The 141,043-nt window shown below is 32.1% G+C and overlaps 15 protein-coding genes and 1 pseudogene across 38 annotated transcripts in view; 11 read left to right on the plus strand and 5 right to left on the minus strand.

Moving 5' to 3' along the window:
* Positions 1-7,626: 7,626 nt before the first annotated feature.
* LOC137823931 (putative amino acid permease 7) lies at positions 7,627-11,309 on the plus strand. The gene is made up of 8 exons (XM_068629280.1): positions 7,627-7,796; positions 7,955-8,107; positions 8,263-8,499; positions 9,275-9,368; positions 9,580-9,794; positions 9,883-10,016; positions 10,091-10,321; positions 10,520-11,309. Exons 2-8 carry the CDS (start codon positions 7,978-7,980, stop codon positions 10,919-10,921), a joined length of 1,443 nt encoding a protein of 480 aa, XP_068485381.1. The 5' UTR covers positions 7,627-7,796; positions 7,955-7,977; the 3' UTR covers positions 10,922-11,309.
* Positions 11,310-11,740: 431 nt separating this feature from the next.
* On the minus strand, positions 11,741-15,401 carry LOC137823932 (nuclear transcription factor Y subunit A-1). 4 transcript variants are annotated; one of them, XM_068629281.2, is made up of 6 exons: positions 15,054-15,401; positions 14,735-14,814; positions 13,678-13,968; positions 13,405-13,517; positions 12,774-12,938; positions 11,741-12,471 (listed from the first exon to the last, which is right to left on the minus strand). In XM_068629281.2, exons 3-6 carry the CDS (start codon positions 13,949-13,951, stop codon positions 12,109-12,111), a joined length of 915 nt encoding a protein of 304 aa, XP_068485382.1. In that variant the 5' UTR covers positions 13,952-13,968; positions 14,735-14,814; positions 15,054-15,401; the 3' UTR covers positions 11,741-12,108. The 4 variants fall into 4 exon arrangements, with proteins under 4 accessions (XP_068485382.1, XP_068485383.1, XP_068485384.1 ...); XM_068629282.2 differs by having other exon boundaries at positions 14,986-15,396; XM_068629283.2 differs by having other exon boundaries at positions 14,908-15,396.
* A 4,463-nt stretch (positions 15,402-19,864) lies between these two features.
* LOC137824060 (histone deacetylase 9) lies at positions 19,865-25,973 on the plus strand. 12 transcript variants are annotated; one of them, XR_011083210.2, is made up of 16 exons: positions 19,865-20,062; positions 20,619-20,731; positions 20,844-20,961; positions 21,282-21,356; positions 21,443-21,662; positions 21,791-21,854; positions 22,065-22,157; positions 22,285-22,393; positions 22,836-22,885; positions 22,961-23,051; positions 23,459-23,529; positions 23,726-23,824; positions 24,416-24,482; positions 25,187-25,327; positions 25,637-25,755; positions 25,852-25,973. XR_011083210.2 is itself a non-coding variant. In XM_068629493.1 (14 exons), exons 1-14 carry the CDS (start codon positions 20,026-20,028, stop codon positions 25,267-25,269), a joined length of 1,290 nt encoding a protein of 429 aa, XP_068485594.1. In that variant the 5' UTR covers positions 19,865-20,025; the 3' UTR covers positions 25,270-25,621. The 12 variants fall into 12 exon arrangements, 3 of the variants coding, with proteins under 3 accessions (XP_068485594.1, XP_090149653.1, XP_090149654.1); XR_016514617.1 differs by adding an exon at positions 22,574-22,664 and having other exon boundaries at positions 19,886-20,062; positions 25,637-25,973; XR_016514616.1 differs by adding an exon at positions 22,574-22,650 and having other exon boundaries at positions 19,886-20,062; positions 25,637-25,973.
* A 4,797-nt stretch (positions 25,974-30,770) lies between these two features.
* On the plus strand, positions 30,771-33,537 carry LOC137826480 (chaperonin-like RbcX protein 2, chloroplastic). 3 transcript variants are annotated; one of them, XM_090293698.1, is made up of 5 exons: positions 30,771-31,313; positions 31,669-31,782; positions 32,334-32,391; positions 33,028-33,093; positions 33,186-33,537. In XM_090293698.1, exons 1-5 carry the CDS (start codon positions 31,285-31,287, stop codon positions 33,294-33,296), a joined length of 378 nt encoding a protein of 125 aa, XP_090149824.1. In that variant the 5' UTR covers positions 30,771-31,284; the 3' UTR covers positions 33,297-33,537. The 3 variants fall into 3 exon arrangements, with proteins under 3 accessions (XP_090149824.1, XP_068488556.1, XP_090149825.1); XM_068632455.1 differs by having other exon boundaries at positions 30,774-31,313; positions 31,691-31,782; XM_090293699.1 differs by lacking the exon at positions 31,669-31,782 and having other exon boundaries at positions 30,775-31,313.
* Positions 33,538-34,961: 1,424 nt separating this feature from the next.
* LOC137826895 (uncharacterized) lies at positions 34,962-41,529 on the minus strand. Its single transcript, XM_068633051.2, has 9 exons — positions 40,950-41,529; positions 39,265-39,984; positions 38,256-38,351; positions 38,100-38,183; positions 37,660-37,894; positions 37,413-37,573; positions 36,304-36,582; positions 35,751-35,930; positions 34,962-35,278 (listed from the first exon to the last, which is right to left on the minus strand). The coding sequence occupies exons 1-8, from the start codon at positions 41,280-41,282 to the stop codon at positions 35,880-35,882; spliced, it is 1,959 nt and encodes a 652-aa protein (XP_068489152.1). The 5' UTR covers positions 41,283-41,529; the 3' UTR covers positions 34,962-35,278; positions 35,751-35,879.
* A 782-nt stretch (positions 41,530-42,311) lies between these two features.
* LOC137826897 (galacturonosyltransferase 8) lies at positions 42,312-45,534 on the minus strand. The gene is made up of 3 exons (XM_068633055.2): positions 45,208-45,534; positions 43,112-44,362; positions 42,312-42,836 (listed from the first exon to the last, which is right to left on the minus strand). The coding sequence occupies exons 1-3, from the start codon at positions 45,322-45,324 to the stop codon at positions 42,561-42,563; spliced, it is 1,644 nt and encodes a 547-aa protein (XP_068489156.1). The 5' UTR covers positions 45,325-45,534; the 3' UTR covers positions 42,312-42,560.
* Positions 45,535-49,877: 4,343 nt separating this feature from the next.
* Positions 49,878-56,058, plus strand: LOC137826896 (neutral ceramidase 1). 2 transcript variants are annotated; one of them, XM_068633053.1, is made up of 10 exons: positions 49,878-50,138; positions 50,333-50,882; positions 51,147-51,355; positions 51,979-52,323; positions 52,791-53,058; positions 53,157-53,424; positions 53,518-53,643; positions 54,125-54,188; positions 54,670-54,833; positions 55,390-56,058. In XM_068633053.1, exons 2-10 carry the CDS (start codon positions 50,581-50,583, stop codon positions 55,936-55,938), a joined length of 2,295 nt encoding a protein of 764 aa, XP_068489154.1. In that variant the 5' UTR covers positions 49,878-50,138; positions 50,333-50,580; the 3' UTR covers positions 55,939-56,058. The 2 variants fall into 2 exon arrangements, with proteins under 2 accessions (XP_068489154.1, XP_068489155.1); XM_068633054.1 differs by having other exon boundaries at positions 50,569-50,882.
* A 2,110-nt stretch (positions 56,059-58,168) lies between these two features.
* Positions 58,169-66,379, plus strand: LOC137824171 (cytosolic enolase 3). 2 transcript variants are annotated; one of them, XM_068629653.2, is made up of 13 exons: positions 58,169-58,541; positions 58,636-58,790; positions 58,882-59,056; positions 59,738-59,809; positions 59,918-60,034; positions 60,404-60,484; positions 60,724-60,800; positions 61,239-61,342; positions 62,413-62,511; positions 62,611-62,696; positions 63,097-63,183; positions 64,698-64,895; positions 65,919-66,379. In XM_068629653.2, the coding sequence occupies exons 1-13, from the start codon at positions 58,437-58,439 to the stop codon at positions 65,982-65,984; spliced, it is 1,422 nt and encodes a 473-aa protein (XP_068485754.1). In that variant the 5' UTR covers positions 58,169-58,436; the 3' UTR covers positions 65,985-66,379. The 2 variants fall into 2 exon arrangements, 1 of the variants encoding a protein (XP_068485754.1); XR_016514669.1 differs by having other exon boundaries at positions 58,262-58,541; positions 60,719-60,800.
* A 908-nt stretch (positions 66,380-67,287) lies between these two features.
* LOC137826076 (DNA sliding clamp PCNA) lies at positions 67,288-68,663 on the minus strand. Its single transcript, XM_068631920.2, has 4 exons — positions 68,251-68,663; positions 67,995-68,177; positions 67,793-67,890; positions 67,288-67,651 (listed from the first exon to the last, which is right to left on the minus strand). The coding sequence occupies exons 1-4, from the start codon at positions 68,567-68,569 to the stop codon at positions 67,451-67,453; spliced, it is 801 nt and encodes a 266-aa protein (XP_068488021.2). The 5' UTR covers positions 68,570-68,663; the 3' UTR covers positions 67,288-67,450.
* Positions 68,664-77,384: 8,721 nt separating this feature from the next.
* Positions 77,385-80,980, plus strand: ADG1 (ADP glucose pyrophosphorylase 1). The gene is made up of 9 exons (XM_068631786.2): positions 77,385-78,025; positions 78,241-78,537; positions 78,625-78,894; positions 78,998-79,177; positions 79,273-79,376; positions 79,482-79,593; positions 79,725-79,823; positions 79,965-80,084; positions 80,617-80,980. The coding sequence occupies exons 1-9, from the start codon at positions 77,777-77,779 to the stop codon at positions 80,731-80,733; spliced, it is 1,548 nt and encodes a 515-aa protein (XP_068487887.1). The 5' UTR covers positions 77,385-77,776; the 3' UTR covers positions 80,734-80,980.
* Positions 80,981-93,298: 12,318 nt separating this feature from the next.
* Positions 93,299-98,066, plus strand: SAP (Transducin/WD40 repeat-like superfamily protein). The gene is made up of 3 exons (XM_068633330.1): positions 93,299-93,714; positions 96,558-97,118; positions 97,224-98,066. The coding sequence occupies exons 1-3, from the start codon at positions 93,448-93,450 to the stop codon at positions 97,800-97,802; spliced, it is 1,407 nt and encodes a 468-aa protein (XP_068489431.1). The 5' UTR covers positions 93,299-93,447; the 3' UTR covers positions 97,803-98,066.
* Positions 98,067-101,589: 3,523 nt separating this feature from the next.
* HY2 (phytochromobilin:ferredoxin oxidoreductase, chloroplast / phytochromobilin synthase (HY2)) lies at positions 101,590-107,706 on the minus strand. 3 transcript variants are annotated; one of them, XR_016514650.1, is made up of 9 exons: positions 107,361-107,673; positions 106,112-106,228; positions 104,245-104,339; positions 103,232-103,325; positions 102,869-103,011; positions 102,638-102,742; positions 102,297-102,347; positions 102,055-102,223; positions 101,590-101,910 (listed from the first exon to the last, which is right to left on the minus strand). XR_016514650.1 is itself a non-coding variant. In XM_068632218.2 (9 exons), the coding sequence occupies exons 1-9, from the start codon at positions 107,571-107,573 to the stop codon at positions 101,903-101,905; spliced, it is 984 nt and encodes a 327-aa protein (XP_068488319.1). In that variant the 5' UTR covers positions 107,574-107,706; the 3' UTR covers positions 101,590-101,902. The 3 variants fall into 3 exon arrangements, 2 of the variants coding, with proteins under 2 accessions (XP_068488319.1, XP_068488320.1); XM_068632218.2 differs by having other exon boundaries at positions 102,869-103,000; positions 107,361-107,706; XM_068632219.2 differs by lacking the exon at positions 107,361-107,673 and adding an exon at positions 106,755-106,809 and having other exon boundaries at positions 102,869-103,000.
* A 7,516-nt stretch (positions 107,707-115,222) lies between these two features.
* On the plus strand, positions 115,223-116,014 carry SLY2 (F-box family protein). The gene has a single exon (XM_068628454.2). It carries the CDS (start codon positions 115,395-115,397, stop codon positions 115,860-115,862), a length of 468 nt encoding a protein of 155 aa, XP_068484555.1. The 5' UTR covers positions 115,223-115,394; the 3' UTR covers positions 115,863-116,014.
* Positions 116,015-117,878: 1,864 nt separating this feature from the next.
* Positions 117,879-121,364, plus strand: LOC137823355 (uncharacterized). 2 transcript variants are annotated; one of them, XM_068628455.1, is made up of 2 exons: positions 117,879-118,348; positions 118,853-121,364. In XM_068628455.1, exon 2 carries the CDS (start codon positions 118,951-118,953, stop codon positions 121,045-121,047), a length of 2,097 nt encoding a protein of 698 aa, XP_068484556.1. In that variant the 5' UTR covers positions 117,879-118,348; positions 118,853-118,950; the 3' UTR covers positions 121,048-121,364. The 2 variants fall into 2 exon arrangements, with proteins under 2 accessions (XP_068484556.1, XP_068484557.1); XM_068628456.1 differs by having other exon boundaries at positions 118,005-118,348; positions 118,850-121,364.
* A 703-nt stretch (positions 121,365-122,067) lies between these two features.
* Positions 122,068-133,049, plus strand: LOC137825966 (disease resistance protein SUMM2). 2 transcript variants are annotated; one of them, XM_090293607.1, is made up of 10 exons: positions 122,068-122,225; positions 122,320-122,388; positions 122,931-123,033; positions 124,943-127,738; positions 129,030-129,262; positions 129,353-129,971; positions 130,829-130,935; positions 131,569-131,811; positions 132,254-132,614; positions 132,748-133,049. In XM_090293607.1, exons 4-9 carry the CDS (start codon positions 124,975-124,977, stop codon positions 132,470-132,472), a joined length of 4,185 nt encoding a protein of 1,394 aa, XP_090149733.1. In that variant the 5' UTR covers positions 122,068-122,225; positions 122,320-122,388; positions 122,931-123,033; positions 124,943-124,974; the 3' UTR covers positions 132,473-132,614; positions 132,748-133,049. The 2 variants fall into 2 exon arrangements, with proteins under 2 accessions (XP_090149733.1, XP_090149734.1); XM_090293608.1 differs by having other exon boundaries at positions 131,578-131,811; positions 132,748-132,978.
* Positions 133,050-135,210: 2,161 nt separating this feature from the next.
* Positions 135,211-141,043, plus strand: part of LOC137825969 (uncharacterized) — a 10,659-nt pseudogene continuing 4,826 nt past the window's right edge. Inside the window, exons 1-5 of the transcript XR_016514945.1 lie at positions 135,211-135,431; positions 136,270-139,086; positions 140,010-140,551; positions 140,699-140,762; positions 140,811-141,043. The exon at positions 140,811-141,043 is cut by the window's right edge and continues 165 nt beyond it. The product of XR_016514945.1 is annotated as an uncharacterized LOC137825969 (transcript). The remainder of the gene's footprint in view (positions 135,432-136,269; positions 139,087-140,009; positions 140,552-140,698; positions 140,763-140,810) is intronic.

Raw genomic sequence — 141,043 nt, forward strand, 5'->3', positions numbered from 1 at the left:
TTATCTTGGGGCAGTTTATTCCTGCACCACTACATTTTTCTTCCTGCACCCCCACAAGGTTATGCAAAGACAAAATTGTCCCTGTATAAAACTGTACATTTTTTTTTTGTATTCCAAATTATGAAATCCGGTAAATTTTTGGATTGGCGCTTCTGGTAAAATTTCGAATTTGCGTGTCTGGTAATCTCCTGGATTGGTGCTTCCGGTAGTACATGAATGACAGTGTTAATCCAAAATAAAAAATGCAAAACATCCATAATTGAAAAAACCATTCCGGATCCGTCAATCCATAATTCAAAATATGCATTCCGGATTCAGAAATCCATAATTGAAAAAAATCATTTCGGATTCACCAATCCGTAATAGAAATTAAGCTGCCGAATTCAACAATCCAGAAATCAACAATTAATGCAAAATTTGCTTCTATAACACCCCCTCATCCAGAATGCAACATTATTCACTTCCGGAATGATGAATCCGTATCACACTCACAGATCCCGAATTCAAATAACAGATGAAGGTCAGTTTCAGAATTTACCAAATTGTGGGGTGCTGGAAGAAAAATGCAGGGGTGCAAGAAGAAACTGTCTTATCTTGGATCAAGCTAAGTATTTCCACTAGCAAAATTTGTGAAATTTCGCCATACTTTCTGCAATTTTATTTTATGTTGAAAAATTGTGTTGAAAAATTCACACCAGTACTTTCATGTGTTGTTTGCACCCTGCGAAGGAGGCACGACCATAAACAAATCACAAAAAGGAGATATAGGGAAGAAAAGTCAGGACATTTTGTTTTCGGAAAACCGGTTATGTTCACTCTCGGTCTGGGTCTTACTACGCCCTATTCCTTGGGTCTTTTGGTCTGATAATTTTACCAGACATTCGTCATTGTGTGTATTGAGATTTGGCTGAGATTTGAGCACCAGATTCGTCCCACAAGATTCTTAATAAATTTTTTATTCATCACTGTCAGGGTTGAAAGGAATGTTCGTTTGTGTGTGAAACTGTTTGATTTTTTTCCTACGGGGATACTCATCCGTTTGACCTAAAATTTGTCCCGTTTTGTCCCAAATTTAGTCCAGATTCTTACGTGGAATTTCAGGAAAAAATTCTTCCAGTACAATTTTTCTGAAATTTTGTGAAAACCCAACGCTATCCTCTAGCAAAATTTGTGAAATTTAGTCCTACTTTCTGCAATTTTATTCTGTGTTGAAAAATTGCGTTGAAAAATTCACACAAGTACTTTCATGTGCTGATTGCACCCTGCGAAGGAGGCACGTCAATAAACAAATCACAAAAAGGAGATATAGGGAAGAAAAGCCAGGACATTTTCTTTTCAGAAAACCGGTTTTGTTAACTCTTGGTCTGGGTCTTACTACACCCTATTCCTTGGGTCTTTTGGTCTGAAAATTTTACCACACATTCGTCATTATGTGTATTGAGTTTTGGCTGAGATTTGAGCCCCAGATACGCCCCACAAGATTTTCAATAAATTTTTTATTCATCACTACCAAAGTTGAAAGGAAGGTTCGTTTGTGTGTGAAACTGTTTCATTTTTTTCCTAGGTGAATACTCATTCGTTTGACGTAAAATTTTTCGCGTTTTGTCCCAAATTCAGTCCAAATTCTTACGTGGAATTTTAGGAAAAAATTATTCCGGGACAATTTTTCTGAAATTTTATGAAAAAACAAGGCTATCATCTAGCAAAATTTGGGAAATTTCGCCTTACTTTCTGCAATTTTATTTTGTATTGAAAAATTGCGTTGAAAAATTCACACATGTACTTTCATGTGCTGTTTGCACCCTGCGAAGGAGGCACGCCCATAAACAAATCACAAAAAGGAGATATAGGAAAGAAAAGCTAGGAGATTTTGTTTTCGGAAAACCGGTTTTGTTCACTCTCGGTCTGGGTCATGCTACACCCTATTCTTGGGTCTTTTGGTCTGAAAATTTTACCAGACATTAGTCATTGTGTGTATTCAGTTTTGGCTGAGATTTGAGCCTCAGATTCGTCCCACAAGATTTTTAATAAATTTTTTATTCATCACTGCCAGGGTTGAAAGGAAGGTTCGTTTGTTTGTGAAAATGTTTGATTTTTTTCCTAGGTGAATACTCATCCGTTTAACGTGAAATTTGTCGTGTTTTGTCCCAAATTCAGTCCAGATTCTTACGTGGAATTTCAAGAAAAAATTATTCCAGGACAATTTTTCTGAAATTTTGTGATAAAACAAGGCTATATCATATAGCAAAATTTGTGAAATTTCGCCCTACTTTCTGCAATTTTATTCTGTGTTGAAAAATTGCGTTGAAAAATTCACACAAGTACTTTCATGTGCTGTTTGCACCCTACGAAGGAGGCACGTCCATAAACAAATCACAAAAAAGAGATATAGGGAAGAAAAGCTACGAGAATTTGTTTTCGGAAAATCGGTTTTGTTCACTCTCGGTCTGGGTCTTGCTACGCCCTATTCCTTGGGTCTTTTGGTCTGAAAATTTTACCAGACTTTAGTCATTGTGTGTATTGAGTTTTGGCTAAGATTTGAGCCCCAGATTCGTCCCGCAAGATTTTTAATAAAAATTTTATTCATCACTGCCAGGGTTGAAAGGAAGGTTCGTTTGTTTGTGAAACTGTTTGATTTTTTTCCTAGGTGAATACTCATCCGTTTGACGTGAAATTTGTAGCGTTTTGTCCCAAATTCAGTCCACATTCTTACGTAGAATTTCAAGAAAAAATTATTCCAGGACAATTTTTCTGAAATTTTTTGAAAAACCAAGGTTATCCTCTAGCAATATTTGTGAAATTTCGCCCTACTTTCTGCAATTTTATTCTGTGTTGAAAAATTCACACAAGTACTTTCATGTGTTGTTTGCACCCTGCGAAGGACGCACATCCATAAACAAATTACAAAAAGGAGATATAGGGAAGAAAAGCCAGGACATTTTGTTTTCGTAAAACCGGTTTTGTTCACTCTCGGTCTGGGTCTTACTACGCCCTATTCCTTGAGTCTTTTGGTCTGAAAATTTTACCACACATTCGTCATTGTGTGTATTGAGTTTTGGCTGAGATTTGAGCTCCAGATACGCCCCACAAGATTTTCAATAAATTTTTTATTCATCACTGCCAGGGTTGAAATAAAGGTTCGTTTGTGTGTGAAACTATTTGATTTTTTTCCTAGGTGAATTCTCATCCGTTTGTCGTGAAATTAGTCGCGTTTTGTCCCAAATTCAGTCCAGATTCTTATGTGGAATTTCAAGAAAAAATTATTCTAGGACAATTATTCTGAAATTTTGTGAAAAACCAAGGCTATCCTTAAGAAAATTTGTGAAATTTCGCCATACTTTCTGCAATTTTATTATGTGTTGAAAAATTGCGTTAAAAAATTCACACAAGTACTTTCATGTGCTGTTTGCACCCTGCGAAGGAGGCAGGTCCATAAACAAATCACAAAAAGGAGATATAGGGAAGAAAAGCCAGGACATTTTGTTTTCGGAAAACCGGTTTTGTTCATTCTCTGTCTGGGTCTTACTACACCATATTCCTTGGGTCTTTTGATCTGAAAATTTTACCAGACATTCTTCATTTTGTGTATTGAGTTTTGGCTGAGATTTGAGCTCCAGATACGCCCCACAAGATTTTCAATAAATTTGTTATTCATCAGTGTCAGGGTTGAAAGGAAGGTTCGTTTGTGTGTGAAACTGTTTCATTTTTTTCTAGGTGAATACTCATCCGATTGACGTGAAATTTGTGAAAAACCAAGGATATCCTTTAGCAAAATTTTTGAAATTTCGCCATACTTTCTGCAATTTTATTCTTTGTTGAGATATTGCGTTGAAAAATTCACACAAGTACTTTCATTTGCTATTTGCACCCTCCGAAGGAGGGACGTTAATAAAAAAATAACAAAAAGGAGATATAGGTAAGAAAAGTGAAAACATTTTTTTTTCGGAAAACCGGTTTTGTTCACTCTCGGTTTGGGTCTTACTACGCCCTATTCCTTGGGTCTTTTGGTCTGAAAATTTTACCAGACATTTGTCATTGTGTGTATTGAGTTTTGGCTAAGATTTGAGCCCCAAATTCGTCCCACAAGATTTTCAATAAATTTTTTATTCATCACTGCCAATGTTGAAAGGAAGGTTCGTTTGTGTGTGAAACTATTTGATTTTTTTCCTAGGTGAATACTCATCCGTTTGACGTGTAATTTGTCGCATTTTCTTCCAAATTCAGTTCAGATTCTTACGTGGAATCTAAGGAAAAAATTATTTCGGGACAATTTTTCTTTAATTTTGTGAAAATCCAAGGCGATAGCAAAATATGTGAAATTTCACCTTACTTTTTGCAATTTTATTCTGTGTTGAAAAATTGCGTTGAAAAAATCAAACAAGTATTTGCATGTGCTGTTTGCACCGTCCGAATGAGGCACGTCCATAAAAAAATAACAAAAAGAAGATACAGGGAAGAAAAGTCAGAACATTTTGTGTTCGGAAAATAAGTTTTGTTCACTCTAGGTCTGGGTCTTACTACGCCCTATTCCTTGGGTCTTTTGGTCTCAAAATTTTACCAAACATTCGTCATTGTGTGTATTGAGTTTTGGCTGAGAATTGAGCCCCAGATTCGTTCCACAAGATTTTCAAGAAATTTTTTATTCATCAATGCTAGGGTGTAAAGGAAGGTTCGTTTGTGTGTGAGACTGTTTGATTTTTTTCCTAGGTGAATACTCATCCGTTTGGCGTGAAATTTGTCGCGTTTCGTCCCATATTCAGTCTAGATTCTTACGTGGATTTTTAGGAAAAAAAAATTATGGGACAATTTTTCTGAAATTTTGTGAAAAACCAAGACTATCCTCTATCAAAATTTGTGAAATTTCGCCCTACTTTCTCACTTTTCTTCCTTATACCTCCTTTTTGCGATTTTTTTATGGACGTGCATCCTTCGGAGGGTGCAAACAGCACATGAAAGTACTTGTGTGAATATTTCAATGCAATTTTTTGACACAGAATAAAATTGCAAAGAGTAGGACGAAATTTCACAAATTTTGCTTGGTTTTTCACAAAATTTCAGAAAAATTGTCCAAGAATAATTTTTTCCTGAAATTCCACGTAAGAATCTGGACTGAATTTGGGACAAACGCGACAAATTTAACGTCAAACGGATGAGTATTCGCCTAGGAAAAAAATCAAACAGTTTCACACACAAACGAACCTTCCTTTCAACCTTGGTAGTGATGAATAAAAAATTTATTAAAAATATTGTGGGACGAATCTGGGGCTCAGATCTTAGCCAAAACTTAATACGCACAATGACGAATGTCTGGTAAAATTTTCAGACCAAAAGACCCAAGGAATAGGGCGTAGTAAGACCGAGATCGAGAATGAACAAAACCGGTTTTTCGAAAACAAAATGTCCTGGCTTTTCTTTCCTATATCTCCTTTATGTGATTTGTTTATGGACGTGCCTCCTTCTCAGGGTGCAAACAGCACATTAAAGTACTTGTGTGAATTTTTCAACGCAATTTTTCAACACAGAATAAAACTTCAGAAAGTATGGCGAAATTTCACAAATTTTGCTAGAGGATAGCCTTGGTTTTTCACAAAATTTCAGAAAAATTGTCCCGGAATAATTTTTTCTTGAAATTCCACGTAAGAATCTGGACTGCATTTGGGAAAAAACGTGACAAATTTCACGTTAAACGGATGAGTATTCACCTTGGAAAAAAATCAAACAATCTCACACACAAACGAACCTTCTTTTCAACCCTGACAGTGATGAATAAAAAATTTATTGAAAATCTTGTGGGACGAATCTAGGGCTCAAATCTCAGCCAGAACTCAATACACACAATGATGAATGTCTGGTAAAATTTCAGACCAAAAGACCAAAGGAATAAGGCGTAGTAAGACCTAGACCAAGAGTGAACAAAACCGGTTTTCCAAAAACAAAATGTCCTGGCTTTTTTCCCTATATCTCCTTTTTGTGATTTGTTTATGGACGTGCCTCATTCGCAGGGTGCAAACAGCACATGAAAGTACTTGTGTGAATTTTTCAACACAGAATAAAATTGCAGAAAGTAGGGCGAAATTTCATAAATTTTGCTAGAGGATAGCCTTGGTTTTGCACAAAATTTCCGAAAAATTGTCCCACAATAATTTTTTCCTGATATTCCACGTAAGAATCTGGACTGAATTTGGGACAAAACGCGACAAATGTCACCTCAAACGGATGAGTATTCACATAGGAAAAAAATCAAACAGTCTCACACACAAGCGAACCTTCCTTTCAACCGTGGCAGTGATGAATAAAAAATTTATTGAAAATCTTGTTGGATGAATCTGGGGCTCAAATCTTAGCCAAAACTCAATACACACAATGACGAATGTCTGGTAAAATTTTCAGATCAAAAGACCCAAGGAATAGGGCGTAGTGAGACTTAGACCGAGAGTGAACAAAACCGATTTTCCGAAAACAAAATGTCCTGACTTTTCTTCCCTATATCTCCTTTTTGTGATTTGTTTATGGACGTGCGTTCTTCGCAGGGTGCAAACAACACATGAAAGTACTTGTGTGAATTTTTCAACGCAATTTTTCAACACAGAATAAAATTGCAGAAAGTATGGCGAAATTTCACAAATATTGCTAGATGATAGCCTTGGTTTTTCACAAAATTTCAGAAAAATTATCCCGGAATAATTTTTTCCTGAAATTCCACGTAAGAATATGGACTTAATTTGGGACAAAACGGGACAAATTTCACATCAAACGGATGAGTATTCACCTTGGAAAAAAAATCAAACAGTCTCACAGACAAACGAACCTTCCTTTCAATCAACCCTGACAGTGATGAATAAAAAAATTATTGAAAATCTTGTGGGACGAATCTGGGACTCAAATCTCCGCCAAAACTCAATACACACAATGACGAATGTCTGGTAAAATTTTCAGACCAAAAGACCCAAGGAATAGGGCGTAGTAAGACCCAAACCGAGTGTGAACAAAACCGGTTTTTCTAAAACAAAATGTCGTGGTTTTTCTTCCCTATATCTCCTCGTCTTTATAGACCTTACTAGCCCAAATAACACACTTATGTGCTCGGGTGAGGCCCCTGATCTACATAGATTTATTTTATTGTTTTTAAATATTTATTAAGTAACTAATTGAAAACTTTTTTTTAAGTGCAAACCAGGTTTTAGTAAATTTTTTTTATCAAACTTGAATTTATAATATATTTACTCATTATTTTTTAAAATAATTATGTAAGATTAGACACGTCTCTTAAATAGTGTGTTCGTCGAACATACATATCGAACTCTCGCAGAATATCTATCAGTATTAAAATTAAAAAGTATTTGTTGAATTTATGACATTTTAATATAATTTTAAAAATAAAAAATACATTAATTTTCTAAACGTTTGAATTTATTATATAATTTTTTATTATAATAAAAAAAATACATAAATTTTTATTATTAATTTATATAATACATTTCAAAAAATTATAGTTACTTATAATTGTCTCCGCTAGATAAGTTACAAACAAACAAAATTATAGTTACAAACAAACTTAATCTTTTTTATCTAAACCTTTGTGGGGAAATTCTAACCTAAATTCTACAACAATCGAGACTTTTCGGCACAGTCATATAAAGATTTGGAACAGGTTTTGTTGTTTAGGTGAAAGTGACGAGCCAAAAACCTCAAGCCACAAACACAACTCATCTACGACTCTCAAGAATATGGGACCATCTTCTGTGAAACATCGACAAAAACCATAAAAAAAAGCAACTTTTTTTTGTTGTTGACAAGTAAGTATCATCTACCTTGATCTGCCTCGGTCGTTACAATTCTTATTTCTCCGTCCTTCCTTCTCACATGACCTTTTGACCCTTTTCTCATCATATTCTCTCTAACAACACAATAAAAGAAAAATCAATTTTTTTCCCTTTCTCTGTTTGTATTTAAGGTCCCATCTCAGGATTTGACCAGATGGGGGAGGGGGCACATATCATCTCATCTGATATAGGAATAGGTGTGAATGAGAAGATGGGTGAGGCACTTGAGTCAAGTGACAACATCCCACTGTTGCTCACCAAATCTAGCTCTCTCGAAAGGACAGGTACGTGTTGTTTTGTTTGTGTTTGATCTTGAATGTTTAGTGCAAAAGTGAATAGTGATCTATCTATTTCATCATGCTATTACTAACTAATATGTTTGTGTTTGTTGTGAATGGGATGAATTGGATTGGGCTGAATTTGACTTTGTGAATAAAAGGGACGGTGTGGACAGCAGTGGCACATATAGTTACTGGGGTGATAGGATCGGGAGTGCTGTCTTTGCCATGGAGCACTGCACAGCTCGGTTGGCTTGCAGGGCCACTCTCAGTCATTCTCATTGCTTCCATCACTCTATTCTCTTCTTTTCTTCTATGCAATACTTATCGCCATCCTCATCCTGAACTAGGTCCAAACAGGAGTGCCTCCTACCTTGATGTTGTCCATTTGCATTTAGGTACGCACAATTCCCTTTCTACTTTCTTTTATAGCATGCCACCAGGTGACTGATGTGAGTGATGATGAGCTTGGTTCATTTAAGCATGTGGTCAAGGGGTTCAAATACTGACTCGTTTATGGAAATAATGTAGTTGGTAGGGGATAACTCACTTTTGAGTGTTTCCAGATCACCCAAAAAAATTAGTCTTGATGAATTGCCTGGGATGTTCCTTCCAATCTTGCATTACCTTTGTGTATGGAAAAAAAAAATCTGGTTGAGAGGCAGAAACCTATCTTTGAATGGTGATGAACTTGGATGTTTTGTCTTCTTTGCATGAACAATGTGTTGTATAGATTAGAGACAGATTCAATGTTAATTTCATAGTGATGAGATTATAGGGACTTGGGTAGGGAAGGAAGAAAAGAGTATAGAAACTAAATATTCTGAAATTGACATTGATTTGATGTGATATCGTTTATACTGATAAGACTCCTGGTATTAATTTAATAAGGAAACAAGCTAAAGCTGATTCATTTACCTTTTAGTGGTGTTGAGCTCTGTTCGTCTATGCATGTGGTTAGGAGTTTGAATCCTAACTCTTGTGCGTGGAAAAAATCTAGTTGAGAACTCACTTTTGAGTGTTTCCAAATCTTCCAAAAGAACTTAGTCTCGATGAACAACCAAGGATATTCCTTACAGTAATGCATTACAACAACAAAATAACATCTTGGTACCACATTTTTACTGGAAAGAATGCTATTTATATGATAAGATCATCTTTGGGTGTTTACAGGAATAAGCAATGGACGGCTCAGTGGCCTTCTTGTGAATATAAGTTTGTATGGTTTTGCAATTGCCTTCGTCATTACAACAGCTATCAGCTTAAGGTGTGTTGATGACTTATCTTACTGGTTTCTCTCATGTTATGACATTTTCTTTTTTTTTTTTGCTCTTCTTTCCCTCTGTTTATCTATGGATGCTTTGCGAAACAAGATTTTTTCACTGGTACTCCACTAAGGAAACATGAGTCTGTCCCCAGAATAACACCATATGATTGCCAATATTAATTTAGAGCTATTTTTGTATTTGTGGCTGCAGAACAATCCAACATTCATTTTGTTACCATAACAAAGGGAGTGAAGCATCATGTGAATCTGTAGATGCATACTACATGCTGCTTTTTGGCGCTGTCCAAATTATTCTCTCACAGATACCCAACTTCCATAACATTGAATGGTTGTCGGTTGTTGCTGCAATTATGTCCTTTACTTATTCTTTCATAGGAATGGGACTTTCTATTGCAAAAATCATAGGTATGATAGGAGCCTTGGCTAAGGCCCACCAAAAGTATTAGTTTTGATCAGATAAATGTGTATAATTTTATGACAAAACTTTGCTCAGAGAAAGGACATGCTGAGGGTAGCATTGGAGGAATCAGTACCTCCAGTGGAACTGGAAAGTTATGGCTGGTTTCTCAAGCTCTTGGTGACATATCTTTCTCATTTCCATTCTCAACAATTCTTATGGAAATACAGGTATATACCCTGCAAACTCACATACGAGACTCTAACTTTACCTATAAAGGCTGATATAATTTACTGCAATGAAGGATACTTTAAAATCACCTCCACCAGAAAACCAAACCATGAAGAAGGCCTCAGTAATTGCGGTCACTGTCACAACATTTATGTACCTCAGTTGTGGAGGTGCTGGATATGCTGCCTTTGGTGATAATACACCAGGAAACCTTTTAACAGGGTTTGAATCCTCTAAGTCGTCTTACTGGCTTGTGAACTTTGCTAACGTTTGTATAGTGGTTCACCTAGTTGGTTCATATCAGGTACATTAAATATAGAGATACCATATCAAGTTTTTTGGGTGCTCCCTTTTTATTATTTCTTCAATTCCTGTATTCTCACAAAATCATCATATAGTGTAAACATTTTGCCAGTTATGATATTTGTAATATGTTTGCTGTCACTCATCTTCTATGGTAGAATGCGTGTTCATTTAATTCATCTACTTTCTTTTGGTGCAGGTGTATTGCCAGCCACTTTTTGCCACTGTTGAGAGTTGGTTCCGTTTTAATTTCCCAGATAGTGAATTTGTGAATCACACATATATTTTGAAACTCCCGTTGCTACCAGCCTTTGAACTTAATTTTCTCAGCCTGTCTTTCAGAACTGCTTATGTTGCATCAACAGTTGTGATTGCAATGGTCTTTCCCTACTTCAACCAGATTTTGGGGGTTCTGGGTAGCATAATATTTTGGCCATTGACCATATATTTTCCAGTGGAAATATATTTGAATCAATCCTGTACTGTAGCATGGACGACTAAGTGGGTCCTGCTTCGGACTTTCAGCATTTTTGGCTTTGTTTTTGGGTTGTTCACTCTCACTGGATGTGTTAAAGGAATAGTAACTGAAAAAATTGGCTGAGAAGCTTTGAGACCTCTCAGGTATTGAGGCTAAGAAAGTAGTTTATTTTCTACTTTGAAGACCCAAAATGATCCTGATCATCTGCAATGGATTTTCCAATCATTCACAGAGTCAGTGACTTGGAACCATCAGATGAAGATTGGACAACTTTTATTTATTTATTTTCTCCGTAAATTAGACTTGAAACATGTATTTGAGATCTGAACTGTCCTGTCTTTATTCAACAACAATGCAAAGAATAGAGATGACTGCACTGAATCCGGTTGGACATTAAACGTGCAGAATCTCTGATATTTTCAATGGGACTATTGGTTCTGTAATTGATCACCTTTTGATATAGAAAAAAATTGCTAAGAACATTGATGAATGCAACGTTGCAGTTCAAGAATTCCAAGGTTGTACCTAGCTGTATGCTGTGATTCTGTTGCAAAAGCTTAATGTCATATGTGAAGTGTTTCTTGGCATGATCCTCCTGAGAAACTAGTCGATTTCATTTAAGATGTTGAGATACCTCTTAAGATGTAAATTGTTGGCATGAAAGCAGAACTACACACTTCAAAGTTTAAACATGACAGCACATACGGTGTAAGGTATCGTCTTCTGAAAACTCCTACTTATTCCAATTCATCCCATTGTCGCGAAAATTTACTATTAAAGTGCAAAACATTCAAGGCAAACTGAACTTGGACGTTTTCATGAAGCATTTGTGATTTGATTACCCAATAGCTATTACAAGTTTTGTTAACGAGATAAGTTGAACTTTCTTGTGGATCACACAAAAAAACGGTGAAATTACAAAATGCAAATACAACTGTGCACTTAAACTAATATCATGTCTCATACTTTAACATTAACAACCAAGCGTGACAACATGAAATAAAGCCTCCAGAAAGTGACTCAGAAGAAAGTTTTTGTTCCATAAAGTCTGATAATCCGTTGGCTTGACTTTGCTACCTGCTTAACATTGTACAAAATGAAAAAAAAAATAGAGAATATGACGAAGGATTGGTTGACTTCAACAAGAGAAATATCTGGCCCAATCAATCATTCTTCTTCCCCCATATGATGATTAGCATAAACACAGCCAAGAATGATTTGCCGCAAGGCATGCAAATTGCCAATGTTTACAGATAGGTAACTACTTCCCTCAATTACACACCAACCTTACCATCAACCGATGCAGTGGTTTACTGAATAGCAAGACGCCTCTGTGAGGTTTGCTCAGATGAGATGCTTCCCCGTTGTTGACCTGAACAGACCCCTTCCTCAACTCTCTCACCCGAGTGCAAACAAAATGCAGACGATGACTGCAAAACATTTGCATAGTTGTGTTTTCCAAATCTCTCATGCACTTGAGATTCTCTCGTGTCTTGTTGCACACTGGGAGAGTTCCAGGTCTTAGCAGAATCAGAGGGGACTGGCCCTGCACCCATATCCTTTTCCTTGTTCGTGTGGCTTGAAGCCTCGACCTCAGTTTTCTTTGCAAAACGCCCTCCATTACCTCTTGCTCTTCTCATAGCATGCTGATGCCGAGATTCATGAAGATATGGCTGCCAAAAATCAGAGGTTAGCATACCCAAAGGGGGATCCCAGATTTACATGTACAAAATATTAAGCATTAGCACTATACTAGAGCCAACCTGTCTCGATCAAAACAAATTTTGAGTTGTATCAACCTTAATGAAGAAAAGAAAATTTGAGACCCAAAGAACACAATGCTAAACTCTTCTACTGATTTTAATGTGTTGAGTTGAGATATATCACTTTCCAAAATAGACAAGGCAAAAATTAACTACAGAACTATGGAGTAAGAAACATGATTACAGAAACATTAGTCACTGCTCATTTGTACCTTTCTGACTTTTATTAATTTCTTTTCAAGCTCTGCCTTAGCACGAGCCTGTCTTCGTCTCAGAATTCCTTGGTATTGTTTGGCATTCACATAAACAGGCTCTTGAGCCATCTCAAGCGGCAAAGCCATTCTGGCATGAGGCATTCCTATAAAAGGAGCATATCCCTAACAGAAAAAAATATATATAATAAGGTTATTTATCCTCCCAATATCACCATAGTTTGAAACAGAAAATAGACTAAATAGTGATTTTATCATATAGCAAGAATCTATCCTTTGGGGGCTATGCAAAAATTACATCTCACCATACTGATTTATGAGACATGCAAAACAGTGAGTTTGACAAACTACAGGAAGAAAGCTTTTATCATGTAAGAACACTGGTTAGTCTCACATCCAACTGTTCCCATAATAAGGATTTGTGGCACATGCCTCTAGTTAGAATTTGAAGTATACTAGGATCCATCACACAAGCATGCAACGGATCTATAATTTTTCCAATTATAGAATTTTCATCATAGACAAGTAAGAACAGCAAAAGTTAATGCTATTAAACATAGTCATAACATAAAGCTATGATCTTTGCGCCTTCTCTTTGCACTAAAAATAAGATCATGAGGGCAAGGCTTACAAATGAATGGCCAATAAGTTCCAGTTGTGGAGCATGTGTAAGGCAGTCATCACGCCTAGAAGGTGCAGATGTTGAAGAATGCAGCATGGCTTGGTGCTCTTGTCCATAATTTCCTGCCAATAAAATAATATAATATTCCAGTAAGCCTGTAACGCTTGGAAATAAAGAAAAAAATTCACATCAACATAATTTGAGGCATTATATACAAGCAAATGTTTTCTTTCCAGATTTCCATGTCTGTATTTTTTTTCTTTACAATATAATCTAAAGCACCTGCTTGATTAGGAGCAGTGGGTTGCGATTCTTTGGTGGCATCATCGTCTTCCTCATTCACCCCGTTATTGGACAAAGATTGATCTTCACTGGATTCTGAATCGCCATTGGGGCGTTCAAGTGAAGATGAATTTGATGCATTCACCCCTGACATTGCTTGTGGAACAGAATTGTACTGAATACCTCGCCACCAGGGCTCAGAATAAACATTGTTAGGTGCAAAGGAATGTGGATTAGACCTTGGCTGATTAGCAGTTTCAGATTTGGATGGCATATCTTATCTCCAGATCCCTACAAAAATATTGAACTTACAGTAAGAAAACCTCCATTAACATTAAAAGCATGGATAATCAAGGTATTTGTTAAACAGATTCACGTGATTTAATGAAAACTATAGCCATAATTGTCTCAGAAACATTGAAGTGCAGGCACAAACTGATGAGTATGATGTCAAAGCCCAATTCACAGCTTTGTTAATGATTGAAAGGCTTATTGAAGTCACGAAATACAATTGAGTTCACAAGAAACATGATAACAAGTGAAACAAGACAAACAAGTGTGTAGTTTCAACCTTTGATGATAACTCTGGGGATGTTGGAAGTTTGGAACATAACTCTGCTCAAGACCAATAATTTATGGTTTATTTATGGCTTCCCTAATCTGATTTTTATTTTTTAAAAATAGATCATTAATCACAGAAGTGCAGCAAAAGGTGGAAGTAAGAGCATAAACTTGATACTGGTCAAGAAGAAAAAGCGAGAACTCTTTCTAGGGTAATGACAAATGTTCATGTACTCATAACTCAAAAGGTTTGGAAAACAGTATCTTTCGAACAATGTTCATACTAAAAAACCTTACTGTGTTCTTGAGTACAACCCCTTAAAATGCAGATTGATATAGAAAAGCCATATTAAAACATGTCATAGCCTCGTAGATGCATAAAATTATAACACATGTTCAAGTTAAGGAAATTGAGAAACCCCCACTCAAAATAATTAAAATTCTTCATGAAAAGACAAAACAGATGCTTAAAACAAAGCTTTCATTTTGCTCTTACTTGATCTTCAGCAGGAGCTGCAACTGTTTAAAGGTAAAGCTAAAATCTTTCAACTCCTAGTGCCCAGCAACCAAATGCCCCTAGAAAACAAAATCACGACATTCAGAAACATTGGTTTCTGCCATATTTAGTCACAAAACCAAACAGCAACAGGGGAGATTCCAACATGCAACCTTAGATACTGGTCTAACAAGCAACAAAATTTGAAGGTGTATCTGATCCTAGTACATGCAACAAAATCCCAATTCTACCTCATTAACAACCAGAAACAATCTCCCACCCACATCACATGCCATGGAAAAAAAGTTCCAGGTGATACCTTGACAGAATTCACACATGCAGACACAGAATCCTTACACTCAGATCACACAAAGACCCCCCTAATGAAGCAAACACAAGAATCACCCTCCAAAACCCTAATCCTCAAAAGCCCCCCAGAGAGAAGGAATCAGAATTAGACCAAACTCCCCAGATGATCAAGGAAATTGGGGAGGTGGGAGGCAAATGAAAAAAAAAGGAACTTTGCTATCTGTAGAAATTGGGGTGTTGTGTGTTGATGTCTCACTTGAGTTGTTGTTGTTGTTATTATAAGAGGATAAAGAAATTGGTGAGAAACAATAAGATGAGTTAAAAGTGAAAACAAAAACAATCTTAACAAGACTAAGATGTTTAGTCCAGTGTTGGGGCATAAATTTCAAGTGACATACGATGATGACGTGAGCATCACGCAGGAGAAGGGCACACGTGGAGTGAAGTGGGAGGGAAAAGGAGAAAGGTGGTAGGAAGTGAGAAGGGGTGGGTGAGGGTATCAGAGCCACCGAAGAAGGAAAAAGAAACAAAATTTCTGGGGCACGTGACACGCACTCGAGTAGCAGAATCCGGTGAACGCGTGGCCTGGAAGTGGGACCCACAGCGTCGTAGAATTGACAGCAAAGTGATCCACGTGTCCCTTTTTTTAGTTTCCTCGGATTAATTATTGATTCTCCACCATAAAAATAAAAATAAATTTATTTGTTTACTTAAAAAAGTGGGAAAAGGTGAGCCTCACCTGCCAGTGAGGAGTGAAGAGTGAGAAGGACACGTATTATGACTTCACAGCTCATAACCATTACAATTTTCTCACTTCTAAATGCAATAAATATTGCTTCAAAAACGTGGCACCACTTTTTAATACACATCAAAATTTATACTTATCAAGATTAATTTCTTGATGATTCTTACTTTTAATAAGCTTAACAGGGTATTTTATATGATTTTTAGTTCACTCAAATTAAAAGTATGTTTGATTGCTAATCTAAATAAAAATAATAACACAAAAAAAAAGTTATTTTTATTAAACATTTTGAATTAAATTTTGATAATAATTCCACCATCATCAAATTTTGACCACTAGAATAACTTGAGTGTCATTATTTTTTTTATAATAGTATTATTTTCATCATCATTATTATTAATTATTTAATCTTTATGACACTATATATTAAATAAAATTAATAAATATTTAATTCTTATTTTAGTTTTTTTTTATCTCAGCCGATAAATAAGCTTTTAATGTTTTTAAAATATTCTTTGTTGGCGTTGAAATAACATTAACTCGTGTATAAAATACTAATAGTTGTCATTCAACGTTTAACAACAATTAATAAATGATATTATAGATAAAGTCAAATAATCCTAAATCGTCTCTCAACCAAATGAGGTTTTAAGTTGTTGTATTGTAATGTAGATAAATTAAAAACAATAGACGAATAAAACAAGATAGAGAAAATAGGTTGACACATAGTTTTATTCACAATGAATCTTTTATTGGTTATCCCAAGATTATCACACAAATTGCAAACGTGATTAAACAAATGTAATCAAATTTAACAATATTATCAATAAAACACGTGTCTAATAATGTATTCAGCATATCACTAGTTCCAATCTTATAATTTTGATATGTTTATTTTCTAACTCTCGAACTAAGCGAACAAGAAAATTCATTATAATTAAGCAAATTAACCAAGAAATTTAATTAAGGGAAAAAACTAAGTTATCAACAAGTGTTAAAAAAAAGTTTCCTTGACAAAAATTCAATTTAAAAAAGACAAAATTAAAGCATAATTTGTAATAAAAAAATTGAAGAACAAAACTTCATAACATAAACCTCAAAATTCATTGTGAAATCAAAATAGAACTAACCCATAGGAGTTTAGCCTTGCATGCAGAGGAAAAACGAAAAAATTACAAAGAAAAAAATAATAAAATTAAGAAAATCCCAATGCTCTGTTTTTTTAATGTCGTTGTCAAACTCTAAAACGGGATGATTTCTCCTTGAAACTTGTATATTTTTATAAGTTTTTTTTTCCAAGGATATCAAAAAAATATTATGATTTACATTTTGTTCACATATTCTCAATTTTCAACTAAGTTTTAACTAAATTGCAAATATTGTTTCTTTACATCTTTGCAAATAATTTGCTTCCAATTTTGCTTTTGAGACATCGTGAATTTTATTATCTTATTTTTCTCCTTATATTTTGTTTTTAGTTTTGATTCAAAGAAGCAAATTGGACTTTCGCGTGATTCGATCCATTTACAATGGAAGACATTTCATTAATATTGTCTAGTTAAACTCTATATTGTCAGATCGTTTACTCCGGCTAAAAACACAAAATTAACATAGATAATAATTAAGACTAAAATAAACTTAATTAGATGAATATAAGATAAAATAATAAATTTATTCATAATTACAAAATTATGGTCATTTAAGTATATTTTATTTTATTTTTAAAGGGAAAGTTAAAATTTAAATATTAAAGAATTTACATTAATCTTTGTACACTATTGAATTGAATGAATTGACCTAAACTTTTTTTAGTTTATGGGTAATCTTACACACGTGAAGGGCGTTGCTAAGAATGATCCTCTATGAAGCAATTTTTTTTAGCTCTAATAAGATAAAAATATAATATGTAACTTTTTGAGATTCTCACTCTCTTATATATGCTAGCCCACGACATTACATTGTCATGTATATAGTAATACCCTACAAATAAATATGACATTTTATAGAAAATGGTTAATTATATTTTTTTAATATAAATTAATTAAAATAAAGCAAGTGAATATTTAAAAAAAAAAACAATTATAGTGACAGTTGTACTGAAAAGGTTTCAACTGACTTAACCGCCGCAATAGGTCTTCACTGCTCCAACAAATCTCAGAAATGCATTATATATAAATTTGTAGCCATTTAGTTGTATCCTTGTGGAAACCTAGGCTTAAGATCTCATGGGAAACTGTTGTGCTTTAGTTTTTTTTATTCTTTGTTATAATTAACTAACAATTTATAATATAACAACTTTAAAATGAAAGCTTAAGTGTTTTCACTTTCTTTTGTCACGCAACACGTTAACTAAAGCATCCGTAGCTTTTTCTCTATAACATTATCGCATATCAATATTGTATTAAATATCTAAAGTAGGTAAAATTATTATAAATATATAACAAAATTCTTAAAAGTAGCTATTGAATAAAAGTATTATTGATAAACTATGGATTCTTATAAAGATGTAGACTAGACTCGGAGAATTCAAGTTGAATAAATGAATTGATTTATTTATAAAATAATTATCGAACTTTAGCGATAAAGTTAATTGGAGATTTTTCTGTAGAAGACTTTAGTGATATTTTTTAGATTACATTTATAGATTTATGTCATTTGATATGTATAAGTAACTATTTTGATTATTAAGAATATGACTGATATCTACAGACACGTTTAGGTTGTTATTATTCAGACGACAGGTGGTTAAGAGTTACTTCATGAGTAGATATTATCTCCACAGTACACAAGTTCTCTAAGTTCGAGAATTCGACTTTAAGAAGATTGAACTTGAGTATTAAATCATATATGACTAATAGTCTTAGGTTGGTTTATGCAACCTTTTATAACTCGTTGGTTCGAGCTTATCTAACTCAACAGTTCAAGTTGAACATAATTAAATGGAATAAGGGAAATAATCATTACCATTAACAAATAATTAAATTGATAAATATAATAATGAGATGTGCGTTTTCGAGGTAATACATAAGCTCAATGAATGATGTTCCTTTCAAAGGCTCTCGCGAAGGAATGTGTTACCCTAATATGATATTTCACTTTTTGGCGATGACTTATTTTTTGAACGTTAGGGTTTAATGGAATATTTTTTAAACTTATAAAATAAAAAGGAAAACAATTTTATTCTTTACTTATTTTCTTGTTTGCTTTTGTTGGTGTGTGGTTGCTCTCTCACTTTTCATTTCTCATTATTCTTGTTTTGGCTTCTCTTTGTTGTTTTCTTCTTATTCTTTTGCCTCTATTTATTATTCTTCTTCTTCAGAAGATAGCTCTCTCGTCCATAAAGAGGTTTCTCCCATAGGAGAAGAGTCGTACAAACTTGTTTTCTATTGAGAGGGATAATTTAGAAGATTTTTTTTCTAAAGCTACCCCTACTATGTCAACAACAACCATGACCGTGGTTGTCATTGCCAAATGAGGGGGAATGAAGCTAATGTTGCTTCTATTAAATGAAAAGCTTCATCCGGAACTATTGGAGAAACTTATAGGCCAAGTCCGACTAAGAAGACGAGGAAGGACAAATTTCTTCTTATATGTGATCCCAAGTACTTCTGGGTACTCTGTAAGTTTGCTTCCTATGCCTCCTAGTTTGCTTTGAAGGATAAGATAGAGAAGTTCATCTCTTCCTTTAACATATGTTCGGATGTCATGTAATTAATGTTTTGATCTTTAGTCTGTTGAGATGACACAAATAAAGTCAATCACTCACTGCATTCGATGTATTATCCGCCTTCAAGTTTAAAATTTTGTCAATATTTTGTCCTTAAAAAGTGTTTCAGGAGATTAAAAGAGAAAAATATATTTAAGTTACCCCTAACCTCATCTATCAAATAACGTGATAATATTAATATTTCGACATCAATCACCACCTTGGATATTTTATCTGTTTTAAAAATGAGAGATCAGTCATATTTTTCATAAGAGTGAAGAGGGAGTTTGACAATTATTAGTTGTATAAAAAAATAGCATTCGTGAAAAATAACTTATTATAGGTAAAAAAGCAAAAAAATGGTTAAATTAGATATTTAAGAATAAAAAACAAGACAGGAAAAACGGTTATGCAACGACAGAGAGGAAGGAAGAGGCGAAATGGCACAGCAGGGAAAGCTCATGTGAATGACACTAGCCATATTCTCTCTCGCCACTTCCCGCCACTACTCTTCAACGCTCTCTCCAAAACATGCGCTCCAAAGATAAAATCGCTTACTTCTATGACGGTGTGCTTTCCCTTCACTTTCATACTCTTTAAATCGCGTTATTTCGTTTCTTTCTTTATTTTTTTCTCCGATTCTTCTTTCGTGGAATTGAACTCGTGATGCTCGTCAACGCTCTTCGTATTACGGAATTTTCAAATTCCTAGCTCTGTTCGTTCTTCAACATCGAAACCCTAGCTAGACCTATATCTATGGCCTTTGCGCTGATTGCTGCGTTTGGTTGCGAGAAAATTGCACAATAAGGATATGAACTTGTCTTTAGAACTGTTTTAGATTTCTGATTCTGCTCTATGCTTGGCTTAGTATCTGTTATGGAAAATTCAACGTAGAGAATTTTGGATAGTTGCACAGTTTTACATTTTTTATTAATATTCATGATGTTCAGTAAGAAAATCAGCATCTATAATAGCAGTCGAGTTCTGTGAGGAGCTGTTCAATCTTGAAATACAAGTTAGCTTTCGGATTCTAGGCTTTAAATTATGGTGCACATTTGCAACTGTGCTAGGTTTGTTTCTTTGCATTTTTTGTCTACTCATGTATTTCAACGTTCACATTGCAGGCGACGTCGGTAGTGTTTACTTTGGGGCGAAACATCCTATGAAGCCGCACCGGCTTTGCATGACTCACCATCTTGTTCTCTCATATGAACTTCATAAGAAAATGGAGATTTATGTTAGTTACATATTTTGGCTGTTCTGCTTTTTATTTATATGTTTGTTTTTTCGCTACCAAGTTGTTGATTGCATAATATTGTTCTGATGGTTTCTATTTTATTATGATCCAGCGTCCTCACAAGGCTTATCCTGTCGAGCTTGCCCAGTTTCACTCAGCTGATTATGTGGAGTTTTTGCACAGGATTACTCCTGACACTCAACACTTGTTCTTAGATGAACTGACAAAATGTATGCTATTTGGTTATAAATGCATTCGTATGTGATTTTAAGTGTTGCAATGAACCCAAATACTTAACGTGTGGGGAAGGGAGGGCTTTGGAAAAGCACTGTAGAATATAGTAATTGTTTTACCTATAATTCCTGTTACTATTCATCAAATATGAGCTTACCTCCCTAGTCCCTTCCATAAAATATTGATATTTGACTTCTGAAATTAACGTTTTCCAACCCCAATGCTTATATAATTATTTTTCTTATATATTATTAACTTATTGTCTAGCTACCTGCTAATATCAGCTTTCTGTTATTTTGTTAATCGTTTGTGTCAGATAACCTTGGAGAAGACTGCCCTGTATTTGACAACATATTTGAATTTTGTCAGATTTATGCTGGCGGAACTATAGGTATAATATGCTTATAATAGTGCTTCTCTGAATTTTTGTTATGCCTAGTTTGTCATATATATGCTGATTGACTTATGTGCCTGCAGATGCTGCACGTCGGTTAAACAACCAACTTTGTGATATTGCTATAAACTGGGCTGGTGGACTTCATCATGCCAAGAAATGCGAGGCATCTGGGTTTTGTTACATCAATGACTTAGTTTTAGGAATCTTGGAGCTTCTTAAACATCATCCCCGTGTGTTGTATATTGATATAGATGTGCACCATGGTGATGGTGTAGAAGAAGCCTTCTACTTCACTGACAGGTAGGTCAGTTTCTTATATCATGTTAGATTTACGAGGTGAAGCTATCAATATTGAGAATATAGGGAATTTGGCCAGGCTGCTTGTGATTTTTCTCTACCTTGTTAAATGGTAAACTTTATCATTACAGGGTGATGACTGTCAGTTTTCATAAGTATGGAGACCAGTTCTTCCCGGGTACCGGTGATGCTAAGGTGATTTTCTTCATTCCGTTTGTATCTTTAGTTGTGCCAATCAGTCTATTCTATCACAACCTTATTATTACCATAATATTAATATTCTAGATCTGGATTCCACTGTTCCCCATGTTGTAATTTGATAAATGGGACGCTCTATTCTGTCTGAAAAGTTTTGGAAATACTCTATAGATTGGAATGATTTGAACTGATTTTACCATATTAAAGGAAATAGGAGAAAGAGAAGGAAAGTTTTATGCCATAAATGTCCCATTGAAGGATGGAATAGATGACCTTAGCTTCACTCGACTTTTCAAGACTGTAAGTTCAATTTTTTTTGTTTTCCTTTTCTTTTTCTGCCATTCTAAAGCTTCTCATTTTAATATTCATTGCATTATTTCTGTTTGGTGGTAATTTGTCTGAACTTTTCTAAATTCTTATGCCATAGATTATTTCCAAAGTAGTTGAAACATATCAACCTGGTGCAATAGTTCTCCAGTGTGGTGCCGATTCGCTTGCTGGAGATCGCTTGGGTTGCTTCAATCTCTCTATTGATGGTGCTTATCTCCCAGTAAAATTCATATTCTGATAAAAATATCATCACTCAATGTTAGGGATAAAGTTCGGTTGTTCTTGTTTATGCTCTCAGTCTGTCTTCTTCTCAAATGTTGGTCTCTATTGCATAGTGGATGGTTTAGCTTGATTAGAAAATTTATTTTTTGATGTTTCTTTAATAGGTCACTCTGAATGTGTTAGCTTTGTAAAAAGATCCAATTTGCCATTCGCACGGGTTGCTTTAATCTCTCTATTGATGGTGCTTATCTCCCAGTAAATTTCCTATTCTGATAAATTTAAAAATATCATCACTCAATGTTAGGGATATAGCTCGGTTGTTCTTGTTTATGTTCTCATTCTGTGTCTTCTCAAATATTGGTCTCTATTGCTTAGTGGATGGTTTAGCTTGATTACAAATTTTCTTTTTTGATGTTTCTTTAATAGGTCACTCTGAATGTGTTAGCTTTGTAAAAAAATTCAATTTGCCATTGCTGGTGAGTTTATATCAGTTTATGTTTGCCTTCCACTTGTGCTTTGGATGATTTTACACTAATGGACTTCTATCACAGGTCACTGGAGGTGGGGGATACACAAAAGAAAATGTTGCTCGATGTTGGACTGTTGAAACAGGAGTTCTTCTAGATACAGAGCTTCCTAATGGTATAAGTCAGCCTCTTTTCAAGTTTTGAATTATGACGTGTTATACCAAGATTTCATTTTCTTTTGTTAACGGGATTGAATATTTCTTTTGTTCAAGCTTTAAAGTGAAACTAAAACACTATTATGTCATGTGAATTGTGAAAGTGATGGTGATTTGAACACCACAGACCTTTGAGGCTCTATAAACCTAACTGCCTAAAGCCTCACCTCAAATTCACCCAATAGCGAATCTCCTCTCCACTGCTTTTCCCTCCCTTTTTTTGTATTTGTTACTTCAAATGGTTTCCCCTTCCTTTCCATCCTCTGTGCCTCATAGGCAAGGTAGTTACTTGTTATTCCAGATTGAAATTCCGTCGTATTGTTTGCAGAGTGGAAATATTTCTTACTTGCTTTGTTCTGTTTTGCAGAAATTCCGGAAAATGATTATATTAAATATTTTGCACCAGAATTCTCTTTGAAGATTCCGAATGGGCAGATAGTATGTATTTATTTATTGGGGTTTCTCTTTGGTATTGAATTTAATTTGATTGGTGATTTGGATTTCTTTTTGCCATTTAATGTCTCCAATTTCATTGGATTGGATTAAATACTCATTAGAATGTTTAATTTGCAGTGTGTGGTATCTTTACTCTTTACAATATTGCCTGTACTAATTTTTCCTTTAAATTGATCAGGAAAACTTAAATAGTAAATCATATCTTAGCACCATTAAAATGCAAGTCTTGGAAAATCTTCGTTGCATCCAACATGCTCCAAGTGTACAGATGCAGGAGGTGAGTGTGAGTTCATCCTTGAAATAGGAGCACCCTATCTTGTAGACAGGCTCAATTATTTATTTTATCATAAAATTGTTTCTTGTGAACGTTTTGTTTTGACTGTCGAGGTGTTATGTTACAAGCTCTTCAACTTTCTTGTATTAATAATCTTTTACCTATGGTTACTGATCAATTTTTGGGAGGTATATTTTTAAGCATTTGAAGTGAAAAATATTCCTTCTTATAATGTTTATATATTAAGATGAGAATCCTTGGTAGATTGGGGAGAAAGAAGGGTTCAAAAGTTTGGTGGAATTTCAGGAACTATATATCAAGAACCGATTCAGTAAAATTGTTAAACTGAAGGAATATGGCCTTTGAAATTGGGCATTTGGACTATTGAATTCTATTATTTAGGCTATGCTTGTTAGTAAACTTGGAATCTCACTAATAATTAATTCTTCGATGTTTATAGTCGGTCTCCATTCTTTGTTGAATTGTTTTGGACTTGGGCTCAAACCCCTTTGATGATCCCATCATCCAACTTTTAACAAATGCATCAACTGGTAGTGTTTTCCTAAGGTGTGACTAACGTTTTGTGGGTCATAGGTCCCTCCTGACTTCTACATTCCGGATTTCGATGAAGATGAGCAGAACCCTGATGAGCGCATTGATCGTAAGGAAAAAGATAAAAATTATTAATTGCATTTCTGATCTCTATTTTAATCTGTGATCTTGGGATGTCTTATTTTGATTGCTCACATTTGGTCTTCATATTTTTCCAAATGTTCAAACTAAGTCGTAAACCTCAATTTTCAATTCAATAATTAGCATAAATATAATAAGGAAACGTATCATTGGTTTATTTAAATTAACCAAGAAAAATATGTAAAATGTTTGAGTAAAAATAGTATGAATGCACATGCATGCACCTCACACACAGAGGAAGAGAAAGAGAGTAACAGAGGAGATATTGTCCATCTCAAACCTTTATTTTCTGCATTTTCTGCAAGCAACTCATTTTATCAGTTAGATTAAAAGAAAATTAAAGAGGAAGGTTAAGATGGAGAGTAACTCTTAAATTACTCTAGGAGTATTTTGATTTTGTATACATGTATCTATATGCACACATCACATTTTTATTATACATCAAAATTTCCATTATTTTTAGTATTTATTATATTAATCAGTAGATAAACTTTTGGGAGAAATAGTTTAATTGGAAAATCTTAAGGACTAAATATCAGTAATTAAACTAGAAGAACTAATATAGACCTTAAACCTAAAAGTGTGATTAAGTAAAAAAAGTATTGTTTTCCTTCCTCTCTTTTTGTCTTAGTGCCAAATCTTGGTTTATGGATATGACAATTCTCTTTTCAGAGCACACTCAAGACAAGCGCATCCAGCGCAATGATGAATATTATGAAGCTGACAATGACAATGATCAAATGGATGTTTCATGAAGTTAGCTGGACCTTGATTCACTGCAGTCACATTTCAGAGTCAGGGAGTGCAGTCATGGTCTGATGGCTATTTCTTTTTATCTTATTTTAAGTTTATGAAGAATGCCAGAATCTCACTTTTTAACATACTTTTCCTTGTTCGCCCTCAGTTATTACTAGTTAAAATTTATTGGTGTATTGGTTAAAATTTATTGAAAATTATAAAATCTGGAATTATGAGATTTACCAAATTTTGTAATTTTCAATAAATTTTAATCAATTAGATTGTGTTAAAAAATGTATGTAAAGAATGTATTCCTAGCATTTCTCTAATCTTAGATTATAAAATGAGAATAAGGGTTGATTTTCAAAATGCTTTCTCTAACAGCAGGGGATCCTGATCCAAGTTAACTGAGCCCTGTAGCCAGTGTCGGGGGTGTGACCATTTTAAGAGAAAAAAAATCTAATTAGAGATGAACACCTAGTTGTATCAAGAAAGCGTTTGGGGCAAGTCCACCAAACTTGTATATTTGATTGAATTTTTACTTTCAAAATTTTATATTTGCTCAAAGTTCATTGTTTTTTATTTCTTTTTCGTATTAGGAAATGTCATCTTGTGTGGAATGAAAATAGAATGTGAGAGCAACTCTGACACGAGCTGAATATCATTATTTATTTAGCCCCGATACATTGACCCCGTTTGGGAAGTCACTCCATTTGACAAATGTGGCGAAAATGTGGTAGTTTTAATAATTTATTATGATTGTGTGTGGTATTTCTTGGGAGAAAAGTGATTTGGGTTTCCAATTTTTTCATTTTCTCTCTGTTCTGCTTTCTCTCCCGGTTCCCTTTGCTGTAGATCTTCTCTCTTGCCCTTCCTGGTAGTCCCAAGTTTGTCTCTTCCCGTTCCCTATCTTCTCCTTTGTAGGTTTCCCTTTGGTTTGTTCTCGTTTGTGTGTTGTGGTTTGTTTGCAGGTGGATTTTTTGGTTAGACATATTGTTGGTGCCCACTCGGGGTGATTATTGGAAGGATCGTTGGCTGAGAAGTTGGGGGCAACAAAATCGTCCAAGATGTGTTCGTTGAAATAAAGGTTGATATTAAGGTTTTTTGTTTTGGGATGGTGAACTTTGTTGGTAGATTTTGCAAGGAGCGTGTGTTTAGTTGGTAGATTTTGTAAGGAGTGTGTGTTTAGTTGGTGATAGTTGTAGCGTGGATTGTGTTGAACCAGTGGTCTTGGGTTCGTGAGTTTTGGGTTCATCTAGTGGTTCCAGGTTCGTTTAGCTGGTCGTCTAGACTAACCTGAGGGTTACATGCAGGGTTTGTGTAGCAGACTGTGTAGACGAATTGTTTAGCGAGACTGTCAAGCGAATGAGCAAACAGTTTATCGAAACATTCTAGCAAGATCGTCTATCGTATGTGGGCACTTAGATCGTCTAGTGTCTTCCATCTAGATTGTTTAGAGACTATCCAGCAAAATTGTCTAGTGTATGAGTAGACCGTTTATCGAGACAGCCTAGGAAGTCTATCTAGCGTCTAGGATGAGAGTCTAGTGTTAGTGAAGTTGTGTCTAGCGTGAGCGAATGAGCGTATAGCGTGATTTCAAACAATAGAAAATGAGGGAAACTGAAGCCTTGCGTGTGATCCTCAGGTTCGTCTAGATGGTCGGCTAGACCAACCCAGAACCACTGACGAACCCATAATCATTAGATGAACCCTAATCCACTCACAAACCATGAACAATTCACGAACTCAACCAATTCTTCAACACAATCCACGCCACAACTGCCACCACCACCTAAACACACACACCTTGAAACCAACCAATCGAAAACCAAAAACCCTAATATCAACCTTTATTTCAACTAGAAAAAAAGGGAAGAGAGAAAAAAAGACAACAGAGGGAAGTGATGACAATAATGCCCACGATTCCACTTTTTTGCACAAATATTCGTAAGTAGAAACCCCATAAATCAACAACCAGATACAGTGGTGATAATGTCAACGGTTCTGCTTTTCTAGAAGCAAAATGTTTCTAGAAACAATCCCTCCTCTCCCCTTCAATACTTCTGGTATGGACTTGAGTCGCCTGCGGAGTTCAATGACGGATTTGCGATAGTTCTGTAGTCACTCCTCACCCAACATTCTAAGGCAGTTTTGCAAAATTTCTTCTCCAATGAATCTCGTGCCTACTCTCATTTCTTCCCTCCTCTTTCACACTTTTCAAAATATATTTTATTTGTACGGACAAAAATACCCTTAGCAAGTGGGAGTTATTTCCCAAAGTTGTGTCAAACAAACCTTTTCTTTTAGAGATAGATTTTACATGTTGTCACCACCTAAATAAAGTTACCACAAAGAAAGGGTGAATAACTGTTCCTAGCTAACAAAATTCACTCCAAAATCCAAACTTCTCTGCCATATACCTCTCAGTTACGAGAGCCGTGAATAGAAAAAAAGACTACACTAAAAGCAAATCACACAAGTCCATGAATCTTTTGACCGTATACACACACAAAAAAACACACACATATATGTATATTAGAAGAGGAACGAAACGGGAAGATCTTGAAGCGCAACACAGAAGAAAATGTCCAAGTCTGGTGGTGCAAAGAAAGCTAAAGGTGATCTACGCAAAGAGCAATTGGAAAGCATCCTTGGCTTCTTTGGTGCTGGAGGGCATGTTGAAATTTGTGGTATCCGAAACTTTTGCCCTTTGGGAGTGGAACACGTAGCCACATCACTAAAATCCATGTCCCTTTTCTTTGATGATTCCTGTTTTCTGCTCTCTTAATGCTGCTTCTTGCAATGGCTGCTCCTTGCTGGCTTCGCTCTTGTTCTTTTCCTTTTTCTCGAGGTTTTTGTCCTTCCAGAAGGAACCATTTCTTGAGATAATGTTAAAGAGAGAGAAGCTTTGTGTGAGTTGGTTAAAGGAATAGTGGTAAAGGTTTCTATAAAAAAAAGCTGGCAATGGGAAGAAGAAGGTTAAGAATGAAGCAAGTAGAGAAGATATAAGATAGTGTAAGGGTGAACACAACACAACACAAGCTTTTTTATCTTATTGGAGAGTGCTTTGAAATTGGAATGAAATGTTTGACTGAAAAGAAGGTTTTGTAGCAGAAAAGTGAAGTGATGATTTGTGAAGAAAGAGTGTGTAGCATTTAAAAAGGGTTTTGTGTAGCTGACATGAAAACATGAAAACAGTAACTCCTTTTACTAACACACCAGAATGGAGAAACAGAGGAAGTGAAATAAGGAATCCAAGAAAAATATTTCCTTAAAAGGAGACCAAACCGATCCATCTATGCTTTTCAACCGCCCATTTTGGAATTATAAACACCTATTTATCAAACTATAATTACCACCCACACCCTTGTTTAAAGTATTATTAAATCCCATCCAACAATGACAAAACATAACCCAATTATATATATTTAGGGGAACATTTTTTATTTTTATCATTATTATATTCATACTTTTTACAAAAGAGAAAAAAATAAAATAATGAGAAGAGATAACAACTAAATCAAATGATAAGAGATAAAATTATAATTTTTAAGAGGGTTGAAGATATGAAAAATAACAAAATTACTTCATATCCCATGTTTAATAAATTATAAATTGTTTTGGTTCCACGTTTGATAAACTACTTTACATTTAAAATTGATAATTACTTTTTCTATATGTTAATATTAAATATAAAATAAAAAACAAATTTTAATTAATTATAAGAATAATTAGTTATTTAGTAAATATTTAAAAATAGAAAATATTGAAATATCTAAAATAAAATTAATAAAAATAGAATATGAAGAAATTTGTATATACCAAAACGGAAAATCCCTTTATATACTAGTATATATATATAAATATAGATAAATCTCTTAGTTTTTATTTATCACAAGTTAGATAGACTTTCTTTTTCTTATATTGAAATATGTAGTAATTGACTTTAAGAACAAATCTATTTTGAAATACTTGACCTTAAAACACTAGCCACGTCTAAAAAAATAAAAGAGATTAAAAAGATAAATCAGCCATTCTCACCTCAAGTGGAGACTTACTCCAATAAATACAATAATGCCATATCACTTACTCAAAATTATAGCAATTTAAATATATTTTTTTAATAAAAATTATCTTCAAATGCACTTATAATAATTATTTATTGAAAGAAAGATTTACCATCACAACTATTATATTTTTTTACTATTTTTTCTATCATAGCAGACAAATTATACTTTATATATTTCTTTATCTTATATCTCTTTTCTCCATGCACTATAAAACATAGAAACCTCCACAAGTGAAAAATAAATATATGGGAAAAGATATTAACTTCATAATTCAAAAAGATCTTAATAATAAATGAAAAAAAAAACTATTAATAAAAAAATACAATAATTCATGGTATTTTACTTGATGAAATAAACTAAACTATTTTCCATGTGGATTTATTGATAGGTATATATATATATAGTTTGTTCCAACCTAGGGATTGGAAAAAGGGAAGGAATTTAGATAGAGATTTTCACACTCGTACGTCTTGGGCCTATGTTATGTTTAGAATAGCAGACAAAGTTGTAAAGAAAGTAAATTATTCAAATACTCTATAGAGCTATTCTACTTTTGTTTCATCTATCAACACTTCAATTTTTTTGGATCACTAAAAATGGTGGGAACACATTCACATTATTCTTTTATCGCGGATTTTTTATCACATGCACACTTTAGTTTGCACCTAGCTTTAGATTTTGAACTTCACTTTATCAAAATATAATTCAAATTTCTCTGTGCAACTTTTAGGATCATAATCAATTTAAGGAAAACTGTTATCAGGTAAACATGTAAAGTAAGATGATGAAAAAATGTTAAGACATTTACAGAGAGACTCACAACAACATAGAGACACTATAAATAAACAGATAAATAAAATATACACCTATAATTGTCTTTTGTTTTGTAACCATCTACCTTGACTTAAAATATTATAGTTTTATTTCAATTTATTTTAAAATATTAATATATATATATTATTATATTACTAAAGTAGTTCTCAAAGTAAATATTTTTTTTATATGAATGTATAGTTTTTCATCAGTCCAATCCTTATTTTTCAAGGAAAATATGTATTATTATTACATTTTATATATATATATATATATATATATATTACAGAGTGAACTTTAAGTTTAACTCAACCCCATAAAATCGGTTTATGGATTGAGGTTTGCACCCACTTATATACAATGAAATGTCTTTATTTCTAGTCAATAAAATGTCTTTATTTCTAGTCGATGAGAGATCTTCATCAATTATTAAAATATTTTCTGACATCAAAGATAAAGTAAAAAAAATAAAAGAATGGTAATTATATCATCTGACAACTTTAGACTAGATTAGTTAAAAGATTAATCAAAATACCTAACATTAAACTTTTTATAAAAAAATAAATTATTCAAGATAATAATATTTTAGAATTTGAAAAAATGATGAGTATTTATTCTTGACTCGTGGTTTGTGCGCGTGGGTATTGGCAAAAAAAAACCCGAAATTTACTCCTACTGTCGAGGAGAATTGGCCAAACTGGAAAAGGCAACAAAGGTTTGAAAATTTTGGACCTCAAGTTTTTGTTTGGTTAAGATTGACCTCAAAATCCCAGCTTCAAATATCTATCTTTCTTTTACTATAATGATTTTCCATTTCCACTGATCTTTCAAATTATCAACTCTGCACTTTTTTGAAATTGCTTCCATCTGTGTTTGAGGATACGATGGTGGGTGGTGTATCTGTTGTGGTGGAGTCCCACACTTCCCCATGTTTGTGCGTGGAAGCTCTAAGCACCACCAACAGTGCCAGTGTTGTCTGCAATACTCTGAGTCTGACTCTGAAGAGGAAACACTTGCTGAGACATGGTACCATGAAACTCAGTACTTCCTTCCTTGAGACTCACAGTGTTAACACAAGTTTGAAGAAGCAGAGCAGGCACAAGAAGAGGACCAAAACACTCACTGTTGTCAACGAGCTCGGTGGCCAATATGAGGACACTTTTCATGATGTTAAAAAGGTACTTTTTTACATCACAACTCGACGACAATATTTCATTATATATGGGAGTGTAAACTTCACGCACGAGCTGTTTTTTTTTGTCACTTTTGGTGTAAGGAGAGTGTGTTGGACATCCACATTAACTAGTGATTAGAGTATTTTATAGTATATAAGTGTATTTCAGTCTTATCTTATAAACTGGTTTTATAAGGTTGAGTTAGGTTTAAAATACATTTCTTAAAAGGTACTGAAAAAATATGAAGTGGTGTGAAGTGTGGTTCTAATGATCATTGGTATGACATGTAGTAAAATGTGATTAATTTTCTGTAGTTTATAGTATTGATATTTCTATTGGCTCTTTTCAATTTCACTAGCTTCATCTTTGGATACATACAGCAAATACTCAATTATTTCACATACAAGGCTGTGAGGACTGTTCTTCATCAGTTGTATGAGATGAATCCACCTAAATATACGTGGTTCTATAAGTAAGTCAAATACATGTTGTAGCAACAATGTTAATTTGTAATTATTTATTTCAGCTGTTTCCATTATGTGACAATGTAAAGTAAGTTTCTAAGTTTTTAGATAGATGTTCAATCTTATTAAGAAATAAATTTTAAGTTTAACTCAATCTTACAAACTTGACTTATAAGGTGAGGTCTGGTACAAGAGCCATTTATAATCTATCCTAAAAAAAGTTTGTTGGGTTTATCAAACCACTACCGCTGTCAAACCATCCATAAATATATAGTCTTACACACGAGTTAGCTGTCTCAGCGTAAGGAGTGTGGAAGATTCCATATCTATTAGTGATAAGAATATTTCGATGTATATAAGTGGTGCAGAAATTAGGTTAAGTTTAAAACCAATTCTTAATAAACCTGAATTTGTTAAAAAGAGAAGATTGCTGAGATTCTATATAGAAAGTTTCTCAAATATGGTTGTTCAGAATGATTATTTTACTTGAACTGGGTGATTCAATACCTGGGAATGCATGAATGTGTGAATGAAGGAAATTTGTTTTCTATGTTGACAGTTTCGTTGCAACAAACGACCCAACGGATGGGAAACGTTTTATACGATCCCTGGGGAAGGTATGTAATCTGATGAGTTATATAACTTGCTCATAATTTCCAGAAAGTTGGTAGCTAAAGTCTTCTTTTTCTTTTGATTACTCTGTTGAAAGTTTTCTACAATTTTGTAAACCAATACATGTCTAAATTTGTGAAATGAAAAAGTACTACAATGAACATTTTTGGTGTCAAGAGCTGTTATTTGTCTTCCTGTGCTACAATGTTTTTCATTATTGATGCTGGTTAAAAGAAAAACCATCTGCATTGTTGAAAATCTCACATCAACTAAAGATTAGAACATTTCATAGTATATAAGTAAGTACAAACCTCACCTTATATGCCGATTTATGAAGTTGAATTAGGCTTAAAGTTCATTTCTTAATATAAGCAAGCAAATGTCATTTACATAGTTGAAAACACTTTGATAATAGAAAAGGCGATAACATCTATCACATTACTTGGTGTATGCCTTAATAAATTGTCCAGTTTTTGTTTCCTTCTATTCCACAGCTCCAATTTTCATGTCTGCATTACACTACTTTCAGTCTAATGCCTTTAAACAGGATACTGATCACTTAATTTTCTGTAAAACAAATGTTCTGATAGTAACATTTCACAAAGTATTAACTGATGGAAAATATGCCATTTTTTGTTTAGGAGCAACGTGAACTTGCTGAAAGAGTGATGGTAACACGGCTTCACCTATATGGCAAATGGATCAAGGTAATTGAACTCAAAATTATAACCCTCTGTGAAGTGGTGATGCACGCCACAAACTTATAACCTTTCTGTTCTACATCTCTATTTCCATGCAGAAATGTAATCACAGTGAGATATATCAAGAAATTCATGATGAAAACTTGGAGTTGATGAGGGAAAGGCTCATGGAAACTGTAATATGGCCTTCAGATGACTCAAACACATGAAAAATGGGTTCATAAGTTAGGACCTTCGATCTTATTTTTCCTCTAGTCCTTTAATTTTGGTTTAGGATTTAGAGTTTAGGGTTTCAGAGACAATATGTGTCTCTCGAAATTCCTTTTTGTCTCGAAATTCCTTTTTGTGTCCTCTTCTCTAATTGTGTATATCTCCATACCTTTACACATACAATCAATTATTTAGATAGTTTGAAATGAAGAACTTACAAAAGGGATGAAAATTTGTACACATTTCTTGTAAGAGTATAACCAATCACTAGAATTCTATTGTAATGGGAGGTGCAGGCCAAAAGCTCAAACTAAATTATGCACACAAAAAATGCAATCTAAAGGTATATTTTCAAGACCCATTCTCCTGCATCAAAAACACGTTTAATGCAACAAATCACTTCCAAGAATATTCGTTGAGTAGCTGCCCAATAATCCATCGCAAAAACAAACCTTAACCATTCTTATTACTCATCTCTTCATCTGTTTTTAAAAGACTTACTCAATAACTATGGTTCTTAATCCTTTTAAATAAGTTATTAAGTCTTAAAGAGTTAAACTTTTTGGGAAGAACTATAGTTGATTTAGTTACTAGTATTAATGTTTAAAATTTATAGTTCTTTATAAATTATTTCTGATAATAACTAAACGTATTTTTATTCAACTTTACATATTTATACTGATTTTTTTAAATTCCTCATGAATAATACACTTGTTTTTAATTTACTTAATCCGCGACTTTAGTTTCCCATTTTAAAATAAACATTTATCGCCCTTATGTTAGAAAATATACTTTTTTTTTATCTAATTTCAAATTGTGTTTATTTCGTTATGTTGTTTAATTTGTTAAATCATTTTCTATAAAATTAATATATTACATTGCGAGTTCAATTGAACCAAAATAAAACAAATAAAACACGCAAAATTAGACCAAAATTACACATCTATATAGATACCAAATATCTCTACAAAATTGTCTTTATACTTAAAAAATGAAGACATTAACTAACTATACGTTGAACTAAAAAAATAACTCGTAATTAAATATTTTTTTAAAAGGAATTAATACACAATTAGTATATAGATTAATTCTTACAACAAATCAAAATAAAACTTCTGATTTAATTCACATAAAAAAGTCTACATGAGTAGGATTTTACCTGTATGCTAGCGTAGTACAAAACATAACATATGCAAACAGAATGAGTGCAACGCTAATCGTGTGCCCTCCCCCTCCAATTTCATTCTTTTACTACAATTTTGTCATAAAGAAATAAAATTAAGTTTCTAAATGCATGCAGCTGCTGTTATTACTATAAAATTTCTTGGTTAGTTTTATCCAAAGACAAAAAAAAAAAAAAAAACTCACTCTTTTGCTAGAACTCTAAGGTTAATTTTGATTTATTCCAATCATTGTTACCTATCTCATTTTGAATGACATATAATAAGCTTAATCTGCTAAATTAATTAATTAATGCGTTGCTGCCGATGCTAATGAAATATAGGTACTAAGTTTGGTTCACAAATAGTGTTCACAAACTAATTTTCGCATTCTCAAGAATTCAGATTTGAAACTAATTCTTTGGGACAGGTTAGAAAAATTGGTCATTTGCTTTTACCCCCTCCCAAAAGAAACAGGAGTAATCTGATGACCCAGAAAAGAAATTTTACAAGACATGCAAAGATTCATTTCAATCATTACCCCCTTGACATTTTGCTTACACATACAATTCAATCATTCGTCAGTATTCCAGAATCAGAATGAAATCGAAACTAAGTTCTAAAATTGACATTTACTACTCATATAGTACAATACTAAAGCCTGTAAGTCTACTTTAATCTTTCCGACTTACAAAAGGTGATACACAGTGTGAGCAAAAGAGAAAGAGTCTTTGGGGTGACCTGGTCAGGAGTGCTTACAAAATTCAAAAACCTTCACACTGCTCTGACTGGTTCTAAAAAATACAAGTAATTTTATACACCTGCAAAGGAATCACGAAAAAAAACATGTATTAATTTGACACAGTAGAATATAATACCATGCCAAAAAACTTCAAGGGAGACATATTGACAAACTAGTAGCAGCACAAAAATTAAAGGTAAAAAAGGGGCGAGAAAGTATGAAAAACAAGGAAAAAATAAATCTCCATCCACGACCAGAAGACTAGTTCGTGGACCCTAAATAAATAAGAACATATCTCAAATATAAAAGAAATAGAATCACCATCTCACTGTATAAAGTTGCTTTCCTGTCATAGAGCATTGAACCACTGCCAACTTTATACAGTTTTACCATTATGTTAACCAATCAAGGTTAAGCAGATATTAACAACTAAATAACAGTCAACCATTCCAATTTTCAATAGCATAATAAATTTTGCCAGTGGCCTCCGTAAAAAAAAAACAGAAATAGAAAAGATAACAAATCATTGATGTAAATCCACAGGTACATACCATACTTGATGCGGAAGCACAAGACTGGAGACACCTTACATATAAGGTGGGGATGGGAAGAAAACGAACTATCGAGATTTATCTTTGCCTGTTGCCCAAGGGCTTTGAATATGGAGTAACTGATTACAATTAATTATCACCGAAAGTAATAATCTGCGCAAGTGCTTGTCTTGCACGAAGCTGCATCAACAAAAGAAAATTTATAAAATAACTAAAGAAAATCTTAACTCATTCAACCCTATTTAATTAAATCATCCTAAAAATACCTTTTATTTAATTCAAATTTTATTTTCAAAAAACCTTTTTATTCTTGTGAAATCAACCGCGTGGCTTTTAAATGGAGAGTATTCCCATTTGAAACAAGTTCCCATAAAATTGAACTCTTCCATCAACTAATATGAACGATAATTTACGAAATGAAGTTAAATTTATAAAGGTTAACTAACATTCTTGACTAGCATGAATTGCTTCACTAGCATAACCAATTAGTGTGAATATGTTGAGTCTAGAGGGAGTAAAGAACAAGAACAGTTTGAAAGGAAGATTAACAGACCTTCACATCCATGCAAGGATCATTGACCATCTTCTTGATTTGAGAAACAATTCCAGCATTACGCAGTTTTACAATCCTATCAAATGCACCAGGACTTGCAGGAAACGTGAGATTTACTATGACCCAAAGGGCAGATGGGCGTAAACGACTGTCATTGCTCAGCAAAAACCGGCTAAAGAAAGAGTGAGACCCGTTTTCAGCTTTTGAAAAGAGTAGCTGCATGACGGCTTCTTTATGAGACTCATTTCCACATGCAATATTGCTGAGTAAGTACATCCCCTACACGGATAGATAACAATCAGTTTGAAGAATAAGATTTCAACACAACTGCAATTTCTTTTTTCATATGCTTATTGTGCTAATTTCTTATTTTTATCTTGTCAGGGACAAAGATACCTTGTTCAACCTTTACACTTCCATTGAGATCTTCAAAAAAAAAAATCCTATACTTTTTTCCCTAATCACATTGACAGAACCATGCTCTCAAAATCGAAGTAATATAAATAAACAAGATATTAATCTCAAAATGACTTGATTGAGCCATACCAAAAAAAAAGAGATGAAAGTGGATCTATTGTTGCCCCCATAAATATTTGATGCAACAGATTTACAGTGGTAAATTTTAAAAATATAACCTAGTCATAGCGGCCCTGGTACCATGGCATCACCATTCTTCTAAAAAAGGTTTAACTCCAGCACAAAGTAGTTAGGCTTGTGCATTGTCCACACTTCAGACGCATGGGGCTTTTGCGTGAGGGAGTGTGCTAGAAATATAATATAAAAATCATTCTTATGCCTTTACCTAATAACTTTTAGCCACTCAATCTATGTTTTCCAGGGGAATTCCCTCTGTAATCTGTTGTAAGGAGAAACTATCTCTCGTTGCATAAACAAAATTTTGAGAATTTCACTAGCATAAAATATTTTACGAAACGAATCATCTCTCCTTCCTCCCTTACCTAACATAACCCAAAAAGAGGGTGGACAGAAGTACAGAAAGGAGAACCATAACATAATCATAATATATATCTTTAGATTGTAACATCAATAACAATGTCCATTGTAATGACTGTATTCCACCAATGAATATTTCAAAAGTTATTTCCAACCTGTATCCCAATTTCAATTTTTGAAGATTTTTGCAATTGCCTTCCAACAGCATCCAGTATGATACCATCTTCAGCAAAAGCATATTCAACACAATCCATACATCCACCAACCAAATTGCGAACAAGGGCCAGAGCTTGTTCTTGAACAGAAGGCTCTGGATCTGCAGTGTATCCAGAATCAATGACAAGTTTTTTGGCACACACCAATTGATCAGAAAAAGTAGGAACTGGCAATGAAGATCATTACCACAGATAAGGCTAGCTACAGAAGACACTGTCAGCTCCATGAAGATTTCTTCCTTACACATTTTGTCCGCAAGAAATACCATGTTCCTCAAGGCCCATACAGCATTTAACCGTAAGGATGAATCCATAGACTTTGTCAATTGAACAAGCTCCTTAATACCTCCACATTGTATGAATCTAGACTTCTGTGGTGTGAAGTCGATCACTAGGTTGCTAATAGCACCAAGGGCCGCAACCTGGCAATATGGAAAAAGCTCTGCTTACTAATAATTAACATGTAATTGATATTTAACTCTCAGATTCCACAGTTTAGATTTCAATCCTTTAGCACAATTGGCTGGCAATTTCCCTTATTTACTTCTCCAGGAAAGAAAGCCAGCATATACTCAATTTAACTTACATACAAAAAACTAGGAATGTTGTAAATGTGATAAGACATACTCGGACGGAAGTAGAAAGATCAGATAGAAGCCGAACCAAAGTAGCAATAGTCCTTTCATTCATGAAATAGCCTGCACTCAAATTCTGAATAGAATTTTATGAGAACTGTTACACATAGGATGAAAGACAGAGTGCTATTAGTCACAAGTTACGCACCTTGACTGAGCGTGAGACATTTTTTAAGCAAATGCAAGCTGCAGTGCGCACATTGGCATCATCATATGTTAAGGCATCAACTAATTTATTCAAGGCCTGTATTCACAAACAATGAAGCAGAAATTGCAAGTTGACTTAGTATCTAAGTTCATAGTTTACAGGGGCAAATTTTTCCATTACAAGATTCAGAAGAAAAACAAATAGCTTATCATCTAATCTATGTATCAGGAAGAGACACATTGCAGGGAGTATATCTACAGCACATCAATAAATGCTAAATTCACTACCATCCATATATAATTCAATTCAATGCCATGACATCATGTTAACAACCAATGGGGGTATTCCATTCTTTACAGAAGATTCTGGTTCCATTTGTTGACATATTTACTAAGCTGATGCAATATCACACACAAGTTATTTCTGCTGAAAAATTAAGCAAAAATCGCATTTACATGGAAGCTTCAATATGTATAACTGAGAAAGAGCTGCGAGTAAGAAAAAAAGTATGAGCCTAATGATACAACCTAAAAAACTTAATCATTTAATAGAGAATAAATATAAAGCATACCTACAAATGAAAGAAAAAAAAGTCGGTTGAAACCCTACAGCATCAGTTTCCAGACTGAATCTTAGAACCCTTAAGCTATTGTTCTAGAAAATAACTGCAAGTACAAGCAGACATGGAAAAAACGAAGCTATATGTTTGTCGCCAGTGCTACATGATAAAGAAAAACCATTGCCACATTCACATAGCCAAAATTACAATGACACAAAAAGGAGGAACAAGAGACAAAAGAAAAACTCAATAATAACAGTCGAGAGAAGGCTACTTTCAAGTAAATCAGTATCAGGGTTAAATTTGTAGGTTTCTTTTTAATTTTCATTAGTTGTTTATATTTTCCAAAGCAAGGAAGACAGTGGTATATATAGGGTGGGGGGGAATTAAAAAATGGTTCCTAGCAAAAAATGTAAGAGTTTTACTAATAGTTTCCACGAAACAACACACCTGCAATGAAAGAAACTTAGACCGGCAGCACTCCAATTTTGAGCAAAGAGCAGCCAAGGCTATGAATATCCCTTCAAGACGTTTGGGATGTAAAGCACAATTCTGCAAGTGATTGTTGAACTTATCAATAGCATTTGCCTCAAATGCTAACTTCTGCACATCTTCTTTTCCTTCAACTAAACTTGAAAAGGCAAAGCAAGCATGGTCTCCAACTTTACCGGAATCATCAAGGAGCTCAAGTAAAATATTTATCAATTTGGTTTCGATTCCTGTGTCTTGTAGATAGCAAGAAGATGAATTATTTACACAAATCAAGCATAAGGAGGCTAATAACCTTGTCCGAGAATATCTGTCCTTGGTTAATTCAATTATTGAACTCAAAGCTCTTCCATTTTGAAGGTCCACAAATTTAGAGACAACTTCTGGATTGTTTTTAAGAATTGCAGCAATGGACTCTAAACTAAAATCTCGCTGGCTTAGAGTGCCATCAAGAAGACTAATAAGTCTTTCTAAGGCACCCGCACAGCATAATATATTTTGTTCATCACTTGTCTCACAAGACTGAATAACAATGCTAGCACCTAGTCCAGTAAGATTTTCATTGCCACTTTTCAGTAATGAAAGAAGAAATCCCATGTCCTGTTCTTTATAAAAATCATACTTTGGAGCTAGTTTTGATTGATAAATCATTCTTAAAGAGCGGGCAGCAGCATCCGCAACCTGAAATCAAAGGGAGACAGGTCTATTAGATCATTAGAAAAGAGAAAAAATAACAGGCATATCACATATCACAGAAATTATTATTGTATAAAGGTTAGGCAGCTATGTTTTGTTGTACCTACTGCACGACACAATAGGACAAAAGGCATAAAGAAGTCTTGAAAAATATTTAACATTGAAAGGTTAAATAGAAACAATAACAAAAGCATTTCCTGAAACCTCTGTCCATTCAACCTACACTAAAATATGAAGGTACAAAGTGACAATACTTGGTAGATTATGTCCACTCCACACCCCACAGACTGCATTAGATCATAATCTATCTACCCCTCACAACTATTGTAAACAGACTAAATACCCACCAGATGCAGCCAAACAAAAGCAATATTTATTAAAGCATCCATCGCACTAAAAAATGCTTCATGTTATGGTAGGAAAACAAGTTATCGGGAGATTAATAATTGGACTCCCTTCTTGGAAAGGGCAAAAGCCAGGTTTCGGTCCTTCCAATTTCTCTACTAATAGCATTCACTTAGCATTCCATTTTTCTTTCCCTTGGCATTCCTACTCCACCCTATCATACATCTCCTAAATAGCATAACCGTATTCATCCCTAAGCAAAAAACATATGCAGTTCTTGCCATTACCATAGTAACTAGTAGAGCCAACAGAAACCAAGTAAGGTTACAGTACATCAACATGCCACAACCTAACAAAGACATAGAAAGACAGGATTACGGACAAACTAAAATACGCACATTCTAGAAACTGTAGTTGATTACAAGATAAACACATGACTATTTCAAACGAGTTACTCAATTCCTAACTTCCAATGTACCACACAGAAATACGAACAGCGCTGCCTCATTTCTCGCAATAGCAACATCATCTTAAGCACCAATGTCTGAGAAACAAAACACGTAAAACAAACTCGAGAAAAACACGCTGTAACTACTCGAATTTACCTTGTCGTCAGCGGCAGAGAGGAGCCTGATCAAATGAGGGAAAGCTCCGGCGTCGAGAACGGCGCGGACGCCGGCATCGACGCCGCAGGCGAAGCTGCCAAGCGCGGCAGCGGACTGGACGATGAGGCTGGAGCCGGGAGCGGAATCGGCATCAGCGCCGGCGAGAACAGCAGCGAGGACGGGGACGGCGCCGAGCTTGATGTAGGAGAGTTTTTTGGTGCGGTTGCCGATGATCTGATTCTTCACCTCTCGAATGGCTTTGAGCTTGATTTCGCAATCGGAGGAGGCGAGGCGGTGGATAATCAGATCGGAGGAAGGACGCGTGGCCGGCATGGTGGCGGCGGAGGAAGGTCATGCACGGCGGAGGAGAAGGCGTGGTAACCTTCTCATTCCTGAAATTCGATGGCAGAAGAGAAGACAGAGATCTTTTTTGTTTGTTTGTTGAATTAATTAGTTATTAATTTTTATGAGAGGGAAAAAATTAGGGGCATTTATTTATGAACGGATAATATAATAGATAGATTGAAGCCGTGTTATTCCCTTTCACAATTTGGAAATGGCGCCCTTCATTTCAATTTCTGATTCCATACTCCTTTTATCTACACATAATACAATTTTTAAAATTTTATTATGTATTGCATCATGTACTCTACATTTTAAATAAATACATAAGTCATGTGTATTAAAATTTAAATTGTAAAAATAAAATAAAAAATATAATTTGTATTTTCGATTTACAAAATTCTAACCTAATAAATAACTAATTATAAAATAATATTTTTTATTTAATATTAATTCATAATGAAATTTAATTTCATAAATATATCTTTGTTACCTTCTTTTGTTTTAGTTTTTCTTTTCTCGATTTTTACTCCTGTTCCGGTATAGTTAATATAGTTCCACATTGTTCAGGAGTTAAGGTCAATAATGACACTTTATATACTCTTTCACCCTACCTCAAACCTACTGATACACCTTTTAAGAACAAAATCGTAACAATACATTAAACTCCAAAATGGACAATATCTCGTGACTGCTATCGATACTATCTCTCAGATAAAAAATCTGAATGAAAATTGTATTTGAACAAAATAATAATAATTACTCATTAAAATCTTATAAACAAACTTTATTTTCTGTCTTATTTGTAGAAATTGCCTATTTTAATTGTTTGTTAGATAGACCATTTTAGTCTCTTTTAATTCTTTTATATACATTTAATCTCCTATAATAATCTCTACAATCTAAAGTTATAAACATTAAAAATGGTGCGTATAGAAATTAAAAATATATATTTTAAATATCAGAATCAGAAGTTAAAGTTTATTCAAGACAAAAATAAAAACAACCAAAGCCAGAGTGGAACATTTAATTCAGATGAAGCATATTTTAAAAATAACATTATTGCTTAAATGTTGTGAATAAATAATGGGAAAGAAATGGGAGAGTTACTATACAAATGAATTTTACAATTAGAGAAAGAAACAAGATTAATTTTTCCTGCAGCAGCTGGGAATTACGTTAACCATATAAGCATAATATATCAAAAACTAAACAGCAAATAAACTGTGTGACACTTGAATCAGCATCAGTGAGAGGAAACTAAACCCTTTAGAAATCAAAATTGCATGCCCGAACGAAATCTAGTTCATAGTCAACATACTTTGTCCAAAGTGGCTTGAATTGAGACATTGCAATGTCAAGCCATGGTTTCATGTTGCCATTGAAGTGCACCACAGCTGCATTCTTGATCTCATCCATGCCAATGCTTGGGTTATAGCCAAGTCCCAGAACATGCCATGACTTATGCAGTGGCTTTGTTGTTGAGTAATATGTGATTAGACCTGGTGGCAATGTCCCTAATTTCCATAGTGTTCTGTTCTCGTTCTGCAGCAACATGAACACAAGCCGTTAAATATGAAATGATATTGCTTAGATGGGTGTCAGCATAGCTGAGATGTCAAGTTGCATAGTGATATCTAACATGAAAGTTTTATATAAAAAAAATATATATGAAATGATATAGCCTCAAAGTTCAAAATTAGCACAGGGAAATTATTTCTATTCTAGTATCTGATTATGCAGCCTCTAGCACCATTGCTAGTGATGTAATATAATGAAGAACTAAAGTGTTGTGGTAAAAAACTAAATAAGAGTCTCACAAGATTCTGCCAGTAATGATATTCTTCTGTGCATTTTGTCCTTCTCCAAGCATCCAAATCAAAGAAATTCATTCCATAAGCCCATGCACAAGCCTTTGGACTGAATTTTTCTTTAATCAAGGGGTGTGAGAAATTCATGTACTGTGCATATCTATGGAATGACCCGAAACATGTTTCTACAGCTCCATTCACCTTGCCATCCATATCAATCTTCCATAGCCCAGTAAGGTCCTTCTGAACCACAATGTCATCATCCAAAAACAAAATTTTATGCAGTTTTGGATACATTTCTGGCAAGTAGAACCTTAAATGGTTCAATATTGACAAATATTTGGGATTCCTGAACTTCATGTTGGTTGTGTCCTTTGTAGCATTCTCGAGCTTGTTCTCAAAGTAAAATCTTTGCAGGTTAGCAGACTCCAATTGTTTAAGGACTGGCACATAAGAAGAATTCAGGAACTTGTAATCCTCCACTGCCTTAACCTCAATGTGTGCACCACTATAATCCTTCAGCTTAAACATCACCTGCATTGCTCCAAGGTTCATCTTATCAGTCACAACATGAAACACGTGCTTGTGCGGCTCCTTTGCATTCTTCATTGCTGAATTGACCACAACAGATGCTGCAAGGACATTGTCTGAGAATAAAGCATAGTGGTACAAGTTAGGATCTTGAACTTCTGGAGGGGTAGGCTTTCCCTCCTCTGAATACTTTTCAGGATGTGCAATCCTCTCTTCCATCAACCTCATGGAGAGACAGTGCAAGCCCTTTGAAATTGACTTGGCAGCAATGAGGCTTGAGAAAGCTCCTTGCTTCTTTGCCTTGGTTAACTGCTCATTTACTGAAAAAATTGTATCCTTCAACTTCTGAATCTTGAGCTGGTTATCAAAGGACTCCTTTGCATCCCCGATCACCTGGCGTGTGGTTTTAATTCGCTCTTTCACTTCCTTCTCCAATTGACGAAGCACTGATTCATCAATATGGGATACATCATTCCCAAAAAGAGGCCTGTATTGAGGCTTGCTCATTAGATCCATGAAGTTGCGAGATAGCTCTGCGAAAACCCTGACAAGCTTTGAGCTCTCAAGCTTGAGTTTGCGTGCATAGGAAGCATACACAAGAGCCAAAGAGCGATGATCATCGGCTTGCTTGCGAATCTGGTCCAACCGAGGATTGAGAGGATCTTTTTTCAGAGCAAGAATGTGTCTCCTTGTTGATTCAAATCCATGTGCAACACCACCATTAGCATCCTAGTTCACCAGCAGAACAACACATAGTGACCTAGCTTCATCAAAAGAATTCATTTCCCAGGAAAAGAAAAGGACAAAGAAAGAAAGTAATAAAGACTTTCCCTTTCCATTAGTGACATTCCCACTGAAAATCCCTAGATTACAATAACAAATCAAAATAAACCCAGTTTGTTTTACAATAAAATTAGCACAGATCAAGGCTAGTTCAAAAGCATAACAACAGTATTTGTCCTTTCTCAGGAAAAGCAAACAAATTAGAGAAAATAACATACATTTTCCCCTTCCTAGTGGTGACATTTTCATTGCAAATTTCTCAGACTACAAGAACAAATCAAAACAACACACACGTCAAGGCTAGTTCAAAAGTATAACAACAATGGTTATCCTTTCTCAGAAAAAAAAAACAAATTAAAGAGATTAATAAACTTGTTTCCTTTTCCAGTAGTGACATTTCCATTGCAATTTTCCTCGGCTAAAAGAACTAAGCAAATCAAACCAAAACACACCCAATAAAATTATCATGCATCAAGCCTAGTTCAAAATGCAAAAACGAATTAATCTACCTTCATAAAATCTCTGTACTTTCCAATAATAGAAAAATACAAAATTTTATCATTTCTGATATCAGTCATCTCTGTTACAGAAAATTACTAAATTAGCTCGTAACTAGGTCCAAACCCATTTGAACCCATATGACAAGGTCCAAAACTAACCCCACCCCACAAATTTTCTCTTCGAAATAAGCCAACCCAGAAAACAAATAAGCCATAATTCGAGAAATAAAATGAAAAGTTTATCTTCCCCTTGAAAATCACAGAACGAAAACAAAAGGGGTTGAAGATTACCGTGTGATGGGAGGAATCAGAATGCGTGACGAGAAAAGATAGCGCGAGGACAATGCAGAAGGCGATGGAGAGAGTGAGAGTTGAGATGGTGGAACGTGGAAATCGAGGATTCACCATTTTTGTGTGAGCATCAGAGTGAAAGAGTGACGATGGATTGATTCAAAAGAAGCAGCACAACTCAACTATCAAAATCATGCACTCTGATTTTCTCTATCACCACCTTTTTCGCAAAGAAAGACAGAAAATTAAGGCGTAGATTTGACATATTTTTAGTAGAGTTTAATTCAAGAGTTGTTGAGTAATTGTTCGAATAAACGAAAAAAATTTAATACAAACATGAACTTCTAAACTCAAATACCAAAAAAAAAAAATACCATATAAAGAAAAAACATGATTCACTCATTGCAAATATTAATTTAATAACAATTGAGTGTGATTGTAATGTTTGAGAACAATTAATGCATGGAAATACAATGATAATAATAAATTAATTTAAAACTATTTTTTCCATTTCTTCTTATAAGTGTGATTCTATTTTCACTATTTTGTTAAGAGTGATATCAAGTTTGAAAATTACATATATCATGAAACAAAAGTTAGTGCTAAATTAAAATGAATAATGTGTATTTATCCAACTTTAATATAAAATTAAGTATATTGAAACTTAATAAAAACCTAAAATAAAATAAAATAACAATAGATGAAAACAGTAGAAATGTTTGAGAGTAACTAACATAACAATCAACATTATCACCAATTATTTGTTTACATTGGTTATTTGATCAATTGACATAAATAAGGTGATATAAGTGATCCATTTTGCACTAATTTATATGTCTACATTGACTTTTATGCTAATTATTTTAAAAGGGGAAATTTTGAACCATTTTTAATTGGTTTATGAAATTTTTTTATAATAATATTATGTGAAAATTGGTTTATGATATTGGATCAATCTTATTAGTGAGCTACTTCGTTTGCACTGTTATGACCTATGTAGTATCTGACACGGATACGGAGATACGTAAAATTTTTAAAATGTAAGACACGGGACACGAATCTATATATTATATAATTATGAATTATATAAATTGACAATAAAGATTTATGTGTACAAGTATGTTCCATATTTTTTTTTAGCGGAAAGATGTTTTTCATGACTGGTTCACAATGATTTGTTTCTTAGTTTTATAATCATAATAAAAATTTATACAATAAAATTTGAATTTTGATAAAATTAATGTATTTTTCTTTTTTAAAATTGTGTTAGAATCATACTAAATTTTTCATAAATCTAACAAATACTTTTTGAATTTGACACTTCACGGATACGTGTCTTACAAATGTCATACGAGTGTCGGTATCCGACACGCAGAAGTGTTCGAACTTCATAGGTTATGGCAAAAAGAGTAATTTATCAATATTTTTAATTTACATAATTAAGTACGATATTTAAATTTAATTTTTTTAATGAATTCATTAGTTATTCTTTCATCGTTTAAATACAAGAGAGTGAAATAACTATAAAACTAGACTATCAAAAAGACATATTAGTAAGTTGTACAATTTGTAGTATAAATAATTCCTATAAGTTAAAATGCTAAGAAATTTCTTACAAGTACTAAATTTACAACATCAACTTATTAGTGTATTTAATTTAAGATAACATAAAATAAGTTTAAGTGCTCGTACATTTAATTAATCAATCATTATGTTCATATTTTTCTGTTATAAATAAATTATTCAAAAAACATAAATACAAGGATTTTAAATTCATATAATGTATCAATATTAAAATATATTGATGTGTACGAAACTGACTTATTTATAAAAAAAAAAATCTTTGATATTCAAACATATTTATGCATATTAACGAATTTTTTTAATGAAATAATCAGAAAAAATATATATAAAAAATTCTTATTCTAAGAGTTGCTCGACTGATAAAAAGAATTAGAAATCTATAGTCGACATTAATCAAAGCAAGATAATTAAAAAAATATATTACGAAGCATATTTTTTTTATTTTTTTTTAAGTATCATTTACAAGGTCAAATATGCAAATATATTTTTATTTCAATACATGTTTTGAGTTTTGTAATTTATGATAAAAACTTTTTTTATGGAAATACATTTAAAAAATTTGTGGTATTAGTATTTATTATTAAAATAACTTACATACTACAAATTGTAATGATACGAAACATTTGATATAGCAAAATATTTGAATATATTTCACGGTATATAGGAAAATCCAATTTTGACACCCCTCTTTTACTCTCAATTCTACTTTATAACTTTTTAAAGAATAAAATATTATATTCAACTAGTATAAATATATATATATATATAAATATAATTTTAAAATAAAGTAAAAATATGAATGGTTAGCGTGTGGAAAATTAGAGTGTTAAATTATCATTGTCTTTTATTATATCTATATATTATCATTGTGTTTTAATATATCTATATATCATCATTGTGTTTTATTATATCTATATATGTCCCAGTCACCAACATCACTTTCGAAGAACAATGAATGTGAAAAGAGGTTATTTTTAGAAAAAATAAAAAATAAAAAACAAAAAACAAAAGCAGAATACATTGAAAAAGTTAAAGGAATGGCCCATCACACCTTCCATCATCTTTCTTTATTCACTCCTAATGGAAGATTTTTTAACTATTCAAAATTTTTAAATAAATATCATTAATAAATACCTTCAAAATATTAACTGAATATATCTATCAAATTAACTTAAAGCATTAATAATTATATTTAATTATTTTCTTAATATTATTTCTAAAGAAACTTCTAATATTTTAGAGTCATGAACCGATTCAGAAAAATTAGTGTAAAATCATATACATCACTTTCATCATTATTTCTCCATCACACACTTCGGTGATTCGCATTCACATTCAAACCAATACATCTGCACAAACATGTTGATTGATTCGGCAGTGATGAATTTTTCTCTACTCTTTCAATTATTCTGGTTTTATATAAGTTTAAACACCAAACGATGCATACACAAATACACCTCTTTTAATATATCGGTTACTTATGTTACATATGAATGTAATATGTTTAAAATTTATGTTTAGAATTTAGGATTTACAATTTAATACATTCCTTTTTAAAGTATTTTGAATTATTTTATTCAATATATGTAATATATAGTACATATTTTACATGCTGAACTCTAATTTTAAAACATCAAAATTTTCGGAGATCCCACATATTGTCTATAATGTTTATAAGTGAGTACAAACTTTAATCTTGTGAGTCAGTTTTATGGGATTGAGTTAGGTTTAAAGTTCACTTTGTAATATGGTATCAGAGTCATTTCGAGTCTATTATAGCGAGTGTTTGTTGGGCTTATCAGACCACCCCTATCGGACCGTTATCGGACCATCCATAATATATAGTCATACGCACGAGTTGACAGTCTCAACACGAGGATGTGTTGGAGATTCTCATTATATATAAGTGGATACAAACTTTAACCTTATAAGCCGATTTTATGGAATTGAGTTAAACTTAAACTTCACTGTAATAAAAATTATTTGAAACACTCAAAACATAACAAAGGAAACCTCATAGCTAATATCTCACAAAAGAATTTAGTCAAGGAAAATGATGATAGTAGCTCCACTAAGTTTTTATGTGCCTACTTCAAAGCATTAATTTGTGTTTGGCTCATCCCTCAAAGTATGAATGTGGCACTACTCAATTTCAACACTTGTTTACTTTAAGGATAGCTGCACACATGTCATCCACTTAAATCTAGTTGTGTTCACACACTCTGTCAAATTTATTAATATACATTTTATAAAAAATACATATATGTTTATAATATTTATTATATCTGACTACTAAATGCTTATTTGAGCATTATAAAATTTGTTGATAATAATAATATGTACACATTATCTCAAATAATAATAACAATATTAAATTACAAGATGGTAGTAGTTAGCTTCTATTCTTTTTCTTAAAAAACATTTCCATAATTTAAATTTAACGAGTTAATTTGTAAAATTTGTTTTCTAAACTATAATTTTAAGCTGATACATATTCATGTAAAGAAATTACTTTTTTTTTCTAGAAAAGTAATGATGATTCTTCCAAGTATTCTCCAAACATGAATGTATAATAGTTACACTTTTGGTTATAAAGTTTTTACAAAGATAATTAAAATTAACATATATGATTAAATAACAGTTTAATGTCTGTATAAACTTACCATCATAACACATGGAAATGAGTACTTTCACGTGGAAATCAACTGAAGTGAATCTATGCTAAATTTTTCATACTTTACTTTACTTAAATTTTACATTTATTGTACAAATACATTAGAGTAAGTTACACTCATCATTCTTATTTATTTTCCAATTTCCTCATATAATATTATTCTTTTTAAATAAATACCCATAAAAGATCTCTTAACTATTTCAACATTTATATTAACAATCCTTATATACCCAAATTATTTTTCATAAATATGAAAAATAGAGATATTATATTACGTGTAATTTTTTTATTTATGAAATACTATCTTAATTTGCTGACTATATTATAATAATTGTTAATGTATATTTTTTCACATATAATAAGGAAAAGTGAAAAAAAAAGGTAATAATGTTTTGAATGGGTTGATCCATGCAATGGTGAAGGTGAAGTGAAATTCACCTTAAATAGGAGGTAGATAGAGAGGAACCTTCACTTCAAAACCGTGCCAGTTTCCACAGACTCAACCAACCATTCTTATTTCACTTCCTTTTCCTTCATTGGACTCTCTCCCTCTTCTCTCTTTCTCTCTCAATTTTGCTTTTCCCTATTCATTTTCTGGGGCTGTCGTTCTGCAATTCACTGACACCTTAAATTACTTCACCATGGTCTCGTGATCGCGCTTTGCATTTGGGTGGTGAGAAGCTGAATTACCCTTTATTGCTTCCTGCGATTCTGTGATTTTGTCATGTTTATACGTTGAAGCAGAGTTGTTTTATATTCTGGATTTGCGAGATTGGAGTCGCTTGTTTTGGAAGTTTTTAAATATCCATCTGTGTTTTTTTTTTTTTTTTTCAATAACTGGAAGTCTTTTGGGTGTGATTTTTGAAGGAAAAGAAGAACTGGGGGAGCTTCAAAAACCGGTCTTGTTTTTGCCTTGCATTTGGGTGTGATTTTTGAAGGGAAAAGAAGAACTGGGGGAGCTTCAAAAACCGGTCTTGTTTTTGCTTTGCATTTGGGTGTGATTTTGGAAGGGAAAAGAAGAACTGGGGGTGCCTGAAAAACCGGTCTTGTTTATGCTTTGCATTTGGGTGTGATATAGTTCCCTTTTCCGTCTCCTTTGAAAGGCATCTGCAACCATGCGAGTGTGGACCCTTTTACTGCTGCTTCTGGTGCTACTACTCAGGAGTGATGCCGTGCATTCCTTTTCTGAGTACTTGATTGGTGTTGGAAGCCATGACATTACCGGTCCTGCAGCTGATGTCAATATGATGGGTTATGCTAATACGGAGCAAATTGCATCTGGGGTTCACTTCAGGCTTCGGGCTAGAGCTTTTATTGTTGCTCAGCCTGAGGGTAACCGGGTGGTGTTTGTGAACCTCGACGCTTGCATGGCTTCTCAGCTTGTAGTCATCAAAGTGATTGAGAGGCTGAAAGCAAGGTATCAATAATGGCTTCTTTACTATCAATAAATTACTGCGATAATAACTTGTAGAAATTATGGAAGATTGATTTTAGGACAGATTCATGGCTTGACAAATAAAGCATGCTTGTTTGAATCTCACCTGGGTTTCTTGAGTTCACATTGAGCTTGAGGATTCTCCAGGGAGTGTGTTCTCTGGCAGGAATAACAGCTGATGTTTCCATTTGGTTTTGTTTGATCCCTATCTTATTGCCTGATCTTGTTCTTTATTTTGTTTGACAGATATGGTGATCTTTATACTGAAAAGAATGTGGCTATTAGTGGAATTCACACTCATGCTGGTCCTGGGGGTTATCTTCAATATGTTGTGTACATTGTGACATCTCTTGGATTTGTTCGGCAGTCATTTGATGTCCTTGTCGATGGCATTGAGAAATGTGTTGTGGAAGCCCATGAAAATCTCCGGCCAGGATCAATATTTGTCAATAAGGGTAAGGAAAAGAGTCGTCATTCCTTCTCAGTCCTTTATCCCTTTTTCTGCATATAGAAAATGCAATCACATGTGGATAATTGAAGTGTTATTTATAATCATGGTAGCTTTGCATCCTGTTAAAGCATGTCAGAAAAAAAAGATGAAAAAATGGAGAAAGCAAGTTGATTAGTTTTAGTTTTACATCTAGGGTTCAATTTTCTTTGTCATCAACATCAATTTCTTTAAATTTTGTGTTCAAATTATTTCTTTAGAGATGAAAAGATCAGGGGATTACAATAGGAAGTGGATCTTCAAATATTGACCATCAAAGTAGGTAATTAAAATAAATGTTGCAAGGATCTTGCATTGATAATACCTATATTAATAAGTTCATTCCAAGAAATTTACAGGAATCATGAATGAGATTGGCTAATTTGGCTTTACCTTTTTCTTCTAGGCTGCTCTGTTTTACTGACATTTTTATCTGTGTTATGAATTTGTTTATTGTTATTTTGAAGCTATCAATGTATATTCTAGCAAGTGCACTTGTTGTTGGTAGCCAACTGTTTAGCCTATTGTGTCATTTCTCCCCTCTCTTTGGTGATCTCACATGGTTAGAGATAAATTATCTCCAATTTGCAGGAGAGCTCTTAGATGCTGGTGTAAATCGCAGTCCCAGTGCTTATCTCAACAACCCTGAGGCAGAGAGAAGCAAATACAAGTATAATGTTGATAAAGAAATGACTCTGTTGAAGTTTGTTGATGATGAATGGGGTCCTTTGGGAAGTTTCAATTGGTTTGCTACTCATGGTACTTCAATGAGCCGAACAAACTCATTAATTAGCGGGGATAACAAGGGTGCAGCTGCACGATTTATGGAAGACTGGTTTGAGCGAAAAGGGTCTGTAAGAATGGATTCTGTTGGATTTGAAAATGATGGAATCCCTCGAAGAATTTCAAACATAATTCCAAACGTTCATGACAAATGTAAGTTTTTTGCTTTTAGCTACAATGGATGAGCTAAGAACTTCTCTTCCATTTAGTACATGTGTTAAATAACTTCGAAATTTACAAGTGTATGCCATTGGAATTGATAGGCCAGTACAAGGCACTAAGCCTGGGAAAGTTTAAGTACTTTTACAAGATTAAAATATCCTAGAATATTACAGATTGGGCAAACTTGTGGATGAACTATTGATTCTAAGCCATCTCTGGCAATGAATCAACAATTCAAAATGCTTTTCTTGCGTATTCTTGATAAACCAGTGTTTATATATAGATGTAGGAAGATCTGTTTGGGGAGTAAGAAGTTCCCTTGACACATACATGTGATGATACCTTGCTTTATTATGCATGTGCTATAAATAGGTCATAAAAAGGTGGATATCTGATAATAATAATAATAATTAATAACTGAAAATGTTTCTAATCTCACTTAAAATATATTGGTGCAGACCATAAATTACTGGAGCTTGCAGCCTCATTCCAATCTCCTCCTGGTAAACCTGCAACCAAAGTTTCAAGTGTAGCTCGACGTGTGAGAGGTGCTGTCCTTAGGGAGGTTGGCAAGCCTACATTTGTATCTGCATTTTGTCAATCAAACTGTGGAGATGTTAGTCCAAATGTGCTTGGAGCTTTTTGTATAGACACTGAACTACCTTGTGACTTCAATCATAGTACATGTGGAGGAAAGAATGAATTGTGCTATGGCCGAGGACCCGGGTAATTTTTTATTGGATGCTCAATGCTTCTTTATTTCTTACAAATTCTTATGCCATTACGATTTTTGATAAAGTGCCCCCTATAAACTGATCTGGCAGTTATCCAGATGAATTTGAAAGTACACGTATTATCGGAGAGAGACAGTTTAGAAAAGCAGTGGAGCTATTCAATGGAGCATCTGAACAGATTAAAGGGAAGGTTGATTTTCGACATGCTTTCATAGATTTCTCCCAGGTTGCGGTAAATCTTCCTAATGTAAGCACTTCTAAGGTTGTAAAAACATGCCCTGCTGCAATGGGATTTGCATTTGCTGCCGGAACAACAGATGGACCTGGAGCTTTCGACTTTAAGCAAGGTGACGATCAGGTAACCTTCGGTAAGACCTTAGCTGAAGCGTTATCCTAGCTTGTATTCTTAAATAATCTTAGAAGTCTGCATATTTTTTTAATTGTATGTCAGGGAAATCCATTCTGGAAGCTGGTCCGCAACGTACTTAAAACGCCAGGCAAGGAGCAAATAGATTGTCATCAGCCAAAGCCCATTTTGCTTGATACTGGTGAAATGAAGCTACCATATGATTGGGCTGTAAGTTACTCATTTACACTGAATAACGTGTGTTCTAATCTCCTAGCTCAGTTCAATTATGTTCTGTGTTATCTGATTTATAAAATGATGGAGGATTGATGGGAATTGAGACTGTTTCAGCAGCAGATTATTTACTTTCCTCAGAGATTTGTATAACTTTTCCTGGCATGTCCACTTTAATTTCTTTACTAAATTCAAATAATCTGAATGGAAACTGATTTTATAGTATCACTCTTGCATCTTGAAGTCTTGTTTTTTCTTCAGATAGAAGTCCTATTATGCATTCTCTCTAGTTATTATGCCAAATGTTTTTCCAAATCTTGGATTTGTTTTAACTTTCTTTGATGATGGAAGTTTCATTTTTCTCTTCTCCCATTTTCTGCCGCACAGATATACTTCCTTTTTTTCAGCCCCAAATATTTCTTTCTCACATCACAAGGCACTTTTACTCATGTGAACCTTATCTCATGTTCATTTGCAGCCTTCAATACTTCCAATCCAGATCCTCCGAGTTGGGCAGTTAGTTATTCTTAGTGTACCTGGAGGTATGAGCTCTTAGTCATAATTTCTTGTAATGTTATTGTTTGAATTTCTATCCTTTGAATTTTGAAACATTCAAGTTTCAACTAGCCACAACCTTGGTCGTATGAGAATATATTAATCCGCTTAATGAAAATCAAACACAAGTTGTTGAACATCTTTGAGCTGAAAAGAGAGAAATTACACACACATGCACACATACACTCATTGAACTGTTATTGGCAGCAGCATGCTATTCAAAGGATGGCTGCATCTTAGTTATTAATGTCTTTCACTTTTTATGTGTCTAAATGTTTTAAGATCTGATAAAGTGAAAAAAACCAATGCCTTGCTTAATATGTTGTGCTATAATATTATACATATATTCTATTTTTTTTTTCTTTTCCCTTGCAGATTGATATTTGTATTTGTATAGTGTTTGTGAATGGTGAGCCTATGAATTTCTTTGGATTCTCATGCTTTCAGTGATTGTTTTAATTCTGACAGAATTCACCACAATGGCTGGGAGGCGACTTCGTGATGCAGTCAAAACAGTGCTAAGTGGCAACAAAGGCTACGGTAGCAACATTCATGTTGTTATAGCGGGGTTGACCAATTCTTATTCGCAGTATGTGACTACTTACGAAGAGTACGAGATGCAGAGATATGAGGTCAGTTAAACTACACTTGTGAAAAGGGATATAAACATAAAGCATGGAACAAACATTTTTAGATTGCTGTAGCATTAGTAAATCCAACATCAGTGTAAGTTTACGCTTTTAGCTATGCAACTCATTATCAAATAGCATAACTTAATATCAGCAAGACATGTAACCTATGTAGCACATACACTAATGCAGACACTTATATGACACGGACACGAACACGAGATACGTACAATCTCTAAAATGTAGGACACGAGTACACAGATCTATATATTATATAATTATGAATTGTATAAATTAACAATAAAGATTTGTGTGCACAAGTATGTTTCAGTTTTTTTAGCAGAAAGATATTTTTTATGGCTGATTCAAAAAGATTTGTTTCTTATTTTTACAATCATATTAGAAATCAAACAGATATATTTTGAATTGGAGATTTCACCGATACGTGTCATATAATTGTTTGTGTTCGACATCGACACACTGTTTAAGAGGCGTGTCCGAGCCTCATAGGATGTAACCATCATGTTCATCTTCATAACTTAAATTTTCATGTTAACAGGGTGCTTCCACGCTGTACGGTCCACACACACTGAGTGCTTACATTCAGGAGTTTACAAAGCTTGCACGTGCTCTCATCAGTGGTCAGCCTGTAGAACCAGGCCCTCAGCCCCCTGATCTCCTAGACAAGCAAATAAGCCTCTTAGCTCCAGTTGTGATGGATGCAACCCCCATTGGTGTGAAGTTCGGGGATTGTAGTTCTGATGTTCCCAAGAACTCCACCTTCAAGCGAGGTGCCATGGTGTCTGTTACTTTCTGGTCTGCATGCCCTCGTAATGACCTTATGACAGAAGGTACATTTTCCCTGGTGGAGTTTCTCCAAGGAAAGAACACTTGGGTTTCTGCTTATGATGATGATGATTTTTGCTTGCGCTTCAAATGGTCGAGACCTTTTAAATTCAGTTCTCACAGCAAAGCCACCATAGAATGGAGAATCCCTCAGGATGTAACTCCTGGTATATACAGAATTAAACATTTTGGTGCTGCAAAAGGTTTATTCGGGTCAATTCGTCACTTCACAGGTTCATCTAGTGCATTTGTAGTTGAATAGCAAAGGGAGGGATACCACTTGATCATACATACATGATACATCTTTAATTGTCTGTATTCTATTAGAGAACTGAATTGTAGCAGACTATATTAAATCAAGGATGATACCAACTATTCTCTATCTCCTTTCCTACAAATTCTCTGCAACTAACCAATTTCTTTATATTTTTTTGTTTGGAGGGAACATAACTATTCATCATTGTAGTTAATCAAGTCATTTGTGGCTTAAAATTGCTCTTGAAACACTGCTAATCATTCATATTTAATTGTTACATAAAAGTTATTCTTAAACTTCAATTATTTTTACTAATGATTTTTGATTGGCTGGTATTGGTAAGCGAGTCTCTCTTTCAAGAGGCAATTATTTCCTGACTATGTAGCACAGACACTGATACTATATGGACACGGAGATATGTAAAATCTCTAAAATGTAAGACACATAACACAAATTTATATATTATATAATTATGAACTATATAAATTGACAATAAAGATTTATGTGCACAAGTATGTTCCAAATTATATTTTGAAACAGAAAGATGTTTTTTATAACTAGTTCACAAGGATTTGTTTTTTATTTTTATAATCATAATAACAATTTATACAATAAAGTTTAATTTTTTAGAAAATTAATCTATTTTTTCTCTTTAAAATTGTGTTAAAACCGTACTATACTTGTCATAAATCTATCAAATACTTTTTGAATTGGACACTTTACAGATACGTGTTCTACAGATGTTATACGAGTGTCGGTGTCCGATATGAGAATCAGACACCGACACGCTATTTAAGAGGAGTGTCCGAGCTTCATAGCTTCCTGCGCATCCTATTCCATGTGTATATTTTTATATGAAATAACAAAAGTATCCATAAATAAAGAGGGGTGTCGATAAAACTACATTCCAAACTTCCATTATCATTTTCCTCTTTCAGCTTAATTTTTAACATATAGTCAACATAAAAGATGTGGGTATTTCTTCTAGCATCCCTATATTCTTTGCAATATCAGAATTATTCTTGATAATTTTTTTATGATTCCGGAATAAGAGTTCCTTAAACAAAAGATGTTTCAAGAATAAGAAATTCGTGTGTTTTCATAATAGAAAATTTGAACGACAAAAAATCATTATAGAATGTCCTTTTTGAATGTATTTTTTTTTAATTTCCATAAAGATAAATTTAGAATTCATAAAATATATTCTTGGTATTCTGAAAATACTTTGAAAAGAATAATCTATTTTGAAAGAGGTCAAATAGTTTTTTCCAAGAATGATGGGGTGGAGGAAGTCATTTGTTGGGGGTGGAGGGAGAAACACCCAAAAGATCTTGCACATCTAAGAGATCATATACCTTTTTTTTCTGCAAAGATATAATTTTTTAAATGATTAATGCTAAACTTAATAATCTTATCATATATAGTAAATCAAATGATAAAGTTATGATGGGTAAAATCGCATCTGCAGTTCAATTTTATGCGTGGTGCCTCATTTCTAAATATTTGCATCATAAGTCTATACTCAAGGATTATGAAGATTAATTATTATTAAGAAAAAAAAAGGTTATCATTATCACCACAATCTTAGTCAAATTTTACGACATTTAAATTGTGATATTTTTTTTTATCATAAATGAAAAAAATTCAGTTCCTAACTAATATCTTTCATATTATACATAAGTTATTTTATGAAAGTTGATGCTTCTTTATTGTGTTTTTAAAGACTTTTGGCATCCATTTTAACATCATAATAGTGCTACCTCTACTAGAATTATTCTTTGGTTTCTAAATTTAGTGAGTTAAATTATTTTATCCTGTTAAAAAAAATAAAATATAGGTAAATATAACTTACCAAGTATGTGCCAAAAAATATATCTTAAAGTTATTATTGTAAAATGAACTAACTAATAATATATATATATATATATATATATATATATTACAATCTGCTCTGTAAATTATTTGAATTGTATTTTTAGTGGAATAATTTAAAGGAAATGAAGAATTTGCAAGAAAAAGGAAATGAAATGTAAAGTAATTTATTTATTTAGTAGTACGACGACGTTTTAGTGGAATAATTTAAAGGAAATGAAGAATTTGTAAGAAAAAGGAAATGAAATATAAAATAATTTATTTATTTAATAGTACGACGACGTTTTAGTGGAATAATTTAAAGGGAATGAAGAATTTGTAAGAAAAAGGAAATGAAATATAACGTAATTTATTTATTCAATAGTACGACGACGTTTTAGTGGAATAATTTAAAGGAAATGAAGAATTTGTAAGAAAAGGAAATGAAATATAAAGTAATTTATTTATTTAACAGTACGACGACGTTTCGCCTACACCGGGAAGAAGCAGCAGCAGCAGGGTCGAATCGCGTTTCGCCAGCGGAAGAAGAGAGAAAGGGCGCGGGCACACACACACTCACACTCACCCTCACACACCTTCTGAGCTGTGAGTAAGATTTTGAACAGCAGAAGAAGAAGCAGGTGATTGCGGAAATGTCAGTGCAAGAGTACCTCGATAAACACTTGCTTTCCCGAAAACTCGAAGATGCCGTCAATGCCGCCGTTAGGGCCAAGACCTCCGATCCCGTTCTCTTCATCGTATCTCTCTGCCTCTCCTCATTTTTCACGTTTTCTCTTTCTCTCACTTCTCATCATCGGAATTTCTCAGCGTGCTTTTTTGCGGTGACCGCAGTCGAATCACATGAGAAAAGCAGTGCAATCGGTGATTACGAAAATCAAGGCAAGGCAGATCCTCGATAGCCGAGGGATTCCAACCGTCGAAGTCGACTTGCATACTAACAAAGGAGTGTTTCGCGCTTCGGTTCCCAGCGGCAACTCCACCGGCATGTAAACCCTCTCACTCTTCCTCTTAGCTGCAATTCCTCTCACCGGTTTATTCAATTCGTTCTCGAATTTGTTCGTTGATAATTCCTTTCAGGTACGAGGCTGTTGAGCTGCGGGATGGAGACAAAGGAGTGTATCTCGGAAATGGCGTGGCCAAAGCTGTTAAGAATATCAATGACAAAATATCTGAGGCGTTGATCGGTATGGATCCCACGCTTCAGTCGCAGATTGATCAGGCTATGATAGACCTTGACAAAACTGAGAAGAAGGTGATTTAACAGTTGTGAAGTCATTCGATTGGTTGTTAATATGCCGTATTACATTTTTGTTTCGTTCAATGCTTCTTCGATTGTTTTGCATTTCAAAATGAATTTAGCTACTACTTAGGTAAAATGCTATGAAAAGGTTGAATTATATTATCCCATGGTTTTCCTGTCTTTCTCTAGTCAAGGATATAAGACTTTTAGCTTTTCTTAGCTACGTTGATGGACGCAACTCAGATCAGCAAACTGAAGAGTTTCTGATTCTGTTTCACCAAAAGGAATGGAAGTCTCTTTCAGATTATTTATTTCTGAAATGCTGTAAAATAGATGCTTTTGTGTCAATTAGTCAGCTACAATTATAAAACTTCGGCTGTTCGAAATATGATAAATTCATACAGGATGTTATAGAAGCATTATTTACATTTCTCTTGGCCTTTGCTTACTCAGTTTCCTTTTGAGTTTCAAATAGTTCAAATCCAAGATATAATTTTCTTATGATAATTTCTAGTAATATCTTTCTTGTATATTCTTCTGGAGATCTTGTTGAAGGCAGTTCGTGTGACTGACTCTTATATCATGCATTTGTTGTGAACAGGACTTATACATGCATGTTTGAATAATTTATCTTAACGAGATAGGTTTCCCTATATTATATTTTATCTTTTGTGTTTCTAATGTTCTTTGCAGGGGGAACTTGGAGCCAATGCTATATTAGCTGTGTCCATTGCTGCTTGTAAAGCTGGTGCTGCTGAAAAGGAGGTATGACTGTCAATTAATATTTCTGTTAAGTTCATTTAACTTTTAATCTGGAAATACGTATATATGTTAAGTCACGATATCATGAAAATAAAGACAAGAACATACCAGGTACCACTTTACAAGCACATTGCTGACCTGTCTGGGAAAACTAATCCAACACTTCCTGTTCCCGCCTTCACTGTAATAAGTGGTGGAAAACATGCTGGGAGTAATCTGGCCATTCAGGTATAGTTTCTTTTGCAGTTTAACTTCTTACACATTCTCATTAGTGTTCTACCAATCTTACCTTTATTATGCTTGTGTTCCTTTTATCTAATAAACTAATGAATAGTGAAATTAACTGACAAATAAATGTGGAAATATGTCAAATCAATCATAAAATATCCTGGGGATCTTACATTTTCATCGTAACCAGCTTATAATTTTTCCTTGTAACTATCACCGATTGAATTATTTAGGGCATCACTTTGGCGATTTGTTGTTGTGTTTGATTTTGTTTTTTATTTTCAGACCTTCTAACATTAACAGATATAGTTTCCTATGTGATTTGGGCCCTTTTTAGATATGAAATATTTCTTATATAATTCCTATTAGGAAATCATGGTTCTCCCAATTGGAGCAAGCAAATTTGAGGAAGCACTGAGAATGGGTACTGAGACCTATCATCACTTAAAGGTGGTTTTGCTTGATTTCTTCTTTTATTTTTAACCAATCCTATTGGTTTTACTTTCTGTCTTTAGGGATATTTTTCTTTTAATTTCACTCATTAGAATGTTCCTAGAAACATAAACATATCATTTCCCATCCCATATACATGTTTTTCCATCAATAATGCATTAAAGAATATCAATAGTCAGTTGCAGATGTCATGTTTAGGCTGATATATTTATTTATTGTTGATGACAAAAGGGCAGGCTGTCATTACAGAAAAATCTGGTGCACATAACTGTAATGTTGGTGAAGATGGTGGCTATGCTCCTAATATCACCAGGCAAGTTTTTTATTTTATTGAATTATTTGGCATCTACAGCTTTTGGAAATTCTTTAGGTTAACTACAACAAATCCTTTTTCCACTTTGTGGGGTCACTTATGTGGATCACATGGCACCATATATTTCTATGAAGTTCTTAACTGTTAAATGAATAGCATAAAATAGGGGAAAAGTCTCCATTTTAGAGCAAAAGAAAGTAAACAAAAATTATCTCCAAAAACTGCGGTATATAGTATTTTGTATAATATAATCACAGTTGCATGCATCTGGTTGGTAATTTGACTTCTGGTTCTTCTGCTGTAGTTTTATTTTCTCTAAGTGTACATTGTTATTTTTTGGATACATTGATGTGAAATCTCTATTCCTTAGAAATCTCTAAGTGTAGGTCTTTTTATTTTATTTCTAGTTTTTATCTGACTGTATTTAAGTATCATCAGCTTTAGAGAAGCCCTGGATCTTGTCAAGGAGGCCATTAGCAGAACTGGTTATAATGATAAAATAAAGATAGCTCTTGATGTTTCTGCTACAAATTTTTGCATTGGTAAGTATAAGTTTCTATCCTTTTTTACTTTTAGATTCTCGAGAAGATAGAATTTGGTGATACTTGCTTACTTTAATATTGCTTATTGCTATTATAATTTGACTGTTGCAGCAGTGCCATGCTAACTATTTTACTGCATCGTTTACTTTCTAAGAGATGTAAAAATAACAATCTTATCTGTTAATAATACTTCAATAATGGCTATAAGTACCAAAGAACATCAGGCATCAGGTGTGGTAATATGTCATCTTTATTTAAATTCCAGTTGTGCCATTTTCAACTTGGTTTCTGAATCTTGTTGTACAAGTATTATATGATGGTATGTGATTAATGTTATTTATTTGGAGAGGAGGGGGGCGTTACAGGGTAATCACTTTTAATTTATTTTTGAGTTTACATACTTTAAAAGTTTAGAGAGATAAATAAGGGTTTGGAAGGGTAAGAGATAAACAGACTTTAAAAGTGCTATAGGATGACCATGGGCGATTGTTATGAATTTTAATCTCAAGAGCCTGTTATTGTTTTTTTGTCATGCTTGATCATTTTAATGTTTTATTGTTAACTAGTATTTTAACCTGTTCAATGCATGGGATGAATGATTATTTTATACAACTAAATTTATAATAAATAAATATATTTCATAAAAGTTATATTATAGTAATTAAATTTCATAACAAATATATACTTTTAAACATAAAAAATATATCTTAGATTTTTTTTATAAACAATCTATATTGTGATACTGGGTTGTTTTAACTATTGATAATTTATTTTTAAAAACATTGAAATTTAATTTAGAAATAAAGTTGAAAAATATAAATACCGTTAAAAAATATCCTTATTCATAACTATTCTATTTTATATATAGAGAGGATATTAATACTATGGTTGATAGTTAATTTATAAGCAAAGCTACTGCAAAATGTTACAATATTTCACTATGTTAATTTAATACTAACACCTTTCTGTCATGCAACCTTCCTCACCTCATGGTGTTAGGCTCCTTTTGCCTTTTGAATAAATTTGACCAGGTTATGCTGTTATTTATATATGATTTTTCCCTGATATAGGTAAAAGATATGATCTAGATTTTCAATCTCCTCAAAAATCTGGACAGAATTTTAAGTCAGCAGAGGATATGATAGAGTTGTACAAGGAACTATGCTCGGGTACACCATTTTATCTTAAAATTTGACTAACGGGAATGTTATAATTTATTCAGCACAGGGCTTTGTGTTTATTTTGGATTTTTCTTTTTGAATTTGTAGAATACCCTATTGTGTCAATAGAAGATCCATTTGACAAGGAAGATTGGGAACATATCAAGTATATCTCAAGTCTTGGAATTTGTCAGGTATTTTTTTTAAAATTTTAATCAATTAATATTTTGTTTGAGTTAATGTCAATTCAATCTCTGTACTAGTTAATCTGTGCAGCAAAGATTGTGCTGTGCAGTAAGCTTTACCATTTTCGAGTTTGCATAATGTTTTAAATGATAACAGTGTACATATTTAATAAAAAATAAGAACAAATTGATTGTTAGTGTATAAATGCCATATTGACTCGTTAGCAGGCTATGTGGGCAAGGGAGGAATAAACATTTCTTATAAAATTGTTGTCTTTTTCCTCCATATCGGGATTGAGCATTAGATAGGTTAATTGCATATTGCGACTGAGATGTTTATTTTACATAAATTGGCTTCTGATGGAACTTCTGTTTATATAGTTTTTTCTTTATTTGAATGGTTCTGCAGATAGTTGGGGATGATCTCTTGATGTCAAATGCAAAACGCATTGAGAAAGCAATAGCTGAGTCTGCTTGTAATGCCCTTCTACTGAAGGTAAATTTTGTGACTTCAATAACTTTGAAGTATTTTGTTTTGCCTAATGAAAAAATTAATCTTATATATATATTTATTGTTTTGTTTTAAAATATTAAATACTAAACTCTGTTGTTTATGGAATGGAAGCAATCCTGTTTCAGAATTAAGTTGGGGTGTTGAATATCCACAAATATTGGAAAAAGTTGCTTTTCAAGAAAATACAAGATCATAAATTGCAAAGCTAGGTTATGTAAAAAGAAGAGAAATTGAAACACAACATGCCTGTTATTTTGAGTTGCCTGAGATGTGGAACTTATCTAGGGAGAATAAACTCCGGGAATATAGAGAACCCAATGGACAGGGGAATTAAAAGTTTGGAATAGTTCCCAGTGTTTCAAGGAACAGAAATCAAGAGATTGTGACAGAGATAAAATATTTTGGTGGTGATCTGTCTCTTCCAAAAGGCCACAACACATAAGCATGAGATAGATACAAAACGAGGCAGAAAAAGAAAAAGCTGTAACCAACTTCTCCAGTACCCTATTTTAGTGATTGTGCATTGCCACATCAGCAAACCACAGTAAAAGGAAATAAACCCAAATTAAAGAGGTAACCTATAAAACAGAATGAAATAAAAAAAAAATAACGTGCAAGCTACAGCATTTATAGGTGATCCCATGTAAATTCTGTAAGAATAACCTCCGTGCATCTTTGTTCTCAAGCTGAGAAGTTGAGAACTTCTTGAGAAAATCATAGTGAAACCCTCAGGTGGCATGCTCTGGAGGTAAATTCTTCCATTCGATGAAAACCCTAGTAGTAAAACGCATCCCCTCTTTACCATTTTCTTGTACAAAATTGCCTCAGGCTCCCCTATTGAAAACTATTTATGAATTGGGTGGCAAAGGGTGGGTAGTAGCAGAACTGGGATCCTTGCAAAGCTTCAGCTGTGTAAAAGAGCATTCCACCTCTTCAATACTAAGCTGACTCCTTGTTGCAGCTGCCGTCGTAGCCCAGCACCTAAAATCTGATACCGACTGAGATGGAACTTATCCAGGGTGAATACAGAACCCAATGGACAGGGGAACTAAAAGTTTGGAATAATTCCAAGTGTTCAAGGATAAGCATAATAGGAATTGAGAGATCGTGATGGAGATAAAATATTTTGGTGGTAATCTGTCCCTTCCAAAACGCCACCAACACATATAAGCAGTGGACAGTTACAGAACGCACACAGGTAGAAAAAGAAAAAGCTGTAACCAACTTCTCCACTACCCTATTTTAGTGATTGTGCATCACCACATCAGCAAATCACAATAAAAGGAAATAAACCCCAACAAAAGAGTTAACCTATAAAGCTAGAAATAAAATAACGTGCAAGCTACAGAATTTGTAACTGACACCATATAAAGGCTGGAACATTGTCCGTGTACTTTTCTATAAATCATTTGGTAGAGTATATTAATTTTCCTCTGCAGTTTTCCTTCTATTTTCTTGAAGAAAATAAATATTGAAATGTCACTGTTGCAACCTAGGTCAACCAAGTTGGAACTGTTACAGAGGTCATTGAAGTGGTGAGGCTGGCAAAGGAAGCACATTGGGGAGTGGTAACATCTCATAGATGTGGCGAAACCATAGACTCTTTCATTGCTGATTTATCTGTTGGCCTTGCTTCTGGTGTGATTAAATCAGGAGCTCCTTGTAGAGGAGAGCGGCTAGAAAAGTACAACCAGGTCTCTTTCTGATTCTTATGCTGATGGTTTTACTGCATTATTGTCATGCTCCCAGATATTTATCTACTAATTACATTCCGTCAACTCACCAGTTTATCGTAAGGTGCCTGTTTTCTTTGATAGGTGGTATATTTTCGATATCAATAGTGTAAAACTGGTTTTAAAACCTGTAATTTTGTTCATTGCTGGTTGTAAATATGCTAATTTGTTCTGTTTCTTTTCTTTTTTTTTTCAATAGCAGTAATACCTGTAAATATTATTCCTCGAGGCTCCTCACTTTATCCGTCTTGATGGCAAATTTTTTTGAATCCGTAGATGGTTCTTTATTCTTTATGATAAATTGCATGTTAAAAGTAATCTTATGCAGGCTTGCTTTGCCCCTTATAGACTTCTACGGATTCAACCAATGATATATTACTTTCTCCGTAAATATTTATTCAGCTGGAAGTTTTGGTACAACTTCACCTTGAAATCTTTCTGTGAACGCAATTTCTACACTTTTTTAAATAGTAAACAGCTTCTAGTTTATATTAAGATTTTAACTATAAGAAACACTAGGAGTACCTAAGGTCCTTTTGTTTTCGTTAGAATCATCATCTTTACCGTCCATCTTGATGTTTCTTGTTCCGCTCGTAACTAAAGAAGAATTTTCGGTCAGCATTTTTTTGAAAGGCATTCATCTTGATCTTTACAGTCCATCTTACGTCTACGGTAATGTTTAGTTTGTTTTCTTTAGGTTTCTCTTAAAAGGAAAAACTAGGTCATTACCAATATCACAGAATCTCTTAAAACTAGAAATAGCTTTTTTAATTGAACAAATGCACAAAATGTTTGAACTTGTATAAGCTTATTGAAGGTGCTTCAACTTATAAAAGCAGAAGCCAAGAAAAAAACTAGGTCAAACTTAATTTATTTCTGGCTCTCATGTAGAGATGAAGTTCATGTCTTGTAAGTATTGTCGTTTGTTCTGGTAAAGCGTAACAAAAAAAAACATAACATTTACCTTATTGAATCTTGATACAGTTACTTCGGATAGAGGAGGAGCTTGGAGATCATGCAGTTTATGCTGGTGAAGATTGGAGGCAATAAGAATTATCAATTTCTTCAGATTGATCTGAGATATGATTTTCTTCTTTTAAGTTTGATATGTGTGGTTGAAGTTCATCACTGTACCATATTCAACAACTGCTGACGTTCTATTGCCATAACTGCTTCTTCACCAGTTTGTCATTGGGCTTTTAGAGAATGTTTACTAGCATTAACAATGTGTACAAGATAGTGCGGCCTGTTTATTTGTCTATTTGTTATAGGGAGAGAAACTTAACACAAATCCAATGCTGAAGGTAAAATTGTTCTGGGCAACTGATATTGATAATAGTTTTCCAATTCTGCACATTGCTTATGTTCCATTCTCCATCTTTTACAGATCTGACCACTGATTGATATTTCAGTTATAAATTTACCTTTATTTATATTTTTCATTCTATACTTTCTTGTTCCGTTATAACTTATATATTGTTATCATAGTCGATATGGAGAACATATTTTGATTTTCTAGCAACATTTGTTCTCTTTTGGCATAACCTAGTGTAGAGGGCGGTTTGTTTATTAATACTGTGTTTTAACTCTGGCTAGCTAAGTGGAAAAGCACACTTATAAACCAAAGCGTAAGTGCTTTACATATACATTTTTATAGGACTCAGCAAATTGAACTTTTTTAAGAATAGTGAAACAATTGTTAAATGTAGTATTTAAAAGTGGACAACCATCGTAATAAAACTATTAAAACTAAATTAAATATTAACTCGTTTTAAATAATAAAAAAAATGATTGTCTTGATACATATTAAACTCTCTAATTATGAATTCTAGTCATTGTTTAACAATGAAGTCTAAAAACACAAAAATACAGCAATGTTTTTTTTTTTTTTAATTTGAATTAGTTTTCTTTAAACAATTAGTTAGCATTGCATGAATACTTTAATTTGTCTTTAAACCTTTTTCAAAAAGAATTAAAAATAGTTGAATGAAATTTAGAATAGTTTAGTTTAAAAGATCTAATTTGGTTTGTTTGAACTGTAGAAAGAGTTCAGTTAAATTGAAGTGAAGTATACGTTTTTGGTTTAGAACAAGTTTTGATAGTTTCGGTCTAATCTTTCTTTTTTCCGATCCCACATTTTTTCCTACAGCAAATGACAGTAAAACACTGACATCAAAGCTTTTTAGTCACACAATATGAAATTCATCAATCCTGGCAAAATCTGTTCGGATCATGCTTGTATTTATAAAAAAGAGTAATCAATAAAGAATCTATTATCCATTGTGAAAACTATATCTCAGAACCACAAAATGTGCAAAGTAAAGTGGAAAGGAAGAAGATCACAAACACATGCAAAACAAATACTGAATTTCGAATTATTAGCTAAAAAGTATCTTGAAGAATGTCTTAGAAATCCTTCAACAGAATTCAAAATCTCATCAGATAAGAAATCCTACAACCGAATTTGAAATCCCATATCAGGTTTTGTCTTCTCCTGAACCTCGTCCTGTTCAGTATTATTCTTCCCTAGGACGCAAAAAAAATCGAACATAACCAGTCTCAGCAATTTTGTACTCGAACACAGAAGGCATCTCGCTCACAAAGCTGATGGTGACTGTATTGCACAATGGCGCAGTCTTTGTGAAAGAATTTATCAACCTCAATGAAAATGTCACGCTCACACTCTCATTCATCTCTATCACAACTGCTTCCTCAGGCTGTATCCATGGCATAAACCCATCAGTCTGCAGTTCAAATTGCTGAATGCTATCCACACATAATTTCACACCCACATGAAAGAATCTACCATAGATCACTATAAGCATGCATTCAACATAAGAAAGCAACAAAAATGTTACCTTGTCAACATCAAGATTCTGCCTGCAGATTATGGTTGAAATCCCAAGTTCTCCTTTAGTGCTAAACTTGGCAGACTTCTCGGTAATCTTAATGGTAACTACAATTAAAATGAAACACAGACACAACAAAATCAATTGCAAAGTGAAAGAATCAGCAAGAAGCATAACAAAACATGAAAAAGAAAAGCAGAGCAGTACGAACCACTGTCTCCAACATCAGCGAGTTCACTGCAAATTCTTGCAAACACAACAGAAGGCATCTTGAGAATGGCATGGTTCTCCGTCTCAAGAATGGCATGGTACTCCGCCTCGGAGATATGCAGAAGCGGCTCTTGGTCTACTACATCAATATCCTTCGTCATAAACTCAGATACCTTGTCTTGCTCTGCAACACACCAATGTTCAGAAAAGCATAAATTTTGAAGTGGAACAGAGAGAGAGAGGGAGAAGAAACTCACTGGAGCTTTCGAAGACGAAGGTGAGACAGTCCACGCCGTCAAAGGCTTTGATGGTGACGATGTCATCATCGAAGGATACACGAAAGATCCGGAACATGGAGTCGAGGCTGATGCCGATGGAGATGGTGCGGTCGCAGTGATAATAGTCGAAAGCATCGGAGGGGAGAACGGCGGCTACCATTATGGCAACATTGTTGGCTTGCAGGGAGAATCCGGTGGTGGAGAAAACCAAGTTGGCACTCTCCCCTGCCACGTTCCTTGCAACCTCTACCACCTTCTTCAGGACTGAACCTTGCACCATGCGAGCTTGCAGCAGCATCTTTCTACCCTTTCTTTCTTCTTCTTCTTCTTCTTCTCTCTCACTTTCTTTCTTTCTTGTTCCTCTTATCTATGTATCACCAATGATCTACCAACAACACAGAAGACTACAAAGAAATGCGAATGACAATGGGATGACACAAAACAATCAAGTTTGTTTTTTTACAAAATTGTATATTGAGCTCTTTCGCGCGGGTTTTGTTCGTTTATTCCGTTGCCACCACCCGTGGTTAGTTTCTTTAACTTTGTTGACCTAATTGTATTTATTTTACTAATTATCCCTCATTTTAATCTTAGGTTCTAATTGATAAATTTAGTCTATTATATTAACTTGATTAGTCTAATTTAAGTATATAAGTTATTTAATATTTGTGCTGAGTTAACCAATGAGACTCGGACACGTTTCTTAAATGGTGTGTCCTGTGTCCGTGTCAGACACACGTATCGAACACCGACATGAACACGTATCGGTAAAGTGTTTGATTCAAAAAATATTTATTATATTTTTAACAATTCTAGTATAATTCTAACACAATTTTCAAAAAGGAGGAATACATTAATTTTCTAAAAACTCAAATTTATTGTATAGATTTTTATTATGATTATAAAAATAAGAAAAAATCATTTTGAACCCCTCACGAGAAAAATCTTTATGCTAAAAAAAACTTAAACATAGTTGTATAATATATAGATCTGTGTCCTCATATCCTACATTTTAAAAATTATATGTATTTCCATATCTGTATTTGTGTTCGTGTCCGTATATTGGAGTTAACTTAATTGCACTTACAAGAATGCAATATCATAAAATCAAGGATATAATTCCATATGGCATTATAATTAACATATACTAGTATATTTCACATGTTAACAATACATAATCATAATTTTACAAATAAAAATATTTGAATAAGAAGTTCTTTTGAAAAGATAAAAGATAGTTAAGTACAATTACCTCTAGTCCTATTGTAAAATAAATAAATATATATTTCATCGTATCAATAAAAATAATGAGAATAGTTAAGTTAGATTAATAATATCCTAAATTTAAATTTTGTTTTAATAATATTTATAAAATTAAATAATTTAAGTGATAGACAACATTTAACCTATATATTTAAAGAATGTTTATTTTATTAATCTGAAGCCTAGTTTATTGGCAATACATCAATACCAAAAGATAAATACTAGTATACTTCCTATTACATAAAAAATAATAACAAAATAATAAGTCCACTTCAATGAATCAGCGATGAGATGAAACAACTCCAAACTTAGTTCCTACCACATTATAATTTATTTAACAAATTCTTCCTTAAATTCATAAATAAATATCAATTTAAAAAGTTACCTTTCAAACATAGATGAATTTATTTAACGTTCAAAACAAAGATATTTGAAGAAATTTGCAATATGATATTCACCTTTTGCAATATATTAGTGAAAAAAATATGTTTATTCTAAATTGCACTAGTATAAAATATGTAATCTACGACTCCCTATAAAAATAGTTTGTAAAGAACTGTCGTAATAAGAGAGGTAGTGACATTTTTGTAGTTTTTTTTGTAAATTTTCACTATTTTTAACCATTCTGAATCGTTGTTATATGTTTTTAATGTGAAACTCCTTCCTAGTGAATCGTCGCTATATATCTTCTTGGAAAGCTTTTTTTTTTCGCGTGGCCTCCCTATACTTTCTCACTCTCCATTCTCCATCTTCTTCCTCTCACTCCCTTCACCTTCCTCGCTCACACTTACCCTCTTTCTCTCACTCTGCATCGCACCTCCGCAGAGGGTTATGTGTGATGGGGATGTGGGTGGTGCGATGCAGAGTGAGAGAAAGAAGGGAGATGGGAGTGAGATAGTTGAAGGGAGAGAGAGGAAGAAGATGAAGTGAAGAGAGTGAGAGTGTAGGGAGCCCACGTGGAAAAAAATTTCCAGGAGGATATATAAAGACAACTCACTAGAACCATCGCAATTTCACATTAATTTAAAAACATATATAACGACGTTTCAGATGGGAAACATCGTTAAAAATAGCGAAAATTTGCAAAAAAAACTACAAAAATGTAACCACCTCTCTTATTACAAGAGTTCTTTACAAACTATCTGATCTTTATAGAGAATCATAGATTACGTATTTTGTACTAGTGAGGGTAGGGTTCTTGGAAACAAACCAGTGTCATAATTTTTGCATAGTCAATAGAAGTCATCTTCACAATGGTGTTGTAAGAAATACCATACTCAAATATCTTTCAAAGTAAGACTCTATCACCATCAGCTTCATCCCACGCTCAAATATCCTTGTCTTGCATTTTAAGAAACGAGTTCCTTTGATAACCGTGATCCACCCTACAACCACAATAAATATTAATATATACAATAGAAAACAAAAACTTTAATGAAAATACGCACAAAAAGTAAAAAGTTGCAATTTTTTTCAAAATTAACAAAATTATGAATTTCTATAAGTAACTAAAATGTTAATATTTATTGGGTTGTATGGTGGAACACGTTGTCAAATAAACATCTTAAGAAACCTTAAACACATAAATCTTTATCGTTTAATTGAGAAAGAAAAGGATAATGAAGAACAAGTGTTGAAAAGAAGTCGCACTAGGACTTTCAGAGAGGAAGGTGACGATGTTGGGGAGGGGGAGGAAGGCGGCGATGGCCGTGGGAGGAATCCATGGCTTGGAGGGAGAAGCCGTCGGTGGCAGAGCAGTTGATGTTGTCTAGGTCCCTTAGAGCGTCCACAAGAACAAATTTTGCAAAAAAAATAACAAATTTGCAGAGAAACAAGAAGAGAAATGAGAGACAAATAAATATAATGATAAATAATATATAATCATAAAAAGTGTAACAAAGAAGTTGGTAAAGTGAAGAAGAGAATGTGCATATCTAAGAAGAATGAAAGCATGAAACTTTCTTTTTCTTCTTCTTTTATGTATCATTACACACAGTTACACTTTTGGGGAAAATGGTTCATTTCTTAAATCCCACGTGTTAATGACATTGTGGAAAGAGATTTTTGGATGACGTAAGTGGTTTTTCTTAACCATTGAAGAAGAAAGGGAGAAAAATGGGATTTGAAGAAAAATGTTTGGTTGAATAACTCACGACTCCCAAACTGCAATTTTGGATTATGTTGACAAAATATTAGTTTTTAAAAATAAAGAAGAAAAATACTTTGATTTATGTTTACAATTACTTCAGAATTCATAATTCAAAATTTAAAATTCAAAATTTAAAAGTTCAAAATTTAAAACTCAAAATTTAAAGTTCAAAATTTAAAACTCAAAATTTAAAGTTCAAAATTTAAAAGTTCAAAATTTAAAACTCAAAATTTAAAAGTTCAAAATTTAAAACTCAAAATTTAAAATTCAAAAATTTAAAAATTCAAAATTTAAAATCAAAATTTAAAATCAAAATTTAAAATTCAGTTTTTAAAAATAAAGAAATCACAAAATAACAAATAGAGAGTAGTAGATTACATATTTTGTACTAGTGTGGGTAGGGTTCTTGGAAGCAAACCATTGTTATAATTCTTGCATAGTCAGCAGAAGTCATCTTCACAATGGTGAAGTAAGAAATACCATACTCAAATATCTTGTAAAGTAAAACTCTATCACCATCAGCTTCATCCCATGTTCAAATATCTTGTCTTGCGTCGTAAGAAACGAGTTCCTTTGTAACCGTGTTCCACCCTACAACCACAATAAATATTAATATATATACCAGAAAAAAAAACATTTAATGAAAATACACGAAAAACATAAAAAGTTACAATTCTTTTCAAAATTAACAAAATTATGAATTTTTATAAATAATTAAAATGTTAATATTTTATTGGTTGTATATGGAACACAATGTTCAAATAAACATTTAAAAAAAATCTTAAACACATAAATCTTTATGGTAATTGAAAAAAAAAAAAAAAATAATCAAGAACATGTGTTGAAAAGAAGTTACAATCTTTGAGGAAGGTGAAGAAGACCTTGGGGAGGAGGAGGACGGTGATGACCGTGTGGGAGGAGTCCATGGCTGGAGGGAGAGGTCGCCGGTGGCGGAGCACTTGATGTTGACATCCTCCACCTCCTTACGGCGTCGACCACCATCTTTTCTCTCTTTCTTGGTTTTCTTTTCTCTGATTCATCACTTAGGAAAAAAATATGCAACACAAACAAGTTTTGGCATGAGTTTATTTATAGCAAAATTGCAGTGTTTGGATTAGCGAATAAGAAAATTCAAAATCCAAACTAATTGCTAAACCTTTTTTTTTATAAAATAATCTTGTTATTTATAAATTTCTTTTAAAAAGCAGAAACCTGATTTTTTGAAGCAACTTAATTAATGTTATTTATTTTTTAAAAAAAAACATGTTATATTTATTCTATTTCTGCGTTTTTGCAATATTTTTTTATACAAAGCATATTCAATACATGAAGAAATGCGAAAGGATCGGGTCATAAGCATTTAGGATAAAAGAATAAAAATAAATATATAATTTTTTTTAAGTTAAAATTAATCTATATTTAAGTTAAGAAAATGTACATAAAAATTATGTATGAAAGAACATTTATAATACTGATGAAAAGCTCATTTTATTTCTTCTTCCCGAAATAACTATGGAAAAAATTCAATCAAATCCTCTATAATTTAAGAAAAAAAAAATTGGAAATAGTGTAAATGTAGAATTTATAAAGTAAATAATAAATCTTCGAAGTGTTTCGTTTGCCTCAGCATATAAGGAACATTACAATGACTTAATAAATATATAATTATTTGAATGCAAAAAACTTTAATTATAAAACTTTGATTTTGCTAATACCCATGTTACCCTTAACAAACAGATCAGCAAAAAGCAAAAACAAAGTTACAAAAGGCAAAAAGAGCCCAAAAAGGCTTTTTAACCGAAAAACAGTTTTATCAAAAACATCTAAATTGCGAATTTCGAACATTCAACTGAATATCGTAACTTTATAAAATTAATTGAACAATTAGGACGTGATATTTAATCAATTTTTTTCTCTATTCACTTTATAACTCTTAATATTATAATTTTAATTATTATTCACATTATTTAATTACAAATTATCTTTTATTATATATTTATTTTATCAAAATAATCACATGAAGAGTTTGTACATATAAGTCTCTGGCCAGTCAGGTATCAAGTCAAGTGAATCATAATGAGTGATGAATTGGCAACCGTTCATATTTTATTCATCATTTAACAATTAAAAAAATATTGTTTTATTTATATTTATTATTATTAATATTATCACATGGTATAATATTTTATTAATAACCAGGTTTTCAAGCAGTTGTTTTAAAGTATAAAACGAATGAAATAAAATATACAATTCAAATCTTTTACCGATAAATATTCAATTCATCCATAAAACTAATATTTTTACAAAAAATAAAATGATATTTTAAAAAATTCAAAAGTATATTTTACAAAACAAATCTTAAAACATACATTTGAAAATTTTAAGAAGATCAATTAAAACTTATTTAGTTAAAAAAATTAATATGATTAGTTTTGATTTATTAATCATAGATGATTTTTTTTTTAATTTTAAGAAACAATGGATGAATGAATAACTATATGTAGAACTAACAGATTTTTGTTTTTATAAAAACTACTTTTATAGTTTACAATTAATAAATTGGATGATATGAACTGTTTATTCATGGCCATGTATACTATAAGTAAAAGTGATATTTGAAATTTTTGCTATAAAAATATTTAAGAATTGTATATAATTCTTGATTAATGTGTTTAAAAATAAATATATATAATAAAAGATAAGCTTCGAAGTAAATGATATGAAAAAGAATGATGATATGTTAAGAATCATACACCAGATTATAATTGGAAAAATAATTTTTTTTAAAATAAAGTAATTTTAAAATTATATTAATTAAATTACAGTTATAAATTAATACATAATTGTTAAAGTAACATTTTCTATAAAAAAATTAAAATAATAATATTAAAAATTTAATATAATTTTATAAAAAATATAGGTTGTCATATTATTACCTATTATTATAATAAAATGAGAATGTGAGATAAGTACTAGAAGTGTGGGTTGTAGAGAAAACTTGAATGATTCACTTGTTAGCCATGCTTCTTTCACCTTTCTGTCTTTTCAAAACTCAACTTCCTAAGATTGTCAGAACTCCTCCACATGTGAATTCAAACAAACACTTCAATTAATGCACTCATGTCATTCACCACCTATATACCTTCAAATAATTTTTTCACCCTTTTTTAATATCATCCTTCACCTTCAAAGAAACCAAAACCAAATTGAATTCTAAATGAGTTCCAAACCCATTAAATTTAAATCATTTTTTAATTTAAGTTTGTTCAATTCATGATGTTATTAGATTAATTATAAATAATTCTTAAAATCTTATTTTATGTTAAGAAGAAGTTTAATTTAATTTTATAAAATATAGTTTACTCTTATTTATTTTTTACGTCGATCAAGTCAACCTAAAGTGTGAGTCAATGTTGCTTCGTTTCGTGTCAGTTTAGACCGATGAAAAGTGTATCAGTGAGTCGTTTTGTGTCGGTCACAGTCACCGTCGACCTATATGTGTAGAACTATATATTATTGATGATTCGATAACGGACGAGTGAATTGTTATGATGAATTCAAGAAGACTTTGATAGTATGGTAAGAAGTGAACTTTAAGCTAACTCAATTTTATAAGACTGACTTATAAGAAAAGGTTTACACTCACTTATATATTATAAACTATCATAATCTTTACTCAATATGAGATATCCCATATTTTATAAAATTAAACTTAAAATTAATAGTTGAATTCATAATATACGGTAAACACAATTGATTTAAGTTTAAAGTTGATTTTTAAAAGATACATTAAAGTGTAACTATTTTATGATAAATTAAAAAATATTAAATGTAAAATGTAAAGTTAATAAAAGAAAAGTATAAGTAGCCAATGAGAATGCAATGGTGGGCACGTGATATAAGACTTTGATCACGTGAATCCCAAATCATACCTAAACATCCCAATCTACAACCATTGCCTTCATTCCAAACCAAATTACTCTAATTTTGGAATGAGAAAATTACTAAAAAATAGGAATATTACTTATAATTTATAAATCAAAATTAACAATAATTTATAAACATTTTCGTCTCTAAATCTTTTTTTTTACAATAAAATCACACCATAACAATATAATATTACTATTAATACTATCTTTTAATACAATGATCCTAACCGACTTCAGAAACACTAACTAAACTTTCATGAATAAAAGTAACAATTCAAAAATTTGAAAGATAAATTACAAATGTTTTTTGAAACTATAAAATCTAATTTCAAAATTCTTAAAGACGAAATAAATATTTTAAATACTTTAACCATATATTTATTTATTATTATCACGTTATCACTACTTTAATTTTACATGTGTTATTTTATTTATCTTTCATTTACGTTAGTGTTTTCTTTATTTTATCTTTAATTGCCTTTTATTTCATGGTATCTAGATCTAGATTTATACTTACGTGCTTTTCAAAATACTTTCACTCATCTACTTTTGTGTAACAATACTTTACATTTACGTTATTTTAATTAACCCTTTGACATTTGAAAAGAAAAAGGAGAAACTATTTTATAATTTTTTATTAATAATAAAATTTATTTTAGATATTAATAATTTTTTTAATTTTTAATGTCTAATTTAGTCAATTATTTTAATCTTTAAAGTTAATTTTTATTTAATTATTTATCGTTATAGCTTCATTATCTCATGTGTTTAATATTGATAGCAATATTAACTGAATTCATTTAAAAAATAAATACTATTGATGACTCTCTAACAGTTTTATGAAAATAGAAAGGGATAAAAAAAAATGAAAGAAACATTGTTGAGCAACAGTGAAAAAGATTATGATTCTGATGCTTGATGATACTAAAATGAAGATGGAATCATTGTGATACTTAGTTTAAAGAAGAATATTGAGATCAAACTACACTTCAAAAAACATAATAAAAGCGCATTAAACACTCTTTAATGCTAATTAACTTTCCATTACTATTTCTTTTACTACACTTATTTCTCACAACCATTTTTATTTTTTAGTATAAATATTATTACACTACAATAAATAACACTTAATTTTTTTTTTAAAAAATAAACCATCGTTATATTAAATATTATTTTAAAAACTAAAATATTATTAACATTTAAAATATTTTTTATTATTAATAAAAAATTATAAAATAATTTTTAAATTTTTATCTAAATTAAATACTAAGATTTTAACTACAAATATTTTAAATTTTAAACTAATCTCTAAAAAATTAATAAAAAATAATTTAAAATATAAAATAATTAGTAACTAAAACTTTAATACTAATTTAAAAAATATTTTAGAATTTTTATTAACAATAAAATATACTAATATAATTTTTTTAATTTATAGAATTTAATTATTTTAATCTTTAAAATTAATTTTTATTTAATATTTTTTTTACTGATAAAAAAATTATTATATATGTCATTACCATTTTAATCTTTCATTAGTTTATTTTATTATTCACCTCTCATTTACATTAATTTTATAAATTCTTTAGTTTGTGGTATTTGATCAAGATTTACACTTCTCTCCATTTATTTTTTACAATTTACATTTCTACAATATTCTTGTTCACTATATTAGTTTGAATTATTTAGAATTATTACTTTTATGACAAGAAAAATAGAAAGAAACAAAAAAATGGGTAGAAAATTTATTGATAAATGGTAAGAAATTGAGAAGAAAAACTACAAAATAGGAGAGAAATAGAGAGGAAGGAGACAAATGCATGGAGATGAGATTTGAAGTGTCTTTGTGTGAGCCAAGTGACATCCTCAACGGTGCTCGTTCAACCTGCCAGCCTGTCCCTTTCTTCTCCCTCCAACCAAAGGAACGGTTCAAATTCTTCACTTCTTTACCTTATAATTCGTTCCACAACGTTGCATCTTTATCCTATGATCTTCTTCTTTCTCCTTTTTTTTTCCCATTTTTAATGTTAAATTAAACAAAATAATATCTATGATTTTTGTAGTGATATCTTCTCTCCCATAATAAGAGACTCACTCTCTCACCCATTCTCCACCACACACTCTCACTCTCTCTCATTTGCTTCACACACTCACAAAGAGAGTGATGGCTTCCATGGCTTCTATAGGGTCTCTCAATGTGCCATGCTCTTCTTCTTCTTCTTCCTCCAATGGGGGTAGGAAAATACTCCCACGCGCCCTCTCTTTCTCTGCATCACAGCTATATGGGGATAAGATTTCCACAGATTCAGTTTCAGTTGCACCCAAGAGAGTTCGTAATCCAGTTGTTGTTTCTCCCAAGGCAGTTTCTGATTCCCAAAACTCCCAGACTTGTCTTGATCCCGATGCCAGCAAAGTAAGTCTACCTCTTTCTTCACTTTTACAGCTTGAAATCAGTGAAATATGAGAAAATTTACAATCTTGTGTTTGTGGGGTGGTAGGAGAGAGAGTGTTTTGGATCAAGTTAGTTTTTTTGGATCACGGTGGTTGATCTTGATCCTGTGGTGTTTGAATTGGATGTGTTTATGATTGCGAGTGGAAATGTTTGGCTGATGATGATGATGTTTGTAGAGTGTGCTTGGCATTATACTTGGAGGTGGTGCTGGGACTCGTCTTTATCCACTGACCAAGAAGAGGGCGAAGCCTGCTGTTCCTCTTGGAGCAAACTATAGGCTGATTGATATCCCTGTTAGCAACTGCTTGAATAGCAATGTATCGAAGATCTATGTTCTCACTCAGTTCAATTCTGCGTCGTTGAATCGGCACCTTTCTCGTGCTTATGCAAGCAACATGGGGGGCTACAAAAATGAGGGTTTTGTTGAGGTTCTTGCTGCTCAGCAGAGTCCTGAGAATCCTAATTGGTTCCAGGTAATAACACTCACTGTGTTAGTGCCTTTTATGATCTTTACTGTCCCTTGATTTAATGCTTTAACAAACTTGATGAGATCATTGCAGGGCACCGCAGATGCTGTGAGGCAGTATTTATGGCTTTTTGAAGAGCACAATGTTTTGGAGTATTTGGTTCTGGCTGGTGATCATTTGTATCGAATGGATTATGAGAAATTTATCCAAGTGCATAGGGAGAGTGATGCTGATATCACTGTTGCTGCCTTGCCGATGGATGAAAATCGTGCCACTGCATTTGGTCTGATGAAGATCGATGAAGAGGGGCGTATAATTGAATTCGCCGAAAAGCCCAAAGGAGAACAGTTGAAAGCTATGAAGGTAAGCCCATATAACACGTTATGTGTTGTATTTACCTGGAAATGTTCAGGAAATCATTGATGGAACATTGCTTACAAAGGCCACTGACATTTTTCTGTGCTAGGTTGATACTACTATTTTGGGTCTTGATGACGAGAGAGCAAAGGAAATGCCTTACATTGCTAGCATGGGTATATATGTTGTTAGCAAAAATGTGATGTTAAACCTGCTACGTGAGAAGTTTCCTGCTGCAAATGACTTTGGGAGTGAAGTGATTCCTGGTGCAACTTCCATTGGATTGAGAGTATGTGTTCCTTCTTCGATCTGTTTAATGTTAAGAAGACTTGTTATTTTCATGTTTCTGTTGAGAACATTGTACATGATTGTGTATGTTCACAGGTGCAAGCTTACTTGTATGATGGCTACTGGGAAGACATTGGTACAATTGAGGCTTTCTATAATGCAAATCTGGGAATCACCAAAAAGCCTGTGCCTGACTTCAGGTGAACTATATATATAGGCCATTTAATTTTGAGAAATGTATTTAAGTGATAGTGTATTGTGGTTATGATGTTGATGTGTTATGCTTTTTGGTATATTGATTGCAGCTTCTATGATCGTTCGTCTCCAATCTACACCCAACCACGATATTTGCCTCCATCTAAGATGCTTGATGCTGATGTCACTGATAGTGTTATTGGTGAAGGATGTGTGATTAAGGTAAGTCTTTTAGAACCTTCACACTGTACTTATATGTTCCATGTATGAGATTTCTATAATTCTTAACAAAGATGTCAAATATAACTTTTTTTATAGGAAACTAACCTTGTCTTCCATATTTTGTTCCATAGAACTGCAAAATTCACCATTCTGTTGTTGGGTTGCGATCTTGCATATCAGAAGGTGCAATTATTGAAGACACGCTATTAATGGGGGCAGATTATTATGAGGTAATAATATGGTAGTATTTCCAACTTTTAACAGTGAAGGTTTCACGTATGAAAGTGCTTGTTATTCATCCATTGTAAGTTTGTTACTGCATGCTGATTGTTTCTAACTGCAAAGTTGGTTTTCTGATTGTTGTATTCCAGACTGATGCTGATAAGAGGTTTCTGGCTGCTAAAGGCAGTGTTCCAATTGGTATTGGCCGGAACTCTCATGTCAAAAGGGCAATTATCGACAAGAATGCTCGAATTGGAGAAAATGTGAAGGTGAGGCGTAGTAGCTTAGGTGATTTTGGTATTGTTTCTAATGGTGATGAATAACCTTCACAATTAAGATTTTAACTGTCTAACTCTAATCAAAGATTGAAGAAAAATGTCAAAAACACTTACAAAACTACATCTCTTTTACATATTAACATTTACAAATGGTTGATTTTGTTCAATAGTATATAATTTTATTAATGAGGGTTTTCTTTCTAATTAAACATGTCAGATTTTTAATTAGATATGTACTTTGAATCATTAATCTTATCTGATGATTGTGGTTAAATATTCTCATTTCTCACATTAGTGCAATACAGTTAAGAGTTTTCATTTGATATATACATAACATGAAAGAAAAGCACATCAACTTTTAATATATGTTATTATATTTGAATAGTAAGAGTTTTTACTTGATAGGCCTTTAATCTTGATCATGAGAATAATCATTCACACAGTTTTCATGTCATACTATGTTCTTGTGACATGTTACATGAAATGTAGTATTCTAAGACTAACTTTTGGTTCCAATGGTTAGATTCTAAACAGTGACAATGTCCAAGAAGCTGCAAGGGAAACAGATGGATATTTCATAAAAAGTGGGATTGTGACAGTGATCAAGGATGCTTTAATTCCTAGTGGAACTGTAATCTAAATCCACCCAAAATCAGATACTGTTCTGTTCCAAATGCAAAATGGTGTCTGAGGAGCTCATTATCACCGCTGGAGAGTTGATCAAGCTCTGCTTTTTCCACGCCTAGTGAAGGCTTTCTTAATGTTTCATCATATATATCTTTAGGCAGTAGCTTGTAAATAATAGCGGAAGATAATGACCCTTTTGAGCAATCATTCTGTAAAATTCATTTAGTGAATTCAATAAATGTTTTTGTATTTCGGACTAACTACTATATAGTTCAACAAAATTTTGCTTAACACTGTTTGATTAAAAAACAAAGATGGATAGATTATTGATTAAATAAATTATTTTATTTTTAGATTAGATAATTTAGTGTTTAAAAATATATTAAAAATAAAAACTAATTTATATATGATCATAAGAACTATTTCTTAGATAGCAAGTGGATCACAAAAACTTTTTATTGAGTAAATTGTTGGTTGTTAAGTTACAAATTTCAATGTATCTTTGTAGGTGCGAGTGAACTTGTTTAACTTGCGAGTTTATCATGTTTAAAACGAACAATAATGCTGGTGCAAACATGAATGGGTTAGTTCGTTCATATACTGATAAAGCAATCAACACCCTAAAATTTTGATTAAGGACTAAAAATAGGTAGGAATAAAACATGATCTTATTTTGTCTATTATAAGACTATAGTTATGACAAATCATGTAAGACAAACGTTTCATCTAATAATTAATATAAAATTATGTTATATTTTATTTAAATCTAATAAGACACATGAAAGACGCATAAGACATCAAACGATAAGGACATGATAAGGGCATAAATAAATCAATCTTGTACTTTAATAAATATTCATATGCTTATTTTATATTGTAAGGAATGTCTCTCTGCCAAATAGACTCATTCAAAGATTAAATATTAATTAATATCGAGATTTTTTTGAAAAATGAGTTAAAGCTACTTTTGTCAACTTCCTAACACAAAGTGTTTTTTAATTCGGACTCAGCTATCTAATTTGTATGGTGTGCACTTTTTTATGAATTGGTGTAAAAGACTATGATATCTAAGGAGATAAACATTGCCAACTATCAAGGATGTTGCATAGAGAATAAGAACACTAAATGCAATACTTCATGTTGACACAAGGTGGAAAGAAGAATTGAAGTTGCTCAATGAATATAACCTCAATTACTATCTTTTTCAAGCACCTATAAGCCTACCATCAACAAGAAGAAAGAGAGTAAGTAGATGATATACCATGTCAAATTGCTGCTAAAAGAAATATTCCTCAAAACTTCAGAAGAATGTTCCTAGAGTTCAAAGTAGGAATGTTGTTATCTTTATGGTCAAAAGAGATTATAAGAATAAGACTAAAAGTGTTCACTCAATCACCTAGGAGAGAGTGACTTACCTATTGTACATTTGTACACGTAAAAAAATGCAAACCTTTCCTAAAGTGAAAGAACATTTGAATTAGGAGACAAAACTTTCATCGTCAGACACATCCTCCTTAGTGATCAGACCCAATGATCAATTAATCATTGAAACATGCAACCTTTAGACTTTAGGCATGAGTGTTTGTTTGACAAATAATACTAAAAAAGGTGGTCAGAAATGACCAGTTGTCAAAAAAATACTCCTTAAACTAGGAATAACTTGGGAAAGAATAATCAATTGATCCAATTGCGCTTAACATGATGCATGAAACAAATGGGATACAATCTGACTATTGATAAACTAAATCATCGTTTGAATACTATCATTTAGATGATATTTGTGAAAAGTTTTTAAATTTAATTAAATCAAAATTCAACTATCCTTTGTTATGATTTTCCTGTTTTCTACACATACCTAACTATACATACAAGTTCTATTATTATAAATCCTTACTAATTTTATAGCACCACAAGACCTTTACATCAATTTTTTTCTTATTTAGAGAGATCTCAACAAAACTCAATAGGTAAAAGAAAATATTAAAATCTATGGCTTGGATTTTAAAAAGAATACTACAAATTAGTAACATAACTTAACATGGTAAAAGGTACACTTTAAATTAGATTATGAGAAAAATATTTAAACTTACCATGAAAATAAATTAATTATATATTTTATCATTTAACTACATTATTTTGTGAATTTTATAATTTGTACATGTTTTATTATTAAATCTTTTTATTCTCATGTGTTATAGTAATTCAATAAAATTATATCATACAAATAATATACTGTAACAAAAAGTAAAACAAAGACTATTTTTTTTTTAAATATAGCTATATAGAAATTTAATTGATTGGTAAATTATTTGAAGATTAAGATAGTTGAAAACGTGTGAAAAGAAGATTGTTTGATAAAATTTATAAATAATTATAATTCAATAGTGAAATGTGTAAACTAATAGATTTTTATATTTTATTAAATTTTATTTTCATTATTGTTCATTTTATACATTTAAAAATCTTCAAAGTTTCATCCCATAACACTTAATTGCATTTAAGGAAGGGTGAGAATAGATATTTGTCCAAATCCAGAAATAAGCATCCGAATTTAACTGTTTCAAATTACGGCCCATTTCAATTTCAATGGTCCAGTGTTTATGTCCAACAATATTTTCCATCCAAAATCACAAACTAAATTGAAATTATAACCAACTCCATACAATATATTAATTAAATAATTTTAAATTTTAATAAATAAAAATAATTTATTTATTTAATAAAATAAATAATTTTCCTTTGTTTTTAAATAATTCACATGCTCTTAAAAAAGAATAAATTCAGTTTAAACATTGTACAATATAATTATAATGAATTTTAAAAACTCATAGCACTATAATGTGTGGTATTGATATATCTAAATGTGTTACCATTTATACTAAATCTAGAGAAAAATAAACACTAAAGAAGTATTCTATATAAATGATAAGAGAAAATAAAAAAATTAGGAGAAGATAGCAAAAAGTATAAAACATTGCCTTCAACCAAATTTTTAAAATATTAAGTTAGTATATTTTTATTTGTTGTCTTTTTTCTTCAACCAAATTTTTAAAATATTAAGTTAGTATATTTTTATTTGTTGTCTTTTTTCTGTTCTTTTATATGAAAGTTTTTACTATACAACTTGACATTTTAGTTAGACTATTTTAGTTAAACCGACATATTAAGTAATAATATTATCAGATGAATTTTTTTTTATTTTTTTTTTACTTATTAGGTTCATTATATCTCCTTTCTTTCTTGTGTGTCTTCATTCATTTAAATATTCTGCATAAAATAAGTTTAGTGAAGAAGAAAATGAAAGAAAGTATTTTTTAGAAGTGTTGAAGGAAGGTAAGGGGAAAAGATGTGATGAACAGTGAGAGGTGTTACATGCAATGTGATAATGGGCACAAAAATGATGAAAAGGCAATAGATTTAGAGGTTGAGTGAGGCTTTTTGCTTTGACCAATTTTGGTTTGACTTTGCCTTTTCTCTGTGAATGAACTGCAATATGATATCTGTGTTGGTCTGAAGTCTGTTCTGATTTTGAATGTTCATAGTGTATGTAAACATTGTACTTCATGTACCTTTCTCTCTGTAACATCAAATTCAATTTAATACTATCAACAATTCATGTAACTGTTATTTTCTTTTCTCTTATCTTCTCATGCCAATCAATGAAAAGTACTACAAATTTTCATCCCCATTAATACTTTCTTGTTAAGTACACATATTTTAACTTTTTAAAGACCAACAGTACAATCATCTCTATTTGTTTTCTGCTTCCTAATCAAATTAACATAACCCTTTTTTCTTCTTTTATTCTTTGCAAAATAAACACAAGCTTGTTCTTTCCCTATACCATCATCTAGTATATATATATATATATATATATATATATATATATATATATATATATATATTAAAGTGTTGTTTGTTGGCTATGTTAAAGAGTGTTCTTCACGTAACATATGCAAAACCATAGTACAACAATATTCTAGTTTGAGCTAAGTTATTAGCACTAAATGACAAAAACTTATCATTGTGCATAGAACAGATCAAAATGACTATGTGGTTATCAAAACATTTCATACTTTACATTCATACAAAAACGTAACACCAAAAAATAATATTAAATAAAAATTAATTTTAAAAATTTTAAATAATTAGTTGTTATATTGAATAAATCATATGTTATCTTAGATACTAAAAATATTATTGATTTCCAAATTAGTTTGTATTGATAAATAATTTATAAATTGGTATCTAATTAGCTATCAAGGTTTTAACTACCAATTATTTAGAATTTAAATTTGGTAGCAAAAATTTTGATAGTTAATTAGATAAAAAGAAACTATTCATCAATGATAGAAACTAATATTTTTTTAATTTATAAAATAGTCTTTAATTTAGTTATTATAACAATTAATTATTATTTTTATCTAAAATTAGTTTCTATTTAATAATTTTCTTGTAGTGATATCTAATTAGCTACCAAGGAGATTTTTGCTACTACTACATTTCAAATCTAAATAATTAGTAATTAAAACTATTTGATAATTAATTAGATACCAATTTAAAAAATATAAACTAATTTAAAAATTAATAATTTTTTAGTCTATTAATCTAATATAACATCTAATTGTTTTTAGTATCTAAAATTAACTTTTATTTAATGATTTTTTTTTAAGTAGGGAAAAGAATAATAATCCATAAAATAGAAGAATGATAAGGATGGTGGATTGAAGAAGTAGTGTTTAAGATGAATTTGAAAGCATATTAGAGAAAAAGGAGTGTGAAAGTGATTGAAAAAGGGTGATGAAGTAAAAGTGGTATTTTAAGAAAGAAAGATGGTATTTGAAGAAGAAGAAGAAGAAGGGAGAGAAAAAAAGAGACAGAAGCTGACAGCTCTACTACTGCTCTCTAGTGCCTAGTCTCTCCTTCTGCTGTATTTGCAGCTGCTTTTCTTCTGCCTTCTTCTGCCATAGCCATAGCTGCTTCTGCTTTCCTTTCTGCTATCCATTGCCTCTTGGCACTCCCTTCAATGCATCATCTCTTCTCTCTCTCTCATTACATCCAAACAAACAACAAATAACCCTTCTCTTTGCCCACGTGATTAACAATTTAAGACCAGAATCTTGCATGCCTGCACTTTTCTCCACTTAAATGTTCCTCTTCTTCTTCATCTTTACCATTTGCCTCTCACCTCTTCCTCCACCACTCACCACCTCTCACTCCCACCAACCCTTCTTACCATTTTATTTATTATGCTCAGTCTTAACCCTGCATTCAATACTTCTTAAATTTCTTCTTTTTTCTGCATGTTTTATGTTTAAATATAGTCTAAATAATCAACCTGTGTGCTGTGTGTTTGAACAATTATGCACACTTCATCATTCCTATTGTTGCTAGACTTGTTTCTAGTCACTTTTTGTGATCAACTGTGTTTTTATTAATTATGTTAGATATTTTATGTAGTTTAGAAATACAGTAAAATAATAATATTATATAAGTGAAGTGTAAACTTTTTTATTTTTAAATACCATTATTTATTAAAAACAAGAAATCAAAACACCAACAAAATATTTTGTCATCTTAAAAGTTATATACTTAATTAGGAAAATACTTGAAAGTCAAACTCAAAAGCATACCCTTGTAGAGAAATAACTTAGTTCATGTATCCCTTGTAGAGAAATAACAAGAAATAGAAAAAAAGAACAAAAAATTTGACTAGTTAAAGAAAAAAGAATAACAATTGAGAAAGAAAGAAAAAAAAACAAAAGATTGAGAATTTTTTAGATGAGAGAAGATTTAGTGAAAGAATTGTAAAGATAAGAGATACAATGTATATTTGCTTTTAGTGGAAAGAAATGGAGGAATTTATATTTCTAAATGCACTCCATTAAAATACTAAGTTCATCTTTTTTTTAAACTTCTCCAACCCAGAACAAACCCAATTCAATGTTCTATTTACACCACTCTTGTAGATCACATACATTATCTCAAGCATACCATTTCTCAGAGTAAAGATTAAACATAAATTTAATATAAATTATCATTTTTAAATTACTGTATACATTTTATTTTATTGCATAAAAATTATGGTTACACATAATTTATCTTAAAATAATACGAGAGTAACAATCTTACAAAAACTTTAGGTTTGTTTGGTAAAGAGGAAAGGAAGAAATAAAATTATATTAGTTATTTTAGTTTAGAAAAAAAATATCAGAAGATTGATCTTAAAAAAAAGTGATACTTATATATTATTGTTTCTTCTCTCTATTTTCTTTATTAAACCAATCAAATTACAAAACTTTTACATATATTTTCTTTTTTTTTACGTGTTTTACTCTGTCAAACAATTAAATAAATGTGATCCACTTAAGGAGTAGTCCAATTTTTATAGATACACCAAACAAAAATCCCTTAACACACAATAGTGTCAAGAGTTAGCTCTATTCAAAGATTAAAAAAAATTCAACTAATCTAAACCCTTCAAAAATAAATCTATTTTATTTTGATTTTGATAACAATTGAAAAATAGTTGAAAAAAGGAATGAAAATGAAAGTTGTGAAGAAAGAGGATAGTGCATTATTTGAAGGAGAGTTGGTTCCAGCTTGAAGGTCCAATGAGCATGGAAGATGGTATGAGAATCACGAGATGCATTTGATATTTGGTGGTCAAAACTTGAGTGATCATATTTTGATTCTTTTGAAATGAGAGAAGGATTTGATGGGTACGTAAAAGATGAATACTTTTCACACATCACTGCACTTTACCCTATCCAATATCGTACTTTCCTTTTTACACAATAAAGTTTTCAATCACAAAAATAATAATTTTTTTTTTTAATTTCCACACCTGTGAATAGTGATTTCATCACCCCTCTTATGATACCTCCTATCGACATTTCCAAATATTTGAACGGGTTTTCATCACTTGAGAATTGAGAATAGCTGCAAAAAGGAGGATAGATATCTGGTTGATCCCTATCCCACCAATTCTGTTTTTCAAAAAATTCACCTTAAGATCAAATGCTAGCTCAAAGCAGTTCAATATAACCTTAATGTTAAGAACACTTTTGTAACTAGCTTTACGGAAGAACAGAGTATCGTTGACATATGGTAGCATGTTCACCTTAACCTTTAAACTTCCAATCTCCACACTCTCAACCAAATCTTTTTCAACCGCAATCCTAGAAACCCCAACAAGGTCTTCAGTCGCAATAAGAAAAAGGAACCGGGCCAAAGGGTCACCTTGCCTTATAGTCTTCTTCAAGATAAATTCCTTTGTCGAGCTCCCATTTACTAAAACTAACACCAAAGCTGATTCCAAACAATATTTAATTCAAGAGATCCACTTTTCACAAAATCCGAGCTTTCCTAACATGTAATAAATAAAACCACACTTTAAGGAGTCTTAAACCTTCTCATAATCAACCTTTAAAAAAACACAACTTTTATCCATCATCTTCATCTCATCAAGAACTTCATTAGTCAGAAGAACACTATCCAAAATCCCACTTCTAGAAAAAGTATATTGTCTAAAGTCAATGAATTTACCAGTCAGCTTTTTCAATCTGAAGGAAAGATTTTTTGATACAATCTTATGCACACACCCTTCCAACAAAATGGGTCAAAACTCGCTAAGTTGTTGCGAATTCTCTCAAATTTAGGAATCAAACATAAAAAGGAAGCATTTGACTCCCTAAGCCAATTTCCTCTTTCCACAAAATCATTCACTGTCGCCAGAAAATCCTCTTTTAAACATTTCCAACAGAATTTAATGAAGTTAAAGTTAAAACCATCAACACCGGGGCTTTTATCGCATCTCCATACAACACTCTTCACTTTCTCCTCAGTGACATCAGCTACCAAAGCCACATTATATTCGCCAAGAGAGAGTTAAAACAAACTTTTTCTAACTTGACTTGGGGCCCAGAGACTCCTTCAAACCTGGCTTTGAAAAAAATGTCTAACCTTCGATTTAACCAACTCCTTGCCTTCACTCCAAAAACCGTTCTCTAAAACCTCGGTGATCCTGTTCCTCACTCTCCTCCACTTCACGGACGAAAGAAAAAACTTTGTATTTAAATTCCCTTCTTTCAGCCATTTAAAGCGGACTTTTTTTGTTGTAAGACCGCTTCCTACTTTGTAATCTAATAAGAGTTTTCTCTCCTTCCTCCTAGACTCATCTAGAATGTCTTCTTCGTCTCTATCATCTAATTATTGAATCTTTTGTTGTAAGATTTTCTCACACAGTTGACATTTCTGAATACCTTCTTCCTATTCTAGATTTTCAAGTCAGACTTTAACTTTTTCAGTTTTTCTTTTAAAACAAAGAGTTTATTGCCATGCACTTGTTAACGAAATCTAAAAATTTGTCATTGCTTTGCCACACATCCAAGTTTTTAAAAGGTTTTAGCCCACAATCCACACTCGTATCTTTTAACATTAGTGTAGAGTAATTAGAAACCAATTTCAAATAATACTTATAGTATTTCTTTCATTGTCTTTTCCTTTCTCTCCTTTCCCTTTCTTTTTTCAAATAAAATAAAACTGGTAGGGTAAAATAAAAGGTTAATGATGTTTATATATAATGAAATAAAATCTTAGAATAAAAAAAAAATACTAGTTTGAGGATTAGATTTCTAATTGAACCAGTGCAATCACTAAGTTCAATTCGATTATTAAAACAAAGACACCATAGAGAGTAAAATAGAGAGTAAAATAAAAGGTTAATAATATTTATATATTTATCTATTGTGTTTTTTTTTATCAAATATTTTATTATGCATGTTGTTTATACATATCAATTCTATAGTTAGAGTATTTATAATGAAATAACAAAAAAAATGTATTCCATTAGACATTGACTACATAAATCATACAACATCATTCATATTCCTTCAAAACCAAATATATTTCCTTAAAAGTAATTTTTCACAAGTACTCAGGTTTACTCTTCCTTTGAGTAAAAAAAAATATATTAAAAAATTTACTACTTTTTTGTAGTTATTCAGTTGCTTCTTTGTTTTAGAAAGATAACTTTTTTCCAACATTGCATAAGTATTTATACAGTGTTTGTGCAGATGTTGGTATGTATAATGTCTGTATGCGTAAAGTCAAGATTTATGTGGGATCTAAAGCTGCTTGAATGGTAACTTTCTGATGTACTTTCTCTGTTACTTTCTCTATTTTCCAGTGTATACCTTTTGTTTATGAGCTTTTATTCTTTTTCAATTGGATAACTCCCAATAGAAATGAATAGTAATTATGAATTTTATAAAACCTCATCTTAATATGCCACTAAAAAAATTAAGACCTTATTTTTTTTTTTATAAAAAAAATTGAATAACAGGAATCACTTAAAGGATAATATGAATCATAAACTATAATATAGTCTTTCAGTGAAGTTTTTAAGTAGAAACATATTGTGTTTTGCTTGAATAGTAAGTTCCAAGGAGATTTGTTACATGTGAATTTAAGATAAAAAGATATTAGAATATCTCCATTTTTGAATATAAATACAAGTAAAAAAAAGTCTAAAGTATGAAGAATTAATATATAAAATTAATTAATTCAACTATATTTAATATTATTACTTAAAAGAATTCTTAAATTAATCTGATAAATATGGGAGTGTAGTGTAGTTTATTTTGTATGAAATCAATAAAACTGAAAGAAATTAATTAATATGTGACTAAATATTTTTGCTTATATTTAAATATTTTCCAAACTCTAAGTAGTAATTATACTATTTATTAGTTGCTTTCTAATATAAAGTGGCATGAGACATGTCTCGACAAGCGATCATAAAAAAATTAGATTATGAACAATTGAATTATGATAATGTTGAAGAAGATTCTCAATTGTATGTGTATGGGGTCCTATAATTAGATTCTTCCAATTTGACCAATACATTGGGACAAAGGTTAGCAATAGAATATTGAAAGAAGTATCTCACTTTGGAAAAAAATATTTTGGACTATTTGATTTTTTATTTTATAAATTGACTCATTTTTTTTCTTCTCTTAAAGTGGAATTTACCCTTTGTTGATAACAAATTATGTATTAAAGTGGTCAAAGTTCAATTTGAATTATTCTCCATTGTTGTGGTCATCACTAAAAACTAGATCATGATAACATGTGAAATAAATTCCATGAAATAATTATAATGAAAGAATATAAATTTTTGGAGTAATTAAGAAATGGAAAATGGAACCTTAGTGTTGATACTAGAAACAATTTTATCCTTGAATAGAAATTTGAGGGAGACAAAGGGGAGAGCATAAACATGTTATGTATTCAAAAGTTTCAAAGAATAAAAAGTAAAGGTGATAGGATTAGAATCTTGACTTCACCAAGATTTTGTAATGATGTAAAAGTGAAGAGAATGGGTCCAATAACCGACTTGAATAAGTAAAAAGGTCCAACACTTTTTTCATTCTAAAGGTTTTAGTAACATTCAATTCAAAACCCCATCTACATACAAAATTAGGAGCATTATAATAAACTCAAAGGGTCATTTTCCCAATTCAAGCATTCATTTTTGAAGAAAGATAAAGGTTATTGATCTTTTGGGTGTTATGCATGTGCTTGCAAATTAGAACATATAAGAAATTGGAAGTGTTGTTGGAAAATAAAACTTTTTCTTTTGTCTCTATAGATTCTATAGTGTAGAGTGGATTATGAAGGGATATTAATGATTGTAAATGATATGAAATGGTCATAATAGTGGCACAAAAATGAGGGACAGAAAATTCACGCTCACTTTTGTTTTTGCGCTTATTGCTCTGACCATCCAAGATTTTCTCTGCTCGGAAACATTCAAGGAAAAAAGACCATGTTCACTAGAGACTAGTGTGTGTGTGCTTTCTTCCAATGATCACACTCCCAAAGCTTATAACAATTTTAGAAAGAAAATTAGTCAAGTGTGGAAAGCAAGGCTAGCTAGATATTGTACTCTATTACCATAGCTACTCCAAGAAGAGAGGTGTTTCTTCATCTTTGAATTGAATCACTATTATTTTCTTTGATGTGTATTCTTTTAAAACTATACTTTTACTAGATCTCAATTTTATAAGATCAATTTGTAAGATGATGTTTGTATTCATTTATATATTTTGAATTGTTTTTATTTTTATTTAAAGTGAGATATTCAATACATTTTCACACTGAGACCTGTCAACTTGTGTGGAAGATTATATGGTGATTCGATAATAGTTTGATAGTGGGTGATAGAATAGACCTAACAAACTATTATTAGGATAAATTCTAAATGACTTTGATACTATTTTAAAAAGTAAACTTTATGTCTAACTGAATTATCAGATGATGTTTGCAATCACTTATATATTATGAATTATCTTTATCTTTAGTCGATATATGATCTCGAACATAAATCTAAATGGAATCAAGAAGAAAGAAAAGTATGATTTTTTTTTATTTGATTTAATAAGAAGAGAATAGAGATCTATTTGCTTTCCAATAAATAAGAAGAAATAATAAATGAATAGTTCATTTCTGTACGATTTTGTACATGAGTTGTATTATCCTTATTAATAAGTATATTTCATTATTTTTCTAACTAAACAGATATTTAAATTACGTAGTTTTTCAATTTTTAGTTTTCTTTCTATAAACTAAACACACCGTGTGTTTGGAGTATGAATACATTTCTCTTCTGTGTTTTTTAATGAAACATGCAAAAGTTTAATTCAACATCTCTCTAACAAGTACAATTGAATTTCAATTATATCCAACTAAATCTACTTTTAACCTAATCTAACTAGTGATTTCATGTTAACCTTTTTTTTTTCTGCACAAAACAAAAGAAATAGAAAAAACTCACTTTATCAAGTCTATTTATACATACCAGTCAACAAACTTATCCAAACACACGTCTTTAAAATAAAATTGGTTGCAGACAAAAGATGACATGATAATTTTTTTTATGATTTGGAAAAGAAAAGCATGGTTGTGTTGTGAGCAGGCAAAGGAAAAACAAAGAATAGTGGAACAGTTCCATTCCATTATTATTTAAAATGTACATGGATAAAACCAGGTTCATGCAAGTGGGATCATCTCTCACATGATAATTTAATCATAAAGTAATTGAAAATGAAGAAAATTGACCAATGGAAAAGTGTTCTGAAAAGTAATAAAAAAATAGAGCAATCGAAAATCCACTTGAGGACAAAGTAGAAGAAGGGGAAGAAAAGGAAAAATATATAGAGAAGAAGAGGGTTTGAGGAGGACCACCACCACGTTGCATTTTAAGTATGCTTTGAAAACACCTGAAGACCATGGCACCAGTTGAGTTTCCATAGCTGGCTTCAAAACCACCTTAAAACAGTGTCTGCATTGCAGCACGGGAACATCTCCGGAAACCACAAACAAATATCATTAATGTTTCCTATGAGACTGTTCTTGTTTTATCACAAGAAACCACTGCTCCCTAAACTCTTATATTAATGATAAATATATTACATTAATAATAATAATATTTTATTTATGGTAGAAAAAAAAAGAAAAAGAAAAAGGGTGTGAGGGTTTGGTTTAAAAGTGAGATAAAGGGAAGCTATAGGGATACACAGAGACATATGATATAACCAAGAATTCCCAGACATCTCCTTTTGGGTCCCTCACTTTGTGTCCTTATCTTCTACCTTTTTGTCCTTGTTCCTTTCCGGCTGGTCCTCCTTCCCCACTTTTATAGCCACCACCTATTTCAACACTCATGTCTTCAACAACTTCTTCTTCTTCTTCCTCGTCAACATCATCGTCCACTTCAACCCCATATGACGTTGTTGCTGCTGATGTCCCTGGCCCTAGTACGAGGAGAACCACCGCTCAATTTGAAGGCCCTTCTTCCTCTCGTCAACGTGCTATGAATGAGGTTTTGCCTGAACCTTTTCTCGAAGCTTTGGCCAACCAACTTGCCCTTCATGCTGCAAACTACAATGGCCGTCTTGCTGCTGCTCCTGCCCTTGCCAATTTGTTTCAGGTGCTTTTTTTTACCTTTTTTTTATCCTTTCTTCGTCTTCTTCCTCTTCATCTTCATCTTTATCTTTACCCCCCATTTAAAAAAAATATGCAATCCATGTTCATCTTCTTTGCTTTGCTTTGCTGAATCTGACCAAGGATTCTCAGTTTGCTTAAAATGAAGATTTGTGGAATCTTCAGCATGTGTGACTGATAGCTTTTTCAGTTCCGAAACTGGACAAAATATTGGTCAAGTCAATCATGAATCTAGTTTGCAACCTGCAGATTCTGGTTTTTTTTTTTTGTTTTTAATAAACATCATCACTATGTACTATCTTATGAGTCTATGTAAGGTTGTCACATTCATTCAGTATTTCATTTTTTTTTACTGATAATAAAAAAATTATGTAGTATTTTAATTATATTATTATGTGTATATATATTTTTATATCCATATCCTTTTCTTATAATTTTTGTTTGATGTGTTTAAACTTTTGAGGCATACATTGAACTCAATGGATAAGGGGACATGGTACCGATTTAGGTTTAATTTGTAGTGCAGATGCTTCAAGCAGCATCCGAGAAGAAACTGTTCCTTGAGAGAACTTTACGTGTGTCTTTTTCAAACCAAATGTGTGTCCCTTTCAAAAAAGGGTGTTTTTTTCTTCTTTGCAAAGTTTGTTCTCTCTTCCCCTTCAAAAATGTCTAGTTTTGGACCTCCTTTTCACAAACCAATGAAAATGCTCACGCTGCCTTCGATTTGCTGTTTCCCTTTCTTGGCATGAAATCTTTTTGACTGAGCTTTTTCCTTCTATCTAGGCTAGAAGATCCATTGCATGCCTTTTTTATCTCCATATGAAGATACTAGTTTTTTTCTTTGTTTAAAAATAAATGACTTTCTTAAAGAGTAACATAAGGATGGAAGCATAAATAGTTCTTAATGTCACATACCTAACCATTTCCATATATAGTTGGCTGCATATAACCACTCTAATTCTTTTTCCTCTCTTTTTTATCAAGATTATTGAGAGAAGGTACCTCTCTACACAGCATCAAAGTAAATAATCCATTTCTAACAATTTTTTTGTGTTCAAAGAATAAGCTTTTCCGGCTAAAACCAGTGTGCTTGGAAGCAATGAAAATCTGAAACTAGATTTCAAGTTACATTAGTTCCCTCCATTAAAATAATATTCCAAGCACAGAAGAGATTCATGGCTACTTTCATCAGTTAGAGTACCCTTGTTCTCTAATGATAATGGAAAAAACCAGTTGCATGAATTTTGGTTGGAGAATAAAAATCTCAATTAGGGTTTGAAATCTTTTAATAACCGGAGATTAGTTGTTTGTCTAATATTTTTTAGTCTAAAAATGGGGTCAAAAAGCAGGTATTGTATAATGCCAAAAGGCACATGGAGCCCTACTCTTGTCGTGAGGACACTCCATTCCTTTTGTTTCTATATGAGAAGTTCACACCTATTATAATTTTAGTTTTCTTTCCCAATAAATTAAATAGTATTATATGATGTACTATATACGTTATGATAATTGCACACACACCCCAAAGTTGGGACTTGAGAGATGGGGCATGCATATTGTTTAGTTGTACTTAGAAACTATCACCCCTATATAAAGGTGGATCCATTTGGATAAATATATGTACGAACACCTGCTATATAAATAGAGTTTCATAATTAAAACCATGAAAATTTGTTTTTTCTTTTCAAAGTTTTGTTGTTAGTGAGAAACTCCTTTGTTGTTTCTCTTTCAATCTTCAATTTCATCTGATGCTTTGTTTGATATTTTCTTTAACTGCTAAAGAACAATAGGTTATCCAGGAATTTGTTACTCGATTTTGGCTTGGACTGGTCTTTGTGGTGGTGAAATAGAAGTAGAGATTCGCTGTTTGGAACAAGACAGGCACTTGGCCATACCTTTCTTGGAAATGAAAGTGAAATGTTTGTGGGGGAAGCACGCTTTTCATACCATGTTTACATTTTCTACATACCATGTTGTGGAACAAACATCTTCACCACTTTCGTTATCTACCATTGTACCTGCGATGGACCACATAATACCACTACAAACCATCGTCTTCTTCTTTTCACTACTTCCTACATTCCCACTCTCAATTTCATATCATCACATATTTTTCTTCTCTCTATGCCAAGTTGGGTAACTCATAACCTCATCACCACCTTTCTTCAGTTTTCTGAGTCTCTATACCATTCATTCATTTTTTATCTGAACTAATGAATTAAAATTTACACAGTCTCAACTCTTATATAACAATTTTCATACAAAGAGAAGAGGTGGCAATGTATGTATGGATATTTGATACGTAAAGTATGGTATATGGCAGTGTTATGATTATCTAAGATTCTGAAGTATCTAACTGAGAAGAAGTACACTGACATGATAATAAATAAGATTAAATGAGAGGTGTAATGTTGTTGATTTGAAGCTGATAATCTGGTCATTGCTATGTCATTGCTATGGCTTGCTGCTGCTACCTGACGCGGATGATGCTACCTCTCTGCAACCTCCACCCTAGCTTAGCTTAGCATAGCTACCTGCTTCTGCCATCTTCAATGTTTCTCTCTCCACCGTTTCATCCATTGCTACCTACTTATAGTTAACGAAAAGCAGAGAGATATAAATGTACATTTCTTTTTGTTTTATGTGGGATTATGAACAAGAGAATTTCTCCACTTTCTATATGTGGAAAAGAGTTCTAGGGACTTGCTCAATTTATCAAATACCTTTCGTGCAACGGAAAGCTATTTTAACTTAGAGCTAGGTTGGTTCATTCATGGGTTGACAATAGTGATGTTGACGATGATGATTGAAAATTTTTCGTGCATGCAGGTTTGTTCCACGTGGCGGGAGGTGTCGCGCTCGGATCTGCTGTGGGAGCACCTCACGAGGCGCATCTGGCGAAGGACGTTCCGAGTGAGGGACACGTGGCACCGGGAGTACATCAACTGCCATCGGACGGCGAGGAACTTCGAGGATGGGAGGCTGTCGTCTTCGATTCCGCAGTTCGGCCATTCGGAGCATCGCCGGAGCTTGATCTGCCGCTGCCTCGTCCTCTCCGACACCCGCCTTGCGTGCGGCTTCGTTGACGGCACCGTGCGCGTGTTCGACCTCGAAACCAACGCCCACGTCAGCACCTTTCTCTCCGACCACGGCCACCTCTTCGGGCCGTTTTCGCGCTCCATCTCGGGAATTGTTATAACCGACTCCAACATCACTTTCGCCAGGCTGGACGGGGATATCTACGTGGACGCCATCAACGTGCATGGCCAGAGCCAAGCCCGCCGGGCCGTCTCGGGCTTCGTGATGAACAACGGGCCGTTGGTCGGGTTCGCAGGAACAAGGCGGTGGTGGGTGGGCTTGTTCGCCGGTATAGCAGGCCGTTCTTTTCAGGTAATTTTTTTATCAAAATAAAAAATCAAAATTTGATGTCACATTCCATTACACCATCCTATTTTTCATGAACTCTATAAAACTCACAAAAATGTTGTTTTTCAGGTGTGGAACGCGGAGAGTGGGGAGAGCGTGTTCGTTGGAGGGTCGTTGACGGATCCGGAAACGGTTATGGGGTGGCACATGCTTACGGAGTTGGTTGACCCGGTGGCGCGTGTGCGCGTGACGGAGGGTGAGTTCGTGGTGGCGTGCACTGGTTTGAGGCTGGTTTGTTTCAATGCTTGGAACCCGGAGGTTCTGCTGAGGGACGCTGTGTCGGCGTCGGGGTTCGTGGTGAATTCGATGGACGTGAGCGAGGAGGCTTTTGTGGTGGTGGAGCGTGGGGGAGTGGGAACGGTGTGGCGCGTGGGGACGATGGAGTTGATGAGCAGGTTTCGGTTGAGGGGTTCGTGGGTTCGAGGGTTGTGGGGTTGCATGAACCTTGGGTACGTGTTGACCTATTCTCCCAACCCTGCACCATTCTTGAGGGTTTGGAACATTGAACAAGAGGAAGGAAGGTTGTGTGTGAGAGTGTTTCTGCGTGCAGGTGAGGTGAGTAGCATGGTGGCTCATCACTCGCACATGGCTTTCTCTTCCAACAACATTAACCTGTTGGATTTTGGTGTACATGATGAGGAACCTTAGCCCTACTCTTAGGGTTAGGGTTAGGGTTTTAGGAGTAGGATTGTACTCTCATGCTATATTCTCCCATTCATTTTAACTTTGCATTCCTTTTTGTACCTATTTCACACTATTCACCTCCATTTTCTCCATCTCTCTCTTCTTCTTCTTCTTCTTCCTATTTCATTGTTTACTCAGAACTCTTCCACAAGCATGGGATTCCACCATGCATGCATCTGCTCATTTGGATATTCCAATGTTATTCCTATTTCATTGTTTACTCTTTCTTATATTTGTTTGTCTCTTTTCTCTATTCCAATGTTTGTCTCATTAAGATCATATTTTTTAAACGTGTTTAAGATAGTTATTTCAGTGTAATTGATTTTTGAAAGCATGTGCATTACTGACTAATTTAAATAAAAGATTTTCAAAATTTTAAGTTTAATAAAAATTAAAGATAGATTTTATTCCCATTCATCTTGTTTTATCACGAAACTTTGAAATTTTAGTAACAACCAAAATGTTTTCTGAAATGAAAAGAAAACGATGGATGTCACTAAAATGGCAAGAAACCTTCTTTGCCTTTGTTACCTTTTTATTTAACTTCTTCATTTAGGTATACTAGATGAAAAACAAACATACAATTCTTATTTGATCTTCCATGCATAAGCAAAACAACCTTTTACAATTTTTAATACTAATTTAGGGAAATAATCTTTATACCTGTCTCAAGAAGCTAATATAATCTTGTTAATCTATATTATTACATAAAAGAATATTAATTGCTGTTTTTTTTTTTCAATTTTGTTCTTTATTGATTATTATTTTTTGATTAAAACTACTTTTTATTGTTTATTTGAAAATTATATTAAGTACATAACTTGGATACAAAAATGACATAACACTTTGACATTAATAATAAAGCTATCCTTTATAACTTGTCATTAATCATTTAACAGACATTTTTAATGTTGCATGCTTGAAAAATAAAGACAGACTAAGTTGGAATCATAAAAAATAGGGAAATGAAGATGACTACTACCCTGTAAATTTTAAGGGTTTTAAATCATACCATTTTTAAATAAATAGTTATTAAGCTATTATCACATTTTGTTTGCCACTTAGGGATATTATTATTTTTATTTTAATCTAATTCCTAATTTATTAAATATTTTTTCTTTTAAATACAAAGGATTGTTTTAATGCATTCTTTAGATACTATACCAGAACCAGACCTGAATCTTAAATATTGGAGTCATTATTCTCCTCTAAGTTCACTGCTTTAGTAAATGAAGAAAGCAGCAACTTGCACTTTCTTTTTGTGTGCTTGTGCATGGGAGGGAATGGATCTCCTGCACAAAAAACTCTTTTACATTCTCTTGGATTTTATACTGCAACTGTTTATTTTTTATTCTATTTTTTGTTTCTAACATACCTGTGTCACTGTGTTTCTTCTTCCCACCAACTTCGATGTTATATTTTTATAAGAAACTGTCATTTTAAAATTGTTCATAAAGTCAATCTTTACACACTTTAGGCACTTCAGCACCAAATGGTTCAACCCTTCATTTCCTTTCACTTCAACCTAACTAGTTTTTAACACATAGTTTAAGTGTTAACAAACTTATATATCATGCATAATGCAAAACAGTAACATTTCAAAAGTCCTTATTGTTTAAGAATTTGTCTGAGTTGAGGCACCAAACAAAAGTATAAACATATATCTATCCCAAATACAGTAAAAGAGCCAAATCAAATTTAAAGCTTATCACACATGATATTAAAAAAAAACATGGTCTACTGTTGAACACATCATGATCACGTATACAAAGTACATCACATATCATGGTTAAAAACTTGACTCGTGGTCATAAGCATGCTTCTATTGATTCATTACAAATACTGTTCACTACCTATTCCAAGTGCAAGTGTTCAGAGAAAAAATATCTGAGTTATAGTTATGGAAAATAATTAAAATTGTAAACAACACTACTAATTATTTTGGTGCATCTGAAATTGATTTCTCTGAAGTTTTTTATTGGACATTTTTGAATATATGATAAAAATGAACGAAGGACAAAGTGAGATAGACAGATGATGGTAGAGTCTAGTACTGCTCTGTAGTCCCTAGTCTCTCCTGCTTCTATGTTTGACGATGCTTTTCTTCTGTTGTCTGTTTTTCTGTCTGTTTCTGTTTCTGATACCGTAGCTAGCTGCTGCTGCATGCTACTGCTTCAGCTTCTTAGTTAGGTAGCCCTGTTCAATTCTCATATAATAAAAACATATATACATACATATTATATATATATATATATATATATATATATTTTGCTGTTAGGGCTGAACATGGCGGCACCTTCGATGTTCTTCTGTGGACCTCATTAATTTGAAGCTTTAAAGACTCAATGCGCATGGCTTAGAAGGATTTGAGAATGGAATGAAACTGTTCTGACCATGTCTTTCCAACTTGTTCATCATCTCAATATCAAACAAATTGTGTCTTATTGACTCTTTTTCTACCACTTGATCAATGAATCAATGACTCACTTTATGACTCATGCATGCTGCCATTCAAATTTATTTTTTCTTGGAATTTTAAGATAGGTTTTGAATTTCTCAATGCTTTTGTCGGTTTTCAGTTAGGTCCATTCAAATCCAGCTTATAAAGTAAATTCAGATTCACGTGTCTGTGTTACTCCCTTCTAACTATGATTGGATGTTAAAATGGTGCCTAAAAAGCAAAAAAGTCTTCGGTCGTATCTACCAACCTAAAATTATTTCAAACCTAGAATAATTCTGTCATTTTTTTTTATTTTTAAGAAAAATAAAGAAAACAGATAATAAGTTGTAATTTTCTTTTTTTTTTCTTAAATTTTTTAAATTTTAATAGAGAATTATCAACAAGATGGTAGGAAAATTAAGTGAAGATCAGTGTGAATAAATATTTTGAAATATAGAACATGTTAGAAGAGACAACTTTAATTTAACCTAGGAATATTGATAAATGAAATGACGGAGTGTTCGAGAAACTGAAGAGACTTGACCATACTAACTCATTCTACTTTACCGTTTTGTTTTGTGTATAATCCATAAAGTTTTGATTGTTTAGAGAAATATATTCAAATTTTATAATTTATAAAAAAATATAATTCATAATATGAACTGTTTGAAAAAACTTATAATATTAATTTTATATATATATATATATTATTTATAGTAAAAAGGACATGAAGAGGATTAGGGATAATTTTATTCTTTTTACATTTGAATATAGGAATGTTCATTTTTTTTACTTTAATAATGATTTCTTCTGTTTGTTTCGTCTATACTTATCAGAATTTGTGATCAAAACCATATAGCATAAGATTTGGTAGAGACGAACTGAAGGAAAAAGAAATGAAAAAAATAGACCAAAACTTTACAATTATACACTTTTTTACATGTGAATCAATAAAAATCAATTAGGAATTAAACTAATAATACATAAATCATTCTTTAACTCACATGTTTGATATTTAAACATATCTATGTACTCAAAAGAAAACTATACTTTCACATAGAATTATATGTGATGAGTTTAGAAATATATATATATATATATATATATATATATATATATATATATAAATAATAAAAGATAAATTTATAATTAAATAATTTAAAAAAATTATTAAAATAATAACTATTGTTTTTCAAGTGGATGTAAAAAAAAGAGTTGAATGTCAAAATATCTACATCTATATGCAAATTAATTAGTTTAATAGCAATTTAATTTAACTCTTAGTATGAATTCAATTTAACTAGCAATTCATATCAATAATCCAATTGATTTGAAGAATTAAACAATTTTTAGGTTATACAAATTAATATAATCAAGATTGTAATATACAATTTAAATTCATAAGACTTAAATTGATCTAAAGCTAATTGAACACAGCTGACTTGGAATCTCACAATATAAATGTTAAAAAACAACACACAAGTACTATAACACATTATAGTAGCACTTATATTACAACATAATTGTCTACAAGAATTGCCACAGTCTTTTGACATCCAAATTTGAAAGAGTAACATGTCTGAAAAGTTGGCTTCTTAAATCTGCACAAGACAAGCTTCTACACTCATCCACCTAAAACATTCCAGTAGTCAGATAATGGCACAAGGATTCTTAAAGATTACTATAAACCAAGATAATGATCCAATTGATCACAGCAAACATAGATGTAACTATAACAGAAATTATATAAATAAAATTCAATCCAAAATCTGTTACCTATAAATTCTCCTGTAACATCCCATGGACGATTTTCAAAGGACTTTCCAACAATATTGCCTTTTTTATGTAAGGTTCCCTCTTCAGTGCAGTATTGTGGAAAATAATCATAGAATGTTTTGCTTCCTAGTTGATCAACTCCATTAAAAAGAAAGCTTCTCAACAAATCCTAGTATAAAACCAGAAGTGAGCATCTGTGGTACTAAATTGTAAGGAATTAAGCAACCACAAATTTGACCTACCTTGGCAAGTGTGTCCCCGATTAGCTTCTTCAAAACACCTTGTCCTGGATCCTACTTCCACCAAATAAGTCCATGAATCAGGTCCATTGTAAAATTGAAAATGAAATCATTTGCCAATTTTGTTGTCAAGATTTTAATGTAGATAACAGATTTCAACATTGCTCTATAAACAATAAGGTATCTCTTGAGGATATCACAAGCATAATAATTTCAGTACTTAAATTATCTTCAACTGATGCTAAATGAGTGTAGATCCTTGGTGAATTAGAAAAGCCTAAATCAACTATACTCTAGGACAAATGTGTTAATGTTGTCAAAAAATATTAGAAAGTGTGAACTACCTTTTCAACTCTCCATGTCAAATATCTATGTTGTGCTTCAAGATTGAGCACAATCTGAGATTCATCTGTCTCTTTAACTGATTTGCATATCATTTCCAACCATACCTGCCAGGGTCAGTTATGAAGATAAAAAAGATTGCACTTGCATGTGGTGAACTATGTTAAATATATTATATTTTACAAAATATGAATGCTCACAGATAAAGTTTATCATGATGTTGGGGTTGTTACCTTGTAATAATCCTTAAATGCGGAATACAGAATATCATATTTTTGTGGGTCTGAGGTAAACTTTGTCCAGATGACAATTGGTGAAAAAAACTTTATAGACTCACTTGTGAGCTTTCCTCCCCATGGAAAAAGCTGCATGAAGTCTGTGTTAAGTCAGCACACTAGCTCCTAGAAAGAATTCTATAATTTACAGAAGAACATAGATGCGTCCATGAGGACTTTTATGCATCAATTCAGAATGGAAAAAATAAAAAACAGAGAATTTGTAGTAAGAGGAGTTATGCTGCGCGAGTGATTAACTGTTTCGAAACTGAAAATACTTCTACCAATAACTAATAATTTGCCCTAAATATTTGCAATTACCTGAGTATACTTAAGACCAAGAGGAATTAAGCTTTTAAAGTACTTATCCTTGTACTCATGCTGATTGATGACATCATGCAAGGGGTTAAGGTCCCTGGCATAATTAATTCAAGGTTAGTGCTTTGCATTACATACACTAATTTGTTCTTATATAATGTTTGAACCTGATAATAGCACAGTCGGAAACCTTTATCAAAGCACCAGTGAAATATAGCCAGATTTATTGAACTAAGGTTTTCAGGTTCTTTATTTACAAGGCTCATTCTAAAGAGAATAACAATTATAAAACAAGCACTGCAACTCTGCAAGCAAAGATCTGTGACCTTCATTATGGTGCTGATTAGGGCTAAACACATCTTCTACAAAAATCATATAAAAAAAGTAGCAAATCCAAAGGCTAGAGTAAAACAACTACAATTGTCTGGCTTGAAGTAACATTGAGATGTGAATAATCAGGAATATACCATAAAAGAGACATGAACATATAATACAAAAAGAACTAAGCATCCTCTTCAAGTGACTAGTGAAGAAAGTCTACACTTAATGAAATATGGTATTTTCTTTTAACAAGTTCAATCAAATGCCTGCTACTTAGACTAGTTGATACTTGATAAACCTAGTTTAGTGAGTATCAGTAGGCATTAAAACATATGCATTAACCACACCCAAATGAAGACATAAAAGTTCTATGTTATGTACCACCTGAAAGAATATATCACATAGATCAGAGGCTATTTTATGTTTTAAAAAACTGAATGATTCCCAACACAATTTCACAATGCAAAGCAGATAAAGACAGGTTTTCATAATTAGTTCTAAACTCTTCTTGGATGAAAACAATATGCGTTGCAATGCATAAATTTCCATAAGCTGAAATGCAGCTTAGGAATAAGTTCAAAAAATTGAAAACACAGTCCACATTGTAGACTTTTCCTCAACTAAAAGTAAAAAAGAAAATGGAGAACATCCTTTATAATAGTAGATTGCAACAGTGGAAGAAGATGCTAACTTACAACACCACAATGTTTGTTTTAGCAGAGGTGAAAAAGTTTGCACAAAATATGGGGACATCATATTCTGCTTCAGGAAAGACAGCAAAATCAAAAACCTGCATAAGTTCAAGAAAAAACAAGAGGCAGTGAGCATATTGTAAAACAATTTCCAGACAGGACAAAATACAGAAGAACACTTCAGCAATGACATGACCATTTTTTTCATGTATCATTGAAAACAGGTTTGGACAAGGCAGAAGTTCAAGTTTACATGAAGATCGGAAAAAGTTTGGACTAGGCTGAAATCCAACACATAGAATTCACATGAGGAGGATCCAGAGATACAATAACACAACTAAGAAAATAGTTAGTAATGGAATTGTTATTATTAATTTATAGTGATTTAACTAGCAAGAAATGCAAAAACAAGAAACAGTAAAAGGCATTAACTTTGAAGTCTGATTAGTAAAGAGGATAAATTGTGTAGTGAAGTCGGCAAGTTTTGAAATGATTAGTTATGTCACAGACATTTTAAATTCAAATAATGAACAAGGGATTGTCAGTTGTGTGGAAACTGTGGTATTTCAAGAATCATTGAGAGAACAGGGGAAAAAAAGAAAAAAACTTCAAATAACATTTACCTACACATTGTTCTGTATTATAATAAGATAATGCAATGCTAAATCCTAAAGCACTCACTTATATACTAATAATCCTTACTAATGAAGAAAGCATGTCATAAAACATTAGAAAATGGGAAACTAAGAAATAACAAGCTCTAAGGTAATTTCTAAGATACTATAAAATTTGAAGATAGTATAATATTCATGTTACGAGATATTCAGACAAGAGTTATACCTCCTAAGGATCAAAGCTTGCATGTTGAAACAGATACAAAAGGATGCTTACTAATTTTGTTAACATGCATTGTTTTAGATAAAGGATCCTTTATAGGTAAGGCAAAATAAAATTGACACTGACAGAAATAAATTCATAGAAGATCAAATTTTGAAATTGTTATGGCTAAAATAAATTACCAGGCAGGTACTACAAAGGCATATTTTTTTAAGATAGTATTTGAAACCAACCATACATCATTTCTATTTGAATAACATAGTATAGGGAGACAAGACTTTGGTCAGAACATCAACAACTTGACATGAACAATCTACATTTTGCTGGGCAACAACATTTTCTCGAACAAAGAAAACATTTGTGTTATTGTATGCAAACTGAAGAATAGGCTTGTGGGCCAAGGCTATAGTGCTCATGTTATCACAAAGTATGAGAAATTCCAAGTTCAGATGATAAAGTTTGAATCAAAACAATTTCAGCTTTGGTGTATGCCATATTGCGATACTCTACTTCTGTGTTGGAGTGAGCTTTCATGTTGGTGTACAAATGGAAGTATGCATGAACCTTGTTCCAAAGCTAACACAATGACTTGCACCAGAAAACACAAGTGAGTATTTCTCTAGACATGGAAGATTGGAGCCCCAAGAGGAGAAGTTGATTTGTTGACACCAAAGGAGATAATTCTGAGTCAAGCTTTTCAGAGATTGAGTGAGAAAAGGTAGTTGTCGCCATTGTTGGAGGAGGAGAAGAAAACAAAGGTTAGACATGTGGATTGTTTCATGCTCTGTATACCATATTTGAATAACAAAGTAGGGAGAGAAACTGACTTCACTATGAACGAAAGATTACAAATTTGATTTTACTATAGTAAGCTTCAGCTGTTCATAACTATACAAAGATGAGCTAATTATGCTAGTAAACTAACCATAGTAGATAAGCTAACTGTTGTAAGGATAAAAAACTGTAACTAACAGACTTTAGTTAAGCTAACAAACTATAATAAATTGATATTTGACAGGGACTAAAAGATCACCTGCATTGTTTCTGTCTCAATGATCAAACTTCGTAGAAGCCTAATTTTGGCAGCTTCAAATGATAGCATACTAAGCATTCCTTTACCATCCTTAGAGTTCATGAAACTGAACTTTTCCTAGCAAGAAAACATACAAAAATGTACAATGAAGATCTATGCACACAAATAATGGTGGAGAACAAAGCAGTAGAATGCAGGACAACAAGGGACAAAAGCCACATCTGAGATTTTGGAAAATAAGTACGGTTCAGTTAAACTAAATTTAATACCAAAAATAAAATATAAAATGAAATGGAAAATTATATAACTAAAGAACAATAAAACAACAAGAGTTAATGGCTTTTTCATTGTTTGATAATCACAAAGGGAAAGTTTATGATTGGAATAATGGACCACATCCTCAAAAAGGTAACCCTGATTTAAAACATGAGGACACGGTATGACACACAATCATAATAAAACTCTTTTTCATCTAAATTTTCCTTCCAAATTAAATGGAAGATGTTTTCTAAATATCATTGACCAAACCAAAGTGATTGTTTACTTCATTTATGTATAGCGATAACAAGATCAATGAGTGTGTTTGAAACTTGTTGTAGTTGTGTGGCATACATAGTCATGTATTTTTGGGTTTATCAGTTACCAATTAAGAAATCTGCAGCACTTGCAATCTATCACTGTCAAACATGGAATTGTGCACTGAGTTCTGCAATAAAAAAACTTGATAGAGTAACTTATTGAAGTCGTGCAATAAGTTAACATTCCCCTACTCAATTAAGCAGTTTTTAGCATTTTTTTTTTCTTTGTCAACAAGAAAGAATAAATAAATGTTAACCACTTCGTTCAACCCTTATACAAATTGAAAAGGAAAAACACTTAGTCTCCCCTAAAACCTTCTACCTACCGACAACTTAACAAAACACCTGCATAAAAACCAACTAAGAACCCAACCAACAATCTAATACATTATTTAAGGTGTCTTAGACGTAACCCAGATCAAACCTTTAACTAACCTTTAACTGAACAAAACAATTGTGAACAATTCTAAAACATTATAACCATTGGGAAGGCAATGAAGAGTTCACAAGACAACATAACAAAAATATAATCAAACACGAATGATCCCAAAAACCTATTCATTTCCACCTCAACTAAAGTTTTAAACACTACAAAATCCACACTAACCCTAACAAACCATTCTAATTTCAACATCTTTACAAGAAAAAAACATAATTTAAAAACAAAAAACCTGCAAAGGTGAAGGGGTCAAGTGGGTGTGGCATCTGGTTTCATCCAAAGCAAACTCAACAAAGTTGTGATAAGACACAGAAAAAGTTTGTATGCAAGTACTCCTCCTTCTCTTCCAGTCAGGTGTGAAAGTGGTTACTGATTTTAATGGAGGAAGAAGCGAACTTTGCAGAGAAAAGGTTGAAGGGTATGAAGCACCAATTCTAAATTCCATTTTCAGTTACTCAATCACTCATAAGTCTTAAGTTAACTACTTCTAACATCCTCAGTTTACCGTTACAGTGTGGAACTCCGACAGAGCCACACGTGCTGCTGCTCAGCAACTCCCATTCTACTTTTAGCAACCTACATCAAGTGGGCCTACAATTCACACGTATTCACAGCCTGTGGGCCTCCTCCTATGGCCCAAATTATAATGCCTCCAAAGTCCATTACCCTCCTCATGTCTCTCTCACTGTCTCTTCTGAGACACAGTTCAATTTCAATTACCCACTCAGAAACAAAAAACTGTAATTGCTAATCATCACTAAAAATCAATTTTTGTTACCACTGAACAGTTTTCATTTGTGAATGAAGTTCAGATTCTTAGGTTGATGAGATATGTGATGTGGGGTCTCAAGTTCTGCAATGATCTTGTAGAGTTCAAAATTAAAAATTTAATAATCTGCAAAATAAAAATTATTTTTTTGCATTAATTTTTATTATATATTTATTAGATAGTTGAATATCTTCTTTTTTAACCTTAAAAAATGATCTTATATTAAGTATTCTTATGTATGTATGACAGCACAATTCTTATTTGCTTTACATTTTATTTATCAGATTGATACAAAAGAGATTAAAACACAGGGATGATAATATTGTTAGAAGAAAGTAATTAGAGTGGCAGATTTGCAAAGTGTAACCTATTTGAAGGTGCATGTGTCCTAAACACAGCCTTTCAAGAGGTACTGAAACTGAAACAGGCATAAATAAAAAAATGTATACTTTGGCTCACCTACACTGGGGCTAATGCCCCTAGCATCAACCCTTAGCTACACAATTTTTATTCACAAAGTAATGTCATGGCACTGCCCCTTCTGATGCTGCAGATTTTGTTCACACAACAAGTCATTTGTCCACTTTCCACCAGCTTCAACATTTGAGCTTAAAGTTAAAACTGTCACAAACTTGCACAGTGTGCAATGAGCAGCAATGCAAAACAACTTTGACTCTGACAATTTAGCAGCTTAAAAATGTTTATCCATTCAAGTTTAACTGCAGAACCCTCTCATTAAAGCATGATAATACTTTTTTTTCAGATGATTATTGTTCTTACTTGAGTTATTAGCCTAGCCTAACTGAGATGTTGTATAGTGATATCCAAGATAAAAGTTTTTATTAACAAAAAATATTACTAATGGCAAAACTTTATGGTTAACAAAGCTTAATTTTGGATCCACTAATAGTAACTTCTTCCCTTGTGCTTGTTATTACTTGTTGGCATGCTGTGAACCACATTGTCATTTGTTTTTATCACTGTTTTAAAGATGCTTTGTCAGAGCCTCTGAGTCATGTATGCAAGTTAGGAATTTAGTGTAAAGATTGAGGAAGTTTCTTGCTTTGATCTCCTTGATATAAGGAATAATGAGCAATAAATTAGTCTCCAATCCCAAGCAAAAGCAAAGACACAAGAAGAAAAACACAACCCATTTGAGCTAAACTTTGAAAATAAAGATCAGATTCCACAGTTACCCACTTCTAGCTAAGAGAGTAGTTAGGAGATAGCGTTGATTTAGAACTTCCCTTGCTGGCTGTCATTGCATTGTTTGCTTTCCCTCTCCATCTTTCTGTTTACCTTTTACTTCCTTGTTTGTTTCTTATGTGGATGTTGTTTAAAGCTTTTTCACAACATACTTCTGCTAATTTGGAGAACACAAATCATTCTTATGCCAAAACACTTTAATTAATCATATAACCTAGGATAATGTTTTTTTACTAAATTATATATTATTTTATAAACTAAAAAATTATTGATATCTAAATTAGTTTCTATTATTGATAAATAGTTTCTAAATTGATATCTAATTGACTACCTAAGTTTTAGCAACCAATTATTTAGATTCTAAAGTTGGTATCTAAAACTTTGGTATCTAATTAGATATCAATTTAAAAATTATTTATCAATAATAGAAACTAGTTTAGATCACTACAAGAAATATTGATGTTAGTCTCCCAAAAAATCCACACAAAGAGTAAAAGGGAGACACTAAATGATAATAATAATGATAATTAGAGTGAGTTTAGTGTCTCTTTTAGTCTTTGTGTGAGTTTTTTTGGGAGACTAACATCAATATTTATTATAGTGGATACTAATAATCACTACAAGAAAATCATGAAACAGAAACCAATTTGTAGAAACCAAAATAATTAGTTGCAATAGTAACTAAATTAGATAACATTTTAGAAACTAAAAAGAAATTTAGTTTCTAAATTAGTTTCTATTATTTTTTATTATTGTTAAATAGTTTCTAAATTGGTATCTAATTAGCAACCAAAGTTTTTGCTACCAAATTTAGAAACTAAATAATTAGTAGTTAAAACCTTAGTTGTTAATTAGATACCAATTTAAAAACTATTTAACAATAATATAAAATAATAGAAACTAATTTAGAAACCATTTTTTTTTAAGTTTATAAAATGGTCTCTATTTTAGTTCCTATTATAACTAATTATTTTGTATCTAAAAATTAGTTTCTATTTTATGATTTTCTTGTAGTGAATTTTTTAATCTCTAAAATAGTATATAATTTTATCAATATAATAACTAATTATTTTCTTCTCATTACTTTAATTAATGATATAACCTAGGATAATGGCCGTGTTGATGCACCATTAATTAATCAGCACAACACTTTTTTGTTTTAGACAAAGAGAAAAAGAAAAAAGCAGAGTAGTACTTTTGAGGAAATTAGGCATGATATCCAGTGGCGATCTTTGGTTTTTTGTCTTTTACCAGGTTAGTGTACTTTGTTTCTGAAGTTACTAAACTACTGTTTTTGACATTCTGTCATAATAATTTCTGGTAATTCTGGACACTCATAAGTATTCTTGGCATTTAGTCAAAATTTAAATAAACTAAATAAACACAAAGACTTACCTATATTCGTAATTCTACTTTTCTAACACTTGCATCAGTTTAGTAATTTTACTCTTGATTGACCAAAAAAAAATATCTTCTATAAAAAATATGTTTAATTATATTTGTTGCTTTTGAAATTTAGAATTAATCTTATTTCAGTCTTTCAATTTAAAAAAAAACATTTTTATCTATCAAATTTAAAAGGGTTCGTTTTTAGTTATTCGACATTAAACTTGAGGAACTCAAATATTTTTAAAGTTGTTTTCAGTTCCTAATTGGTAATTTTGAAAGATGACTTTTCTAAATTTTAAGAACCGGATTCAATCTAAATTTAGCACACTAAAAACATAAAAAAAAAGTTTGAAAAATATACTACAAACTTAGAATTGTTTTGCAAAATGTTCTTCTTTTTGTATAGATTTTATAACTAGGGTTACCAAAAATAGTTGGAATCCAAGTGTATGAATGCGTTATTTAGGCAAATTGATCTTTTTGTTGGAGGATTGTCTAACTTTGATGATGAAGATCGAATGATGATTTATTTAGAAATTTTTTTGACGTTCAAGTTAATAAGAACTTAAAAAGATATAGAGTATTTGAGATTGAGTGTATAAATATTTATAGGATTTCCGATAAAATATCCAATAATGTGATTACTAAATATTAAGGTGATTAGTATATTATCAAATATTTCACCAATGTCTATTGTAATATGAATTAGTTTGCAATTTACATTTAAATTTCGTCACAATTTTATTTTTTTAAAACGTTGATGAGAGAAGAAAAGTGCATTTAAATTGCTTTTGACATTGATTTTTAAATGATGTAAGACTATTAGACATAGTTTATTTTAATAAAAAAAGATGAAGATTGACTTCAAATAAAAAATTTAAAATATATATATATTTAAATTAACCTTAAGTTTCAGCTGGTAATTTATACCAAATAAGAAAGAAATATAAAATAGTTTGTATATATTTGAATAAAAGAAGAACGAATATAAAGAAAGTGGAATTAAAGTGAGATTCTTTATGGAATTCACATGGAGGAATTTGAGTTTATCAAACATTTTTTAACTCAAATAAACTGTCCAACTATTGCTTGACACATGGAAAGAAAATAGTTGACTTTTATAAGAATTGAATATTTCAAATGATATACATTATAATTTAAAATGAATTAACAATATAAAAAGTGTATAGTATTTAAATAACCATTTACATTATAGGGAATAATAATTAAATTTGATGAGATGAGGTGCAGTTCAGTGTGACAGCACCACCTCTGTTTTTGTTTTTGTAACCAAACAAACAAGATGAGCCGGATTAGAAAAAGATGCGACTATACCATTTTGACCCCTTCTTTATATTTTAATAACCATCACATGATTTTTCTTTACCACCATTACAAGTTTCTATGATTAGATATTGAATAATTGAGCTTCTAAACTTGTATTTGTAAATAGCTAATAGTAAACTTAGTACTTGTAAGGGCTAATACAATACAATATCTATTATTACTGGTTTTTTTCTTTCAGTTGTATTTTTTTTTATGTTTGGATTCCGATTCTTATTTAAGGGTGTATCGGCAAAAGTTATCCAACGTTCAAGTAAGTATTTGTTATTTGGACACGGATAATATTGTGATAAAGACGTAATTTTGTTTTGTTTATTTATACAATTTGTAATGAAGTCTATAATTGATGAATATTTTTATCAGCAATAAACAATGTGAGTCACTTTAGAGGTGACCCAACCCTTATACAAAACACACGACCTTTAATCTTTTCCACAACACACACCTAAATACTTAAAAAAATTCGAAAAGAACCGCCTACAACCCTCTCTCTTATACCCAAACAAACATCAAAACATCATCTTCATACAGACCAAAGGATCAACACACCAATCAGAGAAGGAAAAGATTGCATCCTGCGACTTGGAAGTAACCCAAGCCCATGCCTTTAGTTGCACCAAAGCGAATACTTCCAATACATCTATTACACCCCCTCTAAATATTACTCTGTTTCTATGTTTCCAGATTTCGTTGACGACCGCTATCAAAATCACTCCCCAAACCTCATTTACCGAAACAGACACGTTGTTCAACCTAAACCGAGAGAAATTTAGCAGTGGAACATTATGAAACACACTTTGTTGATGAATCATATTTAATGTAATCATGAGATTACTTGATTTTTCATATTTCTTCTTACCTTGATATATTTACACTGATCGATCAAACGACATCGGATACTAAATGTTATCGGATCATTTGACTCCGATTGATACATAACTATTCTTTAGTTAGCAAGTATGTTACCAAATCTACAACAACAACTCTAAATATTAGAAAGAGATAAATGATAAAGAAAACAAGAAAGCAATACATCAAAGTGAGTGTAAGTTGAAAAATGAAATTGTGTATAATGAGATTAACATGAAGCACAGTTGAGATGGGATAGGGTGTATAATTGGTGTGTGTTGTGAATGGTAGAGTGTGTGATATGCATAGTAACTGAAGTAGGTAGTTGACTAAATGGTAAGTGGGGAGAAGCTTAGAAGAAAAGATAGTGAAAGAGAGATGGTGAAAAAAATGGTGATGTCCTTGTTGTAGTTTTGCAGTTATCGAGTTGCTAAGAGAAAGAATAGGGAACAGTGCCTTCCTCGAGTGTGTCCAACGAACAAGTCCAACCCAATAAAAACAACCCCTTATGACACACTCTCTCTAAAATGCAGTGTGGAGGGACCCACTCTCTCTACACAAACCCTAATTAATAAATCAAATGTCAATTTCAAGCCCCCTAACAACATGATATTATATTTTATGCTTTCTGTCTCAAAGGAATTGGTGCTCTCTGCCTTTGTGGGAGAAAATCCAACCTTTTCTTTCTTTCTCTTCTTTGTTGCTATTCAAATTCACATCATTTTAGTGGAAACAAATTGCTGTAGCATTCCTTTTTTATTTCTAAAATATCATAACTTTCAAATTTCATCACTCATGGTACTAAGTCACATATAAACTTCTTCTATCCACCAAAATCATCAAACTTAGTTAAGGTAAAATTTAAGTAAGATTAATTCCTCTTATTCCCAAATTTTTCACCTTTTCACTCGTGACACTTTTAAAAAAACATTTATTTTTAACGGAGTTGGAACCAAGACACGATTCGAGTTATTTTTCGGTATGTTGGAGATCCCACATCGACTAGAGATTAGAGCTTTTCATTGTATATAAGTGGGTGCAAACCTCAACCTTATGAGTCGGTTTTTTGGGTTGGGTTAGGCTTAAAGTCCACTTCGTAATATGGTATCAGAGTCATTTCGAGTCTATCCTAGCGAGTATTTGTTGACCCTATCCGATCGCTATCGGACCAACCCATAATATATAGTTTCACGCACAATTCTTTCCTTTCTCGTTCTCGTGATCTATTTAGGAAGTACAATCGCGCTTAGGAATACATTATCTAGTATTGATTAATCTTGTTAAAGTAACGGTCTTGATTGTGTCAATAAATGTTGATTATGCAAACCTATTGGGACACCATGACTTTGAAATTTCACCAAAATGGAAAGGGAAAACTTTTCCCACACACTACTTTCGATTTCCATTGATGACCAACAGTTCTTTCTACTTCTGCTTCCCCAAATGCATCCTCACTCCATCATCTTCTTGTCTTCAAGTTAACACAGCATCTTTCTGAGTTTCCTCTAAGCACATTAAATTATTGCTCTACTCTACCTTCATCAAGCAATAAATAATTACTGATTCCGAGGTGACAATGGCAAGAGAAAAGATGAGTGTAATAAAATATAATGATTGAAGGAAAAATGGTCCAGAAAAAACCAGAAAACGTCTGCATAGGGTGTGTGACTATTCAAGCAGTAGCAGTAGAGAGAAGAAAGAAGGGTGGTGAAGGATAGAAAGGAATGCAAACAACAACAAAAACAAGAAACACCAAATCTGCTGAGCCCGAAACCTATATTGAAAAGCAACAAGAGGAAAAAAGCAGCACATCGGTTCCAGTTCTCTGCTTTGGACCTTTCTCTTGGCCCCTTCTCTCCCCTCGATACTCACAACAACACAAACAACTCCAACAACAATCCAACGTAGTAACAAATGAAAACCCTCTCACTCTTCACAACTTCACGTTTCTTCATTCATTCTTTCCCCAAAGTCAAAATACATCACTCTTTTCACAGCTCAAACCCCACACCCCTTTTATTTTATCATTTTCCTTTACATAAAACATAAACACACAAATTTATATATATTGATATCATATATATATTCCAAAACATCATTTAAAAAATATGTTCAAATATACAATTTAAGAAACATATTTGTTGGAAATCTCACATCGACTAAAGATGAGAGTCTTTCATAATATATAAGTAGGTGCAAAACTCTCCTTATTGAGCCGGTTTTATGAGGTTGAATTAGACTTAAAACCCACTTCTTAACATGGTATCAGAGTCATTTTCGAGCCTATCCTAACGAACATTTGTTGGGTTTATCAGGCCACCCGCCATCGAACCGTTATCGAACCACTCATAACACATATCTCCACGCACGAGTTGGTAACCTCGGCGTGAGGGTGTGTTGAAAATCCCACATCGATTAAAGATTAGAGTCTTTCATAATATGAGATTGTCCTTCTTCACAATATTTAAACATAGGAGACATGTCCGAATATACTAGAGGTCATATTTTATAACTAATCTCTTGGTCTACCATTTTTATTTACAAAATTGATAACTTAGTATTATTCGACCAAATCTAACGTTGCTGTCCCACACCAATATTGCTTCACCTTTCACATGCCACACTTTCTTCTTAAACCCACCACTTTCTCTTCCGAAAGCTAGCTAGATAAACCTCTTTCTCTCTCTCTCTCACTGTGCCTGTGTGTGAATGGTGCTGAGAAGAATGGTGCAGGAGCAGCACCGGGGAGAGCAAGAGAAACGGCAACGGTTCTTCATAAACGACAACATAGACATTCTTCGGGAAATCCTCAAACGACTCGACGGTCCCTCGCTCGGTGTGGCGGCGTGCGTCTGTCGTCTCTGGTGCAGCCTCACGCGCAACGACGACTCCCTCTGGGAGCATCTCTGCTTCCGCCACGTCTCCACGGCGTCGGTGCGCGCCGTCGTGGTGGCGCTCGGCGGCTACAAGCGGCTCTACATGGTGTGCGTGCGACCGGTGCTGAGTCGACTCGGGGAGTCGGAGCGAGTCAGGAAGCGAGTCTGGACTCGGCACGAGGTGCAGCTCTCCCTCTCGCTCTTCTGCATTGACAGCTACGAGAGGCTCGGGAGTGGAAGAATCGCCAGCGACGCGTCCGCATCGTCCCTCATGTTCCTCTGCAACACCATCAACGTCTGATCTCATCTCATCTCATTTTTGCTTCCCCGCTATTATTATATTATACACCAAATTTAAAATATCACCAATTTCTTTGTTTATTCTCATCCCTTGATTTCATCATATCATAGTTCAATTACTACATATCAATAAAAAATAATATGTTCCTAATAGTTTTAGCTTCTTCATACCTTCTTCACTTCAAAATCACTTTCTTATTCAGATTATTAGCTTAAGCCCGTTTTATAAGTGCTTATGGAACACCCAAAACCCCATAAATAATTCACTTTTTTCCATTTACAATGTTAACAGATTTTACAGTAACTTTAACCTTTTCACTTTTTTCTAATCTCTCTTGTTTCGTCTTCTTTTTAATTTGTCTCACTCTGGTGTATTCTTGTAACAATTTGTTCCAAAATATTAGTTAATTACTCATATCAGCATCAATCTAAAATCACATTCATTATATATAAAGGTAGAAATATAGTTCGTTTATTTGCCTTAGAATCGAATTGAACAGTTTTATAGTAACTTTTTTTTTGAAATATATAAACAAATTCTTGTAGCATGTTATTCATTAAACAAGTCTAGGTCAAATTAAAATTAACTTGAAAAGTCATAATTCCATTCCGTCATCATCCAAATCTCCAAGAATTCAATTGAAAAACTTGTACGAATTTAATTATTTTAAAATGAATGTACATCAAACGCAACGTATAAAAAAAATATGAAGACTTTTAGTTAATATATTTTTTCTTTTAGTCCATTTAGCATAAAGTGATGTTTGTAGTGACCATTTTGAAACCAGAGTTCAACAGCTGTCATGTTTTTTTTTTATATTATGAATCTGAATGGAACAGAGGCAAATGAAGGTGAAAAGTGATTTACTGAAGAAGGTGACAAAAGTAAAAAATGTGAATTTTTTTTGGGTGTGTTGGTAGGTTAATGGTAAGTTGAGAGCAGAGTGAAAGATTATTTTACAGAGTGTGACAGAGAGTGAGAGGGTTGAAGAATAGGAAAAAGAAAAACAAAGTGTCCTTCTTATTGATGGAGACAGAGCAAGGAAAATGAACCCAGTGGACAAAGAAACATGTGACTGTGTGATCATTGACTCAAAGTGTGCATCTAATCCAACCACTTCAATTTTTGGCACAACCAGATTTTTCAAGATTCAACTGTTGTCCTGTTCATTCTGTCCTCAACATCATTACATTAATTTTTATTTTTGGTCCATGGTTACATTAATTTCCTTCTAACTTTCTGCGACCAATGTCTTTGGGCCTTCCACGTTAGCCCAAATCAATATTTCAAGTCCAACTTATTTGACATTGACCACATGAATTCAATGTCAGAACTCAACCTCTTCAAGTTCAAACTTGTAAGTAAATAGAATGACACAAAAAAATATTTTTTTTTCATTTTTTTAATAACACATTTTTCATGTGATACTAAGAGATGAACTTAATTGAGATGTCAAGTCACATAATAATACATAAATTTTAAACTTTAAACCTTATTCAAAGTGAAACTTATAAGTAAATTGTGAAATAGAATGACACATAAAATATTTTTTACTTTTATTTCTTTTATGTAATGAAAAATGGTTATTTTTGTTTGAAATTAACTTAACTGAAATGTAAAATTATATATAATATCATAAACCCTAAAACTAAGATAAAAATAATGTTTCCATTAGTAAGATAAAAGTAGATAGATAACTACCCAATTATACATAATACGAATTTAATGCTAATAAATAAAATTTAATACTTAAAGTCTATTTATTTAATAATATTACATGTACAAATTATTTTCTATTTATTCTCCCTTTTATAAAAAATATTATTTTAAAAAATAAAATAAAATGAGCAATGTCACGAGATGTTCCATGCCCATCACTGATAATTCTCCAAATCATCATCCAACCTTGCACCAACTATAGAACACAGTATCTAACTTCTAACTTCCGCAAAATTTTATAATTCTTTAAGCAGAAATAAAAAAAATTAAGAAAATAATAAAACAAAGGAAATGGTAGTACTAGATTTTTCTAAAAAAGGGAAAAAATGTAATAAATTTGTCATGCAGTCATTAGTGATTACGCACCTACGGTGCACGTTAGCTTGTTCCAACCACCTCAGTAATAACAGCGTTTACTTGCTCAGAAAATTATCATCATTTTATTTATAATAATTCCTATTTTATTTGCAACCTTCTCTTTCTGATCGGCGATTGTCGGAAGCTCCTATTCATCGCCGCCACCTTGCGCCGAATCGGACCCACTTCGGATCCGGGAGCCACCCGAACCCTTTCTTCCCGGGTTTTGTTTCTTTAGCAAAGGCCTCACCTTTACCATTTACCACACACCACTGTGTCCATACAAATCGGGTTTTGTGTTTTCCTGTTTTTAGCGCAGCAAGCGAGATTCACACTCAATTTTGCCCCAATTTCAAACTACACGTGGCGATCTGGCTCTTCTTCAACACCCCATTACCGCTCCAATCTCAGTTAGTTTTTTTTTTTTTTGTTATTATTTAAGTTTTGTGCCTTTTCTTTTGCATCTGGGGTTTTGGGTTTGAATAAATTTTTAGTAAAGATTTTGGGGGGTTTTTGTTTTGGGTTTTCGATCTCTCCGAAAGTTGTAGGGTTTGTCAAATTTAGCGGAATTGGGTGCTGACTGAAAGATGGGTCACCTGATTAATGTTATATGGATTTTTGAAATTGAAAGATTTAGGAAAGTAAAGCTTAATCGTTTGAGTTGTATGTGGAAAATTGAAAATTGTGTTTCAATCAATTAAATGTCACGATCTGTTTCTTTTACTCCAAAATTTGGCGTATGGGGTGGGCTGTGCTTCGTTTCTCTTGTTGGTTCTATATTAATGTTGGTGTTTGTTTCTGTTTAGTTTTATTAGAATGTTTGTGAGTTTTGGTGTTCTTGGATCTTTAGATGGAAGTGATTTGAGTTTTAAAATTAAGAATACTTGTTCTTTTTGTTTTGAAACTGTTAGCAGACATGGAAACGAGGTTATATATGATATCGGAAAAGATGTTGGGCGGGTCTTAGTTTCTGTTTCAAGAGTTCAGTTGTGAAGTGAGTTTTTGTTTCTACATGGAAGCAAACAAGGAGGAAGCACTTAAAGCGGTAGAGATTGCTGAAAAGCGATTTGCTGTGAGGGACTTTGCAGGTGCAAAAAACTATGCTGTAAAGGCTAAAACACTTTGTCCTGGATTGGAGGGTATATCTCAAATGGTGGCCACATTTGAAGTTTACATTGCTTCTGAGGTCAAACATAATGGTGAGCTAGATTACTATTCGATTCTTGGATTAAAACCTTTTGCAGATAAGGAGGCTGTGAAGAAACAATACAAGAAGTTGGCGGTGTTGCTTCATCCAGATAAGAACAAGTGTGTGGGAGCTGATGAGGCATTTAAGCTTGTTTCCGAGGCTTGGACTTGGCTATCAGATAGTGCTATGCGTAGTTCTTATGATCTCAAGAGAAATGCGCAGTTGGCTGGGACTAACCAGATGAATTTGTCTCCTGCTACAGGGGCTGCAGGTTATAACAAATGTTCCAATTTGTCGAGCCCTCGTGGTGGGCTTGACACCTTTTGGACTATCTGCACCTCTTGTAAGGTTCAGTACGAGTATCTGCGCAAGTACGTGAATAAAAAACTATCTTGCAAGAACTGCCGTGGAACTTTTGTTGCTGTTGAAACTGGGGCGGCCCCAGCAAACGGTTCTTTTCCATATTGTCCTTGGTCATATGTGCCAGGAAATGGGTATGGAAGTCACTCATTTGATGGTGTCTCATATGTTCCACCTAGTGCCCCCTATTTCAATGGGAATGGAGTTGCAGGATACAATTCTGGACATGGATATGATTACATTCAGAATGTTTCATTTTGGGGCTCTGCTGGAGTTGTCAATCAAAATGGATCAACTACCTTACCTGCTGATTCTGTTAATCGGGCAAATGGAAATGTGAAGAGGGGAAGACCAAAAATCAAAAGGCATCATCATGTAGCAGATACTATGGTGAATATAAATTCAGATGTATCATTCTCCTGTAGTGAACCACAGGAAGATAAACTAAGTAGACCTGACAAGAAACAGAAAGTTGCTGTGGGAGCCACTTTCAGAAATGGCTACGATGAAAAGGGTTCAAAATGTGCTCTAGAATCAATAGTGTCTAACGGAAATGATAGCACCGGACATGGCCAAAAGCCTTCCTGCACAGTTGAAGTTCAAACCAAACATTGTTCCATGGCACCGGCATTCGATGCAAGAAAATTATTGATTGAGAAAGCCAGGACTGAAATCAGGAAGAAACTGGAGGAGATGAAGCTGTCATCTGAAGCAGCAGCTGCAGCTTTGAAAGAGAGAGAAAAATCTGAAGCTCAAGTTGGTCTAGTTAAAAGAGAGACATGTAGAAAAACATCCCTGAATGTTTCCGGTCTACAGCTAGAGAATGGGAAAGCTGGTCCAATCTCAATTACTGTCCCAGATTCTGACTTCCATGACTTTGATAAAGATAGGTCAGAGGAATGCTTCAGGCCAAAGCAGATATGGGCCCTGTATGATGAGGAAGATGGAATGCCACGGTTGTATTGTATGATCCGCGAGGTCGTGGCTATCAACCCATTTAAGATTCTCATCAGTTACCTGAGTTCCAAAACTGATAGTGAGTTTGGTTCAGTAAACTGGCTGGATTCAGGTTTTACTAAATCTTGTGGAAATTTCAGGGCTTTTAATAACGATGTTGTTGATCATGTTAACATATTTTCTCATGTTCTAAGTCAGGAGAAGGCTGGTCGGGGGGGTTGTGTCCGCATATATCCCAGAAGTGGAGATATCTGGGCTGTGTATCGAAATTGGTCACAGGATTGGAACCGATCTACGCCGGATGAAGTGAGGCATCAGTATGAAATGGTTGAGGTGCTGGATGATTACTCTGAGGAACTTGGTGTTTGTGTTAGTCCCCTTGTTAAGTTGGCTGGATATAAAACAGTATATCAGAGTAATACTGACAAGAGTGCCATAAAATGGATACCCAAAAGAGAGATGTTGCGGTTTTCACATCAAGTGCCTTCTTGGTTGCTGAAGAGGGAGGCTGAGAATCTGCCAGAAAGGTGTTGGGACCTGGATCCGGCTGCAACTCCAGATGAGCTTCTTCATGGTGCTACAGAAGAACCAAACGCTTTGTAGGTTATGCAATAGTGAAACAATTATTTGGGTCGTGCTTTAGCATTCTTCCCACAGTATTTTAGATTTAACTGTACACTAAGTCACACTTGGTTAGAGACCGATGAGACATTAACCACGGATGTTTTAGAAGCTCAAATTTTATTTTGTAATATTTCTCTAGTAGACTTTCAGATTTAGTGATTGCTTCTTCGCTAAAGTTTCTTGGCTGTAACTCGTGAGAGACCAGGACAGATTACTTGTTTGTAACTCTATTCTGACCAGTTTTTACTGGTTAGTCAAGAATTCATTCAATTAAAGGCTCAAACCAATTTTAAATATGGAGACGTGGAAGACATTCATTTCATTGAGTTGCATGTGTATGTTCTCATGTTCTAAGTCACGAGAAGTGGTGTCTGTAAATTCTGGTGTGTGGAAACATACCATACATTCATCAATCACCTTGTAAGCATCATTCTGAGTCATACATAGTTGTTTTAGGCATATCAATAATACCCATTTTTACAATACTTTCTTTACTTTTCAAAGCTGCAGCCACGCATGAAATTGTTAGCATAACTCAACTTTTTTATTTGCTATTCTATTTAAAATATTTTTTCAAAAAGCAACCCACTTAATCTTTTTATATGTATGGGTTCAAATTACTTCAATTTTAAGCAACCTAGTAAATTTTTTCCAGCAAAAATAATTGTTTCCAGATTCTCATTTGTTGTGAACTTTCTTCTTGGCATGGTTACAAGTGAAGGAACTTTTCTGAGAATCCAGTAAGTTGCCTTTCATTTGCAAACTTCATGGATGCTCAATAACTGCCACACCAATGGAGGATTACACAACTTATTAGGGATAACTTGAAACAAGGGATTACCAAACTCTTCCTTTCATAAGTTCCATTACAATAATGTGAAGTCAGAATCTGTTTTTAAACTACCTTTCTCTCTTTCCTTGCACTCAAAGAATTTGAAACATTTTGGAAAAGAATAAAAAATGATCTATATATCTTCATTTTTTTCTTTGGACAAGGTTACCTTTTCATCATATCCTTCATATGTTTATGTCCCAATTGTCCTTCATTTCAGCCTACCAACTCATATAGCACTCAACAACACCTCTTTCAGATCATAAACTCAACAATCTCCACAAATACATAATTAATTCAGAACTCCTCACAATATTTTAAAGAGGTAAGGTTTCATATTTTTCTCAAAATCCTAATTGCAAATTTCTTTAGATCAGATATTCAATATTCCTAATCAATGATATTGTTTCTTGTAGCAGACTTCGAACCCTCTTTCTGACCAAGTCACCAATTATTGCAGATATATCACCAATATTCTGAATAGAGAGGTAGGTGATTCAAACTTTCTTATTTTTTTTATCTCCTATCCGGTTGCATTTTCTTTAATTTTAATTTTCCCTAATTTTTCTTCGCTCAAGGATTAGTTTTCCAATTTTATCCATTTTCTAGAGTGAAATTAGGTTGAGATTTAAATATATAATGAGAATTAAATCTAAATGATTAATATCTTAAATGGAAAATATTATGTTTTTATTATATAGCCAACTTAATCATTATACATATATATTTTGTAAAAGTTAAATTTTGAACTAAAACTTAGAAGTATTTTTTGGCGTCATCACACTTGTGCAAAAACGCTTATTTACTACCGTTAATATACAACGTTTCACTACTAAATGCGGTTTATCAAAACACAATGATATTTTTTAAATTAAACCGGATAAATAGATCGCAGATGTAAGAGGAATCACTGTCTATTTAAATCATAGATGGGTTAGACAACGGTTCTAACCCAACAACCGTTCATCTTATTTTTCCTCCATTCTTCCATTGGTTCATTGCTTATTCTTCCATTGGTTCATTGTTTAAGGTTCTTGTTCATTGCTCCACCATCGCGCTCCGCTTTTCATCTACCGTTGTCCCCATTTCCCTTTACTGCTGCCCTTCATCGTCGTTGCTGCCATCACTTTGAGGTTGGTGTTGTTTTTATTTTTTTAATATTTTTGCCTATATGTAACTAAATCGTCGACTATATCTCAATAGAATAGACTAAATAGACAACAATTTCGAAATTGCTGTCTAATTGCTAAAACTATTGTCTTTTGATTTTTTTACATTAGCCTCAAAATATAAATTTATAATAGTAAAATATAAGTATTCATTTTGATAATTGTGAATACTTTGTTTACATAACCTTAGTTTTTTCTTATGTTTATAATTAATAATTATACATATATACATGTACATATTTTGTAAAAGTTAAATTTTGAACTAAAGAAAACTTGAAGTATTTTTTTAGCGTGATCAAAATTTCAATTTTAAAATATCATTTTATTTAAATATTAAATATTTTATATACATTTTTATTATTAGATAATTTATAAATGTGTAAATACAATAATAATCATAACAATAACATTAGATATTATATTAATGATAACTTTTTAATTAGTTACTTTAGATGATATTTCAAAACAATAGTAAGTGAAAGTAATGACTTTATAAATATGACATTACGTTTAAAATAATTCATAATACTTTTTCGATTAATAATTAATTATATAAAATATAAATAAGTTCTATTTATATTTTGAAAAAGGGTATATTTTATATTTTCAGTTCATTGTTATTATTTATGAAAAAATATTGTAATAAATAAAGACTTCGTAGTTATTTGTTTTTTTTAAATAATATTTAAAAATAAAATTATAGCTATTATTTTTACGAATAGTCGCATTTAAATACATGACTTCTTTTGAAATAAAAATTTATCTTTTATAAAACAAATGTGAAAAAAAATATGAAAGTGTATCTTTTATGCAGTAACACTTTTGTACACACAATAAATACAATACTCGAGCAATGAAATTCATTACTTCTCATTACTTGAGCAACATTGAGTTTTCTGAAGAAGGTGAACAAACTTCAAAACCAAATTTTTTATTCTAGTTAAACTAAAACAAGTATTTTTATAACCTAAACTCACTTATTTTAAATAAAACTTTTAATACCTAACAATTTAACTATCACAATATCTCCTAATAAACAACTCAACACAAATTCAATAAAAAAAACATTGAGATAATCTAACTTATTTCAATATAACTCAGTGAACCATTCTTAATATAAAATATAATGTTTACATTGAACCATTCTTAATATAAACCTAAATTAGTAAAAATTTATCCATTGAACTCGGATGTCACACTCAATCATTCAAACCCACATATCAAATAAAAAAACAAGTAACTCGAGATTTGAAGAAGGAGAAAAAAAAATGCTCAAAATCAAAATTGGAGAATGATTTCTTTTTTTATAAGAAATTACTTTTAAATTTATATATAAATTATAAATTTTATATTTTAAAGAGATAAAATATTTTAGATAAATAAAGAATAAATTTATTTGTATTATATATAATCTTCATTTTTTATATTAAAATAGTGATTTTGTATTTAACTTAAACTTTGTTCTTTAAAAACTTTTTTAAGTGACAAAAACCAGAACTGGGTTTAGCGAACAAGTATTATTAGACAACTTTTTAACGTTGTTACTGTATTCCTCTGGATCGGAAAACTTGTTTGCCATTTAAGTATATTCATATTTTAAATTTGATTTTTTGTGTGGAGGAAGGACAAATATTTAACATTAGAATTTTTTAAAAATTCCATGCCCGACAAAAAAATAGCTTCATGATGAATGAAACTGGTAAAGTAGTACAAAATGTTTTTTCATACAAGAAACACTCTCCGTCGTATTTAAAATTTTATAGTTTATATATAAATGAAAAACTTTTTTAATGTAACCTATCTAAAGTTATGTTTTGATTGGGTATAAAACTCATTCTGAAATATGTTTATCTTATTTATTTTGTAACATCAGGTTAATTAAGTTGAATTTAGAAGGGAGAATTAATGGATATCATTTCTGATGTTTTGTCTGGTATTTTAAAAGATTTGGTGTGTGGGGCTGTGAATCAATTACATTACCCCTTTTGCTTTAATGGTTTTGTTAAAGAGCTTGAACAAGAAGAAGTTAACTTTACTGATACAAAAATGAGTGTAGAAGATCGTGTCACACATGCTCGAAAACAAACCTTAAAAACTGAAGTTATGGATAAGTGGTTGGAGAATGCTAACATTGATGCAGAAGAAGTGAAACGCTTGTTAAAAGAGGCAAAAGCCAAAAACAATTGTTGTTTTGGATACTGTCCAAATTGGATTTTGCGATACCGTTTAGGAAAGAAGTTGGCAAATAAAAAAACGGACCTTCAAAAGATCATTCAAGAAGGTAAACAATATATACAACTTGAACGCACTGCTTCAATTCCTTCAAATACTCTTGATATTCTCACAGAAAAATGTATGAATTTTGAGAGTAGAAAAGTTACTTCCAATAAACTAATGGAAGCACTGAAAGATGATGGGGTTGCCATGATTGGATTGTATGGGATGGGGGGTTGTGGTAAAACCACATTAGCAATGGAAATTAAGAAGATGGCAGAAGATGAGCATCTTTTTGACAAAATTATTTTTGTGCCTGTGTCTAGTACAGTAGAAGTTCCAAGGATTCAAGAAAAAATTGCAAGTTCATTGGAGTATAAATTTCCAGAAAATGAAGAAATGGAGAGAGCCCAACGCTTGTGTATGAGATTAACCCAAGAAAAAAATATTCTTATGATTCTAGATGATGTGTGGGAGAAGCTTGATTTTGGTCACATAGGGATTCCCTCCTCTGAACACCATAAAGGCTGCAAGATTCTCATTACCACTAGATTGGAAGAAGTTTGTACTTCAATGGATTGTCAAAGAAAGATTTATCTGCCAATCTTAACCAATGAAGAAGCATGGACTCTATTCCAAAAAAAAGCAGTTATATTTGAAAACACCCCTGAAACCATCAAGCATTTAGCAAAACCAATTTCAGATGAATGTAAAGGATTGCCTGTTGCCATTGCAGCTGTTGCTGGTAGCTTGAAACACAAAGAAGAGGTGTTATGGAGGGTTGCGTTGAATAGATTGAGAAGTTCTAAGCCAATCAATGTTGAAAAAGGTTTGCAAGATCCCTATAAGTGTTTGCAGTTGAGTTATGATAATCTAGATTCTGAAGAAGCTAAATCACTTTTCCTGTTGTGTTCTGTATTCCCCGAAGATTATGAGATTCCAGTCGAATGTTTAATAAGATGTGCAATTGGGTTAGGTATGGTTGGAGAAGTTAACCCATATGAAAATGCAAGAAGTGAAGTGATGGCAGCCAAAATTAAGCTTGTAAGTTCTTGTCTATTGTTGGATGCAGATGATGAAAGTGTCAAAATGCATGACTTGGTTCGTGATGTAGCCCAATGGATAGCAAAGAATGAGAAGAACATCATCAAGTGTGAAACGGAAAATGATGTAACTTTGGAGCAAAGTATAATAAGATATCTATGGTGTGTGAAATTTCCAAATGATATGGATTGTTCCAATCTTGAGTTTTTGCACATACGAACAAAACTGGAAGTATCTGATGGAATTTTTGAAAGAATGGGAAAGCTTAGAGTTTTGATTATTACTAATCCAGAAGAATACGACAGATTGTGGTTGTCGACAAGGTCTTTCAAAACATTAATAAATCTTCGTTGTCTAGTCCTTCAATACTGGGTATTGAGCGACATCTCATTTGTAAGAGATATGAAGAAACTTGAAAGTCTTTCATTGCATGGTTGTTCATGGCCTCCATTCATTGATATGCAAACTGATGTTGCATTTACACAACTTAAAAACTTGAAACTGTTAGAGTTTAATGAATGTGACATTGAAATAAAGAATCTTGAAGAGATTAAAAGAATCCCACTTTTAGAAGAATTGTATATCATTCAAACAGGATCAAAGCACAATGATAGAAAGTTGATTGAATGCTTTAACTTGTTTAGTTTTACCCAAACACTACAAAGGTATGGAATTGTATTAGGAGAAAATTTTTCTCCTATTTATATACCATCAGAATTTTTCTCTTGTCAAAGAACTTTATTGGTTAATTATTTTAACGTATCAAATGAGGTTATTAAGGGTTTGGCAAATAAATCAAAGGAGCTCTTTGTAGGAAATATTGAAGGAGGTGTAAAAAATATGATGCCTGATATATTTGAAATTAAAGGGGGTATGAATGAGTTGAATAATTTGCTGATAACTAATTGTGAAGAGATAGAGTATTTGGTTGACACCGACAATGCTTTGAGTAAGGTGGGAAATCTCTTCTCCAAGTTGCATTTCCTAAGGATCTACAATATGAAACATCTAAGAGCTTTATGGCATGGTAGTGTACATGGTAATGGCAATGGGTCTTTTGAAAAATTAGAGAAACTACAGTTAAGAGATTGTCCAGAGTTGACATCTCTCTTCATGTATGTTATTGCTCCTGGTGAGTATGAAGTTGGACATTCCATGCAATCCAAAAAATTTCAAAATCTTAAAGAAGTGGCGATACAACGTTGTGGGAAATTAAATCATGTATTCTCACCGAGTATCATAGGAGACCTATCTCAATTGATAGAGCTTAAAATATATAGATGCGATATGCTAGAACAAATAATTGGGGATGTTGTTGATGAAAAAGAAGAAAGAGATGAAATTATTGAGGAATCAAACTACTTCAAAACCACTTCAATTCCACCACCAACCACTCTGAACCGTAACGCAGGTATTTTTTTTCATTTACATCTCATAACCATCTTTAACTCACATTTCTACATTTATTATTTTATGGTGAGAGAATTAAATAAAACTAGATAGACTCACACTTTGTTTTGGTAAATACCTTTTTTTTCTTTAAGAAACATTCGTATTATAAAATATTTTTATTTAGGTGAATATTTTTAATATTTACAGGGATGCAATGTAAATAAGACAACGCAATGTTTTTAAAATAAAGAAGGTTTGTGTAGAATCTTAAAGAGTAATTAGATTGTTAGTGTAATTGGAGAAAACTTCAACAAGTATGTATTGGTATAATTCATTCAAAAAGTGTCATTCAAAAAGTATTAAGTAAAAAAAATGGTGGAGAGGAGAAAAGTTTTGTTAGAAAGGTATGCAAATTATAGTAAATTATTAAAAAGAAATGAATACATTCAATTTTTGAAACCATTTAATCTTGTTGAAGTCATTCTTGCAATTAAGGTCTAAAAGAAAACATGATATAATAAAAAAAAACAAAACAAGATAACATGTACTATACTACGTTAAAAAATTATGTATATATTTTTATCACGCAAAGGTCTTAGTTAACTTTTCTCAATATCAAATATTTAACAATAGCTTTTTATAATTTTAAATTTATCATTTTTTCCTTTAAGCTATTAACAAATTGAAACTGGCTCATTCCTTAAGATCAGAATCTAGATTTTTGTTTGAAATTTAACCAATTAGTGTGTTTCTTATCTTTAAGTTATATTTTTAATGTAATTGGTTAGTTAAAATTGTGAGATGCGTTTTGGGTTTATTTACATTAAAATTGTGAATATATTATCTTATATGAAAAATATAACTAGATTTATTGTTGCAACATTGTATATGAAAAGAAGAGAAATATATTTTAATTTTAATTTGTTTTCATATAAAATTATGAATTATTTACTCAGTTCATCTTTGTTGTAAAAAAAATTATATTTGAGTGTATATAATTAAGATAATTTCATTTTAGCCCTAAAATACTAAACATTTTTTTGTTTCTTTTAGTTTTTATACATATTATCTAATGAATAAAGTAAAATAAATATAGTATCTCTATAGATTAAAAAAGATACAAGTTTAGAACATAGGAACTAAAATTAAGATTAAGATGAATTTTTCATTATTATCATTTTTTTATGTCAGGGTTTGTGGTTTTAGTCTCTGTAGATCAATATTTTGAAAACAAGAATATAAGATGTACATATAAAGATTTAAATAATTAACTCTAATATTTTATTTATTTATTTATAATTGTTTTTCAGGATCATTTACTCTATCTAAGCTTGTAAATCTTCATATATGGTTCTGTCCAATGGGCTCATTGTTTGAGACATCTGTAGCTAAGACCTTGACTTCATTAAGAAGATTGAGAATAATAGATTGTGGTGGTTTGAAGCATATAGTAACTCATGCAATGGATGCATTGGATCCATCTTTGAAGAGATTTAAATGCAATGGATGCTCCCAACTTGTTAATATTAGCACAAATCGCAAGGTACTCCTTATTCCTTTAATTATTAGTTATTAGTTCTTTTTTTTCTAATGTGGATTCTATTTTTTTACATTTTCTATTAGTGCCTTGCAGGATGATATACGGATGATGAGACAACAAGTGAATTTAAAGCTAGAAGATTTGGAATTGATATATCTACCTCAAATGATTAATACTTGGGAGGCTACCAAAAACACATTTTTCCTCCAACATCTCACGTCATTGAAAATAATGGGATGTGAAAAATTGGAAGTAATATTCCCTCCATGTGTGTTGAGATGCCTACCAGAATTGAATAGACTAGAGGTAAGAGAATGCAAGGAATTAAGGCAGATTATTGAAGAGGATTTGGAGGATAACAAATTGTCCAATCCCCTTTCTCTTCAACCATGCTTCCCCAAACTTACAACATTCACTGTTGAACAATGTCACAAGTTGAAATATTTCACCTCTGTATCTGCATCTAATGATTTTTCCAACTTGGAGTTTCTAGTCATTAGTGGAGCCACTGAACTACTACAGTTTAATGAGACAGGAAAAACTGAAGTTGAACTTCCAGAACTAAAAGTTTTAATATTTATACATCTTTCAAAGTTTTTCCAAGAGACTCAATTTTTAAATGTGAAGCATCGTATTGTCCGCAATTGTCCAAAACTCTCTTTGACATCAACAACTACTCTTCAGAAGATCAAACATAACTTTCATGGTCTAGGTAAATAAAATATTATGCATGGATATTTTGCTGCAAATATTACATGTTACAATGAAACCTTTATACATAAAATACTCATGCTGATTTTGCTAAATGTATTCAAATGCAGTTGTGAAATCTGAACTCTTCACCTAACATTTTTAATTGTTTATATAATTAGAGTATAACTGCATTTAAAATAACTCCCTCAAGTACCAAATGATTTATGTTTCTTCGTTCCACTCAAAGAAAATACGAACAAATTAACTATTTTATTCAAATTTCAAACCAAACACTTGTACAAAAATAACACTACAAGAAAATCATGAAATAGAAACCAATTTTTAGAGACCAAAATAATTAGTTGCAATAGTAACTAAATTAGAAACCATTTTAGAAACTAAACAAAAAATTGGTTTCTAAATTAGTTTCTATTATTTTCTATTATTGTTAAATAGTTTCTAAATTGGTATCTAATTAGCAACCAAGATTTTAGAGACCAAATTTAGAAACTAAATATTTGGTAGTTAAAACCTTAGTTGCTAATTAGATACCAATTTAGAAACTATTTAACCATAATAGAAAATAATATAAACTAATTTAGAAACCAATTTTTTGTTTAGTTTCTAAAATGGTCTCTAATTTAGTTACTATTGCAACTAATTATTTTGGTTTCTAAATATTGGTTTCTATTTCATGATTTTCTTGTAGTGTAATGACTGGTATTTTTAATTGTCTACTAATTATTTTCTTTTCCATTTAAAACTTGTTAGTTCTGACAATATAATGATCGTTCCTGGAATGTTGATGTCACGTTATTTTTTTATCCCTGCATTTCATTGTTAAATGAAGTCCTTGACTATGCAATTTTGTTACAGGTTTCAAAAACTCTAGCATTCAAGAGTGGGAGGTTCGTTTCATGATTGATAGAATAAAAGAATCATATGGAGTTTCTACAAGCAACAATGAGTTGCCTTCATCACAGGTCAAAACCAGCCAATCTATTCAAGTTAATCTAGTGAAATGATCATAATAATAATGTCATTAAACTAGAGTATATATACACCACCAATTGCTTCATTAAAATTTTCCAAACTTCATCTCAATCTTTTCTTTATTTTATATGATACTTAATTCATTAATTGAAAAACAATCTTTTCATTTATGATTCATTACTTGCTAAATAATTCACAAGAAAATTAATGGCTAAAATATACTTAAAAAACTCAAGAAAATAAATTATTCCAAAGGTTATCACTAACACAAAGTATTCACGTTTACTTTCTATTCTAATTCAAACATAAGAAGTCAATAACCATTCTTTGTTCTTTAAAGGGGCTTTTACGTTGATATATGTATTTTCATTTCGTCTTTATGACAAGAATGAAAGCCTACTACGAAATTGTGCAATTTCGGATTTCCATAGAATATTAAGAGAGGTGTAAAAGAAGGAACTGCATCAGAAAATACAATGATAGTCACTATTTCAACTCTTTTAGAATCAATTAGATTATAATTAGGCTTATCAGTTACTTTTTAGTATAAATTATATGCATGTTTAAGTGTTGTGTTTAATGTTTGAACATAGTTCTACTTGTTTACAGTAAATTATTTTCAGCTTGAACAGGATTATATGCCAGAAAATACTTTCCCACTTCAAATGAACCAAGAAGATCCACCTACATCTGAAAATAAACCATGTTCTTCACAAGTCAATGATAACAACCAATCTATGTTGGGAAGCACAGCTGAAAAAATTGAAACCAGAATAGAAGAGAAAATAGACAGAAAAAGTGAAAAGATATCAGACATACAAGCGATGGACCAAAATTTTCCAGTCACTTCTTCAAACATGATTGAGGTATTTATATATTTTATTTTAATCTTCTAAAAACCTATACATTAATAAACTACGTGATGGAAGAAATTAAAATAACCACAACATAACGCCAACTTATGTTTTGGAGGTGAGAAATTCATCTCAAACTTATATGGTAACTCTCTTGCATAAAATGCATTTGTTTGTAAAATTAAAAATTACTAGGATTATAAACAGACCTCCTACTATACACACTAATTTTTGTTATGCTTTTTCAATATTTCAAATAAAAGTTGGTGCACAAAGAATCAAACAATGAAACAGGTTTTTCACACCAAGATGCACACAGAGATATAGCAGTAACCACTAAAATTGCTCAAATTATTGTTGTACTAACACATCATGTACGTTATGAAACAATTGTTTTTCAAAAGCTATAACTTTAAAGATATGCAAACACTTCTCTTCCATTCGTGATGCACAGAATATTGAGGAAATAAGAAGACGAAAGAACGAAGACGGGCCTCCATCAGACAGTGGTGTTACTAAAACTTTGTCAGGTTGTGTAGATAACATTAACTTGGGTAGAGGCGTTACAATTCAAGAGTCAAGTGGTGCATATATACTTCCACAAGATTCCCAGGTTGTTAAACAAGATGATAAGATGAATGAAGACGAGGAAGGAATAATTCTTTTCTGGTGACCCTCTACAATTGCAACAACAACTCCAAGCATAAGTTCTTTATCTTGATTTCCAATGTATTTCCAGAAATAGAGCTTCTGATCCTAAATCAAAACTCTAGTCTAGTACAAGCGTTCGAAGGTGAAGGAGGTGTGAGAAAGAGGTCGGTTCATGTTCTTGTGCAAAATTTTCCCAACTTCCTAAAATCCAACTTCTCAACATTATTTTCTTTCAATCAAGTTTATATCAAGAAAGTAAATTACACTAACATCTCCTAAAATCTTGTTCAATAACAGGAAAATCAAAACAGGAACAGATAAGAGACACCATAGAAGAACTATGGTGAATACATATTCAGATGTACCATTCTACGTAGTAACCTCGTACACATATGTTTAAATTACTTCAATTTTAAGCAACCTAGTCAATTTTATTCAGTAAGAACTATTGTGTCCAAATTAGTCAATTTTATTCAGTAAGAATTATTGTTTCCAAATTGTTTAACTCACAGTATAGTATATTTGTACAAAAATATTGTGTACAAATTGTTCCAACCTATAGTAAATCACCCTTCACGTTCGTGGTATTTTTTATTTTGAAATTTTATCATGATTTTGTTCTTTAAGTTTTGAAAGTTTCGGAAGATCAAGAGAAAAAATTATATTATCATTGATTAACTTTTAAATAATATAAGACTACTGGACGTAACACAACACACTATAATAAAATCGTGAAATAGAAACCAATTTTTAAATACTAAAATAATTAGTTGCAATAGTAATTAAATTATAGACTATTTTAGAAACTAAAAAAAAATGATTTCTAAATTAGTTTCTATTATTGTTAAATAGTTTCTAAATTGGTATCTAATTAGCAACCAAGATTTTAACTACCAAAAAATTGTTTCTATTTCATGATTTTATTGTAGTGACAAACTATTATACAAATTATTGGGCTTTTAATGAAATTCTTGTTGGTAAGGACTAGTCTTTATGATTTCTTAATTAATTACATGAGTGCAATAATTCAAATGTTACAAAAAAATCATTAAAATTAGAGACTTTTTTAGAAACAAAAAATAATTAGTTACTATATTAATTAAATTAGAGACCATTTTAAAAAAAAAACATTATTTATTTTTATTATTGATAAATAATTTTTAAATTGGTATTTAATTGTTACCAAGGTTTTTGCTACCAAATTTAGAATTTAAATAATTGGTAGTTAAGACTTTGGTAGATAATTAGATACTAATTTAGAAACTATTTAATAATAATAGAAACTAATTTAGAAACTAACAATTTTTTTAGTATCTAATTTAGTCAATATAACAACTAATTATTTTTTATCTCTAAATTTAGTTTCTATTTAATAATTTTCTTGCAGATGATAATTATATATACACTATACTTAATCTTTAATTTATTAATGTAGTAGATGTATTATATGGATGGTGTAAAATAGTATATGGTTTGAGAACCAAAATGGTTGGAGTTGTTTTAGATTTTGGTTGGTTTGGAAATAAGAAAAGTTAATAAATAAAAGAAAGTGAGAGTTGGAGTTTTATTATATTTTAAGCAAAGAGTAAATAGAAAGCCCAAAGCATGAAAGGGTGAGTTTAGAAGGATAGGGTGCCCTTAGGAGATTCTATATTCTTCACATTTCCAACACAACCATATATATATTTTTCAGTTTTTCTTGTAAATATAAATTTGTAACTAATAATATCGTAATAATTTGAAATAAACTGGTTAGATAATGTTTCCTTTCAAGTTTCTGGTAAATTATTTGGAGCAGGAAAATAAAATAAAATAAAAAATTATTTTGATTTATTATATTTAAAACATAAATTAACTTATTAAACCCTATCCTAATTTAAGTTTGATAGAAATATAAAATGTTATAGAAACATAGCCACAAATGGAGGATCAGACAAGTTATTATTGTAAATACTTTAGGGATAACTTCAAACAATGGATTATCAAACTCTTCCTTTCATAAGTTCCATTACAACAATGTGAAGTCAGAATCAGTTTTTTAACTACTTTTCTCTCTTTTCTTGCACTCAAAGAATGTGAAATATTTGGGAAAAGAATAAAAGATGATCTATATATCTTCATTTTTTTCTATGGACAAGGTTACCTTTGCATGATATCTCCTTCATATGTTTATGCTCTAATTTTTAATTAATTCATAAGTCCTCACAATATTTTTAAGAGGTAAGGTTTCATATTTTTCCTTAAAATCTTAGTTGCAAATTTCTTTAGATCAGATATTCAATATTCCTGATCAATGATACTGTTTCTTGTAGCAGACTCTGAACCCTCTCTCTGGCCAAGTTACCCATTATTGCAGATAAAGAGGTAGGTGATTCAAGCTTTCTGATTTTTTTATCTTCTATCCAGTTGCATTTTTTTTAATTTTAATTTTCCCTAATTTCTCAGCACTCAAGGATTAGTTTTCCAATTTTATTGAAAGTAGGTTGAGATTTAGATATATAATGAGAATTAAATCTAAATGATGAATATCTTAAATGGAAAATATTATAGCCAACTAGATGATATAGCCAACTTAATCATTATACATACATATTTTGTAAAAGTTAAATTTTAGACTAAAGAAAAACTTGAAGTATTTTTTTGACATCGTCACACCAGTGCAAAAATGCTTATTTACAACAACTATTATACAACGTTTCACTATTGAACATTGTCTATCAAAATGCGGTAACATTTTTTCAAATTAAAACAGGTAAATAGACAGCGGTTGTAAGACGAACCGTTGTCTATTTAAATCACATAAGGGATAGACAACGGTTCTAACCCAACAACTGTTCATCTTATTTTCTTCAATTCTTCCATTGGTTCATTATTTAAGGTTCTTGTTCATTGCTCCACCATCACACTCTGCTTTCCCTCCATCACTGTCGCCATTGCCCTTCATCGCTGCCCTCTACCGCCAACGCTGCCATCACCTTAAGGTTGGTGCTGTTTTTTTTTTCCTATATGTGACTTATAGACTATGGTTTTAGAACTGTCATTTATACCTCAATAGAATAGATTACATGCTGATAGACAACAGTTTCGAAATCATTGTCTAATTGCTAAAAGAACCACTGTTTTTGACCTTTTTTACACTAGTTTCAAAATATAAATTTATAATAGTAGAATATAAGTATTCATTTTGATAATTGTGAATACTATGTTTACATATCATTAGTTTTTTCTTATGTTTATAATTAATAATTACATATATATATATATATTTATTGTAAAGGTTAAATTTTGAACTATAGTAATAATTACATCTATTTATTTTTTCTATCAAACATATGATAAATTCCAGTATCAATTACATTCAATAACCTTTATTTCCACTTTGTGATTCACGATTAACGAGTATTTGTACTCAACCTATTTTAAATTGATTATTATATAAACAAGTTTAAGTGTCAATTGAGGACATTAGCCTTTTTCTACTAATAAAAAATGGTACTTGTTTTAGTGAACAAGTATTATTAGACATCTTTTTAACGTTGTTACTTTATTCCTCTGGAGAGTCGGAAAATTTGTTTGCCATTTAAGTATATTCATATTTTGAATTTGATTTTTTGTGTGGAGGAAGGACAAATATTTAACATTAGAATTTTTTAAAAGAGTTCGATGTTGAATGAAACGGGTAAACACTCTCCGTCGTATTTAAAATTTTATAGTTTTATAAATGAAATTTTTTTTTAATGTAATCTATCTAAAGTTATGTTTTAATTGGATATAAAACTCATTCTGAAATATGTTCATCTTATTTGTTTTTAAGATCAGGTTAATTAAGTTGAATTTAGAAGGGAGAATTAATGGACACCATTTTTGATTTTGTGGCTGATATTTTAAAAGATTTGGTGTGTGGGGCTATCAATGAGTTACATTACTCCTTTTGCTTTAATGGTTTTGTTAAAGAGCTTGAAAAAGAAGAAGATAAGTTTATCGAAACAAGAAAGAGTGTCGAAGATCGTGTCACACATGCTCGAAAACAAACCTTAAAGACTGCCGAAGTTATGGACAAGTGGGTGAAGAATACTAAGATTGATGCAGAAGAAGTGAATCACTTGCTCAAAGAGGCAAAAACCAAAAAAAGTTGTTGTTTAGGGTACTGTCCAAATTGGATTTGGCGATACCGTTTACGGAAGAAGTTGGCAAATAAAAAAATGGACCTTCAAAATATCATTCAAGAAGGTAAACAATATATACAGCTTGAACGCATTGCTTCAATTCCTTCAAATACTCTTGATATTCTCACAGAAAAATGTATGAATTTTGATAGTAGAAAAAATGCTTCTGATCAACTAATGGAAGCACTGAAAGATGATGGAGTTGCCATGATTGGATTGTATGGGATGGGGGGTTGTGGTAAAACCACATTAGCAATGGAAATTAAGAAGATGGCAGAAGATGAACATCTTTTTGACAAAATTATTTTTGTGCCTGTGTCTAGTATAGTAGAAGTTCCAAGGATTCAAGAAAGAATTGCAAGTTCATTGCAGTATGAATTTCCAGAAAATGAAGAAATGGAGAGAGCCCAACGCTTGTGCATGAGATTAACCTAAGAAAAAACAATTCTTATGATTCTAGATGATGTGTGGGAGAAGCTTGATTTTGGTCGCATAGGGATTCCCTCCTCTGAACACCATAAAGGTTGCAAGATTCTCATTACCACTAGATCGGAAGAAGTTTGTACTTCAATGGATTGTCAAAGAAAAATTTATTTGCCAATCTTAACTGATGTAGAAGCATGGAGTCTGTTCCAAAACAAAGCAAATATATCTGAAGACACCCCTAAACCCATCAAGCATTTAGCAAAAGCAATTTCAAATGAATGTAAAGGATTGCCTGTTGCCATTGCAACTGTTGCTAGTAGCTTAAAGGCCAAAGAAGAAGTGATATGGAGTGTTGCGTTGAATAGATTGAGAAGTTCTAAGCCAATCAATATTGAAAAAGGTTTGCAAGATCCCTATAAGTGTTTACAGTTGAGTTATGATAATCTAGATACGAAAGAAGCTAAATCACTATTCTTGTTGTGTTCTGTATTCCCTGAAGATTATGAAATTCCAATTGAATGTTTAATAAGATGTGCAATAGGATTAGGTTTGGCTGGAGAAGTTAACTCATATGAAAATGCAAGGAGTGAAGTGATGGCAGCCAAAATTAAGCTTGTAAGTTCTTGTCTGATACTGGATGTTGATAATGAAAGTGTCAAAATGCATGACTTGGTTCGCGATGTAGCCCAATGGATAGCAAAGAATGAGAATAACATCATCAAGTGTGAAACAGAAAAGGATGTAAGTTTGGAGCAAAGTTCAATAAGATATCTATGGTGTGTGAAATTTCCAAATGATATGGATTGTTCCAATCTTGAGTTTTTGCACATACGAACAAAACTGGAAGTATCTGATGGAATTTTTGAAAGAATGGGAAAGCTTAGAGTTTTGATTATTACTAATCCAGAAGAATACGACAGATTGTGGTTGTCGACAAGGTCTTTCAAAACATTAATAAATCTTCGTTGTCTAGTCCTTCAATATTGCAAGTTGAGCGACATCTCATTTGTAAGATATATGAAGAAACTTCAAAGTCTTTCATTGCATGGTTGTTCATGGCCTCCATTAATTGATATGCAAACTGATGTTGCATTTACACAACTTAAAAACTTGAAACTGTTAGAGTTCAATCGTTGTGACATTGAGATAAAGAATCTTGAAGAGATCAAAAGAATCCCACTTTTAGAAGAATTGTATATCATTCAAACAGAATCGAAGTACAATGATAGAAAGTTCATTGCATGCGTTAACTTGTTTAGTTTTGTCCAAACACTACAAAGGTGTGGAATTGTATTAGGACAAGATTTTTCTCCTGTTGATATACCATCAAAAATTTTCTCTTGCCAAAGAACTATACGGATTAATTGTTTTAACATATCAAATGAGGGTATTAAAGGTTTGGCAAAAGAAGCAAAGGAGCTCTTTGTAGGAAATATTGAAGGAGGTGTAAAAAATATGATGCCTGGTATATTTGAAATTGAAGGGGGTATAAATGAGTTGAATAAGTTGAGGATAATGAATTCTGAAGAGATAGAGTATTTGGTTGAAACTAGCAATGATTTGAGGAAGGTGAGAAATATCTTCTCCAAGTTGCAATACCTGAAAATCGAGAAGATGAAACATCTAAGAGCTTTATGGCATGGTTGTGTACTTGGAAATGAGTCTTTTGAAAAATTAGAGAAACTGTATTTAACAAATTGTCCAGAGTTGACATCTCTCTTCACATATGTCATTACTAGAGGGGACTATGTAGTTGGGCATTTCTTGCAATCCAAAATTTTTCAAAATCTTAAAGAAGTAGAGATAGAAGATTGTGGGAAATTAAGTCATGTATTCTCAGCGAGTATCATAGGAGACCTATCTCAATTGAAAAAGCTTTCTATAAAAAGATGTGATATGCTAGAACAAATAATTGGGGATGTTGTTCATGAAAAAGAAGAAAAAGATGAAATTATTGAGGAAGATAAGCATCCACATTTTGAATCTAACCACTTCAAAACCCCTTCAATTCCATCACCAACCACTGTGAACAGTAGTAACACAGGTATTTTTCTTTTTTCATTTACATCTCGTAACCATCTTTAACTCACAATTCTACATTTTTATTATTTTTTGCATATTCAATCAAATTTATGCTGATAGAATTAAATAAATAATTATTTAAAAGATACTACAGTAAAAAATTATGTATATATTTTTACCACGCAAAAAAAGTCTTGGATAACTTTTCTCAATATCAAATATTTAACAATAGCCCTTTATAATTTTAATTTTATCTGTTTTTCCCTTAAGCTATTAACAAATTGAAACTGGCTCCATTCCTAAAGACAGAATCTAGATTTTTGTTTGAAATTTAACCAATAAGTGTGTTTCCTATCTTATGAAGTTATTTTTTTAAAGTAATTGGTTAGTTAAAATTTGTGAGATGCGTTTTGGGTTTATTTACATTAAAATTGTGAATATATTGTCATATATGAAAAATATAACTAGATTTATTGTTAAAACATTATATATGAAAAATAAGAGACATGTATTTTAATTTTAATTTTTTCATATAAAATTATGAATTATTTACTCATTTCATCTTTGTTGTTACAAAATTTTATATTTTAGTGTATATAATTAAGATAATTTCCTTTTAGTCCCTAAAATACTAAACATTTTTTATTTCTTTTAGTTTTTATATATATTATTGAATGAATAAAATAAACTAAAAATAGTATCTCTATAGATTAAAAAATATACAAGTTTAGAACATAGGAACTAAAATTAAGATGAAGATGAAGCTTTCATCATTATCATTTTTTTTTTATGTTTGGGTTTATGGTTTTAGTCCCTGGAGATCAATATTTTGAAAACAAGAATATAAGATGTAGACATAAAGATTTATATATTTAACTTTAATATTTTTTTATTTATAATTGTTTTTCAGGATCATTTATTCTATGTAACCTTGTAATTCTTGAAATATATTCATGTCCAATGTTGGGGTCATGTTTGAGACATCTGTAGCTAAAACCTTGACTTCATTAAGAAAATTGATCATAGAAGATTGTCATGGTTTGAAGCATATAATAACTAAGGCAAGAGTAAAAAGAAATCAAAAGGAAAACAAGGTTGAAGATGGTCATGATTTCCAAAGTGATCTTTCAATGTTTCAAAATTTGGAAGAGGTAGATATTAACAAATGTGATTTATTGCAACATATATTCCCAGAGTCTTTTGTTGGAGGCATGGTGAAATTGAATGAAACAAGAAATGAAGAAAGTTCTAATTCAAAAGACAACACATGTTATCAACCACAAAAAAGTACCCAAACTGAGCTTCCTTCTTTACAAAAACTCATACTTGATTATCTCCCCAACTACATAATCCCATATAGTTATTATGTAAGATGTCCATCTTTGGAAACACTATCATTGAGTGTGGGAAGATATGTTGAATTTTTCACTGTAAATTCTTCATCAAATACTTCACAAATGATACACCCGGATTATATTAAAATCAAGGTATGATTAACTGTCACTCATTTTGCCTCTCTCTCTTTGTTTAGTTAAAAATAAATTTCAATTCCTTTTTTGAAATTTCAGTTTTCAAAAAGAATATATTAAAAATCAATCACTTAAATAATTAAAGACACATTGTGTGAATTGCAGATATCTAGCTCTGATTCTCTTCACTTGTTTAAAAGTGCTGAATATCTTTCAGAGCAACCACAAGGTCTGAATTTTCTCATCATGCATAATATTTGAGTAATTAATCTAAAAGGTTTTGATAATGCAAAATACCTTTTTGATTTGTCTATTGCTTCATTATTCATGTTGCGAAATTTGCGTATTGAGAATTGTCCTAAACTTCTGCACATAATAGACATTGGTGATGAATATGAGAGTAAGAATTTGGATGCTATCTTTCCAAACTTAAGATCTCTTTCTGTGTACAATTGTGAGCAATTGAAATATATGATTGGTCAATGCCCTCTTGATAATAAAAATGATAAG

The sequence above is a fragment of the Phaseolus vulgaris genome, chromosome 8, assembly GCF_051622355.1.
Source record: "Phaseolus vulgaris cultivar YP4 chromosome 8, ASM5162235v1, whole genome shotgun sequence".
In the NCBI taxonomy this organism is placed as follows: domain Eukaryota; kingdom Viridiplantae; phylum Streptophyta; class Magnoliopsida; order Fabales; family Fabaceae; genus Phaseolus; species Phaseolus vulgaris.

Coding starts and splice junctions, on each gene's coding strand:
- LOC137823931 (XM_068629280.1), top strand. CDS start 7,978: ATGGGGGAGGGGGCACATATCATCTCATCTGATATAGGAATAGGTGTG. Junction 8,108..8,262: donor TAGCTCTCTCGAAAGGACAG/GTACGTGTTGTT, acceptor TGTGAATAAAAG/GGACGGTGTGGACAGCAGTG. Junction 10,017..10,090: donor CAATTCTTATGGAAATACAG/GTATATACCCTG, acceptor ACTGCAATGAAG/GATACTTTAAAATCACCTCC.
- LOC137823932 (XM_068629281.2), bottom strand. CDS start 13,951: ATGCCATCCAAATCTGAAACTGCTAATCAGCCAAGGTCTAATCCACAT. Junction 13,518..13,677: donor CACTGCTCCTAATCAAGCAG/GTGCTTTAGATT, acceptor TTTTATTGGCAG/GAAATTATGGACAAGAGCAC. Junction 12,939..13,404: donor AACTTATTGGCCATTCATTT/GTAAGCCTTGCC, acceptor TTTTTCTGTTAG/GGATATGCTCCTTTTATAGG.
- LOC137824060 (XM_068629493.1), top strand. CDS start 20,026: ATGCGCTCCAAAGATAAAATCGCTTACTTCTATGACG. Junction 20,962..21,281: donor CTTAGATGAACTGACAAAAT/GTATGCTATTTG, acceptor CGTTTGTGTCAG/ATAACCTTGGAGAAGACTGC. Junction 21,855..22,064: donor CGGGTACCGGTGATGCTAAG/GTGATTTTCTTC, acceptor ACCATATTAAAG/GAAATAGGAGAAAGAGAAGG.
- LOC137826480 (XM_068632455.1), top strand. CDS start 31,020: ATGGTGGGTGGTGTATCTGTTGTGGTGGAGTCCCACACTTCCCCATGT. Junction 31,314..31,690: donor CTTTTCATGATGTTAAAAAG/GTACTTTTTTAC, acceptor GGATACATACAG/CAAATACTCAATTATTTCAC. Junction 33,094..33,185: donor TATATGGCAAATGGATCAAG/GTAATTGAACTC, acceptor ATTTCCATGCAG/AAATGTAATCACAGTGAGAT.
- LOC137826895 (XM_068633051.2), bottom strand. CDS start 41,282: ATGCCGGCCACGCGTCCTTCCTCCGATCTGATTATCCACCGCCTCGCC. Junction 39,985..40,949: donor TCTCTGCCGCTGACGACAAG/GTAAATTCGAGT, acceptor CTTTGATTTCAG/GTTGCGGATGCTGCTGCCCG. Junction 35,931..36,303: donor ATCCTTGCATGGATGTGAAG/GTCTGTTAATCT, acceptor TTGTTGATGCAG/CTTCGTGCAAGACAAGCACT.
- LOC137826897 (XM_068633055.2), bottom strand. CDS start 45,324: ATGGTGAATCCTCGATTTCCACGTTCCACCATCTCAACTCTCACTCTC. Junction 44,363..45,207: donor CTGATTCCTCCCATCACACG/GTAATCTTCAAC, acceptor CTGGTGAACTAG/GATGCTAATGGTGGTGTTGC. Junction 42,837..43,111: donor ATCATTACTGGCAGAATCTT/GTGAGACTCTTA, acceptor ATGTTGCTGCAG/AACGAGAACAGAACACTATG.
- LOC137826896 (XM_068633053.1), top strand. CDS start 50,581: ATGCGAGTGTGGACCCTTTTACTGCTGCTTCTGGTGCTACTACTCAGG. Junction 53,059..53,156: donor TGCTATGGCCGAGGACCCGG/GTAATTTTTTAT, acceptor CTGATCTGGCAG/TTATCCAGATGAATTTGAAA. Junction 54,834..55,389: donor ACGAGATGCAGAGATATGAG/GTCAGTTAAACT, acceptor TCATGTTAACAG/GGTGCTTCCACGCTGTACGG.
- LOC137824171 (XM_068629653.2), top strand. CDS start 58,437: ATGTCAGTGCAAGAGTACCTCGATAAACACTTGCTTTCCCGAAAACTC. Junction 58,791..58,881: donor AGCGGCAACTCCACCGGCAT/GTAAACCCTCTC, acceptor AATTCCTTTCAG/GTACGAGGCTGTTGAGCTGC. Junction 61,343..62,412: donor TGCTACAAATTTTTGCATTG/GTAAGTATAAGT, acceptor TCCCTGATATAG/GTAAAAGATATGATCTAGAT.
- LOC137826076 (XM_068631920.2), bottom strand. CDS start 68,569: ATGCTGCTGCAAGCTCGCATGGTGCAAGGTTCAGTCCTGAAGAAGGTG. Junction 67,891..67,994: donor CGCTGATGTTGGAGACAGTG/GTTCGTACTGCT, acceptor TTTTAATTGTAG/TTACCATTAAGATTACCGAG. Junction 67,652..67,792: donor AGAATCTTGATGTTGACAAG/GTAACATTTTTG, acceptor CCATGGATACAG/CCTGAGGAAGCAGTTGTGAT.
- ADG1 (XM_068631786.2), top strand. CDS start 77,777: ATGGCTTCCATGGCTTCTATAGGGTCTCTCAATGTGCCATGCTCTTCT. Junction 78,026..78,240: donor TTGATCCCGATGCCAGCAAA/GTAAGTCTACCT, acceptor TGATGTTTGTAG/AGTGTGCTTGGCATTATACT. Junction 79,824..79,964: donor TGGGGGCAGATTATTATGAG/GTAATAATATGG, acceptor GTTGTATTCCAG/ACTGATGCTGATAAGAGGTT.
- SAP (XM_068633330.1), top strand. CDS start 93,448: ATGTCTTCAACAACTTCTTCTTCTTCTTCCTCGTCAACATCATCGTCC. Junction 93,715..96,557: donor CCCTTGCCAATTTGTTTCAG/GTGCTTTTTTTT, acceptor TCGTGCATGCAG/GTTTGTTCCACGTGGCGGGA. Junction 97,119..97,223: donor TAGCAGGCCGTTCTTTTCAG/GTAATTTTTTTA, acceptor GTTGTTTTTCAG/GTGTGGAACGCGGAGAGTGG.
- HY2 (XM_068632218.2), bottom strand. CDS start 107,573: ATGGAATTTAGAATTGGTGCTTCATACCCTTCAACCTTTTCTCTGCAA. Junction 103,326..104,244: donor AAAACAAACATTGTGGTGTT/GTAAGTTAGCAT, acceptor TAATTATGCCAG/GGACCTTAACCCCTTGCATG. Junction 102,224..102,296: donor TCGGGGACACACTTGCCAAG/GTAGGTCAAATT, acceptor GTTTTATACTAG/GATTTGTTGAGAAGCTTTCT.
- SLY2 (XM_068628454.2), top strand. CDS start 115,395: ATGGTGCTGAGAAGAATGGTGCAGGAGCAGCACCGGGGAGAGCAAGAG.
- LOC137823355 (XM_068628455.1), top strand. CDS start 118,951: ATGGAAGCAAACAAGGAGGAAGCACTTAAAGCGGTAGAGATTGCTGAA.
- LOC137825966 (XM_090293607.1), top strand. CDS start 124,975: ATGGATATCATTTCTGATGTTTTGTCTGGTATTTTAAAAGATTTGGTG. Junction 129,972..130,828: donor ACATAACTTTCATGGTCTAG/GTAAATAAAATA, acceptor ATTTTGTTACAG/GTTTCAAAAACTCTAGCATT. Junction 131,812..132,253: donor CTTCTTCAAACATGATTGAG/GTATTTATATAT, acceptor CGTGATGCACAG/AATATTGAGGAAATAAGAAG.